The 144,179-nt window shown below is 42.1% G+C and overlaps 2 protein-coding genes across 3 annotated transcripts; both read right to left on the bottom strand.

Annotated features, from left to right (window-relative positions):
* Positions 1–31,684: 31,684 nt before the first annotated feature.
* Positions 31,685–56,593, bottom strand: ARL14EPL (ARF like GTPase 14 effector protein like). The gene is made up of 4 exons (XM_055436614.2): positions 56,437–56,593; positions 40,005–40,109; positions 37,899–38,038; positions 31,685–32,344 (listed from the first exon to the last, which is right to left on the bottom strand). The coding sequence occupies exons 2-4, from the start codon at positions 40,098–40,100 to the stop codon at positions 32,122–32,124; spliced, it is 459 nt and encodes a 152-aa protein (XP_055292589.1). The 5' UTR covers positions 40,101–40,109; positions 56,437–56,593; the 3' UTR covers positions 31,685–32,121.
* Positions 56,594–58,560: 1,967 nt separating this feature from the next.
* On the bottom strand, positions 58,561–132,147 carry LVRN (laeverin). 2 transcript variants are annotated; one of them, XM_055436342.2, is made up of 21 exons: positions 131,297–132,147; positions 113,406–113,548; positions 111,910–112,049; positions 107,231–107,357; positions 98,419–98,573; positions 97,037–97,150; positions 89,040–89,183; positions 87,539–87,604; positions 87,380–87,445; positions 86,575–86,747; positions 84,868–84,944; positions 84,371–84,510; positions 82,077–82,132; positions 78,610–78,763; positions 76,437–76,531; positions 74,410–74,517; positions 73,032–73,199; positions 72,672–72,809; positions 65,970–66,045; positions 63,284–63,431; positions 58,561–63,180 (listed from the first exon to the last, which is right to left on the bottom strand). In XM_055436342.2, exons 1-20 carry the CDS (start codon positions 131,983–131,985, stop codon positions 63,291–63,293), a joined length of 2,970 nt encoding a protein of 989 aa, XP_055292317.2. In that variant the 5' UTR covers positions 131,986–132,147; the 3' UTR covers positions 58,561–63,180; positions 63,284–63,290. The 2 variants fall into 2 exon arrangements, with proteins under 2 accessions (XP_055292317.2, XP_055292318.2); XM_055436343.2 differs by lacking the exon at positions 89,040–89,183 and having other exon boundaries at positions 58,561–63,431; positions 131,297–132,146.
* Positions 132,148–144,179: the final 12,032 nt, after the last annotated feature.

The raw sequence follows: 144,179 nt of genomic DNA, 5'->3' as shown, positions 1-144,179 counted from the left end.
TTTGAAGAATGGACTCATTGGAAAAGACCCTGATGCTGGGAAAGATTGAAGGCGAGAGGAGAAGGGGATGACAGAAGATGAGATGGTTGGATGGCATCACTGACTCAATGGACACGGGTTTAAGCAAGCTCTTGGAGTTGGTGAAGGACAGGGAAGCCTGGTATGCTGCAGTCCATGGGGTCACAAAGAGTCAGACACGACTAAGCGAATGAGCAGAACTGAACTGATTATGTATACACTCCATATGTATATATACACAAATGGAGTGAGGATATTTTTATGTATTATGTAGATAGTGTGTGTGTAAACAAATATTTAGGAGTGCACACATATACACATCATTTTTTTTTAAAGAAAACATTTTAAGCCCTACCCACACAGCTCTCCTCAAGGAGCCCAGGACAGCTCCAGCCTGTGTCCTGCTGCCACTGCCTATCCCTTGTTTGCATCCCTGGAGCTCTGTGGTGCCTGCCGAGCCTGTGCTCTTGGTACTTTATTCATTCATTAGTGTTCGCTGAGCACCTACTGTGTGCCAGGCACTATGCTAAACACTCAGGAGATAAAAGACCAAAATTCCTGACTGAGGGATTTGTTAGCAGTTAGTTCAGTTCAGTCGTGCAGTCCTGACTGACTCTGTGACCCCAGGGACCACAGCACGCCAGGCCTCCCTGTCCATCACCAACTCCCGGAGCTTACTCAAACTCATGTCCATTGAGTCAGTGATGCCATCCAGCCATCTCATCCTCTGTCATCCCCTTCTCCTCCCGCCTTCAATTTTTCCCAGCATCAGGGTCTTTTCAAATGAGTCAGTTCTTCGCATCAGGTGGCCAGAGTATTGGAGTTTCAGCTTCAGCATCAGTCCTTCCAATGAATATTCAGGACTGATTTCCTTTAGGAAGGACTGGTTGGATCTCCTTGCAGTCCAAGGGACTCTCAAGAGTCTTCTCCAACACCACAGTTCAAAAGCATCAATTCTTTGGCATTCAGCTTTCTTTAGAGTCCAACTCTCACATCCATATACGACCACTTGAAAAACCATAGCCTTGACTAGACAGACCTTTGTTGACAAAGTAATGTCTCTGCTTTTTAATATGCTATCTGCTGCTGCTGCTACTGCAGCTAAGTCACTTCAGTCGTGTCCGACTCTGTGCAACCCAATAGACAGCAGCCCACCAGGCTCCCCTGTCCCTGGGATTCTCCAGGCAAGAATACTGGAGTGGGTTGCTATTTCCTTCTCCAATGCAGGAAAGTGAAAACTGAAAGTGATGTCACTCAGTCATGTCCAACTCTTAGCTTCCCCATGGACTGCAGTCTACCAGGCTCCACGGCCCATGGGATTTTCCAGGCAAGAGTACTGGAGTGGGTTGCCATTGCCTTCTCCGAATATGATGTCTAGGTTGGTTATAACTTTTCTTCCAAGGAGAAGCGTCTTTTAATTTCATGGCTGCAGTCACCATCTGCAGTGATTTTGGAGACCCCCAAAATAAAGTCCTTCACTGTTTCCGTTTTTTCCCCATGTATTTGCCATGAAGTGATGGGACTGGATGCTATGATATTAGTTTTCTGAATGTTGAGCTTCAAGCCAACTTTTTCACTCTCCTCTTTCACTTTCATCAAGAGGCTCTTTAGTTCTTCATTTCCTACCATAAGGGTGGTGTCATCCGCATATCGAGGTTATTGATATTTCTCCCAGCAATCTTGATTCCAGCTTGTGCTTCATCCAGCCCAGCGTTCCTCATGATGTACTCTGCATAGAAGTTAAAGAAGTAGGGAGACAATATGCAGCCTTGATGTACTCCTTTCCCAATTTGGAACCAGTCTGTTGTTCCATGTCCAGTTCTAACTGTTGCTTCTTGACCTGCAAACAGATTTCTCAGGAGGCGGGTCAGGTGATCTGGTACTCCCCTCTAAGAATTTTCCACAGTTTATTGTGATCCACACAATCAAAGGCTTTGGTATAGTCAATAAAGCAGAAATAGATGTTTTTCTGGAACTCTTGCTTTTACGATGATCCAATGGATGTTGACAATTTGATCTCTGGTTCCTCTGCCTTTTCTAAATCCAGCTTGAACATCTGGACGTTCACAGTTCATGTACTGTTGAAGCCTGGCTTGGAAAATTTTGAGCATTACTTTACTATCATGTGAAATGAGTGCAGCTGTGCGGTAGTTTGAACATTTTTGGCACTGGAATGAAAACTAACCTTTTCCAGTCTTGTGTCTACTGCTGAGTTTTCCAACTTTGCTGGCATATTGAGTGCAGCACTTCAACAGCATCATCTTTTAGGATTTGAAGTAGCTCAACTGGAATTCCATCACCTCCATTAGCTTTGTTCGTAATGATGCTTCCTAAGGTGTGTCTCTAGGTGAGATACATAGAGCCAGCAGTTAAGTAGGCAAGTATTCGTTGCACCTCTTTTGGGTCAGTTACCAAGCTAGGTACTGCATAGTTCAGTTCAGTCCCTCAGTCATGTCTGACTCTTTGCTACTCCGTGAACTGCAGCACACCAGGCCTCCCTGTCTATCACCAACTCCCAGAGCTTGCTCAAATTCATGATCCCTGAGTTGGTGATGCCATCCAGCCATCTCATCCTCTGTTGTCCTCTTCTCCTCCTGCCTTTAATCTTTCCCAGCATCAGCGTCTTTTCCAATGAGTAGGCTTTTCACATCAGGTGGTCAAAGTATTGGAGTTTCAGCTTCAGCATCAGTCCTTCCAATGAATATGCAGGACCTATTTCCTTTAGGAAGGACTGGTTGGATCTCCTTGCAGTTCAACAGATGCTCAAGAGTCTTCTCCAGCACCACAGTGTGAAGGCATCAGTTCTTTGGTGCTCACTGTTTTTTATTGCCCAGCTCTCTCATCCATACATAATACTGGAATAGTCATAGCTTTGACTAGACAGACTCTTGTAGGCAAAGTAACCTCTGTGCTTTTCAATAAGCTGTCTATATTGGTCATAGCTTTTCTTCCAAGGAGCAAGCATCTTTTAATTTTATGGCTGCAGTCACCATCTGCAGTGATTTTAGGAGCCCACAAAAATAAAGCCTGTCACTGTTTCCATCGTTTCCCCATCTATTTGCTACTGTACTGCAGAGCAGCTGAGATGAACTCCTGTGGAGACTAAATAATATAAATGCATATATGTGGAATCTAGAAAAATGGTACAGATGAACCTATTTGCAAAGAAGAAATAGAAACACAGAGGTGGAGGACAAATGTATGGACACCAAGCGGGGAAAGTGGGTGAGGGCTGGGATGAACTGGGAGATTGAGATAGATATATATATATACACTATTATGTAAGAAAATAGAAAACAAATGAGAACCTGCTGTATAGCTCAGGGAACACTGCTCAGTGCAGTGCTCTGTGCTGGGAAAGGAGACACACGTGTATATATGTGTGTGTGTGTGTATCTGATTCACTTTGCTGTATAGCAGAAAGTAATACAACATTGTAAAACAACTAAACTTCAATAAAAATTTTTAAAAAATTTAATAAAATAAAAGGACAGGAAAGCAGAAGGACAACATGAGTTCAGGAATACCTTAGTCTCCCTTAGAGAAAAACATCTAGTGCATTCCGAGCTGGGAAGAGTGATAAGACGTGGAGGTTTGATCAGGTAAACTTCCTGGGGCAGGTGTCATGAAGAAGCCTTAAATGGTCAGTTTGGTATGTACATTCAATCTGATGAGAAATGGGGAGTCATTAAATGTTTTCAAGCAAAGTAAGTTTTGTGTTGAGAGGTGTGTTTGTTTGTTGAAGATTACTGTCAGCAGAATGATTATTGGATGGGGACGAGGTAAGCAGTAAAGCCAGATAGGGAACGACTGCAATAACCCATGGAAAGCAATTAAGTTCTCTGCAGTAAAGTGGTGCTGGAGAATGAAAAGATAGTGGATGAATTAGAGTTACATTTCAGCTGCAGAGTCTTCAGGAGCTAAGAAAAGATTGGATTTTATTTTTGTACCTAATTATGTTTTACTTAAACTATTTTAATTATTTGGCATTCCAAGAGCATCCCTGAAACATCCTAACTGAAAGGAGAAGCCAGATTGCAAATTAAAAGTGAATAACCTAAAACTCTGAGAGGAAAACAGGCGAAACAGTCTCTGACATAAATCACAGTAGGATCCTCTATGACCCACCTCCCAGAGTAAGGGAAATAAAAGCAAAAATAAACAAATGGGACCTAATTAAACTTAAAAGCTTTTGCACAACGAAGGAAACTATAAACAAAGTGAAAAGACAGCTTTCAGAATAGGAGAAAATAATAGCAAATGAAGCAACTGACAAATAATTAATCTCAAAAATATACAAGCAGCTCATGCAGCTCAATTCCAGAAAAATAAACGACCCAATCAAAACATGGGCCAAAGAACTAAACAGACATATCTCCAAAGAAGACATACAGATGGCTAACAAACACATGAAAAGATGCTCAACATCACTCATTATCAGAGAAATGCAAATCAAAACCACAATGAGATACCATTTCACGCCAGTCAGAATGGCTGCTATCCAAAAGTCTACAAACAATAAATGCTGGAGAGGGTGTGGAGAAAAGGGAACCCTCTTACACTGTTGATGGGAATGCAAACTAATACAGTCACTATGGAGAACAGTGTGGAGATTCCTCAAAAAACTGGAAATAGAAGTGCCATACGACCCAACAATCCCACCACTGGGCATACACACTGAGGAAACCAGAATTGAAAGAGACACATGTAACCCAATGTTCATTGCAACACTGTTTATAATAGCCAGGACATGGAAGCAACCTAGATGTCCATCTACAGACAAATGGATAAGAAAGCTGTGGTACATATACACATTGGAATATTACTCAGCCATTAGAATGCATTTGAATCAGTTCTAATGAGGTGGATGAAACTGGAGCCTATTATACAGAGTGAAGTAAGCCAGAAAGAAAAACACCAATACGGTGTATTAATGCGTATATATGGAATTTAAAAAGATGGGAACGATGATCCTATATGTGAGACAGCAAAAGAGACACAGATGTAAAGAACAGACTTTTGGATTCTGTGGGAGAAGGCAAGGGTCGGATGATTTGAGAGAACAGCATTGAAACATGTGTATTATCATATGTGAAACAGATCGCCAGTCCAGGTTCGATGCATGAGACAGGATGCTCAGGACTGGTGCACTGGGATGACCCTGAGGGATGGGATGGGGAGGGAGGTGGGAGGGAGGGTCAGGATGGGGAACACATGTACACCTGGGGCTGATTCATGTCAATGTATGGCAGAAACCACCACAATAGTGTAAAGTAATCTGCCTCCAATTAAAATAAATTAATCAATTTTTTAAAAGTGGATAATCCCAACATGGGCTTCCCTGGTGGCTCAGACGGTAAAGAATCTGCCTGCAATGCTGGAGACCTGGGTTCGATCCCTGGGTCAGGAGGATTCCCCTGGAGAAGGGAATGGCAACCCATTCCAGTATTATTGCCTGGAGAATTCCCATGGACAGAGGAGCCTGGTGGACTACAGTCCATGGGGTCGCAAAGAGTGGAACACAACTGAGCGACGAACACCACCAGTCCCCACATGGATAATTGAGTCAGTGATACAGTGTGTTGAACACATACAAATACATTTGGTTCCACACCACTCCACACGTTTCCCAGTTTATGCAGTATCTGAAAAAGAAAAAGTGCCTGTGAATCTACATAAATTATAGGTCTCTGACACAAACACAGATTACCTTACCTAACACCATTTTAATAGAGTCCCAATTCCCTCAACTTGTGAATCATATTCCCTATGTCTGGATTCATTGCCTGAAGTCGAACTGCTAACCAGCTAAAACTATTTTGAATCTCTAGGAGGAGGAGAGGTTAATCTCCTCCTCAGTTCCATTCAAAACCATAGTAGGGATTTTGAGCCAGAGAATCAGGGTGGTTTGAGCCCTGAACCTGTGTGACCTGAAACAGAGCACTTTACTGCACCTAATTTCCTATTCCTGATGTACAAAAGGGAGGTGAGAAAAACCTCGGCCCACCTGGGCTGCAGTGAGAATTCAACAGCCTGATTTGTATGTGCGAGAATCGCTCTAGTTTCCCTTATAAAACGAAGCCCAGACTTTCAAGGTTTTAGCAAAAGAGTGTTCAGTGGACACAGAGGCCTGTCATATTATTTCTCTTCATATTCACTGATGGAGTGATCACTTCTTATTACTTCTTTTTCCAATAAAGGCTTAATGCAGTGAATAATTCCACCCCTAAATGAGACTGTCAGCCAAACATTTCTGTAATCTCTTGAGTATAGACATACACACCCAAAACTACATGGAAAAGTCCTGGTAGTTATCTTCCTGTTGCCACCTGCTGGAGAATATGAAATGCACCTCTTGGAGGCATAAATCCATATCCCACTTTACTCCTAACCCCAGAACTTGTCAACTTGTCTTTGTGATGGACCCAGAGTCTAGATCTGCTGCCCCTGATCTGTCTATTACACCTGGTCAGTGCCCCAAATTTTCTTCCATACTCTTGCTTCTATTGCAAACTTCTGCCAAACTCACCTCTGTTTGATGTTCTGTGCTAGCCTGGGTTCTCTGGAAAGCAACCTGAATTCCATACTGGTGTTTCACTGGCAGCTGTGCCTGTAGGGAGCTAGGAATGAGGACAGAGAAAGGAAAGAAGGAAGCACAGACAAGGTGGCCTGTTACCCAGCTTCCTGCAGCTCCAAAACCCAGCTTGTTTCTTTCTTTCTCTGTTGATGTCTTGACTTGGATAAACCTAGCTTATTTCTGAGAGAAACTATTTTAAGGCACTCTAGGTTGCAATAGCCAAGAGATTGCAGTGGAGGAAAACTTTTCTCTCTGCAAACTCTTTCCAGTCTTCCATCTTGAAAGTTAAAAAGTTGAAAGCATTAGTCGCTCAGTCGTGTCTGACTCTTTGCAACCCCATGTAGCCCGCCAGGCTCCTCTGTCCACAGGATTCTCCAGGCAAGAATACTGGAGTGGGTTGCCATTTCCTTCTCCAGGGGATCTTCCTGAACCAAGGTACTGTATATTGCAATAGCCAAGAGAGAGCAGTGGAGGGAAAATTTTTGTGCGCAAACTGTCTCCAATCTGCTGTATTATTTTGGTCCAGATTTATCCAATGGCTCACGCCTCCCTTGAACCCTAAGATATGTCACCTGGAGCGTCTAGGCAGCCACTGGAAAATCCAGAGCTCCCACCAGTTGGGTAGAGTAAGAAGTGAGTCCTGGAGCTGTACGAAAGAGCCCACGGCACAAAGCCTGCCCACTCTCACCTCAGAGATCTCCTTTCCAATCCCTGCCCCGCCAAGCCTGGCAGCAAGTTGCAGGGGTTTTAAGATCACAGGAATAATTCAGCATTCCCAGAGGTCACATTATTGAGAAAGTCAGCAGCAGGCTGAAGCCTGGGATTCAGTGGGGTGAGCATTTTTTCTCTGGAGGTATACAGCTTGAAGACAGTTTTACTCTTAGAGCAGAATCCCAACACAAGAGCTGCTTGGCCTTGAGTGCTTCAGCTCTTATTCACCTGCGCTTAGCTGTTTTACCAAAATGTATCAGATCACAGGTTGGAGTGAGACTGGTTACAGCCCTGCCCTGCATCCTGAGAACTCGGTGTGACCTGTGTCCCAGTAGCACCTCCATTTTTTTGTTGGCGCCGGTGAGGGGAGGCATGGCCAGGATGCACTGCACATACGAACTTAGTTCCCTGACCAGGGATTGAACCTGCGTCCCCTGCATCGGAAGCACAGAGTCTTAACCACTGGACCTCCAGGGAAGACCTCGGAGCCCCTCCTTTTTGATGAATTCCTTCTTAAGGTCCCCATGGCAGTGTCCTGCAATGTAGCCTTAGTCTGCAACTGTCTTCTCCCCACTAGGCATGTTGTATATCTTCAACACTCAGTGAAGTAGAGCCAAAGTGTGGGCCTTTTTATCCCTCTGAAGTTTCCTCCAACACTTAAGTCAACTTTGGCTACATCAAGGAATCCAGTCCAAATCCATTCCAGCCACAGAGGTGAACGATTATCTCTGGAAGAAAGATAATGCCTACTCAGCCATTAGAACAGTATCTGAGCCTGAGGAGCCCAGTCTAGCTGAAATAACCTTTTAAATAAGCTCTTGATATATACTATCAAATTGAGGGGTACAGGCATTTTGTTACAACCCAGGTCATTCTGGCTATGGGTTAGCTAAGGATTTGGCCCAGGTCCTTAACAATGTGAAAGCCTGTAGTCCTACAACTCACAATCAAAGGTTGTTTAGACTGACATCCTGGCAGAGGATGAGAACTGCCTGCCACCCATGCCCTATCCCCAGATGATGAGCAAACACAAAAGCCACATTCAGCTGCTTGGAACACTCACTTGCAGAAGCCATTGGCCCAGTTTTCCTCCTTCCCGCCACCTCCTCATTTCCACACCAGCCTCAGTCACACTTTCTAGACCTGTTTTTAGCTCTGTCATCAGCATTTGCCTCATAAGTGAAAGTGAATTGGTTGGGTGTATACAGTTAGCAAAAACAAGACCAGGAGCTGACTGTGGCTCAGATCATGAACTCCTTATCGCCAAATTCAGGCTTAAATTGAAGATAGTAGGGAAAACCACTAGACCATTCAGGTATGACCTAAATCAAATCCCTTATGATTATACAGTGGAACTGAGAAATAGATTTAAGGGACTAGACCTGATGAACTCTGGACGGAGGTTCGTGACATTGTACAGGAGACAGGGACCAAGACCATCCCCATGGAAAAGAAATGCAAAAAAGTAAAATGGCTGTCTCAGGAGGCCTTACAAATAAATGTGAAAAGAAGAGAAGCGAAAAGCAAAGGAGAAAAGGAAAGATATAAGCATCTGAATGCAGAGTTCCAAAGAATAGCAAGGAGAGATAAGAAAGCCTTCCTCAGCGATCAATGCAAAGAAATAGAGGAAAACAACAGAATAGGAAAAACAAGAGATCTCTTCAAGAAAATTAGAGATTCCAAGGGAACATTTCATGCAAAGATGGGCTCGATAAAGGACAAAAATGGTATGGAACTGACAGAAGCAGAAGATACTAAGAGGTGGCAAGAATACACAGAAGAACTGTACAAAAAAGATCTTCACGACCAAGATAATCACGATGGCGTGATCACTGACCTAGAGCCAGACATCTTGGAATGTGAAGTCAAGTAGGCCTTAGAAAGCATCACTACGAACAAAGCTAGTGGAGGTGATGGAATTCCAGTTGAGCTATTTCAAATCTTGAAAGATGATGCTGTGAAAGTGCTGCACTCAATATGCCAGCAAATTTGGAAAACTCAGCAGTGGCCACAGGACTGGAAAAGGTCAGTCTTCATTCCAATCCCAAAGAAAGGCAATGCCAAAGAATGCTCAAACTACTGCACAATTGTACTCATCTCACACGCTGGTAAAGTCATGCTCAAAATTCTCCAAGCCAGGCTTCAGCAATATGTGAACCGTGAACTCCCAGATGTTCAATCAGGCTTTAGAAAAGGCAGAGGCACCAGAGATCAAATTGCCAACATCCGCTGGATCATGGAGAAAGCAAGAGAGTTCCATAAAAACATCTATTTCTGCTTCATTGACTATGCCAAAGCCTTGGACTGTGTGGATCACAATAAACTGTGGAAAGCAACAGTCAGAACTGTACATGAAACAACAGACTGGTTCCAAATAGGAAAAGGAGTATGTCAAGGTTGTATATTGTCACCGTGCTTATTTAACTTATATGCAGAGTACATCATGAGAAACGCTGGGCTGGAAGAAGCACAAGCTGGCATCAAGACTGCTGGGAGAAATATCAATAACCTCAGATATGCAGATGACACCACCCTTATGGCAGAAAGGGAAGAGGAACTAAGAAGCCTCTTGATGAAAGTGAAAGAGGAGAGTGAAAAGTTTGGCTTGAAGCTCAACATTCAGAAAACAAAGATCATGGCATCTGGTCCCATCACTTCATGGGAAATAGATGGGGAAATAGTGGAAACAGTGTCAGACTTTATTTTTTTGGGCTCCAAAATCACTGCGGATGCTGATTGCAGCCATGAAATTAAAAGATGCTTACTCCTTGGAAGGAAAGTTATGACCAGCCTAGATAGCATATTAAAAAGCAGAGACGTTACTTTGCCAACAAAGGTCCATCTAGTGAAGGCTATGGTTTTTCCAGGGGTCATGTATGGATGTGACAGTTGGACTGTGAAGAAAGCTGATCGTCGAAGAACTGATACTTTTGAACTGTGGTGCTGGAGAAGACTCTTGAGAGTCCCTTGGACTGCAAGGAGATCCAACCAGTCCATTCTAGATGAGTTCAATCCTGGGTGTTCATTGGAAGGACTGATGCTAAAGCTGAAACTCCAATCCTTTGGCCACCTCATGTGACGAGTTGACTCACTGGAAAAGACTCTGATGCTGGGAAGGATTGGGGGCGGGAGGAGAAGGGGACAACAGAGAATGAGATGGCTGGATGACATCACGGACTCGATGGACATGAGTTTGAGTGAACTCCGGGAGTTGGTGATGGACAGGGAGGACTGGCGTGCTGTGATTCATGGGGTTGCAAAGAGTCGGACACAACTGAGCAACTGTACTGAACTGAACTGAACTGAAGGGAAAAACAACCTTCTAGATGGTAAACATGCAATGTTTCCACATTTTCTCCCCAGACTCTCAGGAGAATGAAGTTTTAAAGTCACATATTTTAATTTATGAGTTGGTTATGTGCATGGTCCCATTTAATGTGAGATACATTAGGAATCAAGAAAGCGTAAACTATTTCGTGAGTATCTGCATACCAGGATGTGATGTGAAAAGCAAGCAGGAAGCTTAGGGAAAAAAAGAAAAGAAGGAATAGTATTGGACTTCCCTGGTAGTACAGTGGATCCAGTTCTGTCTGCCAGTGCCGGGGACCCAGGTTCGATCCCTGGCCTGGGAAGAGTCCACATGCTGCGAAGCAACTAAGCCCACGTGCCACAGCTACTGAGCTCAGGTTTCACAACCACTGAAGCCCCCGCGCCTAGAGCGCAAGCTCCACAGCAAGAGAAGACCCCACAGAGAGAAGCCTGCACACTGCGGCAGAGCAGCCTCCACTCGCTGCAGCCCAAAGGCCCACACACAGCAGCAAAGACTCAGGGCAGCCAAAAATAAATTCATTAATTAGATTATTTTTTAAAAAAGAAGGAATAGTATCAAGGGCACAGGCCACATTTGTTCACACAAACAGTATTTATGTTCACCCACCTTTAACTAAATGGAGAGTGGGGAAGGAAATGGGAGGGAAATTTTTACTAAAACTTAAAAAAAAAAAAAAATATATATATATATACTTTGTGATATATGAACAGATCCCCTTTCTAGTCTATTCTCAAACTTAAAGTTGAAAACCATTTCAAATTATCACTTCTCCATTTTCATCTGCACCTAATTTCCTCCACTCAACCTTTCAGAGATCTTTGCCATCAACAGGACAGATATTTATACATACATGTGTGAAACATTGAGTGGTTTCTTCAGTAATTTTCATCAGTGAGCACAATTTGAAAAGAATTGGATGATGCTTCCCTTATAGACACACCCACAGAGGCACAATTGCCAACTTCCCCTTACTCAATGACTAGTTCAGTTCAGTTCAGTTCAGTCGCTCAGTCGTGTCCGACTCTTTGTGACCCCATGAATCACAGCACGCCAGGCCTCCCTGTCCATCACCAACTCCCGGAGTTCACTCAAACTCATGTCCATCGAGTCCGTGATGTCATCCAGCCATCTCATTCTCTGTCGTCCCCTTCTCCTCCCACCCCCAATCCCCCCCAGCATCAGAGTCTTTTCTAGTGAGTCAACTCGTCGCATGAGGTGGCCAAAGGGTTGGAGTTTCAGCTTTAGCATCAGTCCTTCCAATGAACACCCAGGATTGAACTCCTCTAGAATGGACTGGTTGGATCTCCTTGCAGTCCAAGGGACTCTCAAGAGTCTTCTCCAGCACCACAGTTCAAAAGCATCAATTCTTTGGCGATCAGCTTTCTTCACAGTCCAACTCTCACATCCATACATGACCACGGGAAAAACCATAGCCTTGACTAGACGGACCTTTGTTAGCAAAGTAATGTCTCTGCTTTTTAATATGCTATCTAGGCTGGTCATAACTTTCCTTCCAAGGAGTAAGCGTCTTTTAATTTCATGGCTGCAATCAGCATCTGCTGTGATTTTGGAGCCCAAAAAAATAAAGTCTGACACTGTTTCCACTGTTTCCCCATCTATTTCCCATGAAGTGATGGGACCAGATGCCATGATCTTTGTTTTCTGAATGTTGAGCTTCAAGCCAAACTTTTCACTCTTCTCTTTCACTTTCATCAAGAGGCTTCTTAGTTCCTCTTCCCTTTCTGCCATAAGGGTGGTGTCATCTGCATATCTGAGGTTATTGATATATCTCCCGGCAATTAAAACAGTAAATACCACAAAAAGGAGACAGAAGAAAAAAAAAATCCACCCATCAACAGCAAGCAAGCAGGGAAGCACCACGCAGCATTTAATAACACAGTTGAAATAAGCATCTGCCAAGACAAGAACGAGCGTCTGTATCGCCTAACAAGCAACCTAGAGGTGATCCCCAAACTGCTGAAACAGTGCTAGGAAAAGAAGGCATCCACAAGCCAGAATTCTCTTTATAGTCCCCAGCTTGGGGAGGAGCAGAGGATGTGGGGACTGTGCCAGCTGTCAGCCAGGGGGAATCATGGGGCATCCTTAGAGAATACACATCTGTGAAGGCAGATGCAGGGCTCCATGAGGGATGGCGGAACCCCCAGGAACTAGTCTTCTAGTGACCCTCAGGGAGGGGAGAAGCAGACCAATGAAGCAGGGAAAATGGGTATACTGCATACAAGAAATAGATGAAAAGTCCAATCTAGAATAAAATATAACCTAATAGAAGAAAATGCCAGCTGCCATGTGATTGCTCGAGACAGAACTTAATATGAAAATAAATTCAGTGGAACAAGAGCTAAAAGATAACCTGATGAAACAACAAAATTAGATGTAAAAGGCATTGCAAAAATCAAAGAAAGAGATGGAGGACTAAAAGAACATCCTTTCCTGAAACGTAAATCAGAAACTGGAAGAAACAGACTAGATACGATTACAAATTGAATTTTCAACAGAAAGGAAGGGCTATTCATAGCAAATGCAAAGGAGAGAGACAGGCACAAAGTAGATGCCGAGAACAAAGAAAAGTCAACCTGAGCAAGAACCCAATAAAGACAGACACAGATGCATTCGGTCTCTGTAACAGTCTGACTTCGTTTTCTACGTGACTGCTGACAGCTTTCAAGCCCCATTATTCCCTCTTCCCTTCTGACCCACATCTGGGCAGACTGATAAGGAAGGCCCAGCCCTCCCTCCATTGGCACTGGCAGGACGTTAAAACTGCACAAGCCCCTGTGTAGAACTCTCCTCCTGGTCCCCCCTCCCTAAACACCAGAAAGCCCCAATCCAGCCACCTCTCCGGCTCTCTCCATTTCTCCTGTTGGGAGCGTGTCCTGCTCACCCCAGAAAGCCTCATGTTGTGAGTAATAAGCCTTTGCCTGTCTTCTTGGAGTGTATGTGTGATACCATCAGTCTCAACAGAAAACCAAATTTGGGTTGGGGAGTCCATCTCCCCTCTATGAGATGATCACAGTGAATATATACTCCTAAAATGTGGGGGAAACTGACTCTGTACTTTGATGGAAGAGTAAAATTGTATTTTGGAAGAACATGATATAGAATGATGACGCTGGGGAAAATTCTGGTGAAATTATCAAACTCCAAGGATAAAGAATACATGCTTCAGACATCTAGGTGAAAAAACTAAGTCACAAGAGGAAAGAAGTCAATAAGTCTCAGACTTTTCCACAGCAATGTCTGCAAGTTTTGAGTAAACCATATTATTTTCAGCCACAATGCTATTCAGTTATTAAAGCGAAAGTCAGATATTCTCAAATATGATCATATTTGTAGTTTTCATGAGTTCTTTTTGGGAAACCTGATAGTTAAAAACAAGCCAAACAAGAGATTATCAAAATAAAGAGTACAGGAATGAAAATGTGACAACATGCACTGAACATTGAGTCCACTTAGAACCAACAGTTAAAGTGGGAATTATGTTTATGAAATTAAATCTAAATATTTTAATGTTTGAAAACATAAATTTAATCTATAGATGAGAGCTAATTTATATAATGCACTAAATAAGTGAAATAAAGTTTAAAGAGTACTGGTTCCTTAATCTTTCATGGCATGGTATCAGTCAATTCTATCTTAAGTGAAATACATTATTTAAAAAATAAATTGACTGTAACTTCTTCAGTTCAGTTGCTCAGTCATGTCTGATTCTTTGCAACCCCATGGTCTGTAGCATGCCAGGCCTCCCTGTCCATCACCAACTCTCCGAGCTTGCTCAAACTCATGTCCATTGAGTCGGAGATGCCATCCAACCATCTCTTCCTCTGTCATCCCCTTCTCCTTCTGCCTTCAATAATCTTTGCAAGGGTAACAGCCTAGAGAGCTGTCGGCTGAATATGGCTAATGGACTATGGAAATATTTTACTTCTTCATTTTCTTTGACCTACTCAGTGGTGACACTGCCCATGTAATCAGAGAGATTTGTATTTTGAAAATAATACCAACAATTTAATATCCGTAGCTTACTTCACAAGTCATGTTGTCATTGGTTCATTGGTCCTAAAGCTGCTTGAGTTTGTGACCTCTGCCTTAGAGGAATATTTGACTTTGTTAAAGAAACAACTTTTCCAACTTGAAATTTCTTCCATTTCTCTTCCTTCCTTATCCACTTTGATAAAACTATTTCTATATAGCCATATATAGCTTTCAAAGACTGCATATAGACTGAGATCTAGAAAAATATCCATCTAGAGGTTTCTGGAATTTGGCTTGGCTAATGTTTACAATATTATTTCAGGTTGGTAATTTTCTATAATTTTTTACCCTCTACTTTGTACTTCTCTGTACTGCCTGAATTTCTAATAATATGAAAACAGTAAAGTTATTATTCAAAATATGAGAACAAAGTGAATTCATTACACATTCAGGTTATTTTTTTAATATATTACTGAAAGAGGTCACATATCAATAAAAATACTTTGATCCAAGTATAAACATCATTCTCATGGTAATTTGTAATATTAATTTATTAATTATTGTCAGATTGACTAAAGACATTTTTATGTTCAAGGAAAAGTCCAAAATAAATTATGAATACCAATTGCATTTGAAGCAAATGCAATCATATGTCTCTTCAGCGCAACTCCCTGTTATTTACACAAGATTTTTAAAGGCTTTCTCTATGCTGTGTGCTTAGATTAATAAATTGACCAGACAGCATAGTTACTATCCTCCAGGAACACTCAGAGTAGCATTACCAAAGACAAAGCAGTGCTTCTAACCAGCCAAATAGCCAGAGAGGCCCCAACCTGCCTCCTTAGAGCCATGCATAACAACACAGGGCTTGTCTGATTCTTCATCCCATTTCCTCATTGTTCTTATCATATAGGACAATCCAGTCAAATCTAATCTGCTCATTCTCAGTTCTGTATCTAGAATTGAGTAGTTTCTCCTTTGCAATCTGAAAACGTATGGGTTTTTGTTAATATTGATGATCAGTATTGGTACATTAATTGTAACATTAATTGGTTCATTAATTGTAACAAATATGCTGTATTAACCTAAGATGTTAATAACTAGGGAAATTGGGTGTGGGGTATTCTCTGTACGGTATCTGCGAATGTTTTCTAAAACTGTTCTAGAAGAGGTTTATTTTTTTAAAAAACCAATTAACTATTTGCAAATTTTTGAATTATAAAGAAAATACTGCTGTTAAAATGACAGGTATAAAACTTAAAAATATCATCATCTCCTTGGGATTTCTCAGATCAGCATCTCTAGATCACAGGACGGGCACGGGAATGTCGTGCTTTGTAGCCCATTTCCTTCCCACAAAGGAGGGCAATATTCCCCCAGCTGCGGGGAAGGTTGTCAGGCTTCTCCATGGGTCTCCTTACCTAAAGAGCTTGAGGTCATTTCCAATTCTCAGAGCAGCCTGGCTCCAATTTCTATAATGTAAATGCCCCTGTTGTTTTTGTTCAGTCGTTCAGTTGGGTCCAACCGCTTGCAACCCCATGGACAGCGGCATGCCAGGCTTCCCTGTCCTTCACCATCACCCAGAGCTTTCTCATGTCCATCAAGTCAGTGACGCCATCCAACCATCTTGTCCTCTGTCGTCCCCCTTTGCTGCTGCTTTCAATCTTTCCCAGCATCAGGATCTTTTCTAACGTGTTAACTCTTTGCATCAGGTGGCAAAGTAAGTATTGAAGCTTCAGCATCAGTCCTTCCAATGAATATTCAGGACTGATTTCCTTTAGGATTAACTGCTTTGATCTCCTTGCTGTCCAAGGGACTCTCAAGAGTCTTCTCCAACACCAGAGTTCAAAGGCGTCAATTCTTCGGTGCTCAGCCTTCTGTATGGTCCAACTCTCGCATCCATACATGACTACTGGAAAAATCATAGCTTTGACTAGATGGACCTTTGTTGGCAAAGTAATGTCTCTGCTTTCTAGTGTGCTAAGTTGGTCATAGCTTTTCTTCCAAGGAGCAAGAATATTTTAATTTTCATGGCTTCAATCACCATCTGCAGTCATTTTGGAACCCAAGAAAAAAAATTCTGTCACTGTTGTTTCCCCATCTATTTGCCATGAAATGATGAAATCCGATGTCGTGATCTAAGTATTCTGAATGTTGAGTTTTAAGCCAACTTTTTCACTCTCTACTTTTACCTACATCAAGAGGTTATTTAATTCTTTGCTTTCTGCCATAAGGGTGGTGTCATCTGCATATCTGAGGTTATTGATATTTCTCTCAAAAATTTTGATTCCAGCTTGTGCTTCATCCAGTCCAGCATTTCACATGATGTACTCTGCATAGAAGTTAAATAAGCAGGGTGACAATATGCAGCCTTGACATACTCTTTTCTCAATTTGTAACCAATCCATTGTTCCATTTCCAGTTTTACCTGTTGCTTCTTGAACTGCTTATAGGTTTCACAGAAGGCAGGTAAGGTGGTCTGGTATTCCCATCTCTTTCAGAATTTTTCAGTTTGCTGTGATCCACACAGTCAAAGGCTTTAGCATAGTCAATGAAGCAGATGTTTTTCTGGAACTCTCACTTTTTCTACGATCCAACGGATGTTGGCAACTTGATCTCTGGTTCCTCTACCTTTTCTAAATCCAGCTTGAACATCTGGAAGTTCTCGGTTCATGTACTGTTGGAGCCTCACTTGAAGAATTTTGAGTATTACTTTGATAGCATATGAAATAAATGCGATTATGCAGTAGTCTGAACATTTTTGGCATTGCCTTTCTTTGGGACTAGAATGAAAACTGACCTTTTCCAGTCCTGTGGCCATTGCTGAGTTTTCCAAATTTGCTGGCATTTTGAGTCCAGCACTTTTAACAGCATCAACTTTTACGATTTAAAATAGCTCAGCTGGAAATTTATGTACTTCCTTTTATCCAAGGAACAGAAAGTGCTTTGATAAAATGGATTAGGAGCCAACTGTCTTCAGCAGGCGACAAGAACAGTTCAAAATAAGACTGTGGAGGGAATCATTTAACTTCTGCAAGGCCAGGGTTCATATTAAACAAGCATGTTTCCCAATGTCTTACAGAAGTGGTTCCAGGAGACCACTGCCATTTCAACCCCTGCTTAGCAGTAATGAATTTATTTATTTATTTATTTTGTGTTTTTTTTGTAATTAATTTATTTTTTATCGGAGGCAAATTATTTTACAATATTATATTGGTTGGTTTTGCCATACATTGACATGAATTCGCCCCGGGTTTACATAAGTTCCCCCTCCTGAAGGAGGAAGTACATAAATTTCAAGTGCCATATTACCATACATGCATGGTTCTGTTTGGGCACAAGCATGCTGTTCTTGTCATAAATTCTGACTCAGAATGGGAACTCGGGATTTACCATCTCACTCTTTATAGTTACAAGATTGACTAAATTGATTACAAGAAGAAATATGTAAGCTCTGAAACTGTTCACACCATTGATGTGGTTCAGTAGCTTATAAAAGTTGCAAATAACAGCAAGCCAAAAGAAGGAAATTTCAGGAAAGATATAGTCTTAAAAACACAGGCTTGGTTGTGTTCAGAACCCAGGAATAGTTGGTTCTTTTGGGAGCCTAGAAGAGTCTCTCTGCTACCTACTGTTGGACTGTGGTTCTTAGAAACTTGAGTTTACTGACCTGTAGCCCTTCCTCCAAGGTTTCCCTGGTAAAAGTGAAAGTGAAAGTCGCAAAAAAAAAAAAAAAATAGCTCAGCTGGAATTTCATCACCTCCACTAGCTTTGTTTGTAGTGATGCTTCCTAAGGCCCACATGACTTCGGACTCTAGGATGTCTGGCTCTAGGTGAGTGATCACACCATCGTGGTTATCTGGGTCATTAAGATCTTTCTTGTACAGTTCTTCTGTGTATTCTTGCCACCTCTTCTTAATATTTTCTGCTTCTGTTAGGTCTATACCATTTCTGCCCTTTATTGTTCCCACCTTTGCATGAAATATTCCCTTGGATCTCTACTATTCTTGAAAAGGTCTCTAGTCTTTCTCATTCTATTGTTTTCCTCTGTTTCTTTGCATTATTCACTCAAAAAATGAGTGAACTGTTCTTTGATACTCTGCATTCAAATGGATATATCTTTTTTTTCCCTCCTTTGCCTTCTTTTCTCAGCTATTTGTAAAGGACTCCTCGGAAAATCATTTTGCCTTTTTGCATTTTTTTCCCTTTGGGAATGGTTTTGATCACCACATCCTGTACAATGTTATGAACCCCTGTCCATAGTTCTTCAAGCACTCTGTCTATCAGATCTAATCCCTTGAATATATTTCTCACTTACACTGTATAATCACAAAGGATTTGCTTTAGGTCACACATGAATGGCCTAGTGGTTTTCCCTACTTTCTTCAATTTAAGTCTAAAGTTTGCAATAAGGATTCATGGTCTGAGCCACAGTCAGCTCCCAGTCTTGTTTTTGCTGATGGTATAGAGTTTCTCCATCTTTGGCTGCAACGAATATAATGAATCTGATTTCAGTATTGACCACCTGGTGATGTCCATGTGTAGAGTCTTCTCTTGTGTTGTTGGAAGAGGGTGTTTGCTATGATCAGTGTGTTCTCTTGGCAAAACTCTGTTAGCCTTTGCCCTGCTTTGTTTCGTAATCCAAGGCCAAACTTGCCTGTTAGTCCAGGTATCACTTGGGTTCCTATTTTCGCATTTTAGTCCCCTATGATCAAAAGGCAATGGCAAGCCACTCCAGTACTCTTGCCTGGAAAATCCCATGGACGGAGGAGCCTGGTAGGCTGCAGTCCATGGGGTCACTACGAGTCGGACACGACTGAGTGACTTCACTTTCACTTTTCACTTTCATGCATTGGAGAAGGAAATGGCAGCCCACTCCAGTGTTCTTGCCTGGAGAATCCCAGGGACGGGGGAGCCTGGTGGGCTGCCGTCTATGGGGTCGCACAGAGTCGGACACAACTGAAGCGACTTAGCAGCAGTAGCAGCATGATGAAAAGGATATCTTTTTTGGTTGTTAGTTCTAGAAGTTCTTGTAGATCTTCATAGAACTGTTCAAGTTCAGCTTCTTCAGCGTTACTGGTCAGGGATCACCATGATATTGAATGGTTTGCCTTGGAAATGAAGAGAGATCTTTCTGTCATTTTTGAGACTGCATCCCAGTACAGAATTTCAGACTCTTCTGTTGACTATGATGGCTACTCCATTTCTTCTAAGGGATTCCTGCCCACAGTAGTAGATATGATGGTCATCTTAGTTAAATTCACCCATTCCAGTCCATTTTAGTTCTCTGATTACTAAAATGTAGATGTTCACTCTTGCCATCTCCTGTTTGATCACTTCTAATTTGCCTTGATACATGGACCTAATATTCCAGGTTCCTATGCAATATGGCTCTTTACAGCATCAGACCTTGCTTCCATCACCAGTCACATCCACAACTGGGTATTGCTTTTGCTTTGGCTCCTTCCCTTCATTCTTTCTGGAGTTATTTCTCCACTGATCTCTAGTAGCATATTAGGCACCTACTGACCTGGGGAGTTCATCTTTCAGTGTCCTATCTTTTTGCCTTTTCATACTATTCATGGTTTTCTCAAGGCAGGAATACTGAGGTGGTTTGTCATTCACTTCTCCAGTGAACCACATTTTGTCAGAACTCTCCACCATGACCCAAGAAAAATAAATGCAAAAGAGCAAAATGGCTGTCTGAGGAGGCCTTACAAAGAGCTGTGAAAAGAAGAGAAGGCAAAAGCAAAGGAGAAAAGGAAAGATATACCCATTTGAATGCAGAGTTCCAAAGAATAGCAAGGAGAGATAAGAAAGCCTTCCTCAGTGATCAGTGCAAAGAAATAGAGGAAAACAATAGAATGGGAAAGACTAGAGATCTCTTCAAGAAAATTAGAGATATCAAGGGAATATTTCAAGCAAAGATGGGCTCCATAAAGGACAGAAATGGTACGGACCTAACAGAAGCAGAAGGTATTAAGAAAAGGTGGCAAGAATATACAGAAGAACTGTACAAGAAAGATCTTCATGACCCAGATAATCACGATGGTGTGATCAATCACCTAGAGCCAGACATCTTGGAATGTGAAGTCAAGTGGGCCTTAGAAAGCATCACTACGAACAAAGCTAGTGGAGGTGATGGAATTCCAGTTGAGCTATTTCAAATCCTAAAAGATGATGCTGTGAAAGTGCTGCACTCAATATGCCAGCAAATTTGGAAAACTCAGCAGTGGCCACAGGACTGGAAAAGGTCAGTCTTCATTCCAATCCCAAAGAAAGGCAATGCCAAAGAATGCTCAAAGTACCACACAATTGCACTCATCTCACACACTAGCAAAGTAATGCTCAAAATTCTCCAAGCCAGGCTTCAAGAATACGTGAACTGTGAAATTCCAGATGTTCAAGCTGGATTTAGAAAAGGCAGAGGCACCAGAGATCAAATTGCCAACATCCTCTGGATCATAGAAAAAGCAAGAGAGTCCCAGAAAAACATCTATTTCTGCTTTATTGACTATGCTAAAGCCTTTGACTGTGTGGATCACAATGAACTGTGGAAAATTCTGAAAGAGATTGGAATACCAGACCACCTGACCTGCCTCTTGAGAAATCTGTGTGCAGGTCAGGAAGCAACAGTTAGAACTGGACAAGAAACAACAGACTGGTTCCAAATAGGAAAAGGAGTACATCAAGGCTGTATATTGTTAGCGTGCTTATTTAACTCGTATGCAGAGTACATCATGAGAAACACTGGGCTGGAGGAAGCATAAGCTGGAATCAAGATTGCCGGGAGAAATATAAATAATCTTAGATATGCAGATGACACCACCCTTATGGCAGAAAGTGAAGAGGAACTAAAGAGCCTCTTGATGAAAGTGAAAGATGAGAGTGAAAAAGTTGGCTTAAAGCTCAACATTCAGAAAACTAAGATCATGACATCTGGTCCCATCACTTCATGGCAAATAGATGGATAAACAGTGGAAACAGTGTCAGACTTTATTTTTGGGGGGCTCCAAAATCACTGCAGGTGGTGACTGCAGCCATGAAATAAAAAGTTATGACCAACCTAGACAGCATATTAAAAAGCAGAGACATTACTTTGCCAACAAAGGTCCGTCTAGTCAAGGCTATGGTTTTTCCAGTGGTCATGTATGGATGTGAGAGTTGGACTATAAAGAAAGCTGAGCACCGAAGAATTGATGCTTTTGAACTGTGGTATTGAAGAAGACTCTTGAGAGTCCCTTGGACTGCAAGGAGATTCAACCTGTCCATCCTAAAGGAGATCAGTTCTGAATGTTCATTGGAAGGTCTGATGTTGAAGCTAAAACTGCAATACTTTGGCCACCTCATGAGAAAAACTGACTCATTGGAAAAGACCCTGATGCTGGGCAAGACGGTAGTCAAGGAGAAAGGGACAACAGAGGATGAGATGGTTGGTTGGCATCACCGATGGACATGAGTGGACATGATGGACACTGATGAACATCATCAATGGACATGAGTTTGGGTAAACTCCGACAGTTGGTGATGGACAGGGAGGCCTAGCATGCTGCAGTCAATGGGGCCACAAAGAGTCAGACACGACCGAGTGACTAAACTGAATTGAAGACATCTTCCCCCACTCTGACTCAATATCCAGTATTCATCCACTCCTAGTCCTCTCACCGGAGAAGGCAATGGCAAGCCACTCCAGTACTATTGCCTAGAAAATCCCATGGATGGAGGAGCCTGGTGGGCTGCAGTCTATGGGGTCGCTAAGGGTCGGACACGACTGAGTGACCTCACTTTCACTTTTCACTTTCACACATTGGAGAAGGAAATGGCAACCCACTCCAGTGTTCTTGCCTGGAGAATCCCAGGGAAGGGGGAGCCTGGTGGGCTTCCGTCTATGGGGTCACACAGAGTCAGACATGACTGAAGTGACTTAGCAGCAGCAGCAGCAGTCCTCTCACACCCCATCTCAGGCCCATAAAACTGCAGGAACCTTTTGTTCAGGACCTGTGGACGGTAAGATGCCCTCCAATGACTGCCCAGTCCACCTGACCCTCCACTATGGAGAAAAGAGAACAGGGTGACAGTGGGGTGGTGCTTTGCTTGGTTTTAGCCTCTTGCACATTACCATCTCAGTAAGTGATTAAAGACTTAACTCTTTTCTTTTTGTCCCCTTAATTGGCTGCTACACAGAAGAACTGTACAAAAAAGATCTTCACAACCAAGATAATCACGATGTCGGGATCACTCACCTGGAGCCAGACATCTTGGAATGTGAAGTCAAGTGGGCCTTAGAGAGCATCACTACGAACAAAGCTAGTGGAGGTGATGGAATTCCAGTTGAGCTATTTCAAATCCTGAAAGATGATGCTGTGAAAGTGCTGCACTCAATATGCCAGCAAATTTGGAAAACTCAGCAGTGGCCACAGGACTGGAAAAGGTCAGTCTTCATTCCAATCCCAAAGAAAGGCAATGCCAAAGAATGCTCAAACTACTGCACAATTGCACTCATCTCACACGCTAGTAAAGTCATGCTCAAAATTCTCCAAGTCAGGTTTCAGCAATATGTGAACCGTGAACTTCCAGATGTTCAAGCAGGTTTTAGAAAAGGCAGAGGCACCAGAGATCAAATTGCCAACATCCGCTGGATCATGGAGAAAGCAAGAGTTCCAGAAAAACATCTATTTCTGCTTCATTGACTATGCCAAAGCCTTTTACTGTGTGGATCACAATAAACTGTGGAAAATTCTGAGAGATGGGAATACCAGACCACCTGACCTGCCTCTTGAGAAATCTGTGTGCAGGTCAGGAAGCAACAGTTAGAACTGGACATGGAACAACAGACTGGTTCCAGATAGGAAAAGGAGTACGTCAAGGTTGTATATTGTCACCCTGCTTATTTAACTTATATGCAGAGTACATCATGAGGAACGCTGGGCTGGAAGAAGCACAAGCTGGAATCAAGATTACCAGGAGAAATATCAATAACCTCAGATATGCAGATGACACCACCCTTATGGCAGAAAGTGAAGAGGAACTCAAAAGCCTCTTGATGAAAGTGAAAGAGGAGAGTGAAAAGGTTGGCTTGAAGCTCAACATTCAGAAAACAAAGATCATGGCATCTGGTCCCATCACTTCATGGGAAATTGATGGGAAAACAGTGGAAACAGTGTCAGACTTTATTTTTTTGGGCTCCAAAATCACTGCAGATGGTGACTGCAGCCATGAAATTAAAAGACGCTTACTCCTTGGAAGGAAAGTTATGACCAACCTAGATAGCATATTAAAAAGCAGAGACATTACTTTGCTAACAAAGGTCTGTCTAGTCAAGGCAATGGTTTTTCCCGTGGTCATGTATGGATGTGAGTTGGACTGTGAAGAAAGCTGATCACCGAAGAATTGATGCGTGTGGTGCTGGAGAAGACTCTTGAGAGTCCCTTGAACTGCAAGGAGATCCAACCAGTCCATTCTAGAGGAGATCAATCCTGGGTGTTCATTGGAAGGACTGATGCTAAAGCTGAAACTCCAATACTTTGGCCACCACATGTGACGAGCTGACTCACTGGAAAAGAGTCTGATGCTGGGAAGGATTGGGGGCGGAAGGAGAAGGGGCCAACAGAGAATGAGATGGCTGGATGGCATCACCGACTCTGTGGACATGAGTTTGAGTGAACTCCAGGAGTTGGTGATGGACAGGGAGGCCTGGCGTGCTGTGATTCACGGGGTCGCAAATAGTCGAAGATGACTGAGCGACTGAACTGAACTGATAACTTCTGACAACTCAGCTCTTTTTCCCAGCTTAGCGAGCTCCTGACAATTGGTCCTGAGGTCACTTTCCTCTGTGCACTAGTCCCCAGCTCCACAAAGAAACTGCTCTTTCCAAAGTAGGCTCTTATACATTACTTCACACATGGTGGATCCTTTTTTGGATTAAATTAGCCAGACTGTTTGCAGTTCAAAAACCGTAGCAGATATAAGCATGTCTATATGCTGATCATGAAAAGCTTACAAAGAATAGGAGTGCAGAGATACAGAAAAGAGAGAAATAGCAACAATTAACACAGTGGGGCTCCAGAAGAATCAGGGGAGATGGGATCCAGAGGTCACATCTTTGGCAGAAGAGAAGCTAGAGGTATGGAGGCAAGAAAAGAATAGAAATTGTAATGAAGATTTGGGGTAGGGGAGATAGTCAGAATGTCAAAGTTATCTGTGTTGGGAGACCTCTATCCTTTTTAAGAGAGAGAAACATTGCTCAGATGATGAAGAGGTGATGAGTTTAAATGGTGAGCAGCTGAGGAGCTTGTTGGACCTGTTCGCGTTGCCATGGGTACATGCAATGGCATCAGTCTGCATAACCGGTACCTTCACCACAGAGAGCTTGAGAAAAAGTCAAGATAAACAGAGTCACATTTTTATTTGAAATACTTTCTAAACTTTATGTTTTTGCTAAATGTAGCCTTTGTTTTCAATTATAACTTTGAAGGAAAAGAAAGCACCAGAATAAAAATGTGGTTACAAAATTGAGACTGTCATAGATTTGGAAGCATTAAGCTGAAAAATTGCAATAAACTTTGCAGGTGAAAAACCCAAATCTGTTTCGGTAGTGGTGTCTTGGTTTTTGTTCTCTGTGTAAAATTTACAAAGTACATAGGACTGGCCAGCAGAGGGAGCCAAAACCATGCATATAACTTTACAAAGTTTTTAGGAAAGGACTATTAAAAACTTCAAAAAAGGCATTGAAACATGTATATTATCATATGTGAAACGAATCGCCAGTTCAGGGTCGATGCATGTTACAGGATGCTCCGGGCTGGTGCACCGGGATGACCCAGAGGGAGGATAAGGGGAAGAGGGAGGTGGGAGGGGGGTTCAGGAGGGGGAACTCATGTACACCCGGGGCGGATTCATGTCAATGTATGGCAAAACCAACCAATATAATATTGTAAAATAATTAGCCTCCAATAAAAATTAAAAAAAAATAAAAACTGATAAATGAAAATAAACATCTTCCAAGAATATATGCAAAAGTTGTAGAAATCCTATAATTTAATGCTCCTCTGATGCCAAGTACGTTAGAGAAATTTCAAAGCTAGGATTCTGAATCTCAATTAGTTTTAAAAAGCAGCATCCCTCCCTCCCTCCATTCCTCCTTTTCTCTCTTCTCTCTCTGGGGCTGGTTTGTGGTAACTCCCCAAAGCTAGGTCATTTGTATTAGTGGAGACATTCTGTGAGCTGTATCAACACTTTTTTCAGCCACTGCTGCAGGGAGCGTACTGGTTATAGGTGTGCTGACAAGAAAGAGCAAGAAACAGGTCTGGCTGCAGAGAAAACTTAGGAAAGAGATGGGAGACATTTCTGGTGGCAGTTTTTTTAAAAAATTGCTGCCACTAAATAGACATGTGTTTCCATCTTCTGCATCATACCTGTGTGCGTTAAGATTATTTATCATCCAACTTTGACTAACTTAGGAGAAAGGAATTGACTGAAAGATATTGGTTTGTACCACCCTTTGAACAGTTTATAACTAAAATTTGGGGAAATATAGTGAAAAACGATAAGAGTTTAAACAAACTTATGTTCACAAATGTGAAAACTCAGAATTTAATGTATAATTCAAAAATTAACATTAGGATAGAATATAACTGTTTTTACAAATGTATAAATATTATTAAATACCTTCTTGTAAAAACCAACCAACCAACCTCAGATTCAGTGGTTTCACTGGAAAGTTCCAGCAAATATTTAAGGAAACCATAGGCATCTGAAACAAAGCCTCCCAGAGAAGAAAAACAGACAGTAATCCACAACTCCTTTTGTGAGATGAGCATTATCTCCGTATCAAAGACAAGGGACTTCCACCTCCAAAAAGATTTCTCTGAGGAAGTACAGGCGAAAAGGTTAAACAAAACACAGGATGACTCTGAAAAACTGAAGGCAGGCAGACTGGATAGAGACCTTGGATCTGAGGAATGACAGTGTAAGTAGCCTGCGTTTTCTACTTCATATATCCCAAGTTTATAAATTTTTTTTTACCCACTGAATCCTTAGCACCTAGTAAAGTAGCTGGCAGACAAGATGTACTCGAATGTACGAATGAATGGTCACCAAGTAGTTTATCTATTAAGCTTTCAGGGCTATTGAATTCACTATCCAAGGAATAACAATTAAAACCAGTCCCTAATCTCTTTGAATTTATTACATCTGATTTAAGCATTGGCCAATTTTAAAAGAACCATACAAAGTGAGGAGGAAAATTCTGCTGAAACTACAAACCATAAACACAAAATAAACTACTTGTTAGACACAGACAGTGATGGTAACAGGGTGAAAAAAAATTACAGAAAAAGCAAAATTGTAGGAAATGTGTGAATATGAAAAAGAATAATCCAAATCTAGGATTAAAATGTAGACTATGAAAAACAAAGTATGAAAACTGGTTTGACCAGATAATATATATGGAGTACTGTTCAAACCAACCTGAAAACTGTAGTCTGCTATTAAAGACACCGCAGAGAAGGTAAAAGAAACAGTACAAGGGGAGAAAGCACGGTGTACGGCTATTATTTTAATTATGTTACACAAGATACGTCCACACATCGAGGGCACCTGCTGCAACAGAAGAGCCACTCTGCTGTGCTTCCGGGGGAGTGGTGGCAGTATAGTATGTGAAGCCACTCAGTCGTGTCCGACTATTTGCGACCCCGTGGACTGTAGCCTACCAGGCTTCTCTGTCCACGGGATTCTCCAGGCACAAATACCGGAGTTCAGTTCAGTTCAGTTCAGTCGCTCAGTCGTGTCCGACTCTCCGCGACCCCATGAATCACAGCACGCCAGGCCTCCCTGTCCATCACCAACTCCCGGAGTTCACTCAAACCATGTCCACAGAGTCGGTGATGCCATCCAGCCATCTCATTCTCCGTCGTCCCCTTCTCCTCCCACCCCCAACCCTTCCCAGTATCAGAGTCTTTTCCAGTGAGTCAACCCGTCGCATGAGGTGGCCAAAGTATTGCAGTTTCAGCTTTAGCATCAGTCCTTCCAATGAACACCCAGGATCGATCTCCCTTAGAATGGACTGGTTGGATCTCCTTGCGGTACAAGGGACTCTCGAGTCTTCTCCAGCACCACAGTTCAAAAGCATCGATTCCTCGGCGATCAGCCTTCTTCACAGTCCACCTCTCACATCCATACATGACCACGGGAAAAACCATTGCCTTGACTAGACGGACCTTGGTTGGCAAAGTAATGTCTCTGCTTTTTAATATACTATCAAGGTTGGTCATAACTTTCCTTCCAAGGAGCAAGCGTCTTTTAATTTCATGGCTGCAATCAGCATCTGCAGTGATTCTGGAGCCCAAAAAATAAAGTCTGACACTGTTTCCACTGTTTTTCCATCTATTTCCCATGAACTGATGGGACCAGATGCCATGATCTTTGTTTTCTGAATGTTGAGCTTCAAGCCAACCTTTTCACTCTCCTCTTTCACTTTCATCAAGAGGCTTTTGAGTTCCTCTTCACTTTCTGCCATAAGGGTAGTGTCATCCAGGGGATCTTCCCGACCCAGGGATCGAACCCGGGTCTCCCGCATTGGAGGCAGACAGCTTTAACCTCTGAGCTTATTATAATATAGTATACATAGTATTACACTCCCGTGTAATAGCCTGCGTGGCCGAACCCTGCAGTCCCGCCCATGTGTTTATGTTTCCAAGGCATTCAGTTCAGTCGCTCAGTCATGTCCGACTCTTTGCGACCCCATGAATCACAGCATGCCAGGCCTTAGAGAACTACAATCCATGATAACCACAAAGTATCCAAGTTGGCACTGTTCACTTTCCACAAGTAAATAAATATATATAAAGGAGAGTTTGCATCCAGGATTCGTATTGCGGGGTGGGGGGAGGTATGGATTCTCTTACAAATTAAAACTCAGATAAACTATTATGCAAAGTGATGTGATATGCCATTCTACTTGCACTGGAATAAATCTTTGTGTAAAGGAGTACAGTGACTTTAAATACTTCAGTTTATATTTTAAACAATCTATGAAATAGCTTTCCTTACAATTTCTGTACATATTCATGAAGACACACCGGTCAACACTGAAAGATCACCAAGAAGAGAGAAAATCCTATTACACTGACAAGATAGTTTCCTTAATCAGATGGTACAGCTCTATTCCTTGTTAATCTGAATTTAGTTCAAATTACTAAAGAGCTCTGTTCAGTCTGTGATAGAACTAGATAGACACTTATAAGTTTCTGTCAATTCACATCAATTTATTTTTGCAATAACCTACTGCAATAGGCTTTTTAAAAATATATTGAATTGGCATTAGATCAACATGAAATAAACTGATTTATAAAAAAAGGACTTCATCAAAGATTTTACTAGGCTTCCATAAGAGCAGTATGAGATATCTGCTTAATAAATATGTGCATTTATTTTTTGCTTTATTTGGAAAACTTACCAACGTAATTTGCCAACATGTTTTAAATCAGATTCTCTCATCTAATGTTTAAGACAATAGAACAAGAGGAGATAAAAGGGAAAGACAGTCTAATGTCAATTTGCCTGATTATGTTTTTATATGAAAATGAGTTGTCACTGGACAAGATACAGGTATAAATTGAACAGGGAGGTTAATATGAACCACTTCAGAATCTATTTCCCCATTTCAAATCTTTCTCATTGAAGAGTAGTTTACCTTGTTCATGCTGACTCTAAGTGTTCTAAATCTGAAGTTACCAAATACGTGTATATTAATAAAAAGTATTTTTATTGGTTTTATTTTTTAGAAATTTCACATCTTTTATTAAAATTATGGTGGCCATTTAATGCAAATAGCTAGTAATATCAGAAAATAATGACTATGATTATTGTTTCATGAAAATGAGACAAAATCTAAAATCAAAAAGTGTTTTGCCTCTCAACCTTCCCTCTTCTTGGTCATTCAGCAGCCATGTTGCTGTGAGGACACTGAAGACTAAGTGCTTATGGAGGCTGAACAGGCAGAGGACTCATCACATCCCACATGGCATTTTCTGGAGCTTCCTTGTCGATCTCTTCTGGGAGTTACATTTTCCTTATACATTACCGGCACTCCTTTGTAATTTCATCATTCTTCCACTGACACCCAAAGTCATCTTCCTGGATTTCCGTGAAGCAAAAATATTTCATTTCAGGGCTTTCTTGTCTTTCCAATGTCACTGTTTGGAATGCATCTCCTCTATCACTGCTTGCTATTGGTTGTAATTTCTTGACCACATGTATATGAAAGATATCCACAGAGATCAGGTTCCTGAGGGTCTCCACCATCACATCCATGTAAAAGGCCCTCTGAGCAGGGTCCAAGCATTCCCACTCCTCCTGAGAGAATTCTACAACAACATCCTTGAAGGTCAACTGTTCCTGAGAAACAGCCATTCCTGACTCCTTTTCTTTGCTCTTCCAGGCTTCTTCCTCAGTCTAATTGAGTCTTTAGAAGTCAATGCTCTGCAGAGTGACCTTCATCCCAAGAATTTAAAAAGTATTTTTAAAATTATATATATATGGTAAAGCAATGTTTCTCAGACTCACCTGATCATGAGACCTACTTGGGAGTGCTCGTTTTAATGTGTGGATTCCCAAGCCTCCTCCCTGGGGGTTCTGATTCCTATACGGTATGGGGGGTATGGGGGGGGGCGCTCAGGAATGCACACTAGTAAAAGCACTGCATGAGTTTACAATCAGGCCAATTAGGGACGGATGTATGTGATGTCATGGAAATAACGCTGACCTAGTCTTAGGGTGCGAAACACCAAAGTTGTCAGGGCTTCTGTTTGCCTTAACCAAGTCATTTTAATCTCACTGGGTCTAAATTTCCTCAATTCTAAAAAAAAAAAAAAAAAACCCCAAAACCAGACTGTTTTTAGTCTCTAGACTCTGAAGACAGGACCAGCTGAGTTCTACGCACAGCTCCATCCCCGTGCCTCACACAGAACAGCCTCTTGGTTATAATCTGCTGACAAACCCCTACTTAGACAACCTGGAAGATTCCTTTTCGACATTAAAATTATATTATCCTAAAATAAGTAATGAAACAATTCACTTGGTCAGTCATTTACAAAATAACGATTATTCTTAAAGCAAAGCATAATATTAGGCAAACAAAGGCCCCTGTTTCTTTTGACTGGTCTCAGGGCTGTGTGTCCTGATGGGCATTTCAGAGGGTGTGACTTCAGTGATTTGATTTCTTCCTCCCAGGGCTGTGATGGTTAAAGTTAATTGAATTGGAAGCATAGAGCACAAAGTTGAATCTGGAGAACCCAGTAAATTCTGTGAAAAAGAGTCAGTTTTGCTGCTACATATACAGGAATATTGGCTTCACAGCCTGACTTGCAGGATTTTTGTTACTTTAGTCCCAAAAGGTACTGTTAAGTAACAAGTCCAGAACTATCATGAACCTTCCCCGGCATGTGGATTGTGCAGTAATAACTACTTTTGAAACTGATTATGCAGGAAAAAAAATAACTCTGAAAAGTAACATTTCAGTTCTCTACACCAGCAGCATCAACCTCACCTGGGGAATGCAAATTCCTGAGCTCTGCCCCAGACCTAACAAATAAGAAACTGGGGGTGGGGCAGAAAGCTCTACCATACAACCCATCTTCCAGGAGATCCTGATGCACATGGAGGATGAGAACCACTGAGTCAGTAAACAGGACTCAGAAATTCAAATTCAAAGCAAGCTGAGTCCAAGTCTCTATAAACCTCCTACCACGTATCAGAACTGAAAAAACCCACATCATGCATCTAGTCAGTCAGGTATCAACACACTCTCAGTTAGCCAACACACAACAACACGCTTTCATCGAATAACTTTTCTCCTTTTGAAAAAATATTCTGAAATACTGATCCTGAAATGAAAAAACAATGTAAACTACTGACCTTTAGGATATTCAAGTCCTGTTTCCACGTTACAAGTAAAATACAAATTTTTAATACAAACATTGCCAAGTATTACCAAATTTTGTTTTAATATTATTAAAACAGTAACAACAAAAAACAAGACTGGGTATGCAGTGCCACATCAATCCAAAGAGCAGTTCTAATCTAGAACTGGCGCTGTATAAGAGCCTAAGGGTAACTAACTATTATAAATGTGTGACTCTATGTTCTATGTCAAGACAAGTTCTCAGCTACAGAATTCTGAAAACCCTCACACTCCATCTTCTAAGGTCCCGGCAAAGGGGACAGGGACTTTTAATCAGAAAGCAGAGTAGTGATGGAGGTGCTGGTACTGATAACCACCACTGGCCTCACTCCTGGGTTACCAGGGGAGGAATCTGACATCACAGCAGGAAGGTTGGAGAAGGGGGGCCCATTCCACAGGGCTCTGTGGCTTCTGAGAACATGAGTCTTAAGTTACGTTTTTAAACACTGTTTCCCCCAGTCCTAAAATTCACCCAGGAGACAGGCTGGCTTAAATGCAAAGAGAAAACCGATCAGCCTGCAGGGCTGCGTCCTAGTCAGGGATGTCAAACGGCTGCGCGCTGATGACCTCCCCGGTCTCGGTGACGATGGCGTCGTAGACCCAGCGGCGGTTGCAGCGGCACTCGGGCCCACACTTGTTGGAGTTGCACTTGGGGCAGGGGTAGAAGCAGCCCAGGCAGTTCTTCTCCAGGCAGTCGCAGAGGTCCGCGTCGTTGCAGATGAGCCTGCCGCTTTTGTCGTACTTCTTCATGACTCTGCAGAGGAAAAGAATGGTGCTAGCAATCTGCCAAAATAAGCTCCCTTTGTTCTGAAGAAGCACAACCCTAAAGATGACCCAGCCACACTTCAGAACTTTAGAAGGCAGTATGTCCTGGGAAATTCAGTCCACACACTCCCTGACCCATAGTCAGGCTGCCAGAGAGTGATGCTCCATCCTCCAGCACGCTGGGAGGCGTGATAGCCAACTGAAGCCAACTGTGAGGAACAGCTGACTGGAAGCTACTGAAAGCTTCCTTCTACAAAATTTCGCTTAGAAATATAACCATTCTTAATGGGATTTTTTTCTACTACATTACATTTTTTTTTTCCTTTCTTAACAAGAAGCACTCCATACACCTAAAACTGGGCTTCACCTGGTGGCTCAGCGGTAAAGAATCTGCCTGCCAACGCAGGAAACACGGTTCCTTCCCAGATGCTGGAAGATCCCCGTCAAGGAACTAGGACGGCGCGCCCAGTCACCGAGCCTGTGCTCTCGCGCCCACGAGCCGCAGCTATGGAGCCCACGCTCCACAACTAGAGAAGAGCCCACACAGTGACCAAGACCTAACGTAGCCCCGAATAAATAAATACAGCAAATAACAAATGCTTAAAATAGGGGTCAACTTTCACAAAAAAGGAAGAAAGGACTTCCCTGGTGGTCCAGTAGTTAAGAATCTGCCTGCCGGTGCAGGGGACACAGGTTTGATCCCTGGTCTAGGAACTAAGATCCCACACTGTTGGGCGACTAAGCCTGCCAGTCACAACGACCAAGGCCTGAGCTCCGTAGCGCCTGTGCCCCGCAATGAGAGAAGGCACTGCTGTGAGAGGCCCAGGCCCTGTAACTGGAGAGCAGCCCCTGCTTGCTGCAACCAGAGAAAGTCCATGTGTCGCAGCAAAGGCCCGGTGCAGTCAGAAATGTATTTTAGAAAGAAAGCAAACAGAGAAAGCACTGTAGTGAACACAATCGCATTTCAAATAACTCAAGATAAGCATCCCAACTGTTAGCTACTACACTGACATCACTAAAAACAAAATCAGGCGAACCAAAGACGCCTCTGCTAACCGTCCCCTGAGGCCGTGGCTCCTGCCCCTGTCTCATCCCATTTTCACCCAGGGCGAAAGCAGGAGATTCTATATGAGTGGAGGACACTAGAGATCTACCTCGTGATTTGCGTCTGCTTGATGCCTTCAGCCTCTACAAGTCCAGGAAGCAAAAGTCTTCCACCAGGACTCTGCCACCCTCTCAAAACCAAACCATTCTGAAATAAATCCTTCAATACGGAGCTGCTTGAAACCCTGAGAATGACAAAAGTACCTTTGTAGGGCCTGTATCCATTATTCCCAGCTGAAGTCAGACAAGGCTGTGAAACTCTGACCTTCTGCACCCATGGTCCCCAAGCATTACCTCCCCTTCCTGTTAGCGGAGAAGGTTAAGGGTCACTACACAGATTTTCCTGATCATCTCAATGTAGTAGGACAGCCTTCCAATGAGGACTTACACTGGAAGCATTTCATCTGAGGAATGAGAGCGCCTACCCCCAACAGGAAACGCAGGTGTCAGCAGCCAAGGAGATGGAGAATCTATCATGGGAACGACAGGGATGGGGAGCTATGCAGCTGACAGAGAGCCCGGCTCAGCCTCTGTCCTCCCTGTGCCTTCACCCAAATACGCCCCACCACAACTCAGATGTCAAGACGGACCCTAGTTTCCTGCCCACTGATGCTATCCGCTGTAAGAGTCTAAGCTATCATATGTACAGAATTGTACAAGACACACATGCATAGATCAATAAAACACATGTGCCCACTGCCCAGCTTAATGAAGGCGTGTTGCGTCTTCAACATCTTCTTTATGCCCCACCCACTGCATCCCTCCACTTGGATGGAGATTCCAAAAGGAATCTCATCTCCTTGTTTTACTTTTTGTGATGCCATATGCATCATTCAGATGCAACATTCAGAAAACTAAGATCATGGCATCCGGTCCCATCACTTCATGGGAAATAGATGGGGAAACAGTGGAAACAGTGGCTGACTTTATTTTTCTGGGCTCCAAAATCACTGCAGATGGTGATTGCAGCCATGAAATTAAAAAACGATTGCTCCTTGGAAGGAAAGTTATGACCAACCTAGACAGTATATTAAAAAGCAGAGACATTACTTTTCCAACAAAGGTCCATTCAGTCAAAGCTATGGTTTTTCCAGGAGTCATGAATGGATGTGAGAGTTGGACTATAAAGAAATCGAAGCACCGAAGAACTGATGCTTTTGAACTGTGGTGTTGGAGAATACTCTTGAGAGTCCCTTGTACTGCAAGGAGATCCAACCAGTCCATCCTAAAGGAAATCAGTCCTGAATATTCATTGGAAGGACTGATGCTGAAGCTGAAACTCCAATACTTTGGCCACCTGATGCGAAGAACTGACTCATTGGAAAAGACCCTGATGCTGAGAAAGGTTGAAGGCAGGAGGAGAAGGGTCGACAGAGGATGATAACATGATTGGATGGCATCACCAACTCAATGGACATGAGTTTGAGCAAGCTCTGGGAGTTGGTGATGGACAGGGAGGCCTGGCCGGAGAAGGCAATGGCACCTCACTCCAGTACTCTTGCCTGGAAAATCCCATGGACGGAGGAGCCTGGAAGGCTGCTGTCCATGGGGTCGCTAAGGGTCGGACACGACTGAGCGACTTCACTTTCACTTTTCACTTTCATGCATTGGAGAAGGAAATGGCAACCCACTCCAGTGTTCCTGCCTGGATAATCCCAGGGATGGGGAAGCCTAGTGGGCTGCCGTCTGTGGGGTTCCACAGAATCGGACATGACTGAAGTGACTTAGCAGCAGCAGCAGCAGGGAGGCCTGGCATGCTACAGTCCATGGGGTCACAAAGAGTTGGACATGACTGAGCAACTGAACTGACTGATGCCCTATGTGTATATATCTCCAAGCACTCTGCATTTTCCTTTCTGTAATTTTCTTTTTGAATTCTATATCATGGTTTGAGATTTGTCCATGGTAGCACATGTAGCTATAGTCAAATATTTCTACGTCTATAGGTATTCCACTGTACAAATATACCGGCTACTTATCTTTTCCATAATGGATAGGCATTTGGATTATTACTGCTTTATTTTCTTTGCTATTGCAGAGCTGAGTTTGTTGAACAAGTCTCCTGTTGTACGTGTATGGGTGTTTCCAGGATATATACCCAGGTGTGAAGGTGTTAGGTCATAAGGTACATAGGCAGCAATGCAAGCTGTTTTAAAATAGTGGTTGTCCTATTTTACACTTTTTCATGTCCCATGGCTTCATCAACAGTGATATCAGAAGACTAAACTCTTTACCCACCTGGGCAGTGCAGCACTTCCCATACAGTACCAATAAAGAAGCTTCAGCACCCTGAGTGTTCACTAGCGTGTGTGTGTGTCTGTGTCTGTGTGTGTCTAGTTGCTCAGTCGTGTCCGACTCTTTGTGACCCTATGGGCTGTAGCCCACCACTCTCCTCTGCCATGGGAATTCTCCAGGCAAGAATATCGGAGTGGGTTACCATGCCCTCCTCCAGGGGATCTTCCCAACCCAGGGATCAAACCCAGGCCTCCCACATTGAAGGCGGATTCTTATCAACTAAGCCACCAGGGAAGCCCAAGAATACTGGAGTGGGTAGCTTATCCCTTCTCCAGGGGATCTTCCTGAACCAGGAACCGAACTGGGGTCTCCTGCACCGCAGGCGGATCCTTTACTGGCTGAGAAAGCCTTTTCTTCTATGAAATAAATAACCTATTCACTGTTTGCTTCATTTTTCTCTTAGGATGGTTATCTTTTCCTTCAGAAATAACTTCTCCTACTGTGTGATATCTCTCTCATTATTTTTAGGGTGTATTGCAAAGGGCATTAACTCTTAATTTTAATGTAGTCAAACATATCAACCTTTTTCTTTATGGTCTTAATTTATGCCTCTGATGTGCTAGCAATAATTGAATTTATGATACTTCTGTGCCCTTCTGATACTTGAATTCACTGCTATGGGTATATTATTTCTCCTAATGGAAAGGGACGGAGCAAAGGGACAAAGTAGGTGATGAAACTGTTAACCTCGCTAGAGGACTGTAATGAAGAAAGCAGTACGGAAGACCCCTATAAGGTAATGATCACTAAAGAAGGCACGCTGGCTTACCCACAAAACCAAGCAGGCTTGCTCAGCAACAACAGCATGAGACATGCCCCAAACAAGAAAACAGTGCTGGCACGAGACCCACGTCCTGCCCAGGGAGCTCAGGAAGTTACTGATCCCTAGGAGGTGCTCCGGAGAAGGCAATGGCAAGCCACTCCAGTACTATTGCCTAGAAAATCCCATGGATGGAGGAGCCTGGTAGGCTGCAGTCCGTGGGGTCACTAAGGGTCAGACACGACCGAGCAACTTCACTTTCACTTTTCACTTTCCACTTTCACACATTGGAGAAGGAAATGGCAACCCACTCCAGTGTTCTTGCCTGGAGAATCCCAGGGACGGGGGAGCCTGGTGGGCTTCCGTCTATGGGGTCACACAGAGTTGGACACGACTGAAGTGACTTAGCAGCAGCAGCAGGAGGTGCTCTCTGGATACATAAAAAACAATGATTTATGGAAAGACGACATTTCCAAATGAAGGGCCCTCACTGCACTGAGACCTGAAATAATTTTTCCATAGTTCCAATGACAGTCGTGGCTTGACCATGTAGGGACAAGAAAACTTCCCTGCCCAACCTGGAGGAGGAGCTGATTAGACAGCTAAGAAAGAGGAAGAAGGTGGTGGTCTTTCCCTCCTCCTACTCTTCCTTTGATTATAAAACAGTAGCCCACTAAGTTCTCAGGGCCTGGTACCCTCTCGCCTGCCCATAACCCTTCCAAGCATCCTATTCTAACAAATCGCTTACCTGTAACTTTGCCTCTGGCTGACTTCTTCCTGCCCTGAGACACAAAGGACCAGAGTCCCTGGGAGCCCCTGAAACTCCACCTAGAGGCTGCATGATGACATGTGTGCTGAGTCACTGCAGTCAGGTCCAGCTCTCTGCAACCCTGCAGACTGCAGCCCACCAGGCTCCTCTGTCCACGGGATTCTCCAGGCGAGAACACTGGAGGGGGTCGCCGTGCCCTCCTCCAGGGGATCTTCCTGACTCAGGGGTGAACCCCTGTCGCTTATGACTCCTGCACTGGCAGGCAGGTTCTTTACCACTAGTGCCACCAAGGAAGCCCTTCATAATACACCTTTCTTCATTTTAATCATCTTTCATACTACAGCTAATACTCCAGTACAAGGAATTCTGAAGCATGTTTTTAAAAAATTGATGCCTCATTGGGGATTACAGCCTATTTCTTGAAACTGCCAACTTCCAGACACATGGGGTGATGCTATACTTTAGAAAATACATTTTCAGTATACATGCTACTGAAGCGAGCACTGAAAATACATTTTTACATCATAAAGAAGAGGCAACCTGTAATTACTTTGTCAAGGAGATCTCATGCATTTTATAATCCCACAGATCAAATATAATAAATCTTGATCTTACTTGCAGTTTACAGAAAAATACTCATTCATCTTTGACATTCGTGCTTTCTTTTTCTGCTGCCTTGTTTCAGGATTAAAGTCAGCTACCTGTGGTCCAGGATTTTGAAATGCCAAGCATTTTAACTGCCGCTCTATCTGTTGCTATGAAACAAATAAAATGAATTAGTAGTAAGAATCTGATCATTTTATCTGTTTTACATTGCATCAAGATGCAGTTTCTGTAACCTTTACCATAATGGCATGACAGGTCAGCTCTTTTATCTAGAGAAATAAATAGTTTAATCTGATTAGTTTCAAAAGATGATGTAAAATTTTTCATATTAGGTCATTCTTTCTGAATAAACAAATACATAGTGCAAAACTACATATAATTGAAAAATAAAAAAACAAGGGGGAACAGAAGAATTTCCTTTAAACCGGGAAAACACCCCTTGGCTTCACAACACTGGTGGGGATGGAGTAAAAACCATTCAATCGGCAAAGTGTCCAGAACACAGTGAGAGCACAGCACACAAAGCCCTCCACCCCTGCTCAGCAGAGGGGCACCCAGCCTCTGGGGTCTGATACCTGATGATCTGGAGTGAAGCTGACATCATTAATAATGGAGATAAAGTGCACAATAAATGTAATGCACCTGAATCATCCTGTAACCATCCCCTGCCCCCGCCTCAGTCCATGGATAAATTGTCTTCCATGAAATCAGTCCTGAGTCCCAAAAGGGCTGGCGACTGTTGCTCTAGGGATGTCTCCAAACTCACTGCCCTGGGGGTGTGGACCCCACCAGGGTACCGATGCAGAATACAGCCACCTGAGGGATCCTCTCTCAGTCAAAGCCAGATTGTAAGAAGAAAACTCTTGCTTGAATGACTTTCTAGCGTGTTAGTGGAAATTTTCAAAATACCTGTTTGGGGATATTTATCATCTGAATTGGAGAAGGAAATGGCAACCCACTCTAGTATTCTTGCCTGGGAAATCCCATGGACAGAGGAGCCTGGAAGGCTACAGTTCATGGAGTCACAAAGAGTTGGACATGACTGAGTGACTAACACAAGGAAAACAACCTGCCTGCAATGAGGAAACATGGGTTCGATCCTTGGGTTGGGAAGATGTCCCAGAGAAGGGGACAGATACCTATTCCAGTATTCTTGCCTGCAGAATCCCATGGACAGAGGACCCTGTTGGGCTACAGTCCATGGATCGATGTCAGGCATGACTTACCGATTAAACAACAACAAACTGGAAAGGCAAGTAATAAAAATGCTTCAATCAATCCTGAGAACTAATTTTGATCATGCAGCACACATATCAGCAGGGAAGGCAATGCTCTTTCAAAGGTGGTTAGAAGAAAGTAATCTGAGTTGCCCCAAAAACACTTTCGTCTAACACACATATGAAATAGGACATTTCTAACCAAAGGGAAACTTTCAATGTAACAAATTAGTAACAGAACCTCAGGCTTTTCTTAGAAATAGTCTAGTCACTCTAAAATAATATGGGTATGTTTCTTTAAATTTCATTTTGGTTGGTGTGTATGGCTTTGTTTTACAACCTTAGGAAACAATTCTGTATTTAGGTATAGGTGTGCAATAAACACAGCTTACCATGATCTACTATTCTCTGCAGCACAGCAAGGGATTAGATGTCTCTGCTCAAACCCTGGCTCTGCCACTCTTACTGGGGTGCTTTAAGCACATTCCTACGTCTTCTAAGACTCAGCTTCTCCTTTAGCAAAATGGATTAACAATAGTATCTCGTGTTAAGGGTTAGGTGTGTTAACATGGGCCAAGTTTTAGAGCCAGGATTAGTGTATCATGGGGAAAAATACACAAGGATTTGTTAAATGAAAATACTTGACCATATTCTCTACAATTATTCTATCCCAAGGGTAGGACCTCAAGGCACAGGACACTGGGAACCGAGAGGCACAGAGGGCACAGGTGAGACGGGAGCAGCCTGGCGGTGAGCAGGGTGAAGACGAGGGAGAGAGATCTTTCCCGTGGAGTCCTGACGGGGCCACCTTCCCACCCAAATCCCACAGGGCATCTCAGAGATCCCCACACCGAGAACTCCCCGAATACCACGGAATCATAGTATCCATGTGCCATACCAGTTGCTTCTGTCCGATCTGACAGTTTTTCTCAGGAGAACTTTGACCTGCAGGTCTCTCTTGCATGGAACTGTTTTTTCCTGATTGTTCACTCATTTCTGATCACTAAAGAGAAGTAATTGGAAAAAACAAATACACATTAACATCCTATATTCCGAGTAACTTAACCCTGTGAATTTCCTGCTCTCTCCCTACATCTTAATCTCTTTCAAAGCCACACTTACCGGAAAAACCATTGCTTTCCTGGCTCTTAATTTTTCTTTACCACTCACTCTTAAATCCTGCATCTGACTTCTCCAGAATGCTTTACTGATGTCTTCTCGGCCTGGTGTTCAATGAGCAAAGTACCTTTGACAGTTTTTAGCACTGCAGACCTTGCTGGAGCAGGCAACCCTGGGGCCATCCATTCCTGCTCAAGAGGACTAGAAATTCTTAGACCTGGGTTCTCCGCCCCCTTAACACTTACTTCCTTGAAAAACAGTAAGACGTGTTAATATCATACAAACATCGTCAGTAACTTTGCGAACATCTCTGCTCCCATGGTTTCATTATCACATCTGCCGAAATCATTGCCCGGGTTGCCTCCAAAAGCCCCAACTTCCTCACTTAAGTTTTCTGACAAATTTCTAACACAACTTGTGGTAAATGGAAGCAATCAGTTTTCCATACAACTCAGCTGCTTACATGCCTATAATTTACTTTGAAATACTTCAGTATACATACAAGATGTCTCTGCAGGCGTGTGTGTGTGTGTGTGTGTGTGTGTGTGTGTGTGTGTCTGTGTGCGCGCGTCTTAGGTGAGGCTAACACATGCTGCCAATGACAAATGCACACTCTGGGCTGCTCTGCAGTGTTCTGCCAGAAAGGACCACGCTCAAGAGACGGTACTATGCCCTGCTGGCTCCAACCTCCATGCTGGGAGCAGGGCGCTGTTTCTAACAAAGGACCTGAGGGTTATGCTCAGTTATGACCAGTCCATCCACACCACCGCTCTGCCTGCCAACCAGAAACTCCAATCCCACCGACGCCTCTGCATTCTCCCATGTCTAGGGCCACTACATGTGGACTGTCCACTCTTCCGTACCCCCTCTCCAGTTCCCAAAGTAGGTTAGAAGTCATGCTGACTTTTCTTTCCTAACATTCCTAACATTGATTCTTCCTTTCCATTCTCTATCAGGTAGTTGTTGTTTAGTAACCAAGTCGTGTCCAACTCTTTGCGACCCCATGGATCTCGACCCTAAAATCCTCTAATGTTTCACTCCCACCTTTTATTTCAGTGGAGTTGAGTTCAGACTGAGTTCTGGCTTTCCTTCTCTATGAGAGCTTGGTATAAAATCTACATTGCTTGTTTCACTCGGTTGGGTGCAGTTTTTGCTTTGACACTATCCCATGCAATTTCACATCTCATCAGCCAGACATTCCCGGGGAGCATTTCCCCAGCTATATGGAGATAAAACCACATGGAACTATTTTAAAGTGATCAATTCCTTGTCAGATGCCAGCCCTACTGGGGTGACCATTTGCGGAGGAAAATTGTGATGATCTCCAATTAATAAGCTCTAAAGGTGAATCCTTATCCTTAGAAAATTACAGGCGATGTTATTAGGATAGGTATAATTTTCTCCACTGTTTTGCCATCTCATCCTAAAACGATGGCCCACAATTTCTTCCTACCCTAAATATACCCAGAACATTGTGGTCATGCTGATATTCTTAAATCAGAAACATCTTTATCTGATTCCTATGAAGACTTCAGTGACTCCCCTCTGCCAATAACATCCCACATCCCTGGCATAACAGTGAAGGTCCATCAATATGAACTCTGATGACCTATCTAGGCTCACCTCCCCAAATTCCTTCCCTTGGGCCAAAGCTACTGAGCTACCCACTCCTGTTACCACCCCTCCCATTGCTTACCTAATTCTAGCCTTCCCCTTTGAACTCTGGTTTATCTCTTTACTCCAAGAAGCCTCCCCATCACTCTCATCGTCAAACAGTCCTTTCTTTCTTGGGCTCAGTTTGAAGCTTCCTCTAGAAAATTGCCCCCAGAGGGGTCCTAAACCTTCTAGCTTCTTCATGTAACAAATTTTCTTCCACATAGGAACAGACATGACTTTATGATCTTTGCAACCAAGAACATCTGAAAGAGCATCCATTTAACTACATTGGGAGAAACTAATATTTCATGCAAATCCTCGACCCAACATGCCTTTAAGTCCTTCATATTTTCCAGGCAAAAGAGTACTGGAGTGGGGTGCCATTGCCTTCTCCTTCATGAAATGTAGGTCTCCACAAATAGATTAGATTAGGGGTAAAACTTACTCCTTCCTACTCTAAATAAAGCAAACGGAATTTTTAGTAGAATTCCACCAGGTCCTAAAACTAATTGGATATATTAGAAGTCCAAAATATCTGTCCCAGGAAAAGTAATAAAATGTTTCAGAACTCCATTTATTCCCCTGCTTGGCATTTCCCATGCAGGGCTTCCTAACCAGAGAAGGAAAGCAGGGGGTCCTTGAAATTGGGATGAATAAAGAATACCTATTTATTTTTACTCATCTTTAACTGAAATTCTGATATTTCCTTTTATTATAAGGCAACCAACAAACCACAATAGTCTTAGTCACACTTTTGACAGAAGTTTTTTATAACTCATTATAGTTAAGGATATATCAAAATGTTATTGAGACTCATCATCTCTTCAAAATGATGGTAGATCTCATTTGACACATTAATAATAAAACATATGCATGATAAGTCACCTGAGTCTTGTCCAGTTCTTTGCAACCCTATGGACTGTAGCCCACCAGGTTCCTCTGTCCATGGGATTCTCCAGGCAAGAATACTGGAGAGGGTTGCCATGCCCTCCTCCTGGGAATCTTCCCAAACCAGAGATTGAACCCATGTCTCCTGTGTCTCCTGCATTGCCAGGAGGGTTCTTTACCGCTAGCACCACCTGGGAAGCCCCAATAAAACATATATCACCAACATAAATTGTTTTTTAACATTTTGATAAATGTATTTCAATATAATTGGTTTTCTTTGTAACCTTATAGATTTTTTTCTATATGATTAAAAACATTATTCTGGGGAAAAAAAAAACATTCTGAGAAATGGTCCATAGATACAACAGCTGGCCAAAGGCATCCAGATCACAAATAAGATTAAGATTAAGAATACTGGAGTGGGTTGCTATTTTCTTTTTCAGGGGATCTTCCTGACTCAGGGATTGAACTTGCGTCTTCTGAATCTTTAATGAAAGGCAGATTCTTTACCACTTAGCCACCTCCCTGGTGGCTCAGAGGTTAAAGCGTCTGCCTCCAATGCGGGAGACCCGGGTTCGATCCCTGGGTCGGGAAGATCCCCTGGAGAAGGAAACGGTAACCCACTCCAGTATTCTTGCCTGGAGAATCCCATGGACGGAGAAGCCGGGTAGGCTACAGTCCACGGGGTCGCATAGAGTCGGACACGACTGAGTGACGGAACGGACGCCCAGTACATAGCTAGTACTCAATAAATATTTCATAAATATCATGCTAATAATGCTAATTATGAGGCTCCTACTATGTGCCAAGCACTTTGTTAACCACCATTCTACATATATTATTTCATTTAATTCCACTACTGCACTCTGAACTAGATACTGCTGTCCCTGTTTTACAGATGAGGAAACTAAGGCCCAGAAAGATCATGTAGGCCACATGGGTTTAAAATCCAGATTTGTCTGACTCCCTAAACTAAGCCCTTTTCAGCAAGTTACACTGCTTCAAGCTTTGTGTTTATGATGACCACAGGGTACTGTTTAGGGATGGGATGTAATCAACCTGAGCCATTCGGAGCCTTTTCAGGGAAAACTGTACTAGAACAGGGGAAGATGCACTAAGATCCACTCAAGTCCGCCTCCTCCCACCTCTCTGTCCCAGCATACACCTCCAAGATGTGCTGGGAAAGGGGCCCCATCTCAGACTCATGAGCCACAACTGACCTCAGGATTGGGTTCATAAGTCAGCTGAAAAAAAAGGAAAGTTACGAGTTGACTCACTGGAAAAAGACTCTGATGCTGGGAAGGATTGGGGGCGGGAGGAGAAGGGGACGACAGAGAATGAGATGGCTGGATGGCATCACTGACTCGATGGAGGTGAGTTTGAGTGAACTCTGGGAGTTGGTGATGGACAGGGAGGCATGGCGCGCTGTAATTCATGGGGTCGCAAAGAGTCGGACACGACTGAGCGACTGAACTGAACATACAGATAAGATTACTCTTAATAATCCTTTCAGAAAATGCTGACTGGGAAGAGCCCTGGACAGACAGGCTTTTCTCCAGTTTCTCAGATTAGGAATCAGATGAAGTATTAATAGTTAACTTATACGTACAGGTGGCACCAGTGGTAAAGAATCCGCCTGCTAATGCAGGAACAAGAGACCCGGGTTCGATCCCTGGGATGGGAAGATCCCTTGGAGGAGGAAATGGTATCCCACTCCAGTATTCTTGCCTGGAGAATCCCATGAACAGAGGAGCCTGGTGGCTACAGTCCGTGGGGTCACCAAGAGTTGGACACAACAGCACACACACTCCTACTATACACACACAGGAGCCAGCATGGTTGAATTATGTTTACCTTTAGACTCCAGATCCAAGTTTTTCACTCTGTGGAGGCCTCCAGAACTAGGTCACCCTAGAAACAGCACTGGGTCCTGAGCCCCGCATTTCTGCTCACTCTCAGGCACCCGTCATCGAGGAAAATGCAGTGAAATGACTCACACCATAAGCACTTAACCCTCTCTTTGGGTTGCCTCCAGCAAGGTATGGTTGAAGTCAGCTGATGGTATCTTGCACAAGGTAAAGTGCTTTCTCTACTTTTATCCCTAAGGATATTTTCAAATTTTCAAGGGAGGAAAAGTCTTCAGTTTAAGCTCTAGCTCAAAAGTTGGTCTCCACTTTTACTCAGTAGCAGATAAAGGGGTTTATTCAGAGAGGCTCTCAGTCAGACATTCCTCAGCAAACATTCAGAAGTAAAACACACACGTTTTCATTCAATGCCCTTGAAGGAGAGTCAAGTTATCTTAATCTCATTCTGTCTCTAGCCTCAATTCCCATCCTTGGTGAAAATGACAGATCACTGAGATAATTGACACGTGAGCCAAATCCCACCAGGGACATGTTTGGGAAAAGAAACAATTTTGGTGCTTGTGATCAATTTAGGCCATTCCCTTGCTGCTCCCTCCTGGCTGAGTCAGTTGTATTCCAAGCCACAAAATCACTCGATATCTCCAACAAAATCTCCATCGCCCTTTGTCCATAAGAATTAAAAGTTATTTTAATCCAAGTCTTTGAGAGTGTTTTAAAAACAACGTTAATGCTTTAGAAACAACTTTATTTGCAATGTATAATGATTCCTAGAACATTTTTATTGCTGGATTTGCCACACACATACATGCAAAATGGCCCAGTATAAAATAATGTGAAAACAGCTATCATAAAGTAATTTGAAATGCACTCAAGAGAATATAAGCTGTGCGACCATACTGCTGCTTTTATTCTATTTTTTGTTAGTGCCAGGAAGGCTGCATTCTGTGGTCAGTCTGAATGAAACCAAAGCCCCTAAAGGGTTCACACCTCACTCATTATCTGGATCTCTCGAGTTATACATTTATACTCCTCCTTGCGATTTTAAGGATTACCAAAAAAAAAAAAAAAAAAGATGTCTGCCTGATGACTCTGCCCCATCAATGGAAAGCAAAGAAAGAATAAAACTGGTTTATGAGACCAGCAGCCTGGGGCATTTCAGCCTGATGCTGCTAAATATACATTCAAATGTGTCCTGGTAAATATACTTCAGAACCACTCATCCCAAATTTCAAGTGTGGAGGTCCTTTTTCCTAAGGCCCTTGTACGCTCATTTCTTAGTTTTCGTTTTTGTTTTACGACGCTCTGCAACAAAAGCACCCCAATTTTCTTTTGCTCTTACCTACACCACATTGACTGTGTTAGTATCTATTCAGAATCGACATCCGGTGACTTGCTTTTGCCTCTACTCTCTCTGCAGCCTCAGAGGGACTCAAGAGCATCATTTGAAAAGGAGGGTCTTTCCAGTGATGATTTTCACAATGTTGTGAGTGCCTACTTCTCAATGAGAGTTGCCTTGCCAAGCCGAAGCAGTGGGAAAGAGAAAGCACACATACCTTTATGTTTGGATGATAAAGAAGAGAAGACGACCAGACAAAGAGAAACTGTACTGCCTTGTTTCCTTTGTTTTGCTGAGAAACCGCAGAACCCTCTAGGGGAAAAGTCAGAAGGCCCCTAAGGTGCTCCTACAATTTAATGCTTTGTCAGAGTGGCTGAGAGGAGGAGAGGTGGAAAAACAGAGGGGCTGGAGGGTAGGGGTAATTGTTACCTATCTCTTCCACCACGAGGCTATCTAAAATCACGTAAAATCAGGCAATGATCATTTCACTTGCTCACCCATCTTCAATCTGCAATAAGCAACAAATCTAGAATCCACAATTTAACTCTACTGCTCAATGTTATATCTCAACTTCAGATATTCAACTAATGTTAACAGTAAATTGTTTCCTAGCTATTTTTATACTTCAGTATAAACAGCCCAATATACATATTATAGATACATATATGTAGTAAAGGCTTCCCTGATGGCTCAGATGGTCAAAGAATCTGCCTGCAATGCAGGAGACCCAGGTTCCATTCCTGGGTGGGGAAGATCCCCTGGAGAAGGAAATGGCTACCCACACCAGTATTCTTGCCTGGAGAACTCCATGGACAGAGGAGGCTGGAGGGCTACAGTCCATGGGATTGTGGAGTTGGACTGTGACTGAGTGACTAACACACAACACACACACACACACATACAGAGTAATCTCGCAAAGAACAAAGAAGGGAAACAAAACTGTCAGTCATAAGGAGCTTCCAAACCATCTGGCAGGGATACAAGACAGAAGGTGGTACCAGAATTAAGTATGTTTGATCTGAATTTTATATATCCATTAAGTAACTGCTATATTTTTGAGATTACACAGTAAGTATTGCATATATGTATATACACATATACACACACACACATTTAAGCTAAAAACCATTTAGAAAAAAACTGTGGTCTCAGAGGAAAGCTAAACCATGTTTATAAGCTGTGCCTAAGACATACATTAATCTCTAAATTATAGTCCTCTAATCACTCTCCTCTGTCACCAGAACTCAGATATTGTGATGTGAATCATTAAAACCACTTTCCAGAGAGATTAACACCCACCTCATTCATTTCTGAATTATATGGTAAAAACCATCATTTCACTCCTAATAACTTTTGCCACAAAAACAAGGAAAAAGGAAAGAAAATCTTATAAGAGCTTGCAGTCCCTTTGGCAGTGATGTAAAACCTTAAGGTGGTACTGGAATTAAGTATGTCTGACCTGAATTTTATAACCATAAGGTAAAGGCTGTATTTTTGAGATTACATAGTAAATTCTTCCCATCAAAAATACGTCATCTTGCCATTTAAGGATTCAGTTCAGTTCAGTTCAGTCGCTCAGTTGTGTCCGACTCTTTGTGACCCCATGAATCACAGCACGCCAGGCCTCCCTGTCCATCACCAACTCCCAGAGTTCACTCAAACTCATGTCCATCGAGTCGGTGATGCCATCCAGCCATCTCATTCTCTGTCATCCCCTTCTCCTCCCACCCCCAATCCCTCCCAGCATCAGACTCTTTTCCAATGAGTCAACTCGTCGCATGAGGTGGCCAAAGTATTGGAGTTTCAGCTTCAGCATCAGTCGTTCCAATGAACGGACTGATCTCCTTTAGAATGGACTGGTTGGATCTCACAATCCTCAAATCAGGTAAAAATCCTACCAGGTTTTTTCACAGGCAATCACACCTTACAAAAATACATCTTTGGCCAATGTTTGGCTTTGTTCTTACATGGCTGACAGGAGAATGTGCTCTTCACTGATCTGACCACACAAGATGCAACAGAAAGAACAAACATACATCAAGGGCCAAATACAAGGGATTATCCTCTAAAACTGAAGTAAAATCCTCTAAAGGATACGGATTGTGATCAACCAAGAAAAGTCCCAACTGAAAATCTTTTTTAAAAATTTAAGTGCTAAGAAGCATGTGCCACAAGTTCGAAAGTTATTGATTCCTCTTATTTCTTCAATTTGAAAAAGAATATAAATTATACAAAATAATTTTCCTGTATTATTTTCAAGTTTCTCAAGCAAAATCTAATGATTTTAATAGTGGAGGGAACTACATATCTTACAATATCTTATAATGAAAACAAATCTGAAAAAGAATATATATATATGCATAAGTGAATCACTGTGCACTTGAATTAACACAACACTGTAAAGTAACCACACCTCAATAAAAAAAGGGGGAGACCTGCTTAAAATCCAAAACATTGCAAACTAATCATGCAACTAGCAAAGCTTCAGAGGAACTTTACATCACTTTTAAAAAAGATAACAATATGATTTTAAAAGATGGAAGACAGTATTTTGTAAAGTTAATTATACCTTGCTAAAGTTCCTAGTCCTATTATAAAGAGTGAAGTAAGCCAGAAAGAAAGAAAAACACCAATACAGTATACTAACGTATACATATGGAATTTAGAAGGATGGGAACAATGACCTTATATGCAAGACAGCAAAAGAGACACAAATGTAAAGAACAGACTTTTGGACTCTGGGGGAGAAGGCGAGGGTGGGATGATTTGAGAGAACAGCATTGAAACATGTATATTATCATATGTGAAACAGATCGCCAGTCCAGGTTTGATGCATGAGACAGGGTGCTCGGGGCTAGTGCACTGGGATGACCCTGAGGGATGGGATGGGGAGGGAGGTGGGAGGGGGGGTTCAGGATGGGAACACATGTACACCCATGGCTGATTCATGTCAATGTATGGCAAAACCAATACAATATTGTAATTAGCCTCCAATTAAAATAAATAAATTTATATTTTTTAAAATGTCATTTGAAATTAAAAAAAAAAAGATGGAAGACAGTATTTTGTAAAGCTAATTATACCTTGCTAAAGTTCCTAGTCCTGAATATATTGCACTTTGACATAACTTTGACTAAGAAAATAATTTTCTCTCTTCAGATGTTCTAGGTTTTTTAGAACTTCAGTCAGTTCAGTTCAGTCGCTCAGTCGTGTCCGACTCTTTGCGACCCCATGAACCACAGCACGCCAGGCCTCCCTGTCCATCACCAACTCCCAGAGTTCACTCAAACTCACGTCCATCGAGTTGGTGATGCCATCCAGCCATCTCATTCTGTTGTCCCCTTCTCCTCCCGCCCCCAATCCCTCCCAGCATCAGTCTTTTCCAGTGAGTCAACTCTTCGCGTGAGGTGGCCAAAGTATTGGAGTTTCAGCTTTACCATCAGTCCTTCCAATGAACACCCAGGATTGATCTCCTTTAGAATGGACTGGTTGGATCTCCTTGCAGTCCAAGGGACTCTCAGGAGTCTTCTCCAACACCACAGTTCAAAAGCATCAATTCTTCGGCACTCAGCTTTCTTCACAGTCCAACTCTTACATTCATACATGACCACTGGAAAAACCATAAAAAAACCATAGCCTTGACTAGACAGACCTTTGTTGGCAAAGTAATGTCTCTGCTTTTTAATATGCTACCTAGGTTGGTCATAACTTTCCTTCCAAGGAGTAAGCGTCTCTTCATTTCATGGCTGCAATCAGCATCCGCAGTGATTTTGGAGCCCCCCAAAATAAAGTCTGACACTGTTTCCACTGTTTCCCCATCTATTTTCCATGAAGTGATGGGACCAGATGCCATGATCTTAGTTTTCTGAATATTTAGTGGAGGTAAGTTAAAATTGGCTGCTTTTCTAAAATTAAGAATTCACATAGTAAAACATTCCTCAGTTACCTGTTAATTCCTGGAGTTTAAAATCCTTTATAGATAACCCTTGAACAACATGGGTTTGAACTGCACAGGTCTACTTGTACAGGAATTTTTTCCCAATACTATAATATTACATGATCCATGGACTTCCCAGGTGACGCCAGTGGTAAAGAACCTGCCTGCTAATGCAGTAGATATAAGAAATGAAGGTTCAATCCCTGGGTTGGGAAGATCCTCTGAAGGAGGGCACAGCAACCCGCTCTAGTATTCTTGCCTGGAGAACCCCATGGACAAAGGAGTCTGATGGGCTCCAGCGTATAGGTTCATGAAGAGTCAGACACAACTGAAGTGACTTAGAACGCAGGCACACACATGATTCACGGCTAGCTAAATCTGCTGGAGGTTGAATCCATGGATTCTGAGAACTTTGGACACAGACGAATTCTGGATATGCAAGTCTGGCGACAAGTTATGATCAGAATTTTGCCATCATAGAGGGTCAGCACTTCAACCCCCACACTGTTCAAGAGATCAACTGTTACTTTAAAAATAACACCACTCATAAACTTATTTATTGTAGCATTTCTTAAACTGGGAAATATTGGAATGCCCACACATACAAGCAGTGGTTGAACAAAGTAGGATGGAGTCACATGTACTGGAAATACAGACTACTACGCAGCTGTGAAAAAGAATGAGGAAGATCTTTATGACATAATTTACAGAATATCCTATTAACTGAAAATAACACAGCACAAATGAGTATTTACCTTTCATGTAAAGAAAGTATACTACCTTCATGTGAGAAAGAAGGGTATATAAGAAAATTTGTTATTTGTAGCCAAATAATTTTAATAAACCCAATGTGATATAGGATGTGGCTTATGAAGTAATTAAACAGCCACTGATTTTGAGAGTCAGGAGCATCGAGGAAGGGGCTGCAGTAGGAAACTCTCTAGTTAAACTTCCTAAATGCATTAGAATCCTTCTCAGCAACTACTGAACAGGCCTTCAGTGGGTTTATCTAAGCCTCCACTGGAAGGATCCCAATGAGATGAATCCTTCCTGTCTGATGCCATTATTGCAGGTTATTGTTTGATTAAGGTACTGTTCCATTGTCAAACTCTTACAAGTCGTACTTTTGAAAGGACAGACTTCCTAGTGGAATCACCAAGAGGTTCAGAAGTGGATGAAGCTGATACCCTGAACTAGGACCAGTGGCGTGATCACTGGCGGTGCTCACTGGGATCTATTATGACTGCTCTTTGAATCATTCACTTAGCAAGCACTGATTAAATACCTTACTGGCAAAGCACCTTGTGAAAGATAAAAAGACAAATAAGACATGATTCATCTCTTTAAAAGAGTCCTATCTCTGATTTGATCTCCCATTTCAAAGAGGAATGTTTCCCCAAAAATTTTATTCCATGGAGAAATTTGTTCATATTTTCTTCTGCTTTATGGTGTATTTGTTCTGCTGTGTATTCTACACCAGTTATTTGGTTTTTTTCTTAGTGCCTTTGCAAAGGTCCCATTCTAATCATTTCTGATTATCTCTGGTCATAGCATGGAGGCCATTCTTTCTGGCTTCACATGTGCTCTTGGCTTGCAATTCCTCTGACGTGGAATGTTCCTGGTCCTTTTACTGATCAAGACTAGGAACTGCACGGCTGACTGCCACCCTGTCTCCCCCATCCTACCACTCCAACAGCAAGCATCGCTTCCATGCGTCTCCACACTCTGCCCCATTTTCCTGGTCACTCAGGTGCCAAGGACATACTGAAAGTCTATTGAAGGCTTTCAATTCTAAGGGAAAGGTTTCCAGTGTCCCCCAGGGTCTGCTACTTTTTATTGGAAGGCTCTGCATATTGTTAAGGATCCATGGGTGCTGCATGGTCAGTCGCTTCAGTCATGTCTGACTCTTTGTGCCTCCATGGACTGTAGCCCGCCAGGCTCCTCTGTCCATGGAATTCTCCAGGCAAGAATACTGGAGTGTGTTGCCATTCCCTTCTCCAGGGGATCTTACTGCCCCAGGGATCGAACCCAGGTCTCCTGCACTGCAGGTGGATTCTTTACCCCTGAGCCACTGGGGAAGCCAGATCCACAGAACCATATATTTGCTCTCAGATTTCTTTCACTATTGGGACCAAATTTTACTTTATTTAACAGTAATTAGTCATGGGATGTGATTTTCTACTTTGCTCTGCTTCCTAAATTCACTGAATAAGGCATTTTCATCTCTGTTTCAAACTCCACACAGTTACCAGGCCAGCTTGGGGCCCTAGCCTGGTTTATCTGCCTTCAATCCTTCCTGATATCTCCACACATGACTACCATGGTCATCCTCCTAAAATCGCCTTACACTGTGTCACCTTCCTTCTCCAACACGGTGGTGGAGTTTTGTGATCTTCAGCCTTTGATACATGACCTGAGTCTGCTTTTCCAGCCTCACGGTTGCCGCATCCTTCCATTAACTTGTCACTGAGTGTCACTGATCCTTTCCTCAGTCCTGCTGCACAATTAAGAGTCAGCACCCTGCTTCTGTGTTTCTAAGATTGTGTTGGAGTTGTTGCTGTTTAGTTGCTAAGGTGAGTTCCACTCTTTGTGACTCCATGGACTATAACTTGCCAGGTTTCTCTGTCCATGGGATTTTCCAGGCAAGAATACTGGAGTGGGTTGCCATTTCCTTAGGGGATCAAACCCGGGTCTTCTGCATTGGTAGGCAGATTCTTTATCACTGAGCTACCAAGGAAGCCCTGTGTTATAGTTAGCTGTCTATATACTGGTCTCTGGTACTGGACTTATCTCATTTCAAAGCAACAGATTTCTTCATTTATTTTCCTTTTTAACACACTGACAAATTTAATTTAAAAACACTCTATTGTATCTGCTAGCATAATATTCTAAATTATATATCAAAAATGCTAAAAACAAAAGTATAAACAAAAATATATGGAAACATTCAAACAAAAAACATAGAATTGGCAATCATAATTTCAAACTTTAAGATGAATTAGGAAGGACAAGAAAGCATCATTTTTTATATTTATAAAAGATATATAGTCCCAATATAGCTATGATGATAATGGAGTTTTATGTAAATAAATAATATTGACATAATACAAGAACTGTTGGAAGCAAGGAGAGAGTAAGACTTCTTCAGTTCTGTAGTTTATGTCATAGGCATGAGCACACTGGGCCCAGTACATGATCACTGACACAAAGGAGCAGTGCCACTCGGGAGTAACTCAGGGAGCTGTTTCCTGGGAACCCAAGCAATAAAAGACACTTTCCCCAGGGTCTAACCCCCACCCCCACCCGTATCTCCTCCCATGCTGCCCAGGTAAGTTCGAAGGTAATAAGATCCCTGTCTCGCATAACTCACAAAGCAAACCTTAAGGTTCACACATAGCAGAACCCAAGAGCACTCCCACCCCATTAATCTCATATCTGCAAAGTGTCCTCTCCTTTTACTACAGTGGCAACCCAAATGAGCAAAGTGCAGATCTCAAACTTAAATTTTTTCTTATTTAAAACAGAAACAGACTCACAGACATAGAAAAACAACTTATGGTTACCAAAGGGGAAGTGGGAGGGATAATTTGGGAATTTAGGATTAACAGATACATACTATTGCACAGAAAATAGATAAACAAGTACCACCTACTGTATAACACAGAGAACTATTTCAGAAGCTTGTGATAACCTATAATGGAAAGGAATCTGAAAAACAATATATATGTGTGTGTATATGTATATGCTGTACACCTGGAACTAACAGGTATAACTAACTTACTACACAGCACTGTAAATCAACTATACTTCAATAAAAACAAAACCCTGAAAACTGCCAGATATTAGCAGTAGTTATCTCTGGATCTTTGTCTTATGCTATATTATTTCCTACACTTATCCATTTCCTGTAATAAACACGCCTTTTACAATTTTTTAAAGTATCAATAAATATTTCAAAAAACACTTGAGAATAAATGTTCTTATAGCGTGGCAAAATATGTCCAGCAGATGGCGCAAAACCTTAATCCAGAATTAGACTAATAAAAAATGATAACCCTACTGCTTCAAGAAAGCGCATGTGGAGGGGATGTTTCTTGGTGACCACAGGTCAGTCAATGTGCACACTGGCCCTAGAATTTCTGTGTTCCTCAAAGGTAACCTGTCTGACCTCTTCGACAGCCAAAGGCTAGTCATTACAGAGGAAAGGAAGACTATAAAGAGGGGGCAAATGGAACTTCAGAGGCTGCAACACAAGATGATTTATAGTGTCAACGTGATGTCACAACTGCAAAGGGTTTTGCAGGTTGTAGAGGCCATCAGTTTTCACACATTGTTTTTTAGATTTTTCTCAGAGTAAACCCCAATATACTGAGCCAATAAAACTCTAGCTATTCTAATTGGAGTGGGGGTCAGGGACAAGAGCCATCCTGAGCCCACTCTTTGTCCAAGTTTCCCCACCCCCGTACCTGTAGCTGGCATAATCAAGAATTGGCTATACTTAATCAACAGCCTGGAGAATCCAGGGGACGGCGGAGCCTGGTCGGCTGCCGTCTATGGGGTCGCACGGGGTCGGAAACGACTGAAGCGACTTAACAGCAACAGCAATCAACAGCTACGCAATCCATAAAATACTTCTAAGAAGCCCTAGAGAAACCCCCTAAGGGCAGTGCAATACTTTCACTTTACTACTCTCCTAAGAGGAGGAGAGTTTCCAATTTGAAAGGAAACATGTATAAAAGCAAACCAAAAAAGGTCACTAATTGCTTTTAAAAGAAAAAATCAGTAAGGACATTCAAAATGCATCAATAAATTCAATACTCTTATATTCCACACATTTGACATCTGCAATTAAAATTTATGTTGAATTAACTTTGGATTCACATAAATCCTTTTTATGATTTAAACTGCTTTTCAATCCTTTCCACGGTTTACGCAGACTATAGGAAGTCAGCATTTCAGCTAAATCAAGCTTTCATGAGAAATATAACCTTATTCTTGGATAAGCACATTCATTTGTATCAATAAAGTTTACTTGTATCAATAAAATATTCTTAAGCTGTACTCTCTGTACCATATTGCAAAATGCAATTATAAACCATAACAAATAGTGATTTGACAGAAAGCAACTAGGTTTTTTTAGAACATTTGGAATTCCATAAAAATCTGACTAAATAATGATTGCAAAGTAGAAGTAATAACCTATTTAAATGCATTCACCTAAAGTTTCTTTTCAACACAAGTCTAAATTTAGCTTTAAGAAATTATTTTTAGAAAGTTTTCCTTTGTTTTGAACAACTTATCTACCTGAAGCACTGCTTGTTATCTCTAAGAGTTGCCCGGCTGGTTAGCTGGTTTAGTCGCTCAATCTTGTCCTCTCTGTGACCCCATGGACTGCAGCCCGCCAGGCTCCTCTGTCCATGAGGATTCTCCAGGCAAGAATACTGGAGTGGGTTGCCAAGCCCTTCTCCAGCAGATCTTCACAACCCAGGTCTCCCGCATTGCAGGTGGATACTTGACCATCTGAGCCATGCTGTCTGGTTTATGGTTAAGGTTGTGGACTAGGGATTCCCAAGTTCGCTAGTGGTCAAGAACCTCCATGCCAATGCAGGAGACGTGAGACGAGGTTTGATACCTGGTTAGGGAAGATCCCTTGGAGGATGGCATGGGTTAATAACGTTTCACCTGTGGCTTCTCAGCATATTAACCATGTTCCAAGCTGACAGTCGGGGGTTTCCCTGATACCTCAGCTGGTTAAGAATCCGCCTGCAATGCGGGAGACCTGGGTTCAATCCCTGGGTTGGAAAGATGCCCTGGAGAAGGGAAAGGCTACCCACTCCAGTATTCTGGCCTGGAGAAATCCATGGACTGGAGTCACAGAGTCAGACACGGCTGAGCAACTTTCACTTTCAAGCTGACAGTCAAAACAAAAATACCTAAGTAAACAGCGTTTGGCAGTAAATGAGCTGGTCTCAAATTCTGACTTCTGGGGAGGGGTACTTTGCTGACAGAAAGGGCAGTCACAGCATCGGCTGCGTCTGGAGTGGTTAGGCAAGTACGGCCGAGGCTTCCCCTCAGAACCAGCAGATAATGTCAGGTCCAGTTCGGGTGCGGCCGGGACGCCGGCGGAGCCTTAAAAAAAAACAAACAAACTGACTTCTGCTCTCGGTGGCACAGTGGTGAAGAACACGCGTTCCCAACGCAGGAGACACGGAAGAGCCGCAAGTCCGATCCCTGGGTCAGGAAGGCAATGACTACCCACCCCAGGGTTCTTGCCTGGAGCGTCCCATGGGCAGAGGGAGCCTGACGGCCGGCAGTCCGCGAGGTCGCAGAATCTGAAGACACGACTGAAGAGTTTAGTCTCAGAATTTAGACTAAAGACTCTAAGACACGGTTGAAGCCACTGAGCACACACGGCCGCCTCTCCTAGCACTGGGGCCTTAAGCCTCCGTTTCCCCAGGTGGTAACATCGGAACAGTTAGCCTGACCTGAGTGGGTGATTAAGCGGTTTGTCTCTCAGCTCCAAACCCACCTTCTTCCCCTCCGCGGTTGGACGTTAGGACCAGGGTTCTGCAGACCAGTTTGACTCTGCCGACAGGGGACGGCGGCGGGCGACCCTGCTGTTTCCTGTTTCTGCAGCAACGCGTCCTCCTCAGCTCAGGGGCTGTTGCGTTCCAGTTCTCAGGAAACCTCCCCCAACCCCGCACCCTCCGTCCCCGCGGCCCCGCCCAATGTGTGCCGAGGCCCCGCCCAACGTGTCCCCGAGGCCCGGCCCAACGTGTCCCCGAGGCCCGGCAGAACGTGTCCCCAGGCCCACCCTGTGTCCCTGAGGCCCCGCCCAACGTGTCCCCAGGCCACCCTAACGTGTTCCCAGGCCCGGCCTAACGTTTCCCCGAGGCCCCGCCGAACGTGTCCCAGAGGCCCCGCCGAACGTGTCCCCAGGTCCCGCGTAACGTGTCCCCAGGCCCACCCTGTGTCCCCAGGCCAGGCCTAACGTGTTCCCAGGCCCGGCCTAACGTTTCCCCGAGGCCCCACCTGACATGTCCCCAGGCCCTGCCTAACGTGTTCCCCAGTCCGGCCTAACATGTCCCCAGGCCCCGCCGAACGTGTCCCCGCAGAGCTACCAGCACCAGCTGCCCCGGGCCCCGCCCCTGCAACTGACCCACGAGAAGGCAGTCACCACCGCAGGGTTCTCCCCGAGGCTGAGGAGCCAAGCCCCACACTGGGCTCGTCAGCCAGGGGCCACGCCAAGGGAAGAGGAGCCCCCGGGAGAGGCGTCTTTGAAGACCAGCGGGGCTTACTTTCAGGACGGCAGGAAGGCCGTGGGTCACAGACTCCACTCAAAGGCCGCAAACAGAATCTCGCACTCTCGCGGACCCAGGGCGGAGACGGTAATGGGAAAGCAGCCTGGGCCAGACCCACTTGCTGATCCCGGGAGACCCTCCTGGAGAGGCAGGAGGCAGCTGGGACTCACCCTGGGGACACACGCGCTGTCAGCAGCCACCTGTGGGAGCTCGTCCCACCACGAGGACGCTGGAGGCGGTAAACGCCCTTTCAGAATCCTGCCTCCAGCTTGTTAGTGCCGGGTCCAGGCCCCACCCACCAACCAGTTTGCACTGGATCTGACTGCCAGGGGCCGAGCAGCTGGCGGGGTATGAACACAGCCCCACCCACTAGCACGCAGGCTGCTGAAGGACCCCCCTGAACTCCCGGGGGGTCACAGCAGGGTCAGGACACAGCCCCGCCCACCGGAGGGCTGGCACTACACTAGCCCCCCGACATCCCAGAGCACCACAGCCAGCGACCCCCACCCCACAAATGTGTCCATCGGTGAACTGGCACTAGCCCTGGCCCCTCCCTTTTCTAATTAGTAAAAACGCTAATTAGAAAAGATACATGCTCCCTGTGTTTGTATGCTGTGCTTACTGGCTCATTCATGTCCGAGTCTTTGTGACCCCATGAACTCTTGCCCGCCAGGTTCCTCTGTCCATGTGGGTTCTCCAAGCAAGAATACTGAAGTGGGTTACCATGCTTTCCTCCAGGGGATCTTCCTGATCCAGGGATAAAAACGGGGGTATCCTGAATTGCAGGCGGATTCTTTACCAGCTGAGCTACCTTTATAGCCGCATTATTTACAATAGCTAAAATGTGGACTTCCCTGGTGGCTCAGAGGTTAAAGCGTCTGCCTCCAATGCGGGAGACCCGGGTTCGATCCCTGGGTCGGGAAGATCCCCTGGAGAAGGAAACGGTAACCCACTCCAGTATTCTTGCCTGGAGAATCCCATGGACGGAGAAGCCGGGTAGGCTACAGTCCACGGGGTCGCAAAGAGTCGGACACGACTGAGCGACCGAACGCAACGCAACGCAAAATGTGGAAGCAGCTTCGCAGTGGTAAAGAATCTGCCTGCCTAATGCAGGAGATTGAACAATTGAACAACAGGTTCAATCCCTGGGTAGGGAAGAGTCCCTGGGGTAGAAAATGGCAGCCCACTCTGGTATTCTTGCCTGGAAAATCTCATGAAGGAGCCTGGCAGGCTACAGTCCATGGGATCACAAAGAGTGGGGCACGACTGAGCGCGCACACATGCACGTGCACACACACACACACAAGTGCCCGTTATTGAATGAACGGATAAAGAATATGTATAGACATATAATGGAATATTTTACTCAGCTACAAAAAAATTTTGCATTTTGCAACAACACGGATGTACCCAGAGGATATTATGCTGTGAAGTCAGAGAAAAACAAATAATGTATAATTTCGCTTAGATTGAGAATCTAAAAAACAAGACAAATGAATCCACATAAGGAAACAGAAACAAGGTCACTGATAAAGAGAACAAACATGTCGTCATTGCCAGAGGGAAGGAAATACTGGAGAGGAGAATAACAGGTAGGAGGATGAAGAGGTACAGGCTACCACCAGCTAGTAAATAAATGTCACAGGTAGGAAGTGCACAGCACAGGGAATACAGTCAACAATTCTATATCTTCATAAGGTGACACCACAACTGGACTTATTGTAGTGGCCATTTTGTAATGTACAGAAATAAAATCACTATGTTGTGAGCCAGGAACTCTCATAGTGTTGTAAGTCAATTATACTTTAAAACCACGAGCTTCCCCTGGTAGTTCAGCTGGTAAAGAATCTGCCTGCAATGCAGGAGACCCTGGTTCGATTTCTGGGTCAGGAAGATCCCCTGGAGCAGGGATAGGCTACCCACTCCAGTATTCATGGGCTTCCCTGGTAGCTCAAACAGTAAAGAATCTGCCCACAATGCGGGAGACCTGGATTCTGTCCCTGGGTTGGGAAGATCCCCTGGAGGAGGGCATGGCAACCCACTTCACTATTCTTGCCTGGCGAATCCCCATGGACAGAGGAGCCTGGCAGGCTACAGTCATGGGGTCCAAAAGTGTCCGCCTCGATTGAGCGACTAAGCATACACTTCAAAAACAAACTAACCAACTCCTGCAAAAGAGATCCGATTTTTACGATTACCAAAGGTGAGGGTTGGGGGGGAGTGGCGTGGATGGAGGGGTTACCTGAAGGTATTCAAAAGATATGATTAAAAGATATATTATCTCAACTTTCAGAGATAATAAATACTAGGGCTGTAATGTATAATATAAATATAATTAACGCTGCTTTATATGTATTATATATGAAAGTTAAGAGAGTAAATGGAGAATTCTCATCACAAGAAAAATTTTTTTTTCCATTTCTTTAATTTTGTGTCTATGTGAGACCATGGATGTTTACAACCCCATAGCCTGCCAGGTTCCTCTGTCCATGGGATTCTCCAGGCAAGAATACTGGAGTCGGTTGCCAGGCCCCCCTCCAGGGGATCTTCCCAACCCAGGGATCAAACCCACATCTCTTATATCTCATGCACTGGCAGGTGGGTTCTTTACCACTAGCACCACCTGGGAAGCCATATGTGTAAATCTATCCATTTACTGAGAACTCTGAGAACTGCTAACATCACTACCTTCAATTTCAATCCAACAACAAAGGGTTCATTCTAGTTTTTCCTTTTGCATATCTACAACTCCCTTCTCCAGCAGTGAGAAATCTGGATCTTATTGTCATTTGTAAATTGTCTTATTTGATCCATACCCCAGTGGTAACCATGCTTCCATCTCTGCCTCTACCCCATTCCATAGAATGCCTTCCTCTTTCTCCTCAGGCACTGATACCTTATGCTGAACCCCCCTCCAATCTGAACACCCTCTCCACCCCACTATGGGGCTCCCCCACTCTCACCCTGTTTGGGCTCTGACGGTCTGTGTCATAAGCTAGCTCCATGCACTGTGTGACTGCTCTACTCACCCTTCAAGCTGCTCCCTGCTGGCTGGACTCCCTCTTCACCTACTCAAGCTCTTACACCCTGTTCCAGCTGCCCCTCAGCTCCCACTGGTGTCCATGCCTCACCCTTAGGACTGACCTGTTTATGAAAAGAAGGGGAAAAGAAGAGTCCAAATAACTCTTCAACACATGTGCAGTGAAGAACATCTTTGCTGAATGTTGTGTAATTGGACAGAAGATCGAGCTGGAGGCAATATACGTGTAGTTTCTAATGCTGCTAACTACGCTACATAATTTGTTTATACGAAGGAGCAGTTATATTTATTGTTAAGCCTCTCTTAAAGCTTGGGATAATCCTGCTAGAGTCTGGATGGAAAGAAAGATAGCATTTACTGGAGTAAACAGGAAAAGTAATCAAGAAGAGCTTTTAAAAGCTCCTTTAGCTTCTTCCTTCTTCAGAATAAATTGCTGTACAAACTGGTCCCAGAGCTCTAAGTTACACAGCATCCAGAGTCCTCAAGACTAAGACATTTGTTCTTTCACTTAAGGTCAACAATGGAAAGTCACCAAATGGGTCTGAGGAGCAAAACAGAATAAGATTGTAAGGAAAACTTTAATTTCTGGTTGTCAAATTGAAAAAAATCATGAATGCCTTGTATATCTTATGAACCTATTTTAGGATAAACTATAAACTGGATGGGTCAGAAAACTGTGTTACAGTTGCGGTGCTAGCAGATAAGCTGGTTCAGTGGTCACTGAAGTATTTCTATCATTTAGACAAATCTGCCACAGTGTCGCTGCCTGACGTACTGCTATCACAGTAACCAATAATTACTTCTTTTTATACTAAATACAAGGTACAATCTAATAAAATGTAATAAAATGCTTATCTGGAGTAACTGGCTTCATCCAAGTACAAGAAAGTGTATATTGTTCAAAGCTCTTGTTCATATTTAGAGGAAGGACTATCAGCAAAATATTTGGGCATTTGGTTTGAATAAACACTTTCAGTGCTGTGTAATGACTACAGAAGCTATGCTGTAATAGGACTTGGTCAACAAACGGTCTGAAGAACCCAGTGTGCTCCTCTGACAGAATCAGGGCTTGGTATCACCTACTAACAGGTGTCAGGGCCCGCTCAGACCCCCGGGCACCAGTGTCCAAGTACACTTGGTGGCGTGAAAGCATGGGGGGGGGGGGAAGATCAAGGAGAGGGGATATGGACACCAGGTGGAAGGACGGCGGAGGTGACTGGAAAGGGAGAAGGAGGACAGGGGAACCGAAGGGGGAGAGAGCGGGTGGAAGTGGAGGGGAGGAGGGGAGGGGAGAGCAGTGGAGAGGATGCGTGACGCGGTGATGGAGAGATGCGACGGACGATTGGAAGAGACACAGAAAATAGAGAACGCACGTTTAAAAACACGTGACAGTGCACAGGGAGACAGTGCACAGTGATAATTCGAAGCCATGGAGGCAGTTTATCGCTTACATTTTAAATTGCTGAACTTAAGTCTCCTGGACCCACAATCCATGATCAAGTCTGTGCAGATGGCTTGGGCTTGTTCTCACGCCCCATAGTTTCCCACTCCCTCGCAGGGAGAATCTTCCTGTAAGGTGAGTATGAAAGTGAGCTAAGAAAACCCCTTAGATCACATTGCCTTGAGCTTATATGAAATATTTAAAGGCTTTTTCTAAAGGGCAGCTGCTATATAACACAGGGAGCTCAGCTCGGTGCTCTGTGATGGCCTAGAGGGGCCGGAGGGCAGCTCAAGAGAGATGAGACATATGCATACATACAGTGGATTCATGTTGTGATACAGCAGAAACTAACACAACATTGCTAAGCAATTATATTCCAATTATTTTTTAAATTTAAAAAATAGAGGATTTTCATTGACATAATCCTTAGTCTTTACAGCATCACTCTGAGGTAGATAGATCTGTAGTTTTACCCCCATTCTATAAAAACAAAATCAAAGTTAAATGAGAATTAAAACAGTAGACACACAAAGTCTAGAGTAGGGTGATTTGCCTTAGCGGTCCTGATGAAATCCGAGGTAACAACACTGAGCTAATTCTGTATACTGAGACTGATGACAATGTTTAAAGTTGTCCAGACTACAAACAGGTTCAATTTGGCCAATCGAAACCACATTTCAAACTTAATCCCCACGAGTGCAGAGTTGTAAAGATGATGCTCTGGTTAATCCTTTAGTTCTATTTCTCTTTATTTGACCATTTTCCTTTGCACTAGAGATGAGCCCATAATTGCTATTTGTCTGTTGACATCACTATTTTTGCGGCTACACTTTGGCTGAAAGACAGTCCATCCCACAGGTGAAGTATACAGTCCAGAGCTTCAGCAGAGCCTTGGTCTCCATCTGGTCTCCACAACAGCAATCCTAAGAGGACTTCCTCGGTGCTATGACCCCGGTCTCTTTGTGACACCAGGAGGTTCAGTAGCCAGTGAAGTGTGGGGTGATGCAGCAGACACTGGGGAGAGAGACAGGGGCAGGAGGAGATTCGTTTCTTGCCTCTGGGGCACTTAACATGCCTCATAAAATTGTTCTTTTTAAAATTTGCATTTCTTTGGCTTTTCTGTCTGCCAGTGAATATTACTTTTCTGGTTTCTGTTTCATTACACTGTTGTGTCATTTGCTTATTACTCTTTTCAGTCTTGAACTAAATAAACCCTAGAGTATTGCAAATTTGAGTTTCCCTCAGAAAAGAATGCTCTCATTTAGCTAATGATGTAATATTCCACTGGCCTTCACAACAGAATAAGTGAAATTTTGCAAGGTAAATTTGTTTTTCCAAGGCATTTAAAGTAAATTATGTGGTTTGTAGCCTGACATGAAGCAAAATCTTCCCCAGAAATGCAGCATGGTTGGCCAAATCCCCAACAGTCGCTGAGCCACGGGGCCAAATGTGACAACGTGGGAGGAACAGGACTCTGAGCAGCAAATGTGACTGAAATACAAACAACAAAACGTGTGGTTTTCCAGACTCAGAGAAGATTGGAAGACAAAACTGTGAGCACATTATAACATGCAAGTGAAAGACTGAAAGTCACCACTAAATTATGTGTTTTTCCGTAGCCACGCCGCTATCCTGGCACTTCGCTCTTTGTTTTTCAGATTTTCGTTCTTTATTGTCTGTAATTTGGCCTGAACTGTGAGTCTCTGGTGCTCCTCCAACATGTTACTGCAAAACTGCTGCAGCTGAAAGAACAAATAGATGGTCAGTCCATCAGTGTAACTGAACTTCTCACTTAGACACAATAAGACACAGTTCATGTTAGGCAGTAGCGTGATCTTGCAAACGGATGAATGGCAGTTGGAATAAGTAGAAATGTGTGTCTCTGAGGAGGCAGGGACTGAGAAAATGTGACGAAGAATACACCTGTCCTGAATAAGCCGATGCAAAGAGGAAGTTCCAGGAAGTAGAAAATTCACCTACTTTATTTGCTGCTGTATTCCTCCAGCAGCACATAGTAGGTGTTCAACAAAGATTTCCTGATTCATGTTGGATATTGACCAGATTTGTGGACAGAGATACAGGAGACCTTCCCTCTTCTCAAAAATAATGTAATTTCCAGAGCTCAAACATAGTACACAACATCTGTTTCTTTACAAAGGTTATCCTTAAGAGTATTTATAGTGGGTCATCCATTGGCTAAACTCCTTCACTGAGTCAGGTCAAGCATTCAGTTATAAGAACATTTGTTCCAGTATTACATATAAGCCAGACCCCAAGTGATGGATAGGATATATTTCAAAAGTCTATTTCTGTGTCATTGGATAAGAACTCAGAACATATATTACCATAAAATGATAGTGTACCCTGTTGTTTCTCCTCCTGGCAGGAGGAGAAGGGGACGACAGGATGAGATGGTTGGATGGCATCACCGACTCAATGGACATGAGTCTGAGCAAGTTCTAGGAGTTGGTGATGGACAGGGAGGCCTGGCGTGCTGCAGTCCACGGGATCGCAAAGAATTGGACATGACTGAGCGACTGAACTGAACTGATCCTGTTTTTTAGTCGCTAAGTCTTGTCTGACTCTTTTGCAACTCCATGGACTATAGTCCATCAGGCTCCTCCGTCCATGGGAGTCTCCAGGCAAGAATACTGGAGTGGGTTGCCATTTCCTTCTTCAGGGGATCTTCCTGACCCAGGAATCAAACCCCAGTCTCCTGCATTGGCAGGCAGATTCTTTATCACTGAGCCAACAAACTTTACAAAAGGTCACTTAAACTTTTAACATATTTGAAAATAAGTAACAATAGGGTTGTCATGCCTAACTACAATGCAGAAGAAAAGTAAGGTTCTAGGAAAAAGCAGATCCTGGCAGGCAGTGGGAGCCACATGCCAGCAGCACTGCCCAAGACTGGGAGTCTGCAGGGAGTGGGAGGGGAGTGTGGGTCTGGGGACTGTTGGGGGCTTCACAGATGCTTGAGTGCATGAGAGAGGCCAGGCTCCAGCAGGGTAGAGTAGAAAGACCAGATCAAGAGATGTGAGAGTGGATAAAAACTGCTGGTACAGAGGGAAAAGGGATTCATGTGACTTTCATTTTCCTTTTTAGTAATTATTTTCCATACTACCATGTGAACTGATAGAAATAGGACTATTGGGCGTTAACAGCTTTTTGATAAGGATATTCATGGGAGCTAACTTACTTGTTTTCAAAACTGCAATAATTGAACCACTACTAAATCCATTTTTGCGTTTAAAAAAAATGAACCATCAGTGATTGTAGTTTTGGAACTTTGGGGAGTGCTGAAGTTACACAAACTTCACTCACTCAATAACAACGGCAACGCTTTTCTGGGTTCTGTACAGATAAAGTTGAACTAAGGCACTTTTGAAGAGATCAACACAAACTCAGTTTTGCTTCTAGGAGCTGTCATTTCAGCATTTTGGGATGTGCCCCTCACTCTCTTGTCTGGGGAATCCCTGATAAATTAGGTCCTGACAGCTCAGTCTCAGGCAGGCCAAAACTCAAGAAAAGATCATTCGTCCAGGAATTATCAGTTCTTCCTCTCTCACAGTAACAACTACATAGGATGATTTGGGTGCATGGAGGAGAGGGTGTCAATCAGTTAATTAAAAATGTTCTAGAGTATGTGTTTGGAGCAGGGTCCAAAAGGATGATTAGGAATTATCCAGCCAAAGACAGGCATGAGGAGGCCATGAGACAGAAGGTAGAGTGTTTCTGAAGTCTAGGAAATGTGCAACAACATGATAATTTAAGAAATTTTCTAAGTGGAACAGTGCAACTAAAGGAAATGTGTGCAGAGGTGCCTATGTCTTTTATTCTCTGAGACGGTTCGTGAGGAGGGCAAACATTAAGATGGACAGTAAGGCAGCCAGATTATGAAGGGTCTTGTGTGCTAATGAAGAGATTTCTAAATTTTTTGTGAGAACTGTGATGAGCTACTGAGGCTTTGGGAGCAGGGCAATGAGCGGCAGCGCTGTGGCGGATAGGATGGAAGGAAGATAGGACCAGAGTGCAGAGGCCACGGTCTATTGCAGTGATTCAGATGGGAAACGGTGAACTCCAACCCTCCATGAATAAGCATGGCCTCTATTTCAGGAGCAGGGCAGAATTAAAAGACATTTCCTGCACAGCGATAATAGCACCAATAGAGCACGGAAGGTAACAATTCAGATAAGCTTATTACTTTTAATTTTAGCAACTCCAAATTACATAAAAATGGCTTCTACATTATCATAATTCACAAAATCTATACTACTTACCTCTAAGATCTGTAAATCTGTACTTATGGTTCTCCCGATTACATATAGTAGGGTAACCAATGATTGCGTTCCATACCTACAAAGCAACAAAACGCTAATCAGGAGTGGAAAATATTTTGTGAGACAAAGTTATACATCAGGTAAATGCTAAATATACAGTTCCTATTAATCCCTATTTCCCAAATCTAAGCAAAACCATATATAAAGTAGTTTAGCTTCATCTTTTAATAGAAAATTCATGTTGTAGAAAAGTCTATTAGCACAAAGAAGTAATTATAGTTAAATACTGATTTATGTAACACATGGTTTTAAAAGTTTCATTTAAATGAAAAAAGCTCCTCTTAAAAACAGTAATATTAACTGCTTTTATATTTTAAAATGAAGTGGTTAGAATAGATGTCACACACCCAAAATTAAGAAAATTTAAAAGAGAACAAGGAAATATTCAAAGTACATTCCTTAAAAATGTAGTTAATATAGAATCAGTTTCAGAAGCTCTGACTTAAATACCCTGAAAGCTTATTGAAACTTTTGTATTTGTGCTTTTTGGAAAGAGGATCCATATCTTAAGAGAATCTCAAAATGCTGATGGTCCCTGATGGCTAAGTACTCTGGGTTTCCTTGAGCTCCCTCAAGAGGCCTGGCCACTGAAACTTCCCTTTCAGTTTAGTGACCCTGAATGCCTGACAAGAACTGCCTGACAAACAGTCATGAAGCATTGCTGTGGAAAGACAGCAGATACATACCTGCTCAGAGTGCTGCTGTGGTTAAAAAAGTAAAGAAAGACTTTGGATGCGTTAAAAAAGAAAGAAAATTAAAATAGGTTAATATAATGGAATGGACAAGAAAAGATTAAACTACCATTGTCTTATTCATAGTTGATTCACACAACTGACTTACTCCCAAAATGTATACTTGAAACTAAAATTTGTGAGAGTTAACATTGGCATCTGTGTGACAAAGGTGGAAGAGAACGGTGCTTTCGTCCTTTTTTAAGTTCCCAGCTGTAAGGTAAACTGAATCTACTTCAGCACAGTGGAGAATAAGAGAAAGTCTACATATAATTCAGGCAAGCAAACCTGTTTCTATGGTGAAAGAAGAAATGTTTCTTAGCTCTTCATTTTTGTTGGCCAGGTATAAAAAGCCTGTGAAATGACTCAAGAAATCTGACAAAATCTGCAAAGAAACTGAGTTCAAAAAAAAAAAAAGGTAGGAAATAGAAGAAAACTAAACTTTGCTAAATGTGTGATTTTTCTACCAAATAAAGAGAAAAACTATGCTAAAAGCTGAATTGGGTTTGAAGACTCCTTGGGACAACTTATAAATTGTCAAAATGGGGAATCACATATAGTTAAAAGCATCAGTGTGGAGATTAAATGCGATGATGTGTGCTGAAGCACGTGGCACTCTTCATCACTTCCTATTCTTGCAAGTTTGAAGAGATATTTTTGAGACAGATGATGTCTCACTCCTGTTGAAAGAGTAATCTCTCTGAAATAGTACTCAACAAAAAAGATAGATGTTACAAATAGTTTATCCTGCCAGTAGTGTATTAATGTGAAGGCAGGAGCCAGTGTTTGTCAGTACAGCTGCCCCTTCAAGAAACTGATAACATTCAGTGCTAGCCAGGGTGATTTGGAACGTGAGTCCGTCTCACCTTCCACACCTTCATTTTCTCTCCTTTCTCGCATCCGTCCTCCCCTCCCATCCCTTCTCCTGCCACATCTGGCTTCCTGCAACAAGCATGGAGGCACCCAGGCATCTGGCCGGACCCGGTGACAGGCGATGGGAATGGACCCTCCAGCGCCTCAGCACACCACTCTGATCACATCTGAATTCTCTTGCTTATTCCAATCTAACCCTTTCAGCTCCATGTTCCCCATCATGAAATAGAACAAAGTGAAAAGGAGTGTAAGTTTTTAAGCTTAAGACTTCAGCCAGTATAACACATTTGGAGATAATTCCCCAGTGGTCTGAAGGTTAGGTCTCCATCCTCCCACTGCAGGGGATACAGGTTCAATCCCTGAAGAGGGAACAAAGATCCTGCATGCTGTGTGGCTCAGCCAACATAAATATAACCTATATTATTATAATTCATATATTATTATTAAACATATTTGTTATATATAATAAATAATAAATTTAAAGAAATAAACTGGAGCAATCAAAAAAGAAAGAGAAAAGTGGTACCAATTAAAATGGCACAAAAAAATTAAATAAGTGAATAAAATGGCACAAAGTTTGGGGAAGTTAAAAAACTTCTCTGGAGAAGAAATTAAGCATTTGGTGAAGAAGAGGGTAAGATTTATTCAGTTTGAAACAGATGATACTTTGCATTCTATATTCAAGTAAAACTAGGGTTTTCCTATAGGCCACAAAGTCTACATTGTTTTATAAAAGCCAAAAGCAAGGTAACAAGGATAATACAAATAACATTTCTACTGCATTCAATAAAACATCACAAAAAACTGTGTTGCTTTACGTCTATTTACATGTTCTTTCATAGGGTCTGTCCACAGCTGCAGGTATATATATATAGTAACTTGTCTGTAACCTGAAAGATGTCTTTATGGTTAATGGAAGCTCCTTCAATGGGATCAGGATCCAAAAGATCTCTCATCTAACAATGAACTAAATGCCCCATGACTGCCGGTACAGAGCCCTGAACAGGGGAGTGAGAGAAGCAAGAGCGAACCATTTCACCCAAGCATATGGTCCTACATACACTTTCAGATCAGGCTCCCTGGGAGGAATTTTGGGCTCAGTTGAGAACAGATGTTCCTGGACCGCTACTGGCAGTGTCTAAACTGTTTCAATTGACCAGCCCTACCTCCTCCTTTCCAGGGCCTTACGCTCCAGCCAGTTATGAAGGCCCGTCCCAAGTCAGACTCTCAGCCCTGCCCTCCTGGCATTTACTGGTTTCCTCCCCTCCACACTGAAGGTGATTTCTTCCAACTCAAGCCCCCTTCTTCTCTCAATCCCCAGAGCCCTTTCCATCTGTCCTCCGTAACATTTATCAGACACCATGTATTCATCACTTTACAACCCCTACAACAGCTTGAACTAACTGTGCCTTGGCATAGAAAAACCAGAACATTTATTACCAGAAAGAACCTTACAGTTGATCACATACAACATCTTCCATTTTATACAACTTTTAACCAAGGCCTAAAATTTAACTAGTGGGCCATCAGTAAATAAATGTTGGTCTAGTTTCAGTTCCAGATAAGAGGGTTAGAGAATTTAGTTTCTCATCTTTGTTTTGGAACAACTGATCTACTGGCAGAATGACAGTTTATGTTAGCACAGACAGTACAAAGCACGATCACAATGACAAGACACTGGGCTAGATGCTAGATTTCCTTCTGATGGGCTTCTCGGAGCTTTATGATGCTAACAGATACTGTGAATTTGAGGGAGTTAAAATAGTTTCCAAACTGATTGGGCTATTGCCTCCCTTGTTTACAGAAGGCTTGTCGGTATCTTCCATGAATAATGCTCAGTGAAATACTCTGGAGAAACACGAGTTTCAAAGCTAACTCACAAGTGATCAGTCACATTTTAGCAAATTCAGAATAAATCCTTTTCACTTAAATATGATAAATATTAAATTTGTCATAGCATTTGTTTACTTGTCTCATATCATTTTATGAAGACTGGTGACATACAACTATTTGTGTCAAATATAACTTTAATAAGTGATAAGTAAATATTCTGATACACAAAGAATAAGGTAAGCATCCTGGTACCATTTTAATGTAGAAAACATTAATTATTAATTTGAACTTTTATGTCCTCTTATAATCCATATACATTATACTATTCAAAATCATTTTCAAAATTCAGCAAGACTGGTGACTATAAACTGAATTCTAAAAATAAATCCTTTAGGTTGCTTCCATGTCCTGGCTATTATAAACAGTGCTGCAATGAACATTGGATGCAACCTAGATGTCCATCTGCAGATGAATGGATAAGAAAGCTTTGGTACATATACACAATGGAGTATTTCTCAGCCATCAAAAAGAATGCATTTGAATCAGTTTTAATGAGGTGGATGAAATTGGAGCCAATTATACAGAGTGAAGTAAGCCAGAAAGAAGAACATCAATACCGTATATTAACGCATATATATGGAATTTAGAAAAATGGTAACCTAAACCCTGTATAAGAGAGTGCAAAAGAGACATAGGCATTTAGAACAGTCTTTGGGACTCTGTGGGAGAGGGTGAAGGTGGAATGATTGGAGAGAATGGAATTGTAGCATGTATATTATCATTAGTGACCAGTCCAGGTTCGACGCATAAATTTTCCTCTGTTCATTTCTTTGCATTTGTGCTTTTTTAATAAAATTCTTTTTTAGAAATAAAAATAAATAAATAAATAAATAAATAAAATAAAAATAAATCCTTTAGATGTAGAAGGCAAATTTACTTGAGTCTCAAAGACGTTTTGTAGCAGAATGGGCAAGAGGAATGAACTGACATTAATTTATCATAAACAGAAAAGAAAAGCATCTATTTTATGAGCAGAGCATTTTGTTAAAAGATTAAAAAAATTAAGCCATGGTTAAAAATGAGTGCATTTATAATTCTAAGAACTTCTCAGGGATGATGAAGTATCCATTTAGAGTTGTTCTTTTTGAAAAAAAGGAAGTCCTTCTATACTCGTGTTTAATACAGTTAGATCATTTAAATAAATTACTAGACAATGGACTTTTAGAGTATTGCAAACATGCTTCTGTTCTCCAAATGCAGAAAAAATTCTTCTGAGGGATAAAAACTAAAACACATTTAAATTAAGAGCAATCTTTCCTATGGGTTGCTCAAAGCCATTTGCAAGAGCTTCACTAGTTAGACGTGCTTTGTATGGTATAGAAAGAGAGGGAAAATTAATCGAGGGGCTGTTTTACCCCACAGAGCAGTGCTGTGCAGTTGAATTCTCTCCAGGATGGAAATGCTCTCTGGTCTACTATGGTAGCTACTGGCCACACTGAGCACTTAAAACAAGGCTAGTACAACTGGGGAACTGAATTTTAAATTTATTTAATTGCAGTTAATTTAAATTTAAATAGCCATATGTTAGCTAGTAGCCAGTGTATCGAGCAATGCAGCCTTAGTTAATTTTTTAATCTGGTGTCAATTGGTTCCTTGTTAAACTACACCTGGGTCACTCAGGGGACTATCAAAAGGTAATGACAGATTCTGATTTTTAAGGAGTAGGTGGGCTTTGAAGCCTTTAGATGTATCAGCCACTCTAGGTAATTACAAAGCTCTGCCTCCCAGTGGGGGGTCAATGGTAAAGAATCTGCCTGCCAATGCAGGAGATACAAGAGACCTGAGTTTGATCTCGGGGTTGGGAAGATCCCCTGGAGGAGGAAATGGCAATCCACTTTAGTATTCTTGCCTGGAAAATTCCATGGACAGAGGATCCTGGTGGGCTACAGTCCCTGGGGTTGCAAAGAGTCAGACAAGACTAAGCATGCAATATTAGAAAGCGTCAGGTTTGTGGTTACGCTCACCTGTCTGAGTGTGGATATGACCCTGGACTGACAGGCACCATGTCACCTTCAGACACAATATGAAAAACCCTTAACACTTACAAATACACACAAGTGCCAGGCACTAGGAAGCACTGAGCCTGGAAGATAACGTGAAGCTGTGTCTTAATTCTGGGCTTTTAAGAAGGCATGGTTAATTAAGGCTTTCAGTGACTGTGAAGCTGGGGAGATCCCAGCCAGGAATAGGATGTTGAATCTCATTGTCTTCCTGCCCTTTGACCTTCTGCTGAAGACCATCAGTAAAATAGCTTGATTTCCACCCCCCTCCAAAAAAAGAATGTATGGTTAAGTCATGTTCTAGAAAGAGCAATTATTAAAGGTAAGCTATTTGACTTGTGCATTTCAATGTCTATTTTACAGGCTATGAAACAAGCATGCTGCTGCTGCTGCTAAGTCACTTCAGTCATGTCCGAATCTGTGCGATCCCATAGACGGCAGCCCACCAGGCTCCGCCATCCCTGGGATTCTCCAGGCAAGAACACTGGAGTGGGTTGCCATTTCCTTCTCCAATGCATGAGAGTGAAAAGTGAAAGTGAAGTCGCTCAGTCATGTCCGACTCTTAGCGACCCCATGGACTGCAGCCTACCAGGCTCCTCCATCCATGGGATTTTCTAGGCAAGAGTACTGGAGTGGCTTGCCATTGCCTTCTCCAGAAACAAGCATATTTAATCTTAAAAGGTGAAAAACATAAAACGTTCAATAATATGGAACCCAAATATATAAAGGGAATCTGAAAAAGACACAAGCTCAGCAGCAAAGCATATGTAGTAATATGTTGCATATACTGTTTCATAAAGATACGGCGATGTATTTCACAAAACAAAATGGAAAATGTATACTCATACCGAAAAACATGACTTATCCTAATCTGAGTCTCTGAAGACAAGATTCTTAGTGGGCAAAATGGGGAAACTGAGATAGATAAGTCTCTCATGCAAAACTACATTCACAAAGAACACCAAAACCAAGGATAAATGACCTTATCTTCCACGAAGCTGCTGTGTGGTTAGACTAAATGCAGGAAAAATAACCACTTTTCTAGGCAAGGTGAAGGCCTTTAGGGACCTAGCCAGACTAAAGCTGAGCCACTAGCACCAGACTGATGACCTAAAGAAAAGGGTGGTTTCACATTTCCTCCTCACCTTTCGCTCACAGCTTGCCAATTGTTGATTAAAAAGTCCTTTGCCACATATCGGCCAACTTCAGATGCTGCAACAGCTTCAATGACATTTGTTTCATTAAAAGTGAAAGGAGACACAGTGATGGCATAATCCATATATCTGCAAAAGTGCATTTGGCAGAAAATAAATATGCAAAAATTATTCAATAGAAAGAATACATTTATATAAGTGGAGTTAAAAATCCCATATGGTTCTAAGTTAGCGGTGCATAAATATGTTTCATATTAATTCTTATATTAGCTCATGTCTGTTTTTCTCCCTTTAGTTTATTAATTGCATTCCTCCACCAAGAACCTTTTCACGTTAAGTTACAATAATCACCTGTTAAGTATCCATGGATCTTTACTGCAGCTCATTGCATAAGCAAGTTGAATCCTTTCTTCTTCCTTTGTGTTATTATTGTAGATTTTTAACAAAAAATCCCATTCTTTATCATTTCCCAAGGCAATGCCATAACATAAAATAACATTTTTAATTGGATTAGGTATTCTGTAAGATACAACATGGAATGATATTTTTCATAGTAGTTAAATTGTATGTTAATCTAGGTTGTCACATATTTAGAAGTATGATGCTGCTAAGTCGCTTCAGTTGTGTCCAACTCTGTGCGACCCCGTAGACAGCAGCCTGCCAGGCTCCGCTGTCCCCGGGATTCTCCAGGCAAGAACACTGAAGTATAAATCTAGAAAAAATGTTTTCGATCTCAGATATGAATATCAAAAGCTGGAATCTAGAAAAGCAACTGTGAAAACTGTCATTCACACTAATATCTTGAGGTAATCAAATTAGTTCAGAAACTAAGGAGATGTGAGGGAGAAACAGAATAGTACAAACAGTGTATGTTGATAATTCTGTTTGATTTCATATATTATTATCACATTTTCTAAGAGTCCATCTGAGGGCATATATTCAAAGTAATATAACAATACCAAAATGACAGAGTATTGGTCTCAGCGGTCAATGAGGCTGAAAACTTAGAGATGTGCTGATGCACTTTTATATGTATGAATAAATAACCATAAAGAACAACCTAAATAAGACTCGAAATAAGCACAGGTGCTTATTAGGGAATGCACTGGTAATGAGAGGTCCTGGGTGAGAATTCAGTGTATAAATTCTGATCTATTGTGAACTGTGATGTTAGAGAAGACTCTTGAGAGTCCCTTGGACTGCAAGGAGATCCAACCAGTCCACCCTAAAGGAATATTCAGTCCTGAATATTCATTGGAAAGACTGGTGGTGAAGCTGAAACTCCAATACTTTGGCCACCTGATGCAAAGAACTGACTCATTTGAAAAGACCCTGATGCCAGGAAAGATTGAAGGCAGGAGGAGAAGAGGCCGACAGAGGATGAGATGGTTGGATGGCATCACTGACTCAATGGACATGAGTTTGAGCAAGCTCCAGGAGCTGGTGAAGAGCAGGGAGGCCTGGCGTGCTGCAGTCCACAGGGTCACAAAGAGTCAGACACGACTGAGCGACTGGACTGAACTTATTGTTATGTACAGACCTACAAGAGACAATTCTCTGTGTGCGTGTATCTGTTTTTAAAGGATATTTGAAAAAAAAATAAAAAGAGAAAGAGATTATGTAAGTAAAAACAAAATGTTCCTTCCCAGAGTAAAAGCATGAAACATTGAGAGACATTGTTGGTGCTGAAACAGGGCAAAAAGAAGGGCAATTACAATATGACTCTTACTCATTCTCTGGATGGTTCATCCAGTTTCTGAAGAGTTCTCTGGACAGCTGAAGACAGTCCTCAAGACCCAACCAACATGCAGTTCCAAAAACTTTTTCCAGTGATATTCTTGAAAGAAAAGTCAAAGAACATTTATTTTTCATTACATTTATTTTTTTCTGCTTCCAAGAATATGTGTTTCATAAAAAGATGGGTATTTTAAAAACATCCTTCCAATAATATCAGGTTTGTTAGAAAATAGCCTTTGTGGATGGCAACTATATTTAAGGTTCAGGGAAATATTTGCTGAGACGCTCTCAGGCACCAAATAAGCACTCAGACTGGTATTTTTTTGAAGGTAAGAAATAAATTACTGCCATCTTTCATCTCCCTCAAACACACACGAGTGTACACACACACCACATCTGTTATCAATTTATTTTTTCTCTCTCATACAACAATTGGCTTACAGATTTTTACAAAATGACTTTAGAGTATCTGATATAATACACTTAAAAATAAAGTTCTTTCTCTACACATGAAAACAGAGGGAATGGTTTATTTCTCTGCTCTGACGCTATGCCTTCCCTCGCTTCAGCTTCCATTTTTCCTCTGCTCCTCCTGACTATTAATGTCATCCCCAGAAAAGGAACGGAGGTTTCTGTTTTGTTTTTATAGTTGAGCTGAGGTATGTGTTATGATTGCAAAGAAAGTAGGTTCAAAAGAACATGGAGAGAACAATGATAAATCCAGATAAGTGTGACGTGTGACTCCTCACTCTGCAGTTTAGAGTCAGAGGTAAAGGAATTCAGAGGGTCAGAAGTTTTCCAGAAAATACAAGAGCCAAATCTCCTTTGTCCCACCATCCCTCTGGTTTGCTCTCTGCCTGGCCTGACCTGATAAGCAGAAGTAGTAAGACCAGGGGTGGAAGCCTTCTGAGAGACAGCTCTGACCACTCACTACACATTCACTCCTCTCTCCACCCTTCCCAAGCTGGCAGCAGCAAGAAGGAATTCTCTGGAAGCGCAATCTAACTCCCGAGGTTGGCCCCAGGATGCTACAAAAAACAGGTCGCTTCAGGCCAGTGTGGGAGAGCCAAGGCCACAGCTGGTTAACAAAGAGGCTGCCTGGTTGGGCCTTTCTGTTCATTCAGACGGCTTGCCTATCCACTCTCCATTCCAGCTCCTCCCTGTGTCTTCCATCCGTCTGTAAATCCAATGCCATGTCCTTCTAGTCACACTCTGTAGGCTAAAATCTCTCCCCTTTTAGAAGGAAACTCGTAAGAGAGAACAATCACCTTTTGCATAGCTTGTATTTTTGCTTGGTCTAACTGACTCCAGCTTGGTGTTGACTAGAGCTGTAGATGGCATCCCTGCACCATTCACCGTTGGTCACAGACCCCCTCTCTCAGTCTGGAAGCCCAGCCTACCTTCTGTCACAGGGTCCCGCGGCCCTGTTTTGCCTTTCACCCCCTTCCCAGACTAGCATTATGGCTCACTCCCCCACCAAACCAATGTCATTCACAATACTTGCTCATGCTCACACACCGATGACTGACACAGGTCACTGTCAGTCATCAGATTTGATGATCTGATCATCAGTCATCAACCTCCCTCATCATATTTGCATAATGTTAGAATTTCTGTTTGACATACATAATGGAACTTTTCCCTCTTTCATCAATAATACAGAGTGGAATTTTGTCTACTGTGGCCTTCTGATACCCTTCATTTGAATTAGCTGATTTTGTTTAGCACAACTTTTCACCAGTAGTACAACTTACTTAAGATTTCAACTAGTAGCATAAAAGTTGAGAATATAAAGCTATAAACTCCTGTGTGTACACGTATGTGCTTTGCAGGTAAACTAAGACCCCTAACTACTATTTCCCATATATGTAGCTCACCAATCTCAAAGCTACTATTCTCAAATTGCACACAAATCTCTCAGTCAATCGTTAACTATTAGGATCTTACTTTATGAATCTGGAAACCTATCCATTAATATGAATCATTTAATTCAATTGTCACTGTTCAGAAAGTACTTACAGAGCTAAATAGTCCTCCTGCAAGGCTGCCACATTTTCACGAATTATAGTTGAGTAAGTATTCCATATTGACATAAGTCTCTTCAATAGATACTTCTATAAACAATAAAGAGAATATTAGTTAGTTCTGCTCACAACGCTCAATTTGCACTGTTTTTCCCTCATCTGAAAAGACATTAACAGAGAGGTGACAGATATTTCTTCAGAAATAAACTTCATTTGTTACTAAATGTCTAATTGATTCTTTAACATTTTAGGTTCACTTTCTTCATATGAAAGCGATATGTAGACAATATGATGTGTGTAAGCACATTGCCTGGCACATGCTGTTGCTGCTGTTAAGTCACTTCAGTCGTGTCCAACTCTGCGTGACCCCATAGATGGAAGCCCACCAGGCTCCCCCGTCCCTGGGATTCTCCAGGCAAGAACACTGGAGTGGGTTGCCATTTCCTTCTCCAATGTGTGAAAGTGAAAAGTGAAAGTGAAGTCGCTCAGCCACATCAGACTCGTAGCGACCCCATGGACTGCAAGCCACCGGGCTCCCCCGTCCATGGGATTTTCTAGGCAAGAGTACTGGAGTGGCTTGCCATTGCCTTCTCTGTTGCCTGGCACATAGTAGGAGCTTAATCAGTATTAGCCACTCTTATCGCTTACTATCACCCCAAAATTGCTAGTTGTCTTTAAAATAGAGGGAAAAGAAGGGACAAATATAAGACAAACTTTCTACCTTGAAACTTTCAAACTTTCATACTTAGTGTGTATATATATATATATATATATATACACACACACATATATACACATACACTCATATATATATATATATATATATATATGAAAACAAGGAACACTGGACAAATGTAAACCCTGGATCCAAAATAAGATTTCTTCAACTGAGCTATTGGCTGGTAAATAACAGCATTTTAACAGTCATATATTTACAAATACATCCCTCAGAATAGTATTATTCATTGAAATTCTTTAAAAAACAAATGTGAGCTTTTACTTCTTTACTCACCGGCCAAGGATCAGATGTCATCAATGAGCCACCTCAACCCCACAGACACCCAAGCGCCTTCTATTGGTCTCTATGCCCACATTCAAGTATGTTCACATCAGCATTTTATACAAAAGGAAGTCTGGAATGCCAAGGTGCTTGTGATTTTGCTCTCAGATGGCCCTAGAAACTCACTTGAAATCATCATCTAATACATCTGCTGTTTTGTTTGTGGTCCCCAAATCTCCAAGGGGCTGCACCCAAACTGAGGCTTTTCCTATGCCATCTATCTTATGATCACTGGATCACTGTTAAAGACTTAATAATGGAAATTTCCCCTTTTATTGATACTATTTTCCCCTTTTATAAGGACAAGATGGGACAGTCATTTCTTCATTCATTAACTCTAATTTCCGCATCTCTCTTCCCAATATCAAAAGCAGCTTCAAAATATTTACTTTTCTAGAATATTGCTCTCTGGTTTTAAGTGCTGGCCCTATAAATCAGAGTATATAAATTATGGATATAGAACCACGAAAAGTCATTCTGTTTACCAACAATCTTTTAGGAAAACAGTTGTTAATAGACACTATCCTTTCTTTATAAAAAAAAAAAAAAGTATACCATTTCCATCCACTTCTGGTTTCTTAAGACACACCGACACCTCAGCAAGAATTAAGTACCTTCTCTCATATACATCTCCTAGGGCAGATCTATGGGAGAAGGCAACAGCACCCCACTCCAGTACTCTTGCCTGGAAAATCCCATGGACAGAGGAGCCTGGTGGGCTGCAGTCCATGGGGTCGCGAAGAGGAGGACACGACTGAGCGACTTTACTTTCATTTTTCACTTTCATGCATTGGAGAAGGAAATGGCAACCCACTAAAGTGTTCTTGCCTGGAGAATCCCAGGGACGGGGGAGCCTGGTGGGCTGCTGTCGATGGGGTTGCAGAGTCGGACACGACTGAAGCGACTTAGCAGCAGCAGCAGTAGGGCAGATCTATGACCAAGGTATTTTCTTCTAAGAATAAGCAACTGTTCCTAAGAAAATGAATATATACAGAACTAGCAGGCTCTTATTTTGGGAAAGACTAGTTTTAGATGCTATCTAAAATATGGAAGAAAGATGAAACAAAATAATTATTTTTAAAAACCATCTAACGAAGAATGAATTTACCTTTAACAATGGATATATATCATGGTTGTTCCCATCAGAAACAAGATCCCTGGTTACTAGGTTCATCAAAACTGCATGCCACACTATGATTTCATCTTCTTCAGCAAGGTACTTGGTTAAATCAAGTGCTGTTTCAATCTCGATATAATCGTTTCTGTTTGGTTTTTAAAAAAACAACAAAGATTCAAAAAAGCCTTTCCTATCTGTACACTTTCCATGTTTGTTACATGATTGAGTGCCTGATTTAAAGAAGGTATATGAAATCAAGAAGCTAGAGGGCAAAGGGCCCATCTCGTTGATAAGGTGGAACCCAAGCAATGTGGACAGGCTCTCCATTTCAGTTTGACAGGTTCAAGGTCAATGAATACAAGAAAGTAGCAAAGAAGAAAAATATAGGTATGTGATGGGAGGGACAGGGAAGGCTTTCTGGAGGAGGAACTGGAAAAAAGAATGAAGGAAGGGCAGGACTGGAGTAAGTGGAAAGATAGAGGAAGGCACTTGGGACAGAGGGGTTCATGGAAGACCCACTTAGCCAAGGCAGGGGATTTCTTTTGTGTGTACTGAGAGATGGGGCTAACAGGTAATCAAAAGTGTGGAGAGGCTTGACTATCAGGATGAAGAATTTACATTTGGTGGGAAGGTATTTAAACAATCAGGGTAACATCATGAAATTGATGCCTTAAAATTTTGTTTCAATTTGTGCTGCAGGAGACAGAATGGAATTCTAAAGGACTAACAGCTAGAAGCTAATGTGATAGGCCAGGCAAAGGGTGATGCAAATTTGACTTAGCAAAGAAGCAATGAAGGCGGTAAGTGAGGTGAGAATCCAAAAGACATTCCCCGGATCCCCAGAATGAATAGAGAAGACACAGTGACTTGATGAGAGAAGGAGAGAGGGAAGAGGGTCAAGGATATCTCTAATGTTTCAAGTCGGGGAGACGGGAAGGATAGCAGTGCCTTTGACAAAGAGAGATTGACAGCAGGAGCAATTTAGAGACAGAAATAAAGTTCAGTGCTTTTGGTACTGAATTTAAACAACCTCAGGATGAACAGAAGACAGGAGGAGACACATAGGTACATAGATTTAGAAGTCATCAACATATCCTTTACAAACATTTACTGAATACCTTATATCTGGTGGGCACTGTCCATACACACAATCAAGTGACCACTGAAACCATAAGAAGGCAAGAATGACTCAGAGGAAAGACAGAAGAAAATAACATAACCATGACTGATTATGATAGACTGATCTTAAAGAGGCTCAGGGCAGCTGGAAAAAGAAGTCAGATACTGGAGGAGAAACACGTTTGCACACTGAAGTCTCAGGAACTCAAAAAAGCAGCTTGCAGGAGGATGTGGTTAACAATACTAAACTCATGGTAATCTCAGAGAAATGTTGCAGTGACGCAGTGGGTGGGGAAATGTGCTCTACATCAAGAGGGGAAAAGTAAAAAAAAAGAGGGATAAAATACACAGACATTCATTCAAGAAATACAACAGGTGAAGGAAAGAGAGAACACAATGGATAATTTATTATGTGCACTCCTTAACTTTATGGTCTAAAAATTTAAATTCTGAACATGCATTCATTTCCCTGGTTAGAAACTTAGCAGTAGAGTAAATCCACTATCAATGAAATCAGTAATTCTGTAATATATTAGAATTTAGGCTCATTAAAATTATACACACAGCCATCACCTCTGGGTAACAAAAATCACTTCAAAGTCTTAATTGATAGTTGATTTATTTCCAGAAACTCTTTATTTTTGATATACCAGTTACTTTATTTCCTTAACTTCTAATATCTTACAATGATATGAAAATATCTTCCATAATCTTCCCAAATTTATCCATTTGAACATTAACAGTCTTTATAAACGCAAGTCTGAACTCCGTGTATGTCATCAAGTTTTCACTCTTGATCTAGATTTTAAAATAATGATTCTTATACATTTTGTAATAATCCTATAAATATTTAAACACTATTACTTTTTCCTATTTACATCATCTCTACTACATCCTTCTAAAGGTTTTCCTTTAAGGGCTTCCCCCTTTTTTTTTTTATCATGGAAAGGCATTTTATTTTATTTAAATATAGTAGTGTGTACATGTCGATCTCAAACTCTAGTCTATCCCCTGCTTCCCCTCAGGACTTCCCTTTGAAGCATTAAATTTTCTTTGCTGCTCCTTTAAGAGCCTTTCAAAATTTCTCCATGGTCAGTTTAAATCTTATTATACCAAAGTTAATTTACTCGAAAATAGATGGGACTTTCATATAACTAACCACCAAATTTTGACTTGACAAAGAACATATATTCTTTTTTATCAAATTGTTATAAAAACATCGTTTCCTGTGGCTTTCATTTTTATTAGCAGTAGATGCTATTGCTCTTTCCTGCTGATGACCTTTTTTGAATTGTCTTTTTTTCTAATTTTTTATTGTTGCAAAATACACATAACATAAAGTTTGCCTTCCTAACCATTTTGAAGTGTACAGTTCCCTGGGATTAAATACATTCATATGTATAACTGATTTACTTTGCTGCACAGCGGAAACTAACACTGTAAATCAACTGTTCTCCAATAAAATTTTTTTAAAAGTACATTGATAATGTACAACTATCGTCACTAGCCATCTAGAGAACTCCCCTCATCTGTGAAACTGAAACTCTGCGCGCAGTAAACAGTATCTCCCCATGCTCCCCCCCTCCCACCCAGTCCGTGGCGATCACCAGTCTTTCTGTCTCTGTGAGTCTCACTACTCTGAGTAGCTCATGTAAATGGAAACATAGTGTCTGTCTTTCTGTGACTGGTGTATTTCACATAACATAATGTCCTCAAGGTTCATCCATGTTGTTGCATATTCCAGCAACTTTTTAAAAAATATTTAAACCTTTTATTTTGTATTGAGGTATAGCCAGTTAACAATGTTGTGAACAGCAAAGGGACTCAGCCTAACATATACATATATCCATTGTCCTCCAAACTCCATCCCATCCAGGCTGCCACATAACATTGATCAGAGTTCCATGTGCTACGCAGTAGGACCTTGCTATATTTTAAATATAGCAATGTGTACGTGTTCGTCCCAAAAGCCATATCTCTTCCCCTCATCCTTCCCCTTGGCACCCGTTAAGTTCTTTCTCTAGGTCGGTGAGTGTCTTTCTGTTTTGTAAGTAAGTTCATTTGTATCATTTCTTTTTAGATTCCACATTGAAGGGGTGTAATATGATATTTCTTATCAGTCTGACTTACTTCACTCAATATTACACTCTCTAGGTCCATTCATGTTGTCCAGCAACTTTTATATCATAAAATTTCACAATAACCGCAGAATCTGACCCTAATCTTATTAAGTTAGGGCTTGTATAAACTAAAGAGCCAGTTTCATAGGGATGAGGTTATTATTTTTGTAAATTTCTCAAGCTACACTGTTAAATGATGAGAGAAGAAAATATACTCACTTAGACAAGGAAAAGGCATCATCAACCAGCTGAAGTCTATGAATAACAGGAATAGCCTGCAGATGAGATCCAAAGATGCTCAGGAAAACATGAGAACATTCTTAGTAGAAAAATAACTTTCAAAACAATAACATTTCAAGATCACTGCTGCTTACAAAGCACTTTCATGTGCATTATCTCATGTACAGAGAAATGATCATTTCTAGGGATAATTTCCATAATTTATTTATTATGCATCTGTTTTTGATAAGCGATCCCTTTGGACATCAATCATATGGCTTAAATATGGCTGAGAGTTCTGCCAAAATACTCTGTGAAAAACAGCACGTTAAAAAATAAAACAGGAAGCCAAGTTTAAAGGGCCTCTCCAAAACAAAAAGTATACATTAATTGTATCACGACGTCCAAACTGTTGTCAGGGGACTTTTTGGCACAGAAAGCCTTAAATAAATATTACTTAGCTCTATTTGGCAATGTTGAGGTACTCTTCTCAGCAGTGTCTCTCTTCTCAAGAGTTTAGTAATTCGATACAGTGCCACTGACAGAGCCCTTTGAATCAAAGGAGTCAACTGCCAACCTAACTTCTCAGGCTTCTGTTTGAGCTCCCCAGCACTGCCAGGCCACAGGACTGTCTCAGCTTGTGTCCCAAGGGTCCCAAAGTTTCCTGCAGCATTCCTTCAACAGCAACACCCCACCCCCCAGCCCCGCCACGCATATTCATATATGTGGTCCCAGAAGATTTATCTTCACAACATCCCTTTGAGCATCTGAACAAGCCAAGCTTAATTCTCTCCTTGGCAGTAGTCACATATCTTTTCTGGCAGTAATAATAATACTTACATTTTCTAGATTAATATTAATAGTAGAAATGTTTTGTTTGCTCAGCAATTATGTTGTAGGAATAACTGACTTCAGTTTTTCAATAAGTAAAATCTACAAGGGCTTCAAGAAATCATTGCTATAATGGCATGACCTAGTGTTTCCACAGCTAAGACTGCCCTTAGAAATTAAAAAAAAAATTTAGCTACTCAGAAAAAGATTTTTAAATAAATTATTATTACAGTTGGTTTTTTACCTTTATTCAAAAGCCCAATGATAAATCTTTTAAAAATACTGATCATGTTCTGAATGCCTGAATTGGGTTAGGTTTCTGTTAAACATCATACATACATCATCTTATTTAATCTTCACAACAAGCTTTTAACACTGGTCCATTATACCCATTATTATACAGACAAGGAATCCAAGGCATAACTGGCTAAAAAAGAGACCCAAGGTCACACGTCTGGCAAACGATGATCAAAAATATGAACACAAGTTGATCTGACCCAGAACCCCAGCTCTCCAGCTCTGTGCTCTGCCTCTTTAGCCAGAGACTCACTGGGTGACTCACAGAGACTCTGACGACAGAGACACCTAAGATATCCTTTAGTTCAACACACTAGTTTTACAAATGGAATCTAAATGAACTGCCCCAGGCTGCACAGCAGAGCCATCTCTACAGACTTCTAAGCCAGCATCCATCTCCACTAATGGAGGTTTGGTTTAATTCAACAAAGTAAAGTCTGACTGATAAGAGCTAGCCAATATTTTAATTTTTATATATTGTATAATAATTTACAGTTATTTGATAACTTAAGTGATATTGGATTATTATTGATATCTTGTGAATTAAATTATCTCCTTGGCCGGATGATGAAAATACAATTTTTAGAAAATTAACATTTTCTAGCATTTATGTACTGGCACCTATTATGGGCTTAGAAAATTTTTTGTTTTGTTTTTTTGTTTTGGCCACACCAGGTGGCATGGGGGAATCTTAGTCCCTGACCAGGGATTGAACCTGTGTCCCCTGCATCGGGAGTAGAGTGTCTCAACCACTGGACTACTAGGGAAGTCCCTAGACATTTTAAGTATTTGTTTACTTATATTATCTCTAATTCTCATAAGGAATAAGAAAGATATGATATTATTCCCATTTTAAAGTGAAGAAATTGAAGCAGAACATTTAAGTAACTTGCCTAAGATCACAAAATTAACAGTTAATTGGAAATTATTTTGATTTTCATTTAGAAAGGCAAAATTATTGTGGAAAAGTGAGAGAAATGTTCAAAAACACAATACATTCAACCAAAACCTCTCTTTTCTAAGAAAAAAAAATCCAGCACGCCTTGGTATGAGGGGTGGCAAAAGGGTCAGGTTCCCACCAATCAGGTTAATAAAAGCTCAGCCTATAAAGTCTAGAGAGTACAGTATTAATGATATTCAATAAAAGGTATAAAAATAAAACTTACCTTAGGATCTTTTTCAAGCTGTTGATTTAATTTCTTCCAACCTAATTTATCATAGTTAACTCTATAGTATCCAGTCATATTCAAATTTAATATCACCCAGTCATGATCAGAATCTGAAATCTGCATTTCAGGAAATACTTCTACAAAGAAATATGTGAACAGTTTGAACTGGTACATTTTAAAAATAATTTACTACATGTTTTACTATGCCTTCTTAATTCTAAACAACAAATCCAGTAAAACAAAAAGTAAAGATATTCTAAAATATGTATTGATCTTACCATATAACTTTATTTTTTTCACATACGACTTTTGATTAGAAATGTTTCTTTAAAGCTCTGTGTTCAACAAGAATGATGTAATATTTTAGTTTTAAATAAGCTATTCAAAAGCTAGACATTTTAATATTTTATTCTCTGCTTTCACATATGTGTGTGCATATATATACATATATTTGCATATATATGAGAAGGTATTTTTAAAAATTTGTTACTTACTGCTGCTTTTATCTAGCCAGACTAAAGACTGTGTAGTTCCATTTTTTATCCAAAGAATAGGTATAATCCATGTGTCACTTTTTGGAAAAAAAATGAAAACTTCAGTTATTGTTCACACATAAGAATAAAAGCTTTGAGCCAATATTAAATAAGATGATAAAATAAAAGAACTCAAATTCTTCAGTCATTCCTTGTAGATATACAGGACTTTGCTCCTAGAATTATTCACTGTTGTTTCACAAGCCAGCTTTGGCTATTTATTGTGCATCACAGATTTGCTTCTTCTTGCAACTCAGGGTAGCTTCTAAGGCTCTACTGTATCTGAAATTTTCAAGGCCTGTTTACATTCAATTATAGCCATCTGGCCTTACTCAGGGGTCATTCAAATGCTGCAGACATACTCAAAGCTATCTGTGCCAAGAAAACTGAATAATCATTTAAGAAGAAAAAGCATGACAAACATTTCAAAATGCTTTTCTACCTCAGGTTTTCTCCCAGTTTGAAAAGTGTTCAACAGCAATCAGCCAGATTATTCATATTCACTGAATGCTGGCACTCTTCCCGTGCTGGTGGATGTGACCTGGATGAAGTCACTGACCACGAGGAGGACATTAGTCATCTGAAGACACACATTACTCGGAATTTAGACAATATTTCCAATCTTGCTCAAATGCTCGCACGTCTGGCTTCTCAGACTTTGAACTGAGAGTCTCTGTTCATATGATAGCTATGGCCACCTCTTCTTAAAAGTCATGAAATACCACAGGGAGAGGGGACCTGCAGGTCTCCTATTTCCTCCCCTGGAGTTTTAAAGAGTGGGACAACCTGAAAATTTTGGTGATGGTACATGAAAATAAATTACTCATTTGTGCTTATACTTAATACAATGTGATCTGAGAATCAAGTCCTTTATCAAAAACAGCTGAAAACTATCTAACAAGTTAAGGAAGAAAAGGAAACAGCAGAAGAAAGTGATGAATGCTAAGCCACGGTATACTTTCTGTCTCATTTCGCGTCTGCAACAATCCCCTGGGGTTTGTATTACTACATTTGCTTTACAGATAAGGAAACTGAAACTCGGAGATTTTAAAAAAGACTAAGGTTTGAATTTGGGGTTTATAACTCTAAGATTTTATGTACGGTTACAAAAGCACGCATACATGTGTGGGCATACACGCACAGAATTACTCCTCAAGGACACAGTCACCATCCAGTTCCATTTCTAGAGAAGGGAAGACGACCTGGCAACCAGATTCCCTTTTTTCTTAATTAACATAAGGCCATTCAGATTCTATTTTACTGGCTTTCACACAGAATTCTGAGTAACTCATTACCTCTGTCTAAAGGACAAAAAAGAAGGACCAAACCTTTGGTCGTGGGAGTGGCCCTAAATCCCAGGGGAGGAACACTGCAGGAATCCCTAAAGGCAGGTCTCTGGCCTTGTTCAGGACCTCAGGGGCTCTGCCCTGTGTCGTAGCACACAGTGGCATCCTGCATGGAGTGCTGCATCACCATCCCCAAGTCATCTCATGGAGGGGTGTGCATCCAGTGGGAGGTTATGTTTCCTCATCCACAGGCTGGTTTCCTTTTGATCAGAGCTCAACCGCTTCCGTCTATGGGGTCACACAGAGTCGGACGTGACTGAAGTGACTTAGCAGCAGCAGCAGCAACCCCAAGGAAGGTGAAGACAGGAGCAAATCTACCTACTTGTGGGTTAGAAGAGTCTGATTTTTAACCTTTCCAAGATAAAATGGCTCCTGTTTCATGACGCCCGTGGATACATTTAAGGTGATAACTGGAAAACCACTCTGGTGTGTCCAACTGTCCATGATGCTTTTTACCGTTGCTGGCAAAAGAATTTCACTCTGGTCATCTATGGCCTGTTTTTAAAAAAATCATCACAAAAGCGGTCATTTACCATCCAAATCTTCTGAGGTAGCCAACTCCTAAAAGAAACTATCAATACATAGCGATTGTATTTCTCATTTATATAGTAAAACCCAGTGGGGAATTTCTGGGCCAAATTTAATTCTCTTCATCTCTGTATATATGAGGGGTTCCTTAGTTCATCCTTTCACTCATTCATTCAATCACTGAACACAGTTTTTATGGATCTAATATATGCAGGCTCTACTCTGGGCACTGGAAACATAGTGTGTGTATTAGTAGTCGCTCAGCTGTGTTCAAAACGCCGTGGACTGTAGCCCACCAGGCTCCTCCATCCATGGGATTTTCCAGGTAAGAGTACTAGAGTGGATTGCCATTCCCTTCTCCAGGGGACCTTCCCAACCCAGAAACTGAACCCAGGTCTCCTGCACTGCAAGCAGATTCTTTACTGTCTGAGCCATAGGGGAGCCTGGGAATACAGTGGTGAAGACTAAAGAAGTAACCTCTGACTTAAGGAGTGTCACAGACAGGGAAGGGGGTTTCCCTGTGGCATCAACAAACACACATGGCCTCACGATCTTACAGCACAACACAGCAAAAACATGGCAGAGAGTGAGAGAATTACCATTTGAAAATGTCTCCACAGATCATCTTGCTCAGCATTTGAGTAAGAAAAAGTCTCCAAATATGACTGTTAAAATAGAAAAGGTAAGGTTAAGATGAATAACCTGCCAAAGAAATTCATGTTTACTGTCTTTAGGTAACAACAATTTTGTAAACTCACCTTAAGTGCGCTGATAAATATTTTCTCATTCAAGAAACTAGAAAGCATCCGGGCCAGAGATGCTCCCTAAGACATAAGAAGTTGTCCATTATTTGAATAAAATTGAATATCTAAATACTGACACATTCCATTTTGGAACACAAGATTTTGGGCTGTGCTCCTCATTGCTTTGTATACCTCAGCTGAATGTCTGGGTTAACCCAAAATATGCTAATAAAATAAAGAAGGCGATGGCACCCCACTCCAGTACTCTTGCCTGGAAAATCCCATGGATGAAGGAGCCTGGTAGGCTGCAGTCCATGGGGTCGCTAGCAGTCGGACACAACTGAGCAACTTCACTTTCACTTTTCACTTTCATGCATTGGAGAAGGAAATGGCAACCCACTCCAGTACTCTTGCCTGGAGAATCTCAGGGATGGGGGAGCCTGGTGGGCTGCACAGAGTCTATGGGGTCGCACAGAGTCGGACGGGACTGAAGCGACTTAGCAGCAGCAATAGCAATTAATACATAAAAGATGAGAAAATGTCCTACGTATAAGAATTCAGGGCAAAACCAATACAATAATGTAAAGTAATTAGCCTCCAATTAAAATAAATAATTTTTTTTAAAAAGAGGAAAAATAAATAAAAATGCATTTAGATATAAAAAATAAACAAATAAAAAAGACTGCTGATACATGCAACAACACAAAAAAGAATTCAGGGTACAGAAAACTTTTTAAATTGAGATACTCACACAAGTGTAAATAAATAAATGTCGCCTGTCGTTTCAGTTCTACAAGGATCATCTATTAGCCCCTGTGGTTGCCTACTGACAATGTCCCAGGGTGGGTGTAGGGGGCAGGCAGGGGGGATTCAGAATGGAGAAAACTAGGAAGTACTCTTTGTTCTGAACACACTAATCCCAAGATAGTTCAGATACATATCTGAAGAAATTTCAATGACCCCAGGTTCTTGCATCCTTCCATACACAGAAAAGCACTAAAAGTATTCATCTGAGATGTCTGTTCCTTGTGACTAGCAGTAGTCTTTTTATACCTGACTGGATGTTTTCCCCAGGAACAAAACAAAACCTTCAGCTATATCCTGGCTCCTCCCTTATCTCTTTGGAACAATTTCTCAGAATACTCTGAGAGGCTGTCTCCTGGGCGATAGTCCTCAGTCAGCTTCCTGAATAAAACTTAACTCACAGCTTTTATGGTGTGTGTTTTTCTTTCAGTGACACAAGAACAAATTTCCACCATGCAGAAGAGTTCACCTTAAAAGTATCCAGCTGTCTGTCTATATTAAAAAAGGTAGATGGCATTGAACACCTATTATAGATTAACATTTACTAGATAAGAACTGATTTAACCACGTTTTCTGAAATCCATCTACCAAATAATATTAAGGTTTTTGTACCAAAATTGTGTAATAGCACATTAGTCTAGAACCCAAAGAACCCATTTTCTGTAGCTTTCTGCAAGAGTGCAGCACAAATATAAATGTGAAACTGTTTTACCTTGTTGTAAGTAAATAAGTCAAAGAGCTCATTTATTTCATTGGTTTCTGTGAAATTTTCCACCTTCATGGAGACGGCTCTAGACACTAGGGCGTGATCTTCTCTGAGCACACCATGTAAAATGTTAGAAAAGAAGATCTCATTCTAAAAAGAAAACATTGAGACACACTAACTTCTGAGGCATCACAGAAACAGGAAGTTCAATGTTCTTAAAATATTTTCAGAAACTATCATTGAAGAGGAGAAGAAATCAGTAACTGAGAAGCGCTCTTTGGGCTGCTGCTGCTGCTGCTAAGTCACTTCAGTCGTGTCTGACTCTGTGTGACCCCATAGACGGCAGCCCACCAGGCTCCCCCGTCCCTGGGATTCTCCAGGCAAGAACACTGGAGTGGGTTGCCATTGCCTTCTCCAATGTGTGAAAGTGAAAAGTGAAAGTGAAGTCGCTCAGTCGTGTCCGACCCTTAGCGACCCCACAGACTGCAGCCTACCAGGCTCCTCCACCCATGGGATTTTCCAGGCAAGAGTACTGGAGTGGCTTGCCATTGCCTTCTCCGGCTCTTTGGGCTGATGGTGCTGCTGCTGATGCTGCTAAGTCACTTCAGTCGTGTCCAACTCTGTGTGACCCCATAGACGGAAGCCCACCAGGCTGTGCCAAATAAGTCAGGAGTCCTTGAAAAACAAGACTCTGTGATACTTTCCTTCCCATTTGGTTTCCTTTTTTATTTCAGTTTAAAAAATCAGTTACAAAAGTTAATGTGGTTTCCAAGACAGCCATCTATTGGGTTGGCCAAGAAGTTTGTTTGACTTTTCCATAAGTCAAACATAAGGAGGTCCCTGAGCACCCAGACAGATCCTCCAGGGAACAGCATCTCTACATGGTTTTAATCCTCTAGAGTTTTACTGGTAACTTTATTAGTAACCCCTTAAAATGTATCAGTCTCTTGCATGGATATTTATAAACCAAAAGCAATGCCAAATTTACAAATTCACAGTGATGATGATGTAGTAATACTAGTTATTAGAAATAAATCAAAATAAACCGGTAAACTGGATACTGTAATTTATAACTCATGCATTAGGAATTTTTTTTTACTGTAAAAGTGTTAGTCGCTCTGTCATGTCCAACTCTTTGCAACCCCATGGAACTTCAGCCCGCCAGGTTCCTCTGTCCATGGAATTCTCTAGGCAAGAATACTGGAGTGGGTAGCCACTCCCTTCTCCAGGGGATCTTCACTATCCAGGGATCAAACTCCAGTTTTCTGCACTGTAGGCAGATTCTTTACCCTCTGAGCCACCAGAGAAACTGGCAATTATTTATATTTTAAGGTCTAGAACTCTCCAAAAGATTAGATCTCGCTTAGACACATGACAAGGGCCATTTCTTTCTGAAGGAAAGCTAGAAGGAAAACCAAAGAAGAGTTAAGAGGTGCATGCAAAGACAGAAAAAGAAAGGGCCGTGGAGCTGCTGCAGGGGTAGCCGAGGCACACCCTGGCGAGCACCCGGAAACACTGGAAGTCTCAGCTCCCAGGGGACTCTCTCTGTGGCCCCACGTTGACTCCCTCACCCCTCAACAGTGTCAGATAAACTTTCAAACTCTGCCCCACTGCCATTTGCCAGTGTTTCAACCAACCCTCTCTAGTTAGCATATTATGTTTAGATTTATGAATACTTTGGTTACTTTATCATCAAACTGAGCTTTTCTCAAAATGAGAAAGCCGGTCATTTAGAGAAAAGCATGTCAAACTTTACTGTCCATAAGGATCCCTTGGGGATTTTGTCAAATTGTATTCTAATTCAGTTGGTCTGTGCTGGGGTTGGGTTTTTCTTTTTGGCAGCACCTTGAGACATGCAGGATCTTAAGTTCCCTCGGGAGGGATGGAAACTCATGCCCCCTCCAGTGGAAGCATGGAGATTTAACTACTGGACCACCAGGGAAGTCTGGGGCCTGTATTTCTACTAAATGACCAGGTGATGCTGATGTTGGTATATAGCTCAAGAACCACACTTTAAGTAGCAAAGATTTAGAGGAGACATCTGCATAAAGTCTCACCTTACTCGTTAAGTATAGGTTTTATTAATTTAACACCTAAGAGCTCTTGAGAGTGTGCACTGTCGACCCCTGTGTTCATATAAACACAATGAAGAAAACAGCAAAAATAAAAACACCCATAAGTCCACACCCAGCAATAACTCCCACTGCTGCTGCTGCTGCTGCTAAGTCGCTTCAGTCGTGTCCGACTCTGAGCGACCCCATAGATGGCAGCCAACCAGGCTCTGCCGTCCCTAGGATTCTCCAGGCAAGAACACTGGAGTGGGTTGCCATTTCCTTCTCTAATGTGTGAAAGTGAAAAGTGAAAGTGAAGTCACTCAGTCGTGTCCGACTAGTAGTGACCCCATGGACTGCAGCCCACGAGGCTCCTCTGACCACGCGATTTTCTAGGCAAGAGTACTGGAGTGGCTTGCCATTGCCTTCTCCGAATAACTCCCACTAGAATGCTGTTAATCCAGCTCTTTCTAATCTTTTCCCCTATTTATTCATTCTTACAGTTGTAAAAACTTTTCGTCTTGTTCATTTACTTATTATCACATTCATTTAGAAATTTTGCTATCTTATCTTCATCAGTCAGTTCAGTTCAGTTCAGTCGCTCTGTCGTGTCCGACTCTCCGCGACCCCATGAATCAAGGCACGCCAGGCCTCCCTGTCCATCACCAACTCCCGGAGTACACTCAAACTCATGTCCACAGAGTCGGTGATGCCATCCAGCCATCTCATTCTCCGTCGTCCCCTTCTCCTCCCGCCCCCAACCTTTCCCAGCATCAGAGTCTTTTCCAGTGAGTCAACTCGTCGCATGAGGTGGTATTCCTAATAATGGTTGCTGTATTATAAATGAAACAAATACAAATTGGAAAGATATAACCCCAAACTTAATCATGATTCTCACAGGGAAGATATAACTTTTACAAAAGCAAAACACTAAAATAAACAAATGCACAGCTGCATAATACCCCTTCAGGTTGATGGACTATAACTGATTTAATCATTTGCCTACTGGGTAGGCATTTAAGTTGTTTCCAGGTTGGTTTTTTTTTTTCTGTTATAGACAATGTATTAATGAATACTTCTATACACATAACCTTTTCCATATTTTTCTTTCAGAATGGATTGTCTGTCTCTCTTGCGCCTGCCTGGCATAAGGTTTATATAATCTTCTTGGTTTCTTCCCAATCACACGAGATAATTGTGATGAATGAGGCAAACACCTCTCACTCAACATTCCTTGGGTTTTTCTTCTCTGGGCCTTCCATAACATGATGCTCATCCCAGTCCGTTCTGGTCTTGTGGAAGGGAAACTCTACGTAAAAAGCAATATCAGCTTTTTAAAAAACATTATCTAGCTACTGCATATAATGATTGCATAAAGTGAGTCTGTACACGCTCCATTTCTTTCTTCATGCAAGCTGTGAGATCCCAGAGAACAAACCTATTTCTATCAGATCTGTGATTATCCTAAGAAATGCAACAGTATGTATTAAGAAATTTGTATGGAATATCACTGAGGTTGAAAGCACAGGGTTTGGAGTCGAGCTACCTGGGTCTGAATCCTACTGCAGTCTCCTAGGGATTGTGTGACTCATAACAGGCAGCTAACTTCATCACTCTGGAAATTTGGTTTCACCTCTGATAATGGGGTGAACACTGTCCTCACTGGATTATTATCAGGTCTAAATTAATTTACATAGAATTTTTAGCATGTGACTGGCAAATAGAATATGCTCAATAAGGGTTAACCACTACTGTAATTATATCATCATCATCATTAGTTCTTCAGAAGGGTGAATCAGATATTGTACATAATACACTCTAAGCACACAATGAAAGCTTAATAAATGATGACTGTCACAATAGTACCCACTATTGAATGACTGCACGAAACTTTATCTTACAGATGAGGAATGAAAGCTCAGAAGTGTGCGACTACTTGCCTCAGCTTACAGTGATCATAAAAACATAGCGAGACCTGACTGGCTGTAAGGGCCCTATGTGCCCTTTCCCTCCACGAGATCTGCTGCTTCCTTAGACCAGTCAGAAGAGGGACGCAGAAAAGTCAGTGAGTAGCAATGTTAGAGCTGGAACTTCAGGGGTCAAAAAACCAACTGGAATGTTCTGAATCCTTGACCGTGACCCATTCATCTTGCATGTTAATAACTTTCAGCTGAAATGAGACCAGAATTAGAAAAAAGTGGAAGTCTGTTTCTGCACGTGTTTCTGTGATGCTCTTTACTTGGTCTAACGACTGAGTCAAAGGAAGCTGAAGTTCCGATCTCTTAAAGACCATTGAAACAGAGCCTTGAGCTTTTCAAAAACAAAGCTCATGGCAATTTTTTCAAGCTCCAAGATCTGATATTCTTCTAGCAAGGGTTATGGTTCACTCAGCTCTACAAGTGATTGAGAAATGTACACTCTGAAAACAGTGATTAAGAACCAATGATAGAAAGAAAGAAAACTAAATGGTATGAGAGGATACTCTTACCATCTTAGCTTCAGTAACATGGGAAACATGTTTTCATCAATGTTTCCCAGATATGATAATATCTTAGCCATTTTTGTTGCATTAAAAGGTAACTGATTGATATTTATAGTATAGTCTATAAAGGACATACAGGTGAATCTAATTGTTTTAAGGACTGGAATGTCTTTCCATATTGACTTTCAGCACAGAGGTAATTTGGGGTACAACCAAACGCTTTCAAAAATAGTTACAGATAACACTAAGCATGTATAGTTGCCACTTTATAAAAGAGAGATATAAACAATTTTGTAGGTGTAGCATATACGAAAGGACTGAGACTTACAATATATATATATAGTTCACATGTATGAAAAGAGTCCTAATGAACACGCGTACACACACCACAAGCCCCTTGAGAACGAGCACACTACCAGGTGCTTTCTCCCTAGGATTAAAGGCACAGGCTTTGCAGCTAGAAAAACCTGGAATTGAATCTCATCTCTGACCTTTAATAACTGTGAGATCTTGAACAACTTACCTAATACTTATATCCTCAGTTTCCTCAATAGAAGATAGAAAAAATAACAACTATACTAATAGGATTATTTTGAAGATTGATTAAGATGATATATGTATAAGACTCACACTACCAGGCAGTTAAGTCCCAAGTGCTCAGTGAATGGTATTAAATAATATTTTTTATTATTTCTTAATATTTATTATCATCATTATCCTCATCTTCAGCATAGACCCAGATCACTGGAATGTAATCACAGTTTCTCCTCAACCAGGCAAATGACCTTGGGCAAGTCAATTAACCTTTTAGTACTTCATTCTGCAGATCTATATAATGATGTCTAGCCCAGGGGAGGAAGAGCAGAGGTACTGTACAGTGGCTGGACTGTGTGATGGTGGGCATTTTATAGGATGTTCAAACGGTAGGAGGAAAATTCTGAAAGAGATGGGAATACCAGACCACCTGACCTGCCTCTTGACAAACCTGTATGCAGGTCAGGAAGCAACTGTTAGAACTGGACGTGGTACAACAGACTGGCTCCAAATAGGAAAAGGAGTATGTAAAGGTTGTATATTGTCAGCCTGCTTATTTAACATATATGCAGAGTACATCATGAGAAATGCTGGGCTGGATGAAGAATAAGCTGGAATCAAGATTGCTGGGAGAAATATCAATAACCTCAGATATGCAGATGACACCACCCTTATGGCAGAAAGTGAAGAAGAACTAATGGGCCTCTTGATGAAAGTGAAAGAGGAGAGTGAAAAAGTTGGCTTGAAGCTCAACATTCAGAAAACTAAGATCATGGCATCTGGTCCCATCACTTCATGGCAAATAGATGGGGAAACAGTGGAAACAGTGGCTGACTTTATTTTTCTGGGCTCCAAAATCACTGCAGATGGTGACTGCAGCCATGAAATTAAAAGACGCTTAGTCCTTGGAAGGAAAGTTATGACCAACCTAGACAGCATATTAAAAAACAGAGACATTACTTTGTCAACAAAGGTCCATCTAGTCAAGGCTATGGTTTTCCCAGTGGTCATGTATGGATGTGAGAGTTGGACTATAAAGAAAGCTGAGCGCCGAAGAATTGATGCTTTTGAACTGTGGTGCTGGAGAAGACTCTTGAGAGTCCCCTGGACTGCAAGGAGATCCAACCAGTCCACCCTAAAGGAGATCAGTTCTGGGTATTCATTGGAAAGACTGATGTTGAAGCTGAAACTCCAATACTTTGGCCACCTGATGTGAAGAGCTAACTCATTTGGAAAGACCCTGATGCTGGGAAGGATTGGGGGCAGGAGGATAAGGGGATGACAGAGGAGATGAGATGAGATGAGATGAGATGGTTGGATGGCATCACCAACTCAACGGACATGGGTTTTAGTGGACTCTTGGGGTTGGTGATGGACAGGGAGGCCTGGCATGCTGTGGTTCATGGGGTCCCAAAGAGTTGGACATGACTGAGCGACTGAACTGAACTGAACTGAACTTGCAAAGTGGCATGGACCTGGGGCATTAAAACACTGGTACATCAGTGCTCCTCAGAAGCTACAATTTCACAAACAGATAAAAAAAAGGTTTTTTTTAAAGTTTCTGTGTGGCCAAGAGAGGTCTGTCAATTTTTTATTCTGCCAACTTTTTAACAAACAAAAGATAAATATAATTTACTTACTATCTTCTTCCTTTCAAAAAAGAGGGAAAAATTTACAGCCGATATAATATTAATGGGCTTCCCTGGTGGCTCAGACAGTAAAGAATCTGCCTGCAATGAGGGAGACCCGGGTTCGATCCCTGGGTTGGCAAGATCACCTGGAGGAAGGTATGGCAACCCACTCCAGTATTCTTGCCTGGAGAATTCCATGGACAGAGGAGCCTGGCAGGCTATATAGTCCATGGGGTCGCAAAGAGTTGGACACGAATGAGCGACTTTCATTTTCACTTTCATAATAATAGAAAGAACAATCTTAGATTCTCCTTCTAAGTGAATGAATTTAGTCTGTGAAGATCTGACCAGTAGAAATCAGCATGTTAAACGTCAATACACTCTAATGAGCAAAGGTATGGAGAGGAGAAAGGAGGCCAGAAGTAGGTCCTTGGAAACACTTGGGAAGGGAGAGGAGAAAAAGACTCTCAAAAAGCAGCAGAAAGAGCAGCTCTGAGCATCAGAGAGATGGCAGGAGGCAGGAACAGAGAGGAAGAAAGAAACCCTGACTTGGTGTGAAGAAATGAGTTCTGTGTCAAAAGATCATATTAAATCTAAACATTTTAACACTTAAATCAGTTTAGCTTTATCGTGCCATTCTGAAAGCATTAGCTAACTACTCTAAATAAAATATTAGAAATATAACTTTCAATTCAGATTTGCATACACATAAATTAATTTTCCACGTTACTATTTACTCAACATAGCAAAAGATTATCAGCTATAATAGATATAATGTCAGCTATGAGTATCATATGCAATATCAGCAACATTATGGGTAATATAACATAGCATATTACTTATTATTAAAGTTGTAGACTACTGATTGCAAGGGCTTTAAAATTCAGTCTAGGTAGAAATAGATGAAAATAACTTAAAATCTAAGAGTAAGGAAAATATATATGTGTATATATATATATATATACACACACACATACCTTATAAAGTTATATGATAAAATACTAGGAAACCCTTAAAAATCTTATTTTCAAGGATGATCTAATGACCTGTGGAAAAGCTCTTGATACAGTATGAAGTAGAAAGGGCATTACACATTTCTGTGTAATTTTCACTTCTAGGAATATTTACAATAATAAAAGCCTGACAAAAGAAAACAAATCAAAAAGACAACATTGATCATGTCTGATATTACAGATAATTTATTATCTCTATATTTCTCTGTATTTTATACACTTTCAACAATGAAAATTAACTACTATTATAATTAGGAGAAAAATTATAAATTAATTTAACAGACGTACTTACCCGTGGGAGTCTAGGATTGAAGTGGTTAATTATCCCAAATTCAAAATAAGATGCAAAACCTTCATTGAGCCAGATATTATTCCACCAATTCATGGTAACCAAGTTTCCAAACCACTTTTGGAGTTGGGGATAAAAGGAACAATCTTAACTTCAATTTAAGTAATATTTATTGTAATTACATGTTACATAAATGTACGGTTAAAGACAAAATTAAATGTAATTTTCTATCAGTGATAAAACTCGAAAACAGGACTCCAAAATCATGTTGTTGTTTTATTAATAACATGAAGTCACTCATGTATTTCTGTAAAATTTCTCATCCAACGACTGGAAGCAATTTTTGCTTTAAAACTGTGATGCTCAGAAATAAAGTAAGCTAGAATAGCATTTCTCAAATTGTCCACTTTACTCCAAAGTTAAAGTAGAAGGCCTGAATGTTCACTTAACACCTACTATTGACAGCATCTCATGCTCTAAACTGACTACATCAGGATTTTGCTGTAAGCAGTTGATTATGTTTTAAGGACATGATTTGATCTGCACCATGCAAGAATCACTCAAGTATTTGTTTCTACAAAGTGGTCCAGTTATAATTATTTTCTATTTGAGCTTAACAGAAGGAAAGTGTCAAATGATGATGAATAGAATCAGGGAAGAAAAACACAATACTTTCCAAAACCAACAAATCCACACCCTGGTTTTTAACCAAATTCTTATAATAGCTGTGATGTACTAACAGTTAGCACCCTATTTTCCAAAACAATGTGTCACTTAGGCTATAATAAAAAATGACACTTTGGGTGATGATCATGACTTGTGAAAGTATGTGTTGACTGTGTAACAGGGTATAATTTAATCACATTAAATCACTCTTCTCCAAAACTTCTTAGGGGTCCATATAACAAGAAAATAATTTCACAGTTTAGATGACTGTCATCTCAGTGATAATAGTATATTGACTATAATCCTTTAAATTGTAACTTCTTGCAAAAAAGAAGTTTGTGACAATCTACTGATGAAATGGGATATCTCCTAGTGACTCTTTTGAATATCTCTATTTTAAGATGGAAATGAAAAGCAGATAATCATAGGTCTGCTTGGTTTACTTTTCCTGAAGAGAACTTTGTGGCACACAATTACTCTTTGAATATACAATTTGCTAATGTTCTGAGATTTCTCATCACTATGATCTGTCACCAAAAGTTCAAATCCATCAGGATCCGATTACATAGCTCCTTCCTTGCTTTCACTCACTGGATCACTTTTCAAGTTATTTTTTTAAAATTTGGTGTACGGTAGGGCTTGAGGAGGTTTTGCTACTTTGGGTACAGAAGCTGGAGAATATTTTTGTGCGAAGTAAGAAAGAACATTTTACCACATGCCTGATGTCCAATCTCGTGGGAGACAATATAGGAGATCATGATCTTTTTTTCTGTTAGTTTATCATGTGGTTGCAGCAACAATAATGACTCGTCAAATATCAATAGTCCCCAGTTTTCCATTGCACGGTTGTCAAAAGTAGGCAAAGCAATTATATCTGAGTGGATTTAAATGGAGGGAAAAATGAATCATCTCTTTCTCAAGATTTGAGAGTTCCAGATACAAACATCTCAAAATGAAATTATAAAATTATTGAAAGAAAATACAAGTGAATATCTTGCATTTGAATAACAAGTGAATGCAAATGAATAACTTAAGGGGCAGGGGAAAGGCATTAAAGACATAAAGAAACAGAGCCAGAAAACAAATTGTTTTGACTATATGAAAATTAAATACTTTTGACTAAGGACCTATATCCAAAATACAAAGAACACTTGAAACTCAAAAATAAGAGAACAACTTTACGGAATTAGCAAAAGATCTAAAGAGACATGTCACTAGACACACAAATGGCAAATGAACAGATGAAGATATGCTTGACACCATCTGTCACTAGGAAACTGCAAATTAAAATAACGAGATACCATGACACAGCGGTTCAAAACAAAACATCACTCATTCATTGCTGGTGAGAATGCAAAATGGTACAGCCACTTCAGAAGACAATTTAGCAGTTTCTTATAAAGCTGAACATAGATTGGCTATACAGTCTGGCAATTGAGCTCCTAAGTATTTACCCAAATGAGTTGACAACTGAAGTCAGCATGTGAATGTTTAAAGCAGCTTTAATCATAACTGCCAAAACTTGGAAGCAATCAAGATGTCTTTTAATAGGTGAATGGATAAATAAACTGTAGCACAGCCATACAACAGAGTACTATTTAGTGATAAAAAAAAAATGAGCTATTAAGCTATGAAAGGACATGGAGAAAACTTAAGTGAATGTTACTAAGTGAAAGGAAAGTGAAAGTCACTCAGTCGTCTCCAACTCTTTGCGCCTCATAGTCCATGGGGATTCTCCAGGCAAGAACACTGGAGTGAGTTGCCATGCCCTCTTTCAGGCGATCTTCCCAACCCAGGGGTCAAATTCAGATCTCCTGCATTGCAGACAGATTCTTGACCAGCTGAGCCACCAGGGAAGCCCAAGAATACGGGAGTGGGTAGCCTATCCCTCTCCACAAGATCTTCCCGACCCAGGAATCTAATCCAGGTCTCCTGCATTGCAGGTGGGTTCTTTACCAGCTGAGCCACCAGGGAATCCCACTAAGTGAAAGAAGCCAACAAGAAAAAGTTACACATGGTATGATTCCAGTTAGTACACAACATTATGGAAAAGGAAAAATTATATAGACAGTACAAAGATGAGTGGTTGTCAGGGATTGGGGGAAAGGAGAGATGAACAGGTAGAGCACAGGGGATTTTTATGACAGTGAAACTATCTGTCTGACACTGTGACGGCAGACATATGTCATTACTGTGAGTGCTCAGTCACTCAGTCGTGTCTGACTCTTTGCAGCCCACGGGACTGTAGCCCACCAGGTTCCTCTGTCCATGTATTCTTCAGGTAAGAACACTGGAGTGGGCTGCCGCCCTCCTCCAGAGGATCTTCCTGACCCAGGGATCAAACAAACCCACGTCCCCTGTGTCTCCTGCATTGCAAGAGGATTCTTTACTGCTGAGTCACCGGGGAAGCCCTCATTGTTGTATACATTTGTTGAAATTCACAGAACTGTACAACACAGAGAGTGAATCCTACTGTAAGCTATGAACTTTTGTTATAAAAATGTATCAGTACTGATTCATCGATTGTAATTTTAAAAAATGCACACCAATGCAAGACGCTAACAAGAGAAATCAGGGGTGGAGGCAAGGGAGCGGGAGGAGACATAGGAGGACTCTTCACACTTTGGGCATGCTGTTTTCGTAAACTTCTAAAAAAATTAAGTCCATTTAAAATTAAATATTTTAGTGCATCAAAAAACACCACAAACAAATTTGAAAGGCAAAACACAGACTGGGGTAAATATTTGCCACCTATATCACAACTAGATAATATTTTTTCAATACTTAAAGAACTCTGATGAATCAAAAAGGAAAAATGTGAACAATTCAATAAAGAAATAATTCAAACACCCAAAAATCTTACTTGAAATTTTCAGCTTCATTAGTATCAAAAACAAAAATTAAAACAATGATATAACTTAAGCTTTCAAATGTATGAAATACATTTTCAAATATAATAATCAGTATTGGCTAGAATTTATAATTAGGTATAGGAAAACTGACACATAGCCTATTGGTGAGGGTGTGAACTGGTACAGTTTTTCTGGAGCAGCCCAGCAAACTGCTTCATAACTTTTAAAAATGTTTCTAGCCTTTCCATTTTTGCAATTTCTACTAAGGCAAACAGCATGTATATTTGTAAACACTTCCTTATGTTTTCTTTCATGCTTTAAAAGCAGCTCCCTTCCCCTCAAGAAAGGAAAAATCAGTCCAAATTTTCAACGACTGAGGATTAAATAATTATTTTGTCAAATTGATATGTAGGCAGCCTATGAGTTAAAATGACAATAACAAAGAACAGTTACCTGGATCATATTGCTTTATACTGTCAATTTTTTTTTAAATCAAAGAATAGTATCAATTCCATGGTGTCATTTTTGTGAAAAACAAAGAAGCAAATACAGAGAAAGATGGAAACTGAGGCAAAGACAGACACCGGGAAACTAGACATCAAAATGGTACCATGGTCATCTCTGCACGGCAGCATCACAAGAGACTGTGCTTCTCTTTTTTGTGCTTTCCCTATCTTTCCACATTTTTTATAGTGTGATCATTTGTTACTTCTAAAACTAGAATGATACAGGTTTTAAAATTTTCCTTTGCTAGTGAAAGAAATATCATTGCTATAGTTCATGCTCCATTCGCCTGCCTCATGAATGCTTTAGCCCTGATGCACTCAGTAATTTAGTTGACTTTACACTTGGTTGAAGCTGACAGTGTACAGTAAGAAATATTCAAGTAATTACATAGCCTCAACAGGTGATGCTCCATTATCTTTCTTAGTTGCCTCAGCCTGGGTTTCCCATTCACACAATGGATAGTTTTCCCTTGTGTGAAGGAACCATATCCATTCTATCAGTGACCACTTTGGTTGCTTTTGGTTTGGCACTGGTATGAAAGGTGTAGCTACAAACGTTCTTGCACACCTCTTCTGGCACTTACGTGCTCAAATTCCTCTTGAAGATGTATCTAGGAAAGGAATTTCTGGGTTTTAAGGTACTCTGATGATCAACATTGTAAGACAACAAACAGGTTTTTAAGTTGTAACAACTGATACTCCTTTCCACAGAGTCACTTTCTAACACTTGGATTTGTGAGAATGCCTACTCATCGACAACTGAATAGGCTGTCACTGTGACCTTGGGTACTCATTTCTCAGACTGCTTAATGAGGTTAAGTACTTCTTCATAAGTTTGTTAGCCACCACATCTATTCATATATCTTCTACCTATTTTTCCTATTGTATTTTTCTTATTTATCTGTAGGTGTGCTTTATATATTTGGGCTACTCCCAATACCACTTATTGTCCTTTCTTTTTTGTTTAACTGTTTCTTTAAAAATTTATTTATTTGTAATTGTATTTGCAGTAGTGTGCTGGTTTCTGCCACAGAGTCCTCTTTCTGCTGGGACTTCGTGCTGACTTTATGAGTCAGTGCTGTCTCCTCCTTCGCAATTTGTTTGCTTCTGTTTTTAACATGTAGATGCCAGCTCCCGAACTCAGCTACCTGAACAGAGCCTCTACCATCTACTGCCTCTGCATTCAGAGAGCACCTAGAAAAGTAGTAGGTGATTCTCATTTACTCAGTAGATTCTCACTAATTATGGTAATTACGTCACCACTTTACGGTTTATATAGTACTTGAGTTTTATTGCTACAAACTTTGCTGAGATGTACAATATATATCGTTAGCCTGCTATGGTTACAAGTTAAGAAAAAATAAAAACTTAAAAGGGAAGTTGGTATTTTAAAACTTTGCAAATCTTAAACACCCATCCGTTCCGTTCCGTCGCTCAGTCGTATCCGACTCTATGCGACCCCGTGGACTGTAGCCTACCAGGCTTCTCCGTCCATGGGATTCTCCAGGCAAGAATACTAGAGTGGGTTACCGTTTTCTTCTCCAGGGGATCTTCCCGACCCAGGGATCGAACTGGGGTCTCCCGCATTAGAGGCAGACGCTTTAACCTCTGAGCCACCAGGGGAGCCCAGGGAACATCCATACTTACTCCTAAAAGCATCATGATGTCACTTTTTCTTTTAAAGCTTATAACAACCCAAACAGCCAACTCCACCAGCAGCTGTAATCGTTTTTTTGTTTTGTTTTTAAATGACTCAACCAAAAGTCAAAGTAATCAGGAGACATTAGTTCATCTTTCTCTTAAAGATCCAGTAATAGAGAAACTCTATTGTAATCATCTATCCAACAAAAGGCAATTCTGATTAAGCACCTACACGCCCTCATAGAGCAATACTGGCCCAGATGCTATGAAAGAAACAGAAATAAAAATGAAAACATCACCGTGACTTCCAGGAGCTGGTAATCTAGCCAGAATTTACATGGAATTACGAAACTCATTGAACATAATTTCCCCCCACCAAGAAAAAGGTTTACTATTTACTAGTTTCAGAGAGGGGCTTCCCTTGTGGCTCAGTGGTAAAGAATCTTTCTGCCAATGCAGGAAACATGGGTTTGATCCCTGGGTTGGAAAGATCCCTTGGAGAAACAAAGGGCAACCCACTCCAGCATTTTTACCTGGAGAATCCCATGGACAGAGGAGCCTGGCATGCTACAGTCCATGGGGTTGCAAAGAGTCAGGCATGACTTAGCAACTAAACAACAAGTCTGAGAGAAGCAGCGTCATAGGCTCAGAAGGTACTTAAAAAAGGACAGTCCAGATCCTGACCCTCAACTTGCCCTTGACATAATGCAGAGATGATTAGGATCCAGCAGCTCAAGAATTTGAATGCAGGGATGCACAGGATGCTGTGGAAGCTTGGGAAAGAGAGAGTCAGGGAAGACTTCCTGGAGGAGGAGGCACTGCATTGAGACATATAAGAATCAACAAGTTGGGTAAAAGGAATGGCAGGATGTGCAAACTGAATGTGTAAGAGCCTGACTGAGAGGAGAAGAAGATGAAAGTGTAGAAGAGGACAGAGATGCTGCTAGAGCAGCCCTCCAACTCTGAGAAACTGTCAAAAGCCCTGAGAGGTTGGCAAGAGATGCACTGTTAAAGATAGGGTCTGAAGTTTGGGCTTTATCCCCAGGACACTGGAAAGCCACAGAAAAGTTGTTTTTTTTTTAATTTTATTGGAGGCAAATTACCTTACATTAATATATTGGTTGGTTTTGCCATACATTGACACGAATCCGCCCCAGGTGTACATGTGTTCCCTTTCTTGACCCCCCTCCCACCTCCCTCTTCCCATGTCCTCCCTCCAGGTCATCCCTGTGCACCAGCCCCAAGCATCCTGTATCATGCGTCGAACCTGGACTGGTGATTCATTTCACATACGATAATATACATACTACAATGCCGTTCTCCCCAGTCATCCCACCTTCACCCTCTCCCACAGAGTCCCAAAGACTGTTCTATATACCTATGTCTCTTTTGCAGTCTCGTATACAGGGTTAAGGTTACCATCTTTCTAAATTCCATATATATGCGTTAGTATACTGTATTGATGTTTTTCTTTCTGGCTTACTTCATTCTGTATAATAGGCTCCAATTTCATCCACCTCATTAGAACTGATTCAAATGCATTCTTTTTGATGGCTGAAAAATACTCTATTGTGTATATGTATCAAAGCTTTAAAAAGCAGAGACATTACTTTGCCAACAAAGGTCCGTCTAGTCAAGGCTATGGTTTTTCCCGTAGTCATGTATGGATGTGAGAGTTGGACTGTGAAGAAAGCTGATCGCCGAAGAATTGATGCTTTTGAACTGTGGTGTTGGAGAAGACTCTTGAGAGTCCCTTGGACTACAAGGAGATCCAACCAGTCCATTCTAAAGGAGATCAATCCTGGGTGTTCATTGGAGGGACTGATGCTAAAGCTGAAACTGCAATACTTTGGACACCTCATGCAACGAGTTGACTCACTGGAAAAGACTCTGAGGCTGGGAAAGGTTGGGGGCGGGAGGAGAAGGGGACGACAGAGAATGAGATGGCTGGATGGCATCACCGACTCTGTGGACATGAGTTTGAGTGAACTCCGGGAGTTGGTGATGGACAGGAAGGCCTGGAGTGCTGTGGTTCATGGGGTCGCGGAGAGTCGGACACGACTGAGCGACTGAACTGAACTGAACCAAAGCTTTCTTATCCATTCCTCTGCAGATGGACATCTAGGTTGCTTCCATGTCCTGGCTATTATAAACAGTGCTGCAATGAACACTGGAGACCCACCTCCCAGAATATTGGAAATAAAAGCAAAAATAAACAAATGGGACCTAATTAAAATCAAAAGCTTCTGCACAGCAAAGGAAACTCTAAGCAAGGTGAAAAGATAGCTTTCAGAATGGGAGAAAATAATAGCAAATGAAGCAACTGATAAAGGATTAATCTCCAAAATATACATGCAGCTCCTGCAGCTCAATTCCAGACAAATGACCCACTCAAAAAATGGGCCAAAGAACTAAACAGACATTTCTCCAAAGAAGACATAAAGATGGCTAACAAACACATGAAAAAATGCTCAACATCCCTCATAATCAGAGAAATGCAAATCAAAACCACAATGAGATACCATTTCACACCAGTCAGAATGGCTGCTATCCAAAAGTCTGCTGCTGCTGCTGCTGCTGCTGCTAAGTCACTTCAGTCGTGTCTGACTCTGTGTGACCCCATAGACGGAAGCCCACCAGGCTCCCCCGTCCCTGGGATTCTCCAGGCAAGAACACTGGAGTGGGTTGCCATTTCCTTCTCCAATGTGTAAAAGTGAAAGTGAAAGTGAAGTCGTGTCCAACCTTAGCGACCCCACAGACTGCAGCCTACCAGGCTCCTCCATCCATGGGATTTTCTAGGCAATAGTACTGGAGTGGCTTGCCATTGCCTTCTCCGTCCAAAAGTGTACATGCAATAAATGCTAGAGAGGGTGTGGAGAAAAGGGAACCCTCTTACACTGTTGGTGGGAATGCAAACTAGCACAGCCACTATGGAGAACAGTGTGGAGATTCCTCAAAAAACTGGAAATAGAACTGCCATATGATCCAGCAATCGCACTCCCGGGCATACACACCGAGGAAACCAGAATTGAAAGAGACACATGTACTCCAATGTTCATTGCAGCACTGTTTATAATACACAGGAAAGTTTTAAACAGGACAGTAACACGATCAGATTTTGCTTTGGAAAGATCCCTCAGGCCTCAGAGTGGAAGATGAATTGGAGGAGACAAGAGGGACGGTGGTCAAACTAAGCAAGGTCAGTTGTGGTCGAGACCTTAGTGATGTGAATTAGGCAGAATGAGCAGGGTGGGGAAGAAGTGGGTGGAGGTGGAGATAATAAGGAGGTGACCAACTGGATGGAGGAGGTGTTTTGACAGAAGAGGATATCAAGAATAACTCTGGACTTCTCCTTATCTAAATAAAGATAAAGAGAAATTTTCTTGCCTAGACAAGGGTCATCCAGGAAGACAAGGAGAACTTCCAGCCACAGAAGTGCCAGAAACTTGGTCTCCTTGCTCAGATTCCTGTTGCTGCCAACTTTCTTTCTTTCCTTCTTTTTCTAGTTTTTTTTTTTTTTGCTGTGCTGTGTGGCATGTGGGATTGAGGATCTTAGTTCCCTGGCCAAGGATCAAACCTGTGTCCTCTGCAGTAGAAACTCAGAGTCTTAACCACTGGTCTGCCAGGGAAGTCCCTGCCTCCAACTCTCTAAATGACAGGTATAACCTCTGGGATCCACGAGCAGGCCATGGCTGGCCCCCGTTCCTTCATTCCCTGTCCCTCATCAGCCAGAAGGCTTGAGCGGTGGAGGCCCTGGCTATGCAGCATTCGGGAGCCTGGAGCGCCCTAATTTTTACTCCCCACCTTCTTCCACTGTCTGCCAGTAAAGGCCAAGCATACTTTCCCCCAAGACTTCGACTAAATAACCAGTCAGAGGAACAAAACACACTGGCATGATACCCTCAAGCAAGAGAGAAAAAGCATGGAACAACTTTCTGAGCTGAGCGGCTCACATAATTTTAAGGACATTCCATACAGATCTACGAGAAATAAAATGTTTACATATTCTTTCGAGGATCGTATTCTGTTCACACATGATTCCAATTTTATACAACAAAAATTCACTGATGGGACCCCCAAGTCCTAATCCAATGACTCACAGCTAAAGAACATATTTTGAAAAAAACAACAAAATCTTACTAAAGGGAACTGGAGTAATTCACGCAAGCGGTTAAAAGGATCCAGAACATTGCACTGCATGCTGGCGGTATGAGATGGAAGGACAGAAAGCCAGGGAGAAGGCAAGGTCTGGAGGATGTAAGCCGCCAGCGAGCACCCAGGAGGGCTCTGAAGCCGGGAGCCCTCTGAGCACCAGCGAGTGACACGGCACCACGCAAAGAAAGAGCAGACAGGCCTCTGCGTGTTTAGGAACGTGTCGGACACAATGATGGGAAGCCAGTGGGGCTGGCTCCAAAACAGCTAAAGCAGCAAAATGCCAGCGGGTCCTTGGAGGCCTATCTAGGTATCTTTTGGTCTCAACCGAGAGCACCCATAATAGGAAATCAAATGCATTGTAAGGGAAGATACCTCACCTGTTTTTGGAAGAGGGTAACTGATATTAAATAAATCCTCCAGAAAAGAGAAGATGGGACCTGTGATGTTCAAAGCAAAGTCTGCGTTTCCATCTGCGATGGCATCTTTCCGAGCCCAGATGTGTATCTAGACAGAAACAATTAAGCAGTGATTAGGAAAAGCAATATGTACAGTGCTTCTGGAAAGTGGCAGCTTGCTTGCTCCAATTCCCTGATGCTCTGGAGCCAAAGGTTATCTTTTCAGAAGTTGCATGATAAAATGTTTAAATGTGTCCATGCAATGAGAAAAGCCCTGGAAGCTATTCATTAAGTTGGGAACAGTGATTCTCCAGGAAGTGTGTTATTTCAATCTTTTGCAATAATGTGTAAAACTTCTATAATTCAAAAATAATCCTGGTTGCGGGGGTGAAGGTGGGGGGCTTCCCTGATGGCTCAATGTTAAAGAGTCAGCCTGCCAATGCAGGTTTGATTCCTGATTCAGGGAGATCCCACAGGCTGTTGAGCAACTAAGCCAGTGTGCCACAACCACTGAGCCTGTGCTCTGGAGCCCGGGAGCCGCAACTACTGAGCCCACATGCTGCACTAGAGGCCGTGCTCCGTAATGAGAGAAGCCACTGTGATGAGAAGCCCGCACACCACAGCAAGAGATCAGCCCCCGCTAGCAGCAGCTAGGGAAAAGCCTGCATAGCAACGGAGACACAGCACGGCCAAAAGAAGAAAACACCTGGGGAGTGGTATCTACCCCCACAGAAAACATGGATTCTATATTAGAGTAAAAGGGCCCTTTGGATCCGAGCTTCCCTTTTCAGGACATATTTCCAGTGATTCAAAACAGAGTTGTGCAGTTAGTAGGGGTTACACAGTATAGAACATATGAAACAAATGTGAACCATGCAAATTTAAAATGATTTGTTAATAAAAAACATGAACGCAAGTGTGTTCAGTCGTGTCCAACTCTTTGCAACCTCATGAGCTATAGCCCACTGGGCTCCTCTGTTCATGGGATTTCCCAGGCAAGAATACTGGAGTGGGTTGCCATTTCCCACTCCAGGGGATCTTCCCAACCCAGGGACTGAACCAGCATCTCTTGCCTTGGCAGGTGGATTCTTTACCACTGTGCCACACGGGAAGCCCCCAAAACATGAATAGTCCCATCTTATTTTCAAAATTTGAAATAAGGTTAATTTCCTTAATTTTAAAAAGTTCATCAAGTCTCATGATTTCTACAGTTATTGAAGCAAGCAAATTATATCCTCTGTATATGACACTCCCATGTTAGTAGTAGATGGAAAGAAATCTCAGCCATGTTTTGTTAGTTTAGTGTGCCTGTATTATTGTTTGGGTGCTTGAACTTGCTTGTGTTATTTTGGTGACTAATTTGATGTTGTTTTACCATCCATTGTCATTTTATTTTGAAGTCATGGTACTCCTTCAACAATACCATCTGAGCATTTTTAAATGGAGTTGCTGGTGTCAGTGCTTAAAAACACGCATGAAACACCTAACTCTAGAATGAAAGTTAGCGAGGAGGGAATTAAGATAATCGTCCTGATTTTGAATGCAGTTAATTTGGGAAAGAGCTCTCTACAAAACACAAGAGATAACGTGAAGAAATCAAAAAGCAGCACAACAGTGTCTGCAGATTGTTGTCCCCCAACCAAACGTTCACTTGTCTTTGCTTTTATTTCTGCTGGAAAGTTTGTCTTGTGTTTTGTGACTATTGAATGACTTGAGGTCTTGGGAATGCTTCCCTTTCACAAAATGCAACCACCTGTTTTAGAAGCCTCCTGCCTGGATCCTCTCCTTTCTTCCAGCCTCCTCCCACCCCATGGCCTCAGTCCCGCCCCTACTCTACCTGTACCTGCCCCGTCTCAAGCGCTCACCTCCAGGGCAAAGTCAGGAGGACATCCAAACCAGAGCCCACACTGCTGAGTGGAGGTAACAGTCAGCACGTTCAGGATCAGTTCAGTTCAGTTCAGTCGCTCAGTCGTGTCCAACTCTCCGCGACCCCATGAATCACAGCACGCCAGGCCTCCCTGTCCATCACCAACTCCTGGAGTTCACTCAAACTCATGTCCACAGAGTCGGTGATGCCATCCAGCCATCTCATTCTCTGTCGTCCCCTTCTCCTCCCGCCCCCAACCTTTCCTAGCATCATAATATGCGCATATTAACGGTGGCCTTTTGGGAGGGAAGGCAGTAATAATGTCTGTATACAAATGTCCAGTTTACAAGGCTCCTCCCACAAATGACCACTCTAAGCCACAGTGGAGGCAAATGATGATTTCAAGCTGTGGGGGAGGGGCAGGGCAGTGAGGATCACAAATATGTGCAGAACATTTTAAAGAAAAAGTTCCTTCAAATTCACACCTAGCCCACCAGTGTGTCCTTGTGGTCCTGCTTAGACCCAGCAGACTTCAACCTCTGAAGGAGAAATATCTTTACACGTGCACGTATGTGATAAATTCTACTCAAAATATGTTATTTCTGAGAAACAGAATATTTCTTGCTGTATCAGGAAACAAAGATGTTACAGTCGTCAATGATTGTAGCCCTCCCGTATGAGCCGAGGAGCCCCGAGAGAACACAGGAAGGTAAAGAACACCTGGCCACTAGCAGCCACCAGACTGTAGCCACTCCCCATGGTGAGCAGCCCCCAGGAAGCTCAAGATGTGAAAAACACAGGGTACCGGTCCCAGATAGCTGAGGGTTCATGTCCCTTCATGGCTGCCATAACTGTTGAATGAAAAAATATAGCAACCTAAAAGTTGAGAGTTATGGCATAAATTTTTAGGGCTTCAAGCCCAGGAGACAGCATCTCAAGCAAGCAGAGAGAACCACTCTGAGGAGGGGAGGGGAGGAGTCAGATTATATAAAAAGTTCTGCAACAAAGGGCAGGTAGTCTGAATATCAAAAGATTACTATCAATTAGAGAAAGCCCCAGACATCCCAAGTTAAGGAATTTAGCACTTTCTATGTATGGGAAGATGCAAGAGTCTGGGTTCACTGAAATCATTCCTTTGATATGTACCTCAGCTATCTGTGGCGGATATCATGTGTATTTCACATCCTGAGCTTCCTTGGGGCTCACCCTAGGGAGTGGCTGTCATCTCATGGCTGTTTGACGACAGGTATTCTTTTCCTTCCTGAGTTCCCTCAGGGCTCACCAGCTCACCCCAGAAGGCTGCAATTGGTGACGACCATGACATCCTTCTCTACTGATATAGCAGAAAAGATTCCATTTCTCATTTCCAACCTTAGTTATGTGTGTCTTACATTTATCCTCATGCCACGCTTGAACCACATTTTCAGCTTTGCTAAATTTTTTCTCTTATTTAGGGAGTCCTTTTGTAGAGTCTGGATGCTATTCCAAGAGTACAGTCTGGTTCCCTGTAGAGTATATGGTGAATTCCTTAGCTTTCCAGAACTGAGTCATAGCCAAGCACAACATTCCACTGATAAACTCATCCCAAATTTCAATTTTCTGGCTAAGACCATTACTTTCTTAGGCATGTTCCATTTTCTCTTTGCTTCCATGGCAGCTTTCTTTTCAGGGTGACCTCTCATGAAGAAACAGATATGATCCGTTTATAAGAATAAATCACCGTGCAGCAGCATTGACAGCAAGAAGCCAACAGAGATGAGGATGCTAATAGCCATCTTGGGTCGCTCCTGAGGACCGAGTCACTCCTTCATCCAGGTACAAAGCATAGGCTTCCACACCGTGTCTGAGTGGATTTAGCAATATACGTCATGAATGTTTGACTTGGCCCAAGTTCTACCTGTGAATATCAAGGATCTACCAGTGATTACTCAATAAGGGAAATCAGCCTGGAGCCAACAGCTGAGGGTGATAATGAGCTATCCTTTGCATCTAATGCAGGATTTTTCATTCATCCTTCGGAGGAGGAACTTTGAGCAATTCTCCCCTGGTGATAAGAGTTGGTTCATCCACAGCTTCCTTATCTGCACAAGCCAAAGGCATAAGCCTGAAAGCTCACGGGCCCAGGAGACAGCCTTAGCCTGATGATGTCCATTTGATTAGAAAGAACTGGGCCTAAGGCACTGGCCCTACCTACCCCCACATTTTAGCATAGGGAGTGAACCCGTCCATAAAGTACTGTTACAATCACCTTGATATTTTCCCAAAGGATTATTATGTAACTGGGTGAAAACTACGTGTTCCAGGACAGAGCACCTCTTTCCACAACTCTGGGGAAGTGTTCAGACTCTGCAGGCCTGCTCCTTCATAGGGACGGCGCTTAACCTGCCTGCATTTCAGCCAGAGCAGCTGGCCCAGCTGGCATCAGGAGCATGGAGGCAAGGTACACAACACATAACCTGAGCTTCATGATGCTGTGCGGCTCCTTTCCCTCTTCTCTCTGTGCTCTGAAAGGCAGCGGGGGCCCGGGAAGAGGGGGCTCAGAACCTGCCTCCTCTAGGGGATGTGAGGCGCAACGTTTCCAGAAAAATCCCTCTGCAGAGCCCCGCGGGGAGGGCTGCGCTGCGCTCCGCAGCTTCTGCTCAGAGCAGTGGCAAGCTCAGAGCAGTGACAAGCTCCGGGAAGAACCAGGGGAGGTGCGCGAAGGGTGCAGGCGCAGCCCGTAATGCGAAGGAGTGCGCCAACAGTCCGCAGCCAGCACAAACGTCCCCGCACCTGGAGAGCCTCCCGCACTCACCTCCTTGCCCCTCTCGGTCCTGCTGATGTGTTCATAGTCACAAATGACGAAGGCGGCTAAGTAAGTGGGCATGTGCGGCGTGGTGTGAAAGGTGGTAACAGTCCACTTGCTTCCGTTCACATCTTCTTTCTCAGACTGACCTAAAGAAATTGATTTTAGTCCAAAGGACTGTAAATAAGCAATAAGGAACACAATTATCTACCTTTGAAACAATTTGTCAAGTCGACGACCACTCAACTACGGTCTTCCCAACTACTCCCCAAGGTTCAGAAGATTGGATTCGGGCTTTGGTCCTAGCTCCATCAGTAAAGAAGCTGCCTGCAATGCAGGAGACCCAGGTTCAATTCCTGGATCAGGAAGATTCCCTGGAGAAGGAAATGGCAATCCATTCCAGTATTCTTGCTTGGAGAATCCCATGGACAGAGGAGCCTGGTAGACTACTGTCCGTGGGGTCGCAAAAGTCGCATACAACCTAGCTACTAAACCATCACCACCAAGGACTCAATTCTTGGTTCTGAATTAGCACCATGAATAATGGGGTCTGAGTGGAGGGCAAATCCATGAGCAGCTGTCAGTCAGGCCCCTGAGCTGCTTTCTCTCTTTCCATCCACTGCTGTTTCCTAGTCCAGTCCGTCTCTCTCAGCACTTAATCTAGAGTTTCCCAGACCCATGGCAGGTCAACAAGGTACAATTCTGCCATTCTCAGGTTTTGGGCAGGTCTTCAGTGGAGTCCCACTGGGGTCTCTGAATCTGAAATCACAAACTGGAATGCCTGTGAGGGCCAGGTACTCAGTGTGAACGGGCTGATGTACATAACAGGGAGGGGTGGGGACCACAGGCAGGCGGAGTACAGGCTCCGACCACAGGGGGCAGCTTCTCCTCACCTGCAACCAAAACTGGCATGTAGGAAGTGCAGGGCCAATGCTGTTAGGTGGTCTGAGTTTCCCCAAAAAACTAAGAATTTTAACTTTTATGAGACATATCAGAATTTTTTAAGTTGCATACTAATTCAACCAAAAGGAAAAAAAAAAGTGCTGTGAGCTAACAGCAAAAAAAGAAAAAAAAAAAAAACCTGAAAGGAACAAAAAACCCACATCTATGCACCAGATTTAGACTAAGTCCACTAGCTTGCTATCACTAATGATTACGAGACTGAAGCCCAAATTAATGGGCAGACAGGATACCAATGTATGAAAACAGTACAACGTTCCCAGCTCCTAATACAAAAAGGATCAGGATTTACCATCACCAAGATGTGGGTGCTGACACATATCCTCAGTGACTGCCCTCTCTGGTTATAATATACCATAATTAAAATACATTCCCAATACAGTCAAGAAAATCTACTGTTGTAGAATCTATTAAAGAGTTAAATATACACACATATATAAAACATGTAATACACAAACATATGTGCACATATAAAATATATAAATATATATTTATATAAACATATAATTAAATATAGATACAAGACGATAGGAAACATTACTTACTTAGCTTTGGCATGTTAGAAAGGGCCACATAACGTGGATGATGAATGATTGTAATATTAAAAGTTGCCTTCAGAGCTGGCTCATCAAAACAAGGAAAAACATTCCTGGCAAATGTTGGTTCCATCTGAGAGGCTAACAGGGCCCTGAAATACATTTGGGGGACAAATCTACTTATTTTTATCTTAAACCAGTAGAAGCAAATGTGTATATATATTTATATATATAGAGAGAGAAAGAGGATGGATTATGGCTTAAAATTATCTGAAGAAAGGAGCTGGAACGTTTTCCCCTCATCTTCCTTATTACTCTTCCCATAATATACACAAATTCCAGTTCTCACTACCCCTGAGATTTCCTGTAAGACCTAAGATACAAAAGAACTCTTTAATTTTCAACCACAAAATAACATTTACTTCATTACATCATATGCCTTTAAAACCTTTTACAAACAAAATAGGAACAAATATGCAATGCCAGGCTTTTGAGAACCAAGGATTTTTTTAACTAGGATTACTTCTTTGGGGATGGTCTATTGCTTTCATTCCCCACCAAAGTGCAAGTCAGAAGAAGAATGTCTCTATTTTTATCTTTTGCTCACAAGTTCCTTCTTTTTCCTGGTTGGAAATTTTAAAAGGTTTTATTTTGCATACCCTCGGTGCTAAACAATATGGACATATCCCAACTGAACAAAACAACTTTCATTTGCATATAGGTGGATTTATCGAATCCCTCTGCTGCCCTCTTCTTTTTCTGCCTTCAATCTTTCCCAGCATCAGGGCTCTTTCCAATCAGTTGGCTCTTCACATCAGGTGGCAAAACTACTAGGGTTTCAGCTTCAGCATCAGTCTCCATCAGTCAGAGGATGACATGGTTAGATAGTATCACCGACTCAGTGGACATGAATCTGAGCAAACTCTGGGAGACAGTGAAGGAAGGGAAACCTGGCATGCTGCAGTCCATGGGGTCACAAAGAATCAGACATGACTTAGCAACAAGAACAACAATCAGATCCTTACTGCTCTTTCCTGCATCTTCATGGAAAAATTCCAAAGTGACATTATCCCACAGTGGACTGGTGATTTACGGGGAAAAGGTTAGGAACAAGAGTACCTTGAGGAAATATGGAGGTTGCCAGTTTCACTCTCTGTAAACACTGCTGGAGGCTAATAAGACCATGGGTGCTTTCTCCTCCAAAGATGTCTGCAGTCTCATTAGCCCATTTTCCAAGACTCTGTGACCTGGGAATGGCGTTTAGGTGACAATTACAGATGCTAGATTCCTTTTTTGCTCCTAAGGTGCTGAGACTTAATGTCTCTCATGCTAATGTCACTCTAGCTTCAGGTCCAGTTTTTTTGTTTGTTATTTTTAAACCGTGGACCATTTTTAAAGTCTTTAAGGAATTTGTTACTGTCAACTACAAATTGGCACTTCCCGAGAGCACCTCCCAGTGACTGAACAACAAGAGCATTTGCCAAATGCCTCTGTGGAGACTGAACCCTGTGCGGCTGCAGCTGTTGACCTTCAGCAACTGCTGAGGGAGTTCAGGGTGGAGTGAGGCACTCTGTGCTCCAGGGAATCGGGTGGAACAGATCTTTCAGTTCAGTTCAGTTCAGTTGCTGAGTCATGTCCAACTCTTTGCGTGGACTGCCTGCAGCATGCCAGGCCTCCCTGTCCATCATCAACTCTCAGAGCCTACTCAAACTCATGTCCATCGAAATGGTGATGCTATTCAACCATCTCCTCCTCTGTCGTCCCCTTCTCCTCCCACCTTCAATCTTTCCCAGCATCAGGATCTTTTCCAGTGAGTCAGTTCTTCATATCAGGTGGCCAAAGTATTGGAGTTTCATCTTCAGCATAAGTCCTTCCAATGAATATTCAGGACTGATTTCCTTTAGGATGGACTGGTTGGATCTCCTTGCAGTCCAAGGGACTCTCAAGAGTCTTCTCCAACACCACAGTTTAAAAGCATCAATTTTTTGGCACTCAGCTTTCTTTACTGGAGAAGGAAATGGCAACCCACTCCAGTACTCTTGCCTGGGAAATCCCATGGGCGGAGGAGCCTGGTAGGCTGCAGTCCATGGGGTCGCTAAGAGTCGGACACGACTGAGCGACTTCACTTTCACTTTCATGCATTGGAGAAGGAAATGGCAACCCACTCCAGTGTTCTTGCCTGGAGAATCCCAGGGATGGGGAAGCCTGGTGGGCTGCTGTCTATGGGGTTGCACAGAGTCGGAGACGACTGAAGCAACTTAGCAGCAGCAGCTTTCTTTATAGTCTCACTCTCACATCTATACATGACTACAGCAAAAACCATAGCTTTGACTAGACAGACCTTTGTTGGCAAAGTAATGTCTCTGCTTTTTAGTATGCTAAGTTGGTCATAGCTTTAGTTATGATAGTTTAGAACTTTAGTTAGATATTTTCAGGAACTGATTTCATGATCCCAATCCTTGCGTCTCTTCGTATCTAGAAAATCACTAAATCCCTTCATGGTGACATCAGCTCCTCACGACTAGCAGAAAGCCTTTTGTAAAGTAAGCGCTTGATTGTATTAAACTCCACCTTCCACCATTGCCTCTTTGGAGCAGTCTCTCAGAGCTCTCTGATGTGCTGTCTCCCGAGCTGCAGTCCTCATTTTGCCCCCAATAAAACTTAACTCGCACCTCTCCAGCTGTGCATTTTTTAGTCGACATTATGATATGGTTTTTGTGTTTTGGTTTTTAGGGCATTAGGCATGGGAGATCTTAGTTCCCCAACCAGAGATGGAACCCACACTCCCTGCCTTGGAGGGCAAAGTTTCAACCAGTGGACCACTGGGGAAGTTCCAGCCCAGTGCTTAGATAAATAAAAGGTGAATTCAATATAGATACCTTGAAAGCACAGTCCACCCATCATCCGCCTCTGTAAACCCCTTCTCCACCACGGTAAGGGCCTGTTCACATAAAACTTCACACAGTTTTAGGAAGAGCACACAGAACAGGGGCATGTTCAAAAGGTTTTCACAGTCAGCTCGTTTGATGGGCTCCCAACCTCACAGTGACAAAACTGTGATTTTCAACAAGTCTGTTTTGCTTTATTTGCTTTTTCCAACTTTATATACTCTACTTTCATGGGCTGAAAGGATTTGAGGCTCTGACAGCAGCCACTTCGGTTCCAAGACTCTGCTCTATGTAATGATAACCCTGAACCAGTTACGTACCCTTGCCGAGCCTCAGTTTCCCCTCCGAGAAAATAATTCCACTAACTCTGTTTCATTATTAATTGAGGTTTTATATTATTAGTAAATGAATTTAGCAAAAATGATCTGTGAATTCTCCTCTATTCCTTCTACTCTTCACAAACTATTCTTGATACAGATGAACTACAGAAGAATTCAAGGAGGGATAAATTATAGATTAGGGGAGGAGAGTTGGAAATCACTAATTACAAATGTATCTAAAAAGGTCCCATCATTTTTACATACAACAGAAATTAAACACAACATTGTAAATTAAAAAAAAAAGGGGTTTCAGAGATCATAGGTGGCCATAAGCTGAATATAAACCATGTTTGTCTCCCCAGTTAATTTTAAACTACCAGAAATTAGGGATTATATATTTTTCCTTTGTATGATTTTTTAAAACTTGGCAAAAATATGGGTTCACAGCAACTATTTTCTCAGCCTTGGAGTTACTATAAAGTAAAGGAAGCTTGATATTAATATATACAGAAGAATATGAAATATTTTGGTAGAGTTCGCAACATGCCATGTTGGCATTTATTTGATTTGTAGTATTGGTTAGTATCTTTAAAGGGGATGGGAAAGATTCAAGTAATGAACAATACAGTAAGAAGAAAAAATGAGCAGAGGATTCAGCAACCTAAGTCATCGCTCAGGACCTGCAGTGTAAACATAGTGGTGTAATGTTGGGAAAGCTGCTTTAACTCTCCGAACATCCATTTCTATAAAATGCAGCGATGGGACTAGATGAGTCTGTAAGTCCACTTACAGCTCTAAAACTGATTCCAACAGAAATAAAGATTCCAACAGGAGAGGAAAAAGAGCCCATGAGGTGGCCATGACTGAGGCATCTGGGTGGTGACAAACAGCCCCCTCAGGAGTTTTCACAATGACCTTCAGAAGATCTATGAGCCTTCTGAAATAGCAGGATACTTTGTACAAACCGTGATCTGTCAGCATGAAAAGTGCAACGTAAGGTGAAAAAGCACATGCAGTTATGCAACACACGCTTATATATTTGGAAAGCCAACACATGCCTGTTGTTTTTGTAATGGAAATTATAGAAAATACAGCTTGGTAACATCTTTTCTGCTGCCATGACTTCCCAAAACATGCAAATCTCAAGGAGGTGGCAAGGTGGGGAAGAGGGAGAAAATCAGACTCTTCAAGGAGGTGGGAAACTTTCATGCTCACCGAAAGGAGCTGCAGGTTCAAAAAGACTAGGAGACACAAGCTTAGGGAGTCACGGTGTTAACAAATCAAGCATCAAGCGAGTCCTTCCAATTCCGTCATTAAGGTCTCCAGAGAAGTGAAATAAAAGAAAAACACTTGGGTTTTACTCAATTATTTCCCTCCCTGGTTTTATACAAACAAACAAAAAGGGGGAAAGCCCTACAACATAGAGCCATTCTGGCTAATTCTTAACTGCAAAGGTCAGTGCCAGCCAGCATCACACACAATCTGGTTATGCCACATCGGGACCCAAGGTTGATATTTATTTCCCTTCTCTCTCTGCTTTGGATTCAAGAAACCCTGTAAGGATATCCTGGTCTCAGAAAATAGAACCTCCACCACCCTCTCCTCCCTGCAAACCTCACTGAACCATGTTATTATGGTGCCTATGAAGTCTGGGCTTAGAGTGGTCAGCTGGGGAAAGAGTTAATTTTGGAGAATTTGTCTCCCAGTGGTTCAGTATTGCAAAGCCACCCTCCTGCCCTCTTGTACAGCCAGAGAATTGTGGACTCACCACGTTCTTGTGCTGGAAAAAGTCTTAGCAGGCAAGATACGTGATGCCCTTGGGGATCCATCTACTATCACAGAAAACACCCATTCAGTACAGTATTTCACTCCAAATTATTTCATGAACTCTGTCTACCTATAGCTCTAGTTAAGAAGTGCTAAATAACATGGGTGGTTAAAGATTAAATAAGATGCTCTGGAGCATTTCCCCCCGCCCCCGAATTTTTTTTTTTTTTCCACACAGTAACAACACTCAGAAACCAAAATGTTTAGTAAAGACAGATGGTACACCACTGGACTGTGGTTCAAGGATTGGCCCATGAATCATGTTTGTTTATTACTTATGTAATACGATCTTAAAACTGAAGGTTCCACCAGACGACAAAACATAATAGATGTAAAATTCCAAAGAAAGGTGCCAAACCATGTTATGAAGATTTTGAAAGTAAATGGCCTCAAGAACCTTCAAGCCACTCGGGATTCTCAGCTACATTGAGAACACAGAAGAAGGGTCAGGTAACACAGACAAGAGTGATCAGAGAAAAGATTCCTTGGTGGAGAGGGACATTGTGTTACCAAGTCGTGCATAAGCCTGAGCGAGGCAGAAAAAAATCCCTCAGAGAGCAGAGAAAGTGCTTCCCAAGGCTGAGAGACTTAGAGTGTGTATGTGTGTGTGTGTGTTAGTTTCTCAGTCATGCCCAACTCTTTGGGACCCCATGAACTGCAGCCCACCAGTCCCTCTGTCCATGGAATTCTTCAAGCAAGAATACTGGAGTGGGTTGCTATTCCCTTTTCCAGGGGATCTTCCTAACCCAGGGATTGAACCCAGGTCTCCTGTATTGCAGGCAGATTCTTTACCCACCGGGAAGCCCTGAGAGACAGCCTAATTCACTCTTGAGGAAAGCTGAAATTGACACTGGCTGGAGTCGAACTCCTATCAGGTAGGAATCTATACCAACTGTTTTGGAGGCAAATCCAGGAGAGTATTGTTGTCTTGCCACCCACATCAGCCTTGGGCAAGGGATGTATGAGTGTTCCTTGGAAGAGCTGTGGTCCCTGAGACACACAGTGAGCCAGTATGAAGACTGCCTGGATTCTGTCCAATATAACCACTTAGAGGAGTTTGGAGATGCATTACTGTGTGTCTAGGGCCTGAGGAAGGAGTTCTAGGTGACCATCAGAACAGAGAAATAAGAGAAGCATCCTGCAGGGACAAGAGAATTGTAGGAGAAAAAGAAACAGTGAGAAAGCTCTGAAGAGTCTGGGAACATGACATCTCAAGGGAAAAAGGCATCTGCTAGACCACAGTGAGACCAAACAATGAGAGTACTGGTTCGAGTCAGAGCTGCCCTGTGTGTTTCCTCTCCCTTTTTCCCTCCCAGGACCTGGTAGGGCTGAAACAACAGCTCTCAGGACAGAGATGGGGACTCAAAATAGAATGTGGAGAGAAGGAAGGACCACTGCCCTCTGTCTCACTGCAGGCTTCCATCCTGAAGTCAGCCCAAGCTCTGAGAAGTCAGGTTGGAGAGAGAAAAAGGGAGATTTAATAGTAACTGACATTCAGAGTTTTGAGTATCATCCAAGACTGGATTTTCTAAGTTTTTTGCGTCTGGATACTGTTTGTTACTTAAGAATTAGTAGACAATTATGGGTTGCTAGAGCATTCATGCAGGGCTTCCCCAATGGCTCAGTGGGAAAGAATCCACCTGCTATACAGGAGGCACAAAAGATGTGGGTTCGATCCCTGGGTCAGGAGGATCCCCTGGAGAAGGAAATGGCCATCCACGCAGGTATTCTTGCCAGGAAAATTCCATGGACAGAGGAGCCTGGCGGGGCTACAGTTCATGGGGTCACAAAAAGTCAGGCATGACTGAGGATACCTGCATTTTCATATATATAATATTAGAGGATTCAGGCAGGAGATAATACTCCAGAGACGGAACTGTAAAGAGAGTGAGAGAAAAATGACTGCATTTTTGCTGAAACATGAGGTATGCTTTTCCAATATGCTACTTACACTTGTTTCCAAAGATACAAGCTCTAAAGCTCTGCAGAGTAAACCATCTCCCAGAGAAAACAACTCGGCCACAGAAAATACATGGGTTCAACACCTCTATAGGACAATGAACATGACACCAACGATATCATGTGCCTGGCACTTGTCTTGAGACTTTTAAATTCTTCCCTAATATTACTCAACTTCTCTCTTGTGTGTCATAGCCCAAGGACTGTGCCAGATTTCTTAGCATAAAAAGCAACTGGAGTCTTTTGCAATTCACCGTTCACTCTTTAATAAGACACCTGCAAAAAATGATTGATTTTGATCATGCTATCCTCATTTTAATTTGTTCAAATAAAGATATTAATTTTCTATTGTGAATGCAGCCATGAAATTAAAAGACATTTGCTTCTTGGAAGAAAAGCAATGACAAAACTAGACAGCATATTAAAAAGACATTACTTTGCCTACAAAGGTCTGTATAGTCAAAGCTATGGTTTTTTCAGTTGTATGGATGTGAGAGCTAGACAATAAAAAAGACTGAGCACTGAAGAATTCATGCCTTCTAACTGTGGTGCTGGAGAAGACTCTTGAGGGTCCTTTGGAGAGCAAGGAGATCAAATCAGTTAATTCTAAAGGAAATCAGTCCTGAATATTCGTTGGAAGGGCTGATGCTGAAGCTGAAACTCCAATATTTTGGCCACCTGATGTGAAGAACTGACTCATTTGATGCTGGGAAAGATTGAAGGCAGGAGGAGAAGGGGACAGCAGAGGATGAGATGGTTGGATAGCATCACTGACTCAATGGACATGAGTTTGAGTGAACTCCGGGAGTTGGTGATGGACAGGGAGGCCTGGCGTGCTGTGATTCATGGGGTCGCAAAGAGTCGGACACAACTGAGCACCTGAACTGAAGCCCTCTCAATCTACTTATGCTAATAAGGAGGTGGCTCTTGTACCGTCATGTTTTTAAACTGTTTTTCAAGGAGTTAGATTCCATGCTTCTCATGTCCACCCTATATCTAATATAAATCTTGCACACAGTAAATGAAGAGATGCATATTTAAAAATTCTCATAACTAGTAATGGCAAAATATCACACTAATGAAATGGACCCCAATTTTATTAATTGGGATTAGTGATTATGAGCAAGCATCTCAGGGAAGGCCAAGTTCATCTTCAAGAGGTATAAGTGGAACATGGTCCTCTAATATTCTCAATACTGCTGTAGCCAATTTTACCTTCAGAAAGATAGTTTAGAAAAGACCCATTTACATCTTTAAAACAGCCAAACACAACCTGCCAGCCATTCTGTAGTCCAAGGCCATTTGAGTGACTCACACTTACCAGGAAAGAAAAGAATATGTTTTTTATTTCAATTTTCATAATATGCCTGTTATCAGATGGCTAAGTAAAGCTTCATGAGCTGAGAAACTGGCATTTAATGTAAGTATTCTCTGCAATAGGTTGCAAAGGTCAGAAGAAACTGGTATGAAATATAGTTTTGGGGTACATTGTTTTATGGAGAAGAATTGTTTAGAAAGCTTGCATGAATCCAAATCTTACAAGCTCTACTCATTCGTATTGGAGGAAACCTTTATTTTACGTGAAGGGAACTAACTGTCGAAATTTACTTACCAAAACTCAGATATGTAAAGCAATATTGTCCTATGACTTTATACTCTGGAACCCCTGTACTCAAAGCTGGTAGAGGAAAAAAATGCAAGCTTGCCAATTACAGGTTACTCATTGTTACTGACTTTAAAACAGTCTTGTTTGTGGGGATAGCCATTCAAAGTCCAAATTACCTTCCAGGGATCTTTTATTTTCTAAGTACATGAGAACTAATACGCTTTCTCCTACACCTGGATGTCAGCAGAGAAAGAGGAGATATCTTGAAAGGAGAGGACTTCTTGGATTTACCATACTGATTTAACTGCATTATCTTGACTGGTGTGACTTGTAAACAATTCCTTCAGGACAGTCAAGGTCCAGTAGTTCCCACTGATAACATGGTGTTCATCTGGGCTCTTGCTCACAGGGCCAGTCCTCCGAGCCTGGCTGAAACTCCCTCTGGAAGCATACCTTGCACAACCACTCCACAGCATTCACTACAACACAGTTACTTTGATCCCTGGCTTGGTGGCCCCTCTTCAGCTCCCTAGTTAATATCCTTATCCCACATAAAGAATTCTAGATCCCCTCAGGTCTCAAACAAATCACAAAGATAACTTGCACAATCCAGGGCCCATTGGCCTAAGCCATTTATAGTATATAAATTAGATGTCACATTGACTGCCAACCATGCTCACCATAAAGGGAAGAAGGGTCTTGCTCTGAGATCTTCCTCAGGTGCCCTTTAGCTAACTGTGCTGTATGCTCCATTATCCATTACATTCTATCCTGTGACAGCTAATGATAATGTTTGACAAAATCCAATACCCATTCATAATTTTTTAAAAAAGCAACCCAAAAATACTATGACTCAACAAGAACTTTTTCATCTTAATAAAGAGCACACACAAAAAATCCCACCTAAATCCATACTTAATGGTAAAAGGCTAAAAACTTTCCCCCTAACATTAGGGAAAAGAATCTCCACTCTTTCCACTTTTATTCAACATAGTGCTGGAAATTTCAGCCAGCAAAGTAAGATAAGAATAGAAAAGAAATGGCATATGTATTGGAATGGTAGAAATAAAACTGCCTCTATATGCAGATGACATGATGATCTACACAGAAAATCCTAAGGAACCTATTAAAAAAAAAAACCCAAAAACTCCTAGATATTTCAAGTCCTCCGTTATAAGTACACAAAACTCAGTACTTTTATGTAGGAGAAACAGATACATGAAAACTAAAATTAAATGTACAATACTGTTTATAATTGTTCAAGTAAAAACAGATACTTAGGCAAAACTCTATCAAGACAGGTATAAGATTTATATGCTGAAAACGATAAAATGCTGATGAAATAAAGATTTAAATAAATGAACAGTTATTTTGTGTTCATAGATTGGAAACTCCAGCATAGTAAAGAAAAGCAGAAAAATAATGGAAGACAAAAATAAGTACAAAAAACAACGGCAAAAAATAGAAAAATGTAACAATTATGGTATATATTTATCCCATTATATCAATACCAATATCAGAAATGAAAGAGGAGCCATCACTACAGATCCTATGGATATTAAACAGATAATAAGGAATGAACTAATTTATGCCCATAAATTTGATAATCTAGATGAAATGGACCAATTCCTAGAAAGAAACAACCTACCAAAACTCATACAAGAAGAAACAATCTGAGAAAACCTGTATCTATTAAAGAAATTGAATCAATAATTAATAACCTTTCAAAATAAAAATCACCAGGCCCAGATGGATTCACTGGTGAATTCTACCAACATTTAAGGAATATCAATTATTTTACAATCATTTTCAGAGGATAGAAACAGAAGGAATACTTCTTAGCTCATTCTATGAGGCCAGCATTTCCCTAACACCAAAATTAGAACAAAACATTATAAGAAAAGAAAACTACAGGCCAACAGCTCTCCTGAACACAGATGCAAAACTCCTCAACAAAATATTAGCAAACCAAATCCAACAAGGCATAAAAAGAATTGTGCTCCACAATCAAGTGAGATTTATCCCAGGTATGCAAGACTGCTTTCAACATTAAAAAAATCTATTGGTATAATTCATCACGTCAACAGACAGAAAAATCACACCATCACCACTTTATAGAGGCAAAGAAAGCATTTGCTGAACTCCAACACCCATTTATGACTAAATTTCTCAGTAAAGTAGGAATAGAGGGGGACTGCCTAATCTTGATAAAGTGAAAGTGTTAGTTACTCAGTCCTAAAAATCTACAGCTAACAGCAGAATTAATGGTGAGAATTTGAAGCTTTCCACTAAGATCAGGGACAAGACAAGGATGTCCCTTCTTGCCACTTTTCAACACTGTACAGGAGGTTATTACAAATGCAATGAGTCAAGGAAAGGATATAAAAGGTATATTCATTGGGAAGGAAGAAATAAAACACTCTTATTTGCAGATTACATCATAATCTGGGTTTTCTACAAATCCAAAAGAATTGACAAAAACCTCCTGTAACTAATAAGCAATTATAGAAAATTTGCAGGATACAAGGTTAATACACAAGTCTATTTATTTCCTATATACCAACAATGAAAAAATGGAACGTGAAATTAAAAACACAATACCATTTACATTGAAAAAGTGATAGTGTTAAGTCAGTGTTAAGTCTCTATGGACTGTAGCCCACCAGGTTCCTCTGTACATGAAATTCTCCAGGCAAGAAATACTGAACTGCAGCCTGCCAGGCTCCTCTATCCATGGAATTTTCCAAGCAAGAATACTGGAATGAGTAGTCATTCCCTTCTCCAAGGGATCTTTCTGACCAAGGGACTGAACCTGTGTCTCCAGCATTGCAGGCATATTCTTTACTGTGTGAGTCACCAGGGAAGTTTAACTATTTACATTAGTGCCCCTAAAAATGAAATACTTAGGTATAAATCTAACAAAATATGTACAAGATCTAGAGAAAAAATGGAAAACTCTGATGTGTGAAATTTTAAAAAGAACTAAACAAATTAAACAAATTCATATTCACAGATTTGAAGACAATATCATCAGTATATCAGTTCTTCCCAACTTGATTTATAGATTCAATGCAATCCCAATTCAAATCCTAGCAAGTTAAGAACAAACTGATTCTAAGTTTTAGAGTGAGACGCAAAAACAAACAACCAAAACCTCAGAATACTCAACACAATACTGAAGGAAAATACCAAAGTTGTAAAATTTATACTACCTGATATTAAGACTTACTTTAAAGCTACAATAATCAAGACAGTGTGGTACTGACAAAAGAACAGACAAATAGGTCAAGGGCATAAAATAGCCCAGAAGTAGAAACATAAATATTTCTAAATATTTCTGGGCTTTCTAAAATAGAGAGCCCAGAAATAGACCCACATAAATATAGTCAACTAATCTTTGGCAAAGGAGCAAAGACAAAACCACAGAGCAAAGAAAACCTCTTACTAGACAACCGCACTCAAAAAAAGAGCATCTAGACTCAGGCCTTACACACTTCATAAAAACTGACTCACAGTGTTCATAGATCTAGATGTAAAATGTAAAATTATAAAACTCCTAGAAGGTAACACAGAATAAAATCTAAATGACCCTGGGTATGGTGATGACTTTTAAGATACTACACCAAATACAAGACCCATAAAAGAAATAATTGATAAGCTGGACTTCACTAAAAGTAAAAAACTTCTGTTCTGTGAAAGGCAATATAAAGAGAATAAGAGGACAAGCGACAGACTGGCAGAAAATATTTGCAAAAGACACATCTGATAAAGGACTGTTACCCAAAATATACAAAGAACTCCTGAAAATTCAACAATAATAAAACAAGGGGGAATTCCCTGGTTGTCCAATGGTTAGGATTCACTTGCAGTGACTTGGCCTCATTTCAATTCCTGATTGGGGAACTAAGATCCTGCAAGCTTCTCAGCGCAGTCCCTCCCACACCCAAGGAAGAAAAAGAAAACAACTCTATCCTATGTATGTGTAACTGAGTCACTTTACTGTACTGCAGAAATTAATACACATTGTAAATAAACTATACTTGAATAAAATAAATTTTAGAAAGGAAACAACTCAATTAAAAAATGGGCCAAAGACTTCAACAGATAACTCACCAAAGAAACTACACAGAGAAGCATATGAAAGGATGCTTTACCTCATATGTCATCCGGGAAATGTAAATGAAAACAATGAGATACTTATTAGAATATAGGCCAAAATCCAGAACACTGGCACATCAAATGCTGACAAGAATATGGGGCAAAAGAAACTCTCACTCTTTGCTGTTGGGAATACAGAATGGTACCTCCACTCTGGAAGACAGTTTGGCAGTGTCTTACAAAATTAAACACATGCTTACCATATGACCCAACAATTATGCACCTTGGTATTTACTTAAAGGAGTTGAAAATGTATGTCTATACAAAAACCTGGTCAGAGAGTTTATAAGAGTTTTTTCATGATTGCCAAACTTGGAAGCAGATAAGATGTCCTTCTGTAAGTCAATGGATAAATAAGCTGTGGTATATCCAGACAACAGAATATTATTCAGCACTAAAAAGAAATAAAAAACATAAAAAGACATGGAGGAACCTTAAATGCATATTGCTAAGTGAAAGAAGCCATGCTGAAAAGGTGATATACTATATGATTCCAACTATGTGACATATGGAAAAGGCAAAACTATGAAGGCAATGAAAGGATCCGTGGTTGCTGGGAAGAGTGGATGGTGGGAAGATGAATAGGCAGAGAGCAAGATTTTTAGAGCAGTGAAAACACTCCGTATGATAATATAATGATGGATATGTCATATATTAGATCAAACATATAGAATGTACAACACCAAAAGTGAACCCTAAGGCAAACTATGTATTTCTATAGATTCATCCTTACTTTTAAAAAAAGTGTCATTCTAATGAGTGCCTGAACATGGGGGAAGGCTATGCATGTGTTGGGGCAGGGGATAGATGAAGAATCTCTATACTTCCCTCTAAATTTTCTTCTAAACCTAAAACTTCTCTTAAAAAAAAAATAAAGTCTCTCTCTTAAAAAAAAGAATTCTTAGACATGACACCAAAAGGATGTTCTATTAAACATTTTTGATAAACTGGACTTCTTTAAAATTAAAACTTTTGCTCTCTGAAAGACCTTGATAAGAAGATTAAGAGACAAGCTACAGACTAGGAGAATGATATTTGTAAGCCATATATCTCACACTGGACTCAGATGTAGAATATATAAAGAAATAACAGAACTCAACAGTAAATAAACCAAACAATTCAATTAGAAAATGGACAAAATATACTAAGAGACATTTCACTGAAATGATATAAAGATGGCAAATAAGCATGAAAAGACGATTATCTGCAGCAATTGTTAAAAAATACAAATTCCCAAACCCTCACTCAAAACTCACTGCTCTAGAAATGTTGTGCTTTTGAAATTTTTAAATGGTCAAAAAATACACATAACATAAAATTCACCATCTTAACCATTTTAAAGTATAACATTGAGTGGTGTTAAGTACATTCACATTGTTGTACAACCAGCCTCCAAAATTCTCATCTTGCAAAACTAAAATTCTATACTCATCAAACAAAAACTCTCCATGCCACCAGCCTCTAGCAACTATCGTTCTGCTTTATAATTCTATAAATCTGACTGTTCTAGGTCCCTTATATAATGTCCCCAGGATTCATCTGTGTAGTAGCATGTGTCAGAATTTCCTTCCTTTTTAAGGCTGAAAAATATTTCATTGTGAGTATACACCACATTTTGTTTCTTCCCTTCATCCACAAATTGATACTTGGGTTCCTTCTACCTTATAGTTCCTGTGCAAACAGTAGCTATGAACATCATCATTCTGGTCTGGCATTTTGAGGGTGTGCCCCTGGAATCTACATGTTTAACAAGCTCCTCTGGGGCTTCTGATGCACCAGAAGTGTGACCCACACTGCAGTGCAAGATTTCCCAAAGCATAGATGGAGAAAGATTTTTGGTGACCCTCAGACACACCATTATACAGATCAGGCTCACACATGATAAAGTCAGTCCTTTTTCAGTTTTATGAATCATTCCGATTAGGTCAAGAGAAAGCACTGACTTGGTGTCATTATCTTGAACAACTAATTCTAATTTCCCTTTTTAACAAAGAGACAACAGTCTTCCTATTCAAAGCCTTCAGATCCTTCAGCAGGCAGTAATAATAGGTTGAACATACTAACAATGTTCTGTTTTGTTGTATTTGTGCCATTCTTTTCTATAAATTTCAAGTGGTTTTCCATCTGTAATAATGATACAGAATGGCTTCAATAAATCTACTTAACATTTATGCTTAAATCTAAAAACTTTTTAAGCAAATATGGCCAGAGATGGGCTTCCCTGGTGGCTCAGCAGTAAAGAATCTGCCTGCAATGCAGCAGGAGATGCAGGTTGGACCCCTGGGTGGGGAAGAGAGCCTGGAGGAGGAGGGCATGGCAAACCCACTCCAGTATACTTGCTGGGAAATCTCATAGACCGAGGAGCCTGGTGGGCTACCGTCCATGGGGTCACAAAGAGTCAGACGTGACTGAAGTGACTGAGCACACACCGCCAGAGATATGTGAATACAGCAAAATCTGAACACAGTCACATGCCAGCAAATGAAGCTTGGGAAATACTGCTTAGAGGGATATTGGATCTTGCTCTCAACCTTCCACACATGGAAGATGCACGTGTCCAAGGCGTCCAGTAGACGGATCCTACGGCAGAAACGTAACATCACCTGTCAAGCAGAGAAAGGCTGCGAATGAGTAGAAGGCATCCCCAGCAACTTCTGAAGCTAGAAAATTGTTCCCTAAACTTTACAGGTGTCAAATAGAGATGCTCTTTGTATTTCCTGGATTGACTTTCTCTCTTTCCTTGTGTGTATGTGTATGTGTGTGTGTGTGTGTGTTCACTAAGCTGCTTTAGTCGTGTCAGACTCTTTGCAACCCCATGGACTGCAGCCCACCAGGCTCCCCCATCCATGGGATTCTGCAAGTAAGAATATTGGAGTGGGTTGCCATGCCCTCCTCCTGGGGATCTTCCTGACCCAGGGATCCAAGCCGCATCTCTCTTCCCTTAGAGTTGAGTAAAATTATTTAAAAACATTAGCCTGTCTGGACTGTGATAAGAGACTATGTAGGAGCAGAAGTAAACATGTCCCAAGCACTGTAGCTGGAATTAGAGACACCCCAAGAAAAATGTAAAGACAGTAAGTAACTTCTTCGCATGTAGAAATAGTCTTAGAATTTTATCTACCAGGAATGTGACAGGTTCCATGTTTAGATAACAGGAGACTATGCCTAATAGTAATTGCCCCAGCTAACGACAGTGGCCATCAACATGTAGCTAATATACCAGTCACAATCCCGCCTTTCCCATTCAACTCTCACAGCATTCTAAAGGTTGACATTTATTATGTCTATTCCATGAATGAGGCAACTCAGAGAGGTGAAGAGACTAGCTCAAGACACACAGTTCAAACTCAAGCCTGTTGGGCTTCCAAACTCTGCCCCTTCACAAGTCATCATTTTGTTCAGGTTCTTTGTGACCTTGGCTTCAAGTGCAACTGCAGGTTTCTCTTCTCCCTGGTTTCAGAGGCAGAGACTTGAGAACAACTTCCAGGCAACTGCTCCTCTCAGATGCCACAGTTCCGGAGCCCCACCTAGGTCTATGAACATCTGTAGGACTTCATTAAATTTTCTGCTTATTTGAATTTGAATGCTCTCAAAATACAGTTTCTAGTTACCGCTAGAGTTGGCAGCACAATAGAAAAATGAAAAGGGACTTTCCTTTCCTGTGTCCTGGCCATAGCCCATTAAGACAGGAGGAAGGAAGAGAGTAGTGAACAGATGAAAATTTACTGACAGCAGAAAACACTGTCAGATAGCTGTGCAAAAAGCATCCCCTTTTTCAGTTATTTCAAAAGGTTTCCCGAACCCCGTAAGTACAGTAAGGCATGACCCTCATGAGAAACTTTTCAAAACTATTCCTCAAGCATTGATGCATTTTTAAGAGAAAAATCAAGCATGCTGTCCTTAAAAACAAAAGTTACAGATTACACATCCACCTAGGCTTGCTTGTTAAACTTATTTTAAACCCCTGAAGTTTTGAAAATAGTTCAGGAGAAGATTTAGGGGGTAATTTAGTGGGTTTCTTTCCCTCAGAGAACATCTGAGAACATTTTCTCTAATAATAAAGGGAAAAGTGCATGCAGTTGTGTAAACCGCAAATGCTCCACGTGTACGTGAGTGAAGCAGGAGCTCACAAGTTTGAAAAAAAAAAAAAAAAACAGTTTCCCTGGTGCTTGTCTGAGGTCAGTGATGTGGTCCCAGAGCGTGGCAAGAGGCAATTCTTGGGCTGGAAACATTCCGTGTGGGAGACCCTATCTCAGAAGAGCGTAAAGAGAACACACATGTACACTCTGCGGGCTTGCAGGCTCAGAGGGGAGGTCCCCTGTCATTGCTTTTACTTCTCTTGAACGCTAGCACAGAGCCGGTCAAAGAGCAGGGGATGCCCGCTGCTCACCAGCAAAACGACACGCGGGGCCTGGCAGGGGTGGGAGGGCAGGAATGAAAGGTGAAGTTTTGGGAGAACCTTGGCAAAAAAAAGAAAAAGCGATGACACAAACAGCCCGGACGTGTGTCTCTCTGTTGCAAGAGCAGAAGTTAAGGCGCCTCCAGTTAACAGAGGCAGAGCAGGAAAAGCGCAGAAGGACGCTAAGGAGGAAGAGCCTCAAGGGTGCTCCAGCGCCGAGCTTCAACTCTAACGCGGGCCAATCACCCAAGGACCTCCGTTAAAATGCATATTCGGATCCCCTTGGGGGAGGTTGGGCCCAAGCGTCTGCATTTCTAACAAGCTCCCAGACAGTACACCTAGCGCTGGTCCGCGGACCAAACTTTGAGTAGCAAGGGGTTTACTCATTGCCCTGAGGATAATCTGGGTTAGAGAAAGTCCTGAATTAGAGGTAAAGGGGTTCTCTGAAGAGGACAAGAACATTAAAAGGGACAACGATAGGAACAATCTGGATGGGAAGGGATGGAGGCTGAAACCTGGCCGGAAGAAGCACCACAGTCTCCAAAACCTTTTATTGCGAGCAGTTTCTGGAGGGATGGAAGAAAGGAGGCGCTCACCCTCTTATTCTAGATGAAAACGTCGCCAGGGCTGGGCTGGCGATCTTTGCGGAGGGCCAAGAGATGCGCCCCGAGGCAGCTAGATCCGCAGCCTGCATGGGGCCCTCGAGCCGGGGCTCGACGAGGCCCGGGCGGGTCCACCCTTACCTGCGCTCGCCCTGGTCCGTGTAGAGGTTGAGGAAGAGCCCCTCCCTGGTGTCCTGGCTCACTGGGCCGGAGAAGCTGAGCTGCAGCTCATAAAGGCTCCCGGGCTGCAGGGCTTCTCCGAGCTCCAGCACCAGGTACTGCATGTCCACCGCGAACCACAATTCCACTACAGACACCCGGCCCGCGGTGGCTTCTCTAGCGTCCGGGGACAGGGGTCCGCGCACCTCCGCGCTCTCGCAGTCCAGGAAGAGGCTGTGTAGCAGCAGCCGCGCGGTGGCCGCGGTGCAGCGCACCGTGATGTTCACGCGGCCAGTGAAGCGCAACGCCGACGCCGAGAGGTCGTCCGGCCGCAGCCGGGGCCACAGCTCCAGCTCGTAGTGCAGCGGCAGGAGCCAGGGCGGCAGGCGCAGCTGGTCCCAGGGCCCCGGAGGTCGCCAGTTGCGCCGGGTGGCCGCCACGTCGGGCTCCGGAGTGGGGCCGGGCTGCGAGGTCGGCTCCTGCCTGCCAGGGAGGGAGGGCGCGGCACCCGGAGCCCCGCGGTCCCGAAGCTCCGACGGCGGGACGCGCGCGCAGTGGCCGTACAGCGAGGCGAGCACGGCCAGCGCCAGCAGGAGCGCGGCGGCCAGCCCCGCCAGCAGCAGGGCTACCGCGCGGCTCACGTAGAAGCCGGAGCTGGAAGGGGGTCCCATGGCCGCGGCCCAGGGTGGGGGAGAGTGAGCGTTCGGACCCCAGGGCCTGAGCGCTCAGGGATGGGACCCCTGCCCCTCCTCTCGAGCACCGTCCCTCCCTCCTCCTCGAGGACACCGAGAGAGTGGTTGGGACCACAGCTTCCCCTCCCAGCTAATCGGATCCAGGTCCTCTGCCCACCCACCCTCCGCCCCCTGCCAGGGCCGGGGGAGGAGGCGGACGCGCGCAAAGAAGCGCGCGCCTCTCGGAGTCCGCAGCTAAAGACACAGCAGAAGAGGCTTTTAGAATTGGCGCGGTCGGACCAGACTGGAATGGGGGCGCCTCTCACGGGGGTATGTGGATTCATGGGGTTTGCTGAGGGTGCCCCGGTGTGGACCGAGTGCTGTCGCACAAGAGATGGTTGCAGAGGACCCTCGGGCCCTTGGCGGTAGTGGCGAGCTTCGCGCTGCACACCTGCCGACCCCCACCGGGGGTTCTTGCGCTAGGAGCCGAGGTGGCGACTTAAGGGCCGGGACTTTGGAGGAAATGCTCTGAGATGATCCTCCAAGAGACGGGTCCCCCTGTCAGAACTAACTTCCGGAACCAAATTTTTGGCCCTAAATTAGCTTTCTAGATAAGTTCGGGACTCAAGCGGTCCAGGCAACAAGTGCGAGGTTGGAAACAAAGTCAAGGGTGTCCTGGAGCCTCTTCCCAGCTTGGGAAGTGGAGCTGGAAGAGGGGACAACAAACAGACAAACCAGCGTGGCGTCTGCGTCTCCAGGTGAAGCCTGCTTTACTTGGGGAAGAGACCAGGCATGAGGCTGTCTCTTGGCTCTGCAGCTGCCAGGGATGGGCTTTCAGTACTGGAGCCCGGACTGGCTCCCCACACCCTGCCTGGGGCAAGAGGACGCCCTGCTTTCGAAACCCACTGGTTTCAAGTACAGGGAACGGGACAGTCCGGCGGCTAGCCTTTCCACTTGAAAACAGCCGGCTGGAATTCGTTTCCAGGCGGTGCCCTGGTCGGGGAGGTCTTTGGCGTCCTGGGCATCTGTTTGCTATTTACCGGATGCTTCCGGGGGAGTTCCGCGCGCCGTGAGTCGGTTCCCACCTACGTGCCGCACTCGAGTGAACTGGGAAGGCCCTGGAGGCGCTGGGGAAGAGGGGGGAGAGGTGGGTGAAGATTCTGCTCCGGACACACCCCATCTTTAGACTCCTTCAGTGTCTTTGTTTTTTCAGAATGAAAAGAATTTTTTTTCTTCGCTGCCATAAAAAAGGTCTTCACTTTTCTGCTTGGAACCGTATCTCCATTCTAATGGGAAGCCCTTTTACCAGAAGTCACAGACAGGGTAACCCGAAGTGATTCTCCTGGGCCACGTGATCTTCACAGTTCCTCGAACTGAAATTAATCACATTAACAAAAAGACCTCTGGAACAAGACGGGGGACTTAACACCAAGCTTGTGCAATGGTTGTGCTGTGATTACTGGTGGGGTTTGCTTTCTTCAGAGACGGATTAATCATATTTAAAAATAATTAGGATCACGTGCACCACTCTCAGAAGATTCTGGGAAGCCTTGAGGGAGGAGAAGCTCCCTTCCTTGCCCTGGGCTGGACCTACCACCATCAGGCTGTCAGAACTATGAGCTACTGAGCTAGGAAGCCCTCTGGGTGTAGGTCATTGCCAGATGGGGGTTGCCACAGATATGGAGCTGATTAATTATTGGCCTTACAACTCCCTGGACAATTTCTTGACGCATTTTGATGGATTCCAGACTTCCAAGGAAAGGTTAAGAAACAAAGGATAGAAAAGAAAAGAGAAGAAAGGAAATGGAAAGAGTAGAAAGAAAAAGAGTCAGTAATAGAACTACTTCACATTAGAGCTGTCCCTTCCCTCGTTTTTAAGTTGAAAACTCTACTGAAAAGTGTATACGTGGATCTAATTATTTAATTCCACTTCTCTAATATTATTGAGGAAACGGAGATTGGCTACCACACAAAAAGCTTAAAAGTGATAAAATCATGTCAGGTGGTTGAGCAATAGAAATATCTTATTAAAGAGAAAATAGTTCTGATAAACCATTAATGTCACTAAAAAGAAGTTGCAAAATAACATACTGGTTGAGTCATGCTTATGTTAATTTTTAAAGAACTGGAAAATACTACTATATGCAATTTTTGACATTTCCATGAAAGAGCAGTTTTGGGACAGATCAACTGCTGGGAAAACAGTTACTAGAAAATTTAAAAAAAAGTTTTAATGAGTTGCTCAGAAAATAAGCTAAATCAGATCAGCTAAAGTAGTCATTCACAACTGGGGGTGCTTTTGGTATCCCCCTTCCCTGGACGTTTGGCAATGTTTAGAGACATATTATGGAGAAGGAAATGGCAACCACTCCAGTGTTCTTGCCTGGAGAATCCCAGAGACGGGGGAGCCTGGTGGGCTTCCGTCTATGGGGTCGCACAGAGTCGGACATGACTGAAGTGACTTAGCAGTAGCAGAGACATATTTGGTTGTCACAATGTTTCAGGGGTGATGCTACTGGTGACTAGTGGGTAGAGTCCAGCGATTCTGCTGAACTTCCTACAAGGCACAGGACAGTCTCCTCCAATGAAGAAACCTCCACCCAAAATATTGTCAGTGCTGCCCTTCAGAATTCCTAAGCTAAGCAAGAATCCAAGCCTTTTCCATGCTACCCAAGTGAAACTTCTCCCTTGTATCTGTGTCGCTGTTTACTTTCGTTATTTATGTTTATTGTTTGGCATGTCAATTACTTTTCCATCTTTTTTCTCTTGGTATTTGTTATAGGCCTCCATAATACTTTATTATCCCCCTTGGGTCACATGACCTAGTTTTTATTTTCCTTTTTTCTTCATTTATTTTGAAATTTTAATTTTTTGAATGGGAATATTCATAAGTTTCCAATCAGTCCATTCTAAAGGAGATCAATCCTGGGTGTTCATTGGAAGGACTGATGGTAAAGTTGAAACTCCAATACTTTGGCCACCTCATGCGACGAGTTGACTCACTGGAAAAGACTCTGATGCTGGGAGGGATTGGGGGCAGGAGGAGATGGGGACGACAGAGAATGCGATGGCTGGATGGCATCACCAACTCAATGGACATGAGTTTGAGTGAACTCTGGGAGTTGGTGATGGACAGGGAGGCCTGGCGTGCAGTGATTCATGGAGTTGCAAAGAGTCGGACATGACTGAGCGACTGAACTGATTAATAAGTTTCAAAATCAAAACAATACGAAAATTTGTATATTGCTTCCATTACTTCCATAGTTAATCATTTAAACAGGTTTTTTGTATTCTTTCATTATTTCCTTATGCAAATCAAGCAAATACAATTATATACCCTTGTATTTCTCCTCTTCACTACATAAAAAAGATAGTATTCTAAATATGCAGTTCTGTACCTTGCATTAATAATATATCCTGGATGCCTTTTCATATCAATCCACAGATATCTTTCATGTTCCTTTCTATAGCTGCATGCTACTATACTGTATGTACATACCATTGCCAATATCTCCCAGGTTGGTTATTTGAAAGGATTCACCAACTTTCACAGAGTACTTTCATTTAAGTTTTTATTTAAAGGAAAAATAATATGGTGCAGGAAGAGAAAGAGAAGACAGGCAAGCATTGCAAGCTTCTCAAGGGCCCTTATTTGCCTAAGTGGGCCATGCCATGTCACCAACTAGAACCACTAAGGTCTGTGAAAGGAATCTTGTTTACAGAGGGCTTAAAGAAGAAACTCTTAGGGAGGCTCTTGAAATAATCAAGCTATGTTAGTCAGACCATAAATCCAGTTGTAAACTATCAGTAGAGAAACTGACCCTAAGGGTCTCCTGGGAAAATTTGAGACCTTAATCAACACATCATAAATTGATCAAGAGTCAAAAATCAGATATCCAGAAAGCAGGCAGAGCCGGGATCACTGAAAGTCTCCTCCATGAAACCAATATGAACACTGGAAACATGGTCAGAATTAACTATTTCAGAACTCAAGAAAGCAGCCAAAAGCTTGCAGCCATCAAGGGAGGGTTTGTTCAAGAAAAATGTCTGAATTTCAGTTAAAAAAAAAAAAAATCAGTGAGCTTTATGGCATTTTAACTTGCTTTACTCTCATTTTCCTCTCCTCAGTTCTGCAGTAGACTTAAAAATCAACAACCTGGTATTGTGGTGAAAACCAGCAGTCTGTCAGCCATCAATGAAGCATAAAAGTGTTACATTCCTTTAAAGCCTCATTCTGAGAGAATTGTCATTTATTTGAATTATCTGGTGATTTCCTGGAAGATTCTACTGTCATGGCTGTCTTTATTGACCTGACTCCGGACTGATTCAGTGCAAACAGCCTTTCCCCAGGGGCAGTGGTTGACAATAGAAATAAGGAATTGTTTAACATTGCAACTGCCTGGGTGGGCAAACAATTGAGGCAAACATTAAGCTCAATAGAAAGCCTAAAAGAAAAATTCAGGAATTAGGTACCTATAGGGGGCTCTGAAAGCTCCAACATATTCCTGAAAATCTAGAGGGCCACGTGCATGTATTCCAGCTATGCACGTGACCATGCTCAGACAGGAAATGAAAAGGCCCTAAACACTCACTTCTGGCTAATCTTGAGGCACTGCTCAAGGCAGATGTGAAGGCTGTGGCAGAACTGCCAACTGTCTGCCTGAGTATTAAAGGGATGCCTCAACACACGCAGAGAACCCCTTGGCAAAAACTGGGGAACGCACTGATTCTAGGTTTTTAAGGAAACCTCTGTACAACTATCAGCTGACCAAAAAGCTTACTGAACATAGATGTCAATGGCTACTATAGCAAAGAAGACTTTACTGAATTAGTTTAGAAAAGTCTTTAAGCAAACAAACGACAACAACAGCAAACCCTGAAGAAGCAAGAAAAATATTTTTTCAGAGTTTTCACGTTATTTAAAATATATTTCCAACAGAAAAGTTATGAGAAATACAAAGAAAAAAGAATATATGCCCATACACAGGGGTGAAAATAGTCAATAGAAAATGTTCCTAAGGACTTTTAAACTTTGGCCTTAAGAGACAAATACTTAAAATTAGCTATTTTAAATATGTTAAAAGAACCAAAGGAAACCATGTTTGAAAAACTAGAGGAGAGTATGGAAATGATATCTCATCAGAATGTCAAAAACGAGATGGAAATTCTTTAAAAAACACCAGATGGAAACTTTGAAGTTAGAAGTACAATAGCTAAAATAAAATCTTCACTGGAGGAGTTCAAGAGCAGTTTTTAATTGGGAAGGAGAAAGAATCAATGAAATTAAAGTTAGGTCAAATTAGATTATCCAGTCTGAATAAAACAAGAAGAAAAACAAACAGGGCCTAAGAGCCCTGTCATCAAGAAGTCTGGCATACAGATTGTGAAAGTACCAGAAAGAAAAGAGGGAAAGGGGCAAAGAGATCCTCAGATTTTTACAAGATATATCTCTATAAATTTAACACGCTCAATAGAGTCCAAATAGGATCAACTCAAAGAATTCACACTAAGATGCATTACAATCAAACCCTCAACAGCCAAGGACAAAGAGAGAATCTTGCAAACTACAAGAAAGAAGTGCTTCCTCGCATACAAAGGTTTTCCAATAGAAAGCAGTCGGTTGACATATTCAAAGTACTAGAAAAAAAAAATGTTAGTTTCTGTGGATATAGACAACAAAAACTTTTGCTAAAGACAACAGAAACTGTCTATATCAACAAAAAGTGTCCATCAAACTTGAAGAAGAAATTAGACATACCCAGATAAACAGAAGCTGAAGGAGTATGCTACTATTATATGTGCCTGTAAGAAATGCTAACAGGAGCCCAAATTAAAATGAAAGAACAGCAGGCAGTAACTCAAAGCCATTTGAAAAAATAAAGATCTCTCAAAAAAGTGAATACATGGGCAATTACAAAAGCTGGTATTATTGTAATTTTGGCTCATACCTCCACTTTTTATTTCCTATGTGATTATGGCCACACAGTGTATAAAGATGTGACATCGATAACAGAAAGGTAGGGGGAAGAGAATCAAGCTGTATAGGAAGAGAGTCTTTATATGCTTTTGAAATTAAGTTGGTATAAATTCGAATTGGATTGCTATAACTTTAGGCTGTTAAGCGTAACCTCTTTTGAGATTTGTAATCAGTTTTTTTGACTTTAATAACGTTTTATAGACTTCTGTTTTTAGTTATTGCTTCTTCTGTTTCTTTGACTTCTCCTTCATCAGATACATCCATAATTCTTGCGTTGAATCTCTGTCATTTTTTTCTTCTTTATCTATTATGCTCTTTCTCTTAATTTTTTATCTTAAGTCATTTTTCTCCTGAGTTCTTGGAGAAACTATCAAGTATTTCCTCCCCACAATAAAGATGCGCAAAAGGAAAAATTGATCCACCCTGCCAACTGAGTATGGAGGAAGTCATTTGCCCGAGGGTCCTACACACCCATAGATGTTGAGAGTGGCTCTAACGCAGGGATCCACGAGGCTGAAGTGAGGGCTGCACTCTCTGCCTCCCCTACCACCAGCCCCGCTGTCTTCTCCGACGCTGCGCATCAGCTCAGGAAACTAATGCCCAAAGGCTTTGCTGCCGCTTGTCTCTATCCCACTTGAAAAGTTTTGTCTGTGGCAACAGTACCACCTCAGAGGCAGCGTGTCACTCATTCGCTGCATACCATCCTCAACTCGTTGTTAAATCCGATGTCATAAAGGCTTTCTCCAAGGTTTTCTTGAATGAGTTTCATATTTTTAGCTCTTCTGTTTATGTCTTTGATGCATTTTGAGGGCTTTTTTTGTGTGTGATATATGCTGTCAGGTAAAAGTCTCACTTTGTTCTGTTTGCACATGGATCTCTAGGCAGGGGCAGGGCAGAGGGCTTCCGGTGTATTTCCAGGCAGTGAGAGTTGCCCTGTTTCTGACATCACGGCACTAGTAGTCACTAGAAACTCCTCCAAATGCTATCAATAGTCTTACTCCAAGTTTTTGGTGGTGCTATTTTTAACCTTTTTAAAGCTCTCCTGAGAGGCTGGTTTAAAGAAGCCTTAACTCCATTATTCATAGGTTTATATAAGACAAGTGCAAATAGCTCTCTTCCCTTCTATATATTAAAGGCCTTTTCACAGAAACTATGGCCCAAGTGTTAAGAAATATTGAGTCCAGAACCCTCACAGCATAATATAGTCAATAAATGTTTGTGGAATGAAAAATGGAATTCAAATTATCAGTTCCCAAGCATTAAATAAAATAACTTCGACTCTGACATATCAGATATTATATTTTAGTCACTTTCATTAAGCTAACGTGTTTAAAATGAAAATCAACTGTATGTAAACCAACCCTCTTGCCTGAATTAGAAAATACACTTCCTGACTTTGACAATTCATGTAGAATAGCTGAGAAGAACTAAGAAGAGGAAGACCAAGATGTGTGTTTCCTTCCCTGTAGCCTCTTGCACACAGCCTAGTGTGGGAACCATACACATGGAAAGACTGATTTTTAAACAGGAGAGAAAAAAACACATGAATGAAGAAACGCATGAATAAGAAAACCGTCCTAGAAATAATACCAAAAAACACACATTAAAATACATGTTCATTTCTGTTTTCAGCTATCCATTTGAGTCCATAAAACTAATACAAAACCTGATTTTTGATAAAATATTTTGTTTGGTCACCTGTTCATTTAGATGGGAAGTTATGGATTACAGGAGAGTTTCTCAGACAAGTTTGCACAAAACAGTCCATTGTCATGTGACTTTCGAAAAAAACCCTGATGTATCATTACTTAAGGTTTAGGCTAAACTGCTAATAATAAGGGAATTTAAAAACGCAGTGGCTGCAGCAAGGCAGAGACCTATTTCTTCACGTGATAGCCCAGTGGTGAGGGGAGGCCCCTCGGTGGGCAGGTGGCTCTCTCCTGCGGCGTCCTCCATCCCCGGAGGGGCTGGTCTTTGTCCACTCGCTCACAGGGCCTCACCAGCTCCACAGCTGCACCCTGGCCCTGACCGAGGAAAAGGCAGAACGCGGAGGGCAAGTGTTTCTACTTAGGAAAATGATACAGATGTGTTGCACGTGTGTTTTTTGTCCATATTCCAACGGTAAGGAAGTCATGTGGCCATATCTGGCTCTAAGGAAAACTAGATTTGTTTCTAACATGCTATGTGGTGATTTCTAGTACTAAAAGGAAGAAAGAATGGACGTTGGAAGACAATTACTAGTCTTTTCCATTCTTGAAAAAAAAATAGTTTAGTATAGTCATTCTTGCCTCAAAATTAAATAAAATAAGAAGGAAGCTACCCCAAAGCTAAACCTCAGGGAGAATGTTGTGTATTGTCAAACATTAATACTTAAGGATGCACAGAAGGCTCTCTCAGGGTAGCTATTATTTGTCACACCATTTATGAGCCAGTGAAGTTCACCTGAAAATGGACCTCGGACCTGCCAAGAGCACCTTCAATTTTCCAGGGTTCCCTCTAAAAGTACAACTCTGTTTCCCGTGCCTTGAGGAGGTGGGGGTTTCCCTGAGCACCGCCCTGTAACTGGCATCTCGCTCAGCCTGCTCAGAGGCCACAAGCCCCTCACTGGCATCAAGTGAAGCTCAGCCTCTGTGTAAATCACCACAAAAAGGGTCACCACACAGAAGAGAAATGGGGAAGTTCTGAAGTTCAGGTAAAGAGCCAAACAGCAGGTAGGAGCTGGAAAATTCCACCACTTCTTCCCTGTTTTACTTCTACCTCACTGAGGTTTCCCGTGGACTGACAGGATCAAAGTAAGATCAGGAATTTCTTTTTAAATTCCCATATCCTGGGAGCACCCCATCAGTCATTGTCCTCGTTGTTCAGTCTTTAAGTGGTGTCCCAGGGCCCACAGGCTGTGGCTGGAGCTCTGTGTCTATCTAACCCAGTGAGGAGAGCCTGCAGCAGGAGGCATGGCTTCCCTTGGTGACAGCTTTTAAGCAAAGCAACTGGGGCCTGGGCTTACAGGGTGGCTCTGGGACTCCCAAAAGCCTTATCAACCCTTCTGCCAACCACAGGGCAGTCCAGGAAACCTGTACCCAACTTTCTTTCCCTCTCTCCTTCACTTAAGGTCAAATTTACGTTGAGGTCTGATGACTCTCCCATTTTCCCCCAAACTCCCCTCCTATTTTCTTCCCCACGGGCATTTACCCTAATAAAACCCTGGCACATTTCATCTCATCTTGTCATTTGGTGTCTGCTCCTGGAGGGTGTAGACTTAACACAGAGCTGTGACTTTGTTCTGACAGACAGATAACTTACTTGTCAAGTCAGCTGGAACATCTGAGGCTTGTTTTTAGGCTTAAGTGGGCCAGGTCTCAGATAATCTTTTCTTCTAGGGTTCAGTTCAGTTTGGTCGCTCAGTTATGTCCGACTCTTTGAGACCCCATGTATCACAGCACGCCAGGCCTCCCTGTCCATCACCAACTCCCGGAGTTCACTCAAACTCATGTCCATCGAGTCAGTGATGCCATCCAGCCATCTCATTCTCTGTCGTCCCCTTCTCCTCCCGCCTCCAATCGGTGCTGGAGAAGACTCTTGAGAGTCCCTTGGACTGCAAGGAGATCCAACCAGTCCATTCTAAAGGAGATCAATCCTGGGTGTTCATTGGAAGGACTGATGCTAAAGCTGAAACTCCAATACTTTGGCCACCTCTTCTAGGGTTCTTCTTCGCCTTCTAAGTCACTTCAGTCCTGTCTGACTCTGTGCGACCCCATAGACGGCAGCCCACCCGGCTCCCCCGTTCCTGGGATTTTCCAGGCAAGAACACTGGAGTGGGTTGCCATTTCCTTCTCCACTTCTAGGGTTAGTCAGCCCTAAAGCCAAGGAGTTTCCTTTCTGGGGTTTCTGATTAAATGCCCTGAAGTTCAGCAAGGACTCTTCACTCTGACTGACTGGAACCTGAATATCCTCCAGTCTTTTATGAACTCTGGAATTAATCTTCTTACAGCTTCCTGTTTTCTGTTTTGTTTTGTTTTCTGGCTAGCTTCATGGCATTTTAGCCTATGCATGAGCAGCTCAGTATGCAGCATTTGACATAAGGGAGTCCTGTGCTGAAAGGACAAGAGGAAATGGTTTTGCCGACTCAGTGGTAGAGTCTGACTGCCAGTACAGGAGACACAGTTTCGATCCCTGATCTAGGAAGATACCCTGCAGAAGGAAATGGCAGCCCACTCTAGTATTCTTGCCTGGGACATCACTTGCACAGAGGCGCTGCTTCTCCATGAAGGTTCCAGGAACCGCATGTCTGCCATTTCCTATTGGCCTCTCTTTCTGCAGGGAAGCTAAGAGCAAGTGGGTTAGTGGGATGTCCTGTAGTTCTTGATGGGGCAGTTGGTCTCAAGGCCACAACTGGAACTCATCCCCTACCTCCTCCGCCATTTGTGCTGAATCCCTTCACCCTCAGCAGGTCTAGTGGCTTCTCTGATACTAGGAGCCAAACCTTCATTCCCAAGGTTGATCATGTGACGATCACTCGATCGCCACGCCTTTCTCAGTCTCGGGTTAGTGTGCATGTCCATTCACAGTTACAGCGGGGCAAGGAAGTACGTCAGGGTGCCCAACTGGATCAGGACACTGTTCTCATGGCATAAAAGCATCCTGCCTCTTCCCACCGATCCGGGCCAGCTAGCCCTGCCAGCACGGTAACACCTCTGTTTTCTGGCTAGTCCCCGAGCACAGTGAGCCCAAAGTGCTCTCTGGCCGCCATAGCAATGGTTCAACGGTACTCTTGCTGGGTCCTCTAGGGAGAGTACACCCCTTAGGGCACTGGAACTTCCGACCACACATAGAACCCAGATTGCAGAGATGAGAAATACAAATTTCCTCATGAGACCCTGGAAGGAATAGTAGGTAGGGCCATCCTGGTTTTGTTTTTTTCCATACTGAACCCTTCCAACTGGGGAAACAGCACATTAGAGGTCTCTGGTTTAACAATTCAACTGCACTCTGAAAGGAGAGACCCCATCCTTTCAAAGTTTCCTTCAAGGCAGCAGCTGACTTACACCTTAGATGGCCTTTTCCACATCCTATTATAAGGGATATTGTATATCCTAATGTAAGGTCAGGATATTATATGTTCTAAAATAAGGTCAGCTGCCTCTGGATGTTGCAATGTGTGCTGCAGTCAGTGAATCCCATAGGCAGCAGCATCTGCCACGATCTTGTTACTGTAAAGTGGGTCCCCACGTTAGATGCTATCCTGTGTGGGATTCTGTGTCTATGGATCAAGCATTCCCACGGCCCGGAGATAATGTTTCTAGCCAAGGCTTTGAGGGCAACAAAGGCAAATCCATATTTCAAACAGGTTACCTATCCTTGTGAGAATGGGCCACTGGAGTTTTCAAAATAATCGTTCACCAATGCCATTGGTGCTACTTGGTCAAATCTGCAGTAGTCTAGTTATTCTCTAGGGTTCATCTGGTTTCTGTAGGAGCCAGATTGGAATTAAATGAAGATATGATGGGAACCACCATCCCTGCATCTTTCAGGTCTCAGCGGTGGCATTACTCCCTGCCATTCTCCTTGGGGTACAGGATTGTTCTGATTTACTATCCAACTGGGGAGGGAGGTACAGATTCAGACGCTCCCGTTTGGTCTTTCCCCCTGTGATGCTCTTTACTTCCCAGAAAAGGGTCTCAATATTAGGGTTATTCCAACTACCCAGTGTAACCATTCCAGCTGTGTGCACTCAGGAACTGTGCACCAGGCTTTAGCCAGGACTCCATTTATTAGACTCCACGGCTCCAGCCTAACAACCATCCATGAAGACATTTTAGGTCTCTAGTATTTTGTCAGCTTAGATTCTGTGTCCAGTACCCTTAAAAACTGGTTATTTCCCTTTTCCCAATGTAAAGTCACCGAAGTAAAGCGTTGCATTTCTCTCTGCAGAAGGACAGGAAGCATCCTGTCAGTAGACACTAGCGAACATCATGGCACTCCCTCTATGTTACTTCTTCAGTCAATGTATTTCAGACCTAAAACTGGCTGAAGCCTGGAAACAGAACAAGGAATTCTGACTTTTCATTGGGATGACCACCCTAAGCCTCCTGGTCTTCAATTTTAACTTGTTGTTGTTTAATAGATGTGAAGAAACAACCTTATTGGCTGCCAGAATATTTTGATCCTAGAGACACGATGCTCTCATAACTGTCTCTATAACTCCTGGGGCTTCCCAGGT

The sequence above is a fragment of the Moschus berezovskii genome, chromosome 9 (genome assembly GCF_049115385.1).
Source record: "Moschus berezovskii isolate FMDL1 chromosome 9, NW_MosBer_1.0, whole genome shotgun sequence".
In the NCBI taxonomy this organism is placed as follows: Eukaryota; Metazoa; Chordata; class Mammalia; order Artiodactyla; family Moschidae; genus Moschus; species Moschus berezovskii.
This window is presented reverse-complemented; position numbering and strand designations above follow the sequence as displayed.

What these genes read in the sequence shown, in the direction of transcription:
- ARL14EPL (XM_055436614.2), bottom strand. Translation starts at nt 40,100, where the DNA reads ATGAGTGAACAATCAGGAAAAAACAGTTCCATGCAAGAGAGACCTGCA. An exon ending in AGATCGGACAGAAGCAACTG is followed by an intron (nt 38,039 to 40,004) that starts GTATGGCACATG and finishes TTTGTTTCATAG; the next exon opens with CAACAGATAGAGCGGCAGTT. An exon ending in TATTTTTCTGTAAACTGCAA is followed by an intron (nt 32,345 to 37,898) that starts GTAAGATCAAGA and finishes TTTCCTCTGCAG; the next exon opens with AGTCATGAAGAAGTACGACA.
- LVRN (XM_055436342.2), bottom strand. Translation starts at nt 131,985, where the DNA reads ATGGGACCCCCTTCCAGCTCCGGCTTCTACGTGAGCCGCGCGGTAGCC. An exon ending in TCAATCCTAGACTCCCACGG is followed by an intron (nt 89,184 to 97,036) that starts GTAAGTACGTCT and finishes TTTTCTTTTTAG; the next exon opens with AATGAGATCTTCTTTTCTAA. An exon ending in GATCCATGGATACTTAACAG is followed by an intron (nt 72,810 to 73,031) that starts GTGATTATTGTA and finishes GCACTTTTGCAG; the next exon opens with ATATATGGATTATGCCATCA.